General features: G+C 38.7%; 1 protein-coding gene across 17 annotated transcripts; it reads right to left on the bottom strand.

Annotated features, from left to right (window-relative positions):
• Positions 1–235: 235 nt before the first annotated feature.
• On the bottom strand, positions 236–92176 carry ZMYM2 (zinc finger MYM-type containing 2). Of its 17 annotated transcripts, none has more exons than XM_055801269.1 (26): positions 92035–92172; positions 90968–91025; positions 88345–88459; positions 71723–71807; positions 69551–70401; positions 61512–61797; positions 57804–57969; positions 56742–56954; positions 43991–44141; positions 43223–43338; positions 37280–37396; positions 36529–36679; positions 26254–26426; positions 20365–20530; positions 19413–19447; positions 17536–17665; positions 17246–17361; positions 16255–16426; positions 14687–14794; positions 12804–12898; positions 11462–11630; positions 10327–10478; positions 6195–6309; positions 4847–5098; positions 4349–4469; positions 236–1965 (listed from the first exon to the last, which is right to left on the bottom strand). In XM_055801269.1, exons 5-26 carry the CDS (start codon positions 70389–70391, stop codon positions 1773–1775), a joined length of 4038 nt encoding a protein of 1345 aa, XP_055657244.1. In that variant the 5' UTR covers positions 70392–70401; positions 71723–71807; positions 88345–88459; positions 90968–91025; positions 92035–92172; the 3' UTR covers positions 236–1772. The 17 variants fall into 17 exon arrangements, 13 of the variants coding, with proteins under 13 accessions (XP_055657244.1, XP_027644800.1, XP_027644813.1 ...); XM_027788999.2 differs by having other exon boundaries at positions 71693–71807; XM_027789012.2 differs by lacking the exon at positions 88345–88459 and having other exon boundaries at positions 69551–69644; positions 69900–70401; positions 71693–71807; positions 92035–92171.
• Positions 92177–125287: the final 33111 nt, after the last annotated feature.

The following is a 125287-nucleotide window of genomic DNA, read 5'->3' on the forward strand; positions in this document are numbered from 1 at the left end:
TAATGAAGTTAGTTTTGTGTTTTCACTCCCAAAGGGAAAAGGGCATTGAAACCATTAGTGATCTGCTCACTGCTGCTGTGCAGTATTTCTTGTTTTCACAGGAAGGGTAGAGCCACCAGAAAAAAAATGAAAAATTAAACATATACATCTCAATCTACTTTTGGAATAGTGGTATATCTAAAGTTAATACACACTCACGGACACATAAGATTAGCAGAAATTTAAATAAAATTGCTTAACCAAACAAAGCAACTGAAGCTTTATTTCTCTATATAGAAAGATGCATCCCTATGTGTGTTCTTTTAAGCTAAGGAAAATGAAAAAGCCATGCAGCCCTTGCAAGAAATAAATCCTCAGGTGGTAATATATATACATAGAAAGTTTCCCCTTTAGTAGATGATTCCTCTCAACAGATGCTTAATGCCATTTAGGAGAGCCAAACTTATGACTACTTTAGAGTGGAATATTCTACTACATTTTTTTCAGTACAACAGCAAACCATTGCATGAACCACCATACTGCTCGCATCAGTTAAACCAGACCAAGTAACAAAACTTAAGCAGCTAAACGTGTATCCGGAAATAAGACTCCTTATGCAAAGTAAGCACAATGAAAGGATATAGAACAAATGAAAGGATTTTCTTCAAAAAAAATCATCTTTCCATTTTCTGCAACTTCACATCTCATATGGCTTTTGAACGGAGGCATTGGGTAAAAGAATTTTCCCACCCATAGTCAAGTACTGACTGTATTTACATATAACAATGCAAGGACAAACAACAAAAGTTAAAAATTTAGCATACTGTATTACTTTACATAATACAGCATAAAATCCCTTCTAAGGCTACAAAGGACAGATTTACAGTAATATGAGGTACTGGTATTTATGGTCAGAAAAGTAAAGATGGAAAAGAATTATGTAGCATTGTCATCAGACATTTCTTTTTCTTTTTTTTTTTTCTTTTGGTTTTTTGGAAGGGTTTTTGGTTTTGTTTTTCTTTTTTACAAAATACATGTCTTGATGACCACATGCTTTAAGCTTATATTCATTTATTTTTTTATATATATATGTTTATTTATTATTTGTAGGGGCAATTGAGAGAGAGTCACAAATAAGGAAAGGACACTAAGGTTTTAATAAGGGCAACAAAAAAAAAAATGTTTTCACCAGAATAGATTCACATTACAGTACACCAATATCGACAGCATTCTCTTTTGTCTATTTTTGGTACATAAGATGGAATCTCTCTACATAACCTTATAAGGCTTCAGTAACTAAAAAGTAAAAAACCTATTAGTTTACAATTCATTTAAAAATTCTGAAAGACACAGCAAGTTCTAAACTTTAGTAGTGCTACCCATACACAACCATCCGGTTTAAGAACCCATTAAAAGAGCCTCCTTTCAAGGGAGCTTCCAACAGCAGATCTGTGCAATATGAATGTCTCTTACTACAAGGGAAAAAAAAAAAAAAAGACATGGAACATTCTCATTCATATTTTGCAATGTAAAAAGTTACAAACATATCTAATCAAATAAATAATAAAAAAAAGAATCTGAAATGTGTTTGTTATGTATCCTAAAACCACTATGCAGAATAATGGAAACTTTCACTCACGGACTATTTACATGGTAATACCCAGCTGAGGGTACACACTGCTACAAAACTCATAAAACAAAGGGTAAACTTGAAATATTTTCCATAGTAAAGGTCTAGCAGCATGACTATATCTAATGCTGTTTGTTTTCTTGATGGTTTTTGGAAGTTTGTTTTAATCTATGTCTTCATCCAGTTCATAATTGTCTTTATCATAAATATCTTTTACTAAAAGAACCCGTACGAGCATATTTTCCAAAGTGTTGCGGTCCAGTGAAGTCGCAGTGTACCAGATGGGACTCTCTGCAGAGACAGAGCACTCTGGCTGCAGATAGAACATGTCTGTCCTCTGATTCAGATTCTGTGGGCTACAAGGGGGAAAATACAGGGGGTTAGAAAAACACCCTCACAAGATAAAACAGTATTAGCAGTTTCAATATCCTGCAAAACCAAAACTCTTAACTGTACCTCAGCAAGTTACCAAAAAAAAAAAAAAAATTAACATGGAGAAATGTGGTCTCGTCCATAGAAGGAGCCCTGCTGGGTCTGGCCCAAGCCCAGCCAGTCCCACCTCCTCAGAGCAGCCAAAAGCAGGTGCCTGGGACTTAACAAGCACACAGGAGACCACAGACTCTTCCAGCTTTCAAAAATTTGCAGATCCAGGACTCGCTAAACCAGACAGTACTTGCTATCTATGCAAGAACCACTGATCGACATATTTTGATATCAGTAATTACTTGCACCACTGCCTGATATGGCTGTCTCTGCATGTGGAGCCTGGGGTTCCCTCGAAAATCAAGGGCAGCAGTTCTGCACAAAAACACAAGAAGGTGGTAAAATCCATCCTTTTATTTTCCTTGAAAGGCTGGTCATTTTAAGTCTTAAAATCCCTTAATTCCTGATGCACTATACTTCCAGTTTGATCCAGCTCAGACACATAATCTAACCCACTACACAAGACTCCTTTAAGGAAATTCTAGTATTTTGTCCATTTAGGCAAGTTTCAGAAAATAATTTGGAACCCTGCCTGTGGAAGTGTTCATTCATGCTCCCTCCTTCATAAATACTGCAAACGTCAGGAGTCAACTCCATTTCATGTGTCTTTGGTAAAATTTTTACCAGCTCATCTTCCCAAACTGGCTGGTAAGGTATCGGGTGCTCTTCTTCACCTGCTAGGGAAAGTGTTGGCTTGTTCTGTTCCCACGTAAATCAGATTAAGAATCAGGTAAGAAGCAAAATATGACTGTTCAAAATATTCTAATAATTCAAATATTTTAACCTCCTTCCTACATTTTTGACAAGCCAGTATTTTTGTAGGAACAAGCAATGATACAGTCTCGATAGCTGTGAATGAGAGGATCTGGAAATCTCAGCTGCAGCTGTCCACTAGTTGCCAAGTATATGTCAAACAGCTAGCATTACCTTAAATTTTACAATAGCTTTACAGTATTACCTTAAATTACAACATCAGTTTAAATTTTGCAATAGCTTTTAAATTGTAAAATATTAAAATTATTTCATGAAAGGTGGGAGGTGTATGTTATTAGTAGTGGAACCAGGAAAAGCAGTCTGCTGCTCTAGTTAGCAATGGTGACCAATATCTGTAAGACAGCAGGACTTGAAACCACTCCATAAACGATACTGCAAGTGAGCTTAAGTGCCTTCTTCTCCCCAATGTTGAGATGTTTCTAAAAATAAAAAAAAAATATTTGTTCTCTCCCCACTACTGGCTGTGTAAGTCAGTTCAAAAATCCAGCTTCAACTTTTTAACGATATACCCTCTCTGAACCATGACCTTTTGTGTGAAGGCAAAAAACCCCTCCCTGCAACAGTCAGAACTGAGTTTATGAAAAGCAGGTCCTTGCATTAACAGACCACAAGCTTCTCTTTAATTGCTTCTTTCTATAACATCACATGCTTGCACTTCTACCTACACTGTGTGCAACTTCTTCACCTTTAAGAGTAAGATGCTGTTTCCTAACACACGTTGGGTCACACTTCATTTGATTTCCTGTGTTGTATACACAATGTGATTTTATTCCTTTGGTATCACTTGCCTGTATTTATGTAACTTAGAGTTACATAAAATCTACATTAAAATCAGTCGCTTGAATGGCTGTTCTAATTAAAGAAAAGTATTTCCCCTGAAATCCTGTTTTCAAACACTACCGAATTATTGGTTTTAAGAGTTGCCAAAGCTTTTCTTTTTAATGTATTAATTTCTGTGCAGATTGGAAAGTAACAAGCTATTCTAAATGCTGGGCTACTGTCAGTAGTATTTTTTCTACTACAAAATATTTTAAGCATGCTTTCAAGCTCGGTATCTCAAAAGCATCTAAATTTCAGATTCCTGATGACTTAAAATGAAGCAAATGCATTGTCTCAATCCAATTTTTACTGAAGAGACAAGGACCTCACAAATGTAACCCTCAGCAGTAAAACCTACCAGATCCCTTGCTGGTAATGCTCTGCAGAGACACTTGGTGTTTCCGGGTAAGAAAACTGAATGATACTATCACTGCCAGATGAAGTCCTTGACAACTTACACTGAAGTACTCTGCTGCTTCCACACCTTCTGCATGCCTTGTCCAGATACAGAACAGGAGATTTCAATGCTTTCATTTAGGTATTTTTCAGAAGATTTCAATCCATTCCCTTTACTTGGGCATCTTTCATGTTGCATAAAAATATTTGCCTTTTGTACCTAGGTCTCCCCCAGACCACTTGCACATCACCCTGTAGCATGCTTACCTTTTAGACAGATAGCACTCAAACATTTTCACAGGGCATCTAGCTGGATCAGACGTGTTTTCAATTTGTTCAAATACTGGTTCATCATCTTCGTGTTTCCTTTTTCCAGTAGTAATTTTATCTTTAAGAAGAAAATCAAGATCTAAGCTATAACTTGAAGTTACTTTACATTTTCAGTAAACTTCCCAGAGTGGGCAGCCCACCAAGTATCGCAATGCGGTTGCCACAACTATGCATATCTGCACACTGGAAATGCAACCCACCGCCACAACAAAGTCACAGTATTTAGCATGGAGACCAGTGGGCTCAGGGGGATCATTTAACACAGAGACCCTGCTGTCTCCATGGACCACGCACTCTGATTATAAAGATCGGGGAGCTGAGCTGCTCAACTTTACGCAAAGGCAGACCTCTGGCTCCTGGCAAGGTGCTCAGGTGTCCCTCACAGGAGCACAACGTGGATGCTCCTGCAATACTAATTTTCAACTGCCATAGTACCTTCACTATCAGCTCTGCACAGGGAAGACACTTGGTATCGAAGACAAGCTTTGCTTTCCATTGTTAGAGGATTTTTTTTCCACTGTCTAAAAACAGTGCCAAAAGAAAGTCTTAAGTGCTGCTCCACTGTCTTCAGGCCAAAGTATTTAGTGTTAAAGTAGAACAGAGTATTCAGAAGAGCAACTGGTGAATGTGATCCTAGCTGTTTAATCCTCCAAAGGTAATCTTCTTCAACTCGAGAGAATATCGATCCTTTAAAAAAAGAATATTAGAGAGAATACAATGGATTAGCACACCAACTGTCCAGGTGCAAGAGAATCAAGTTTCTGTTTACCATAATATTTAACAGAAGGATCATGAAAAGCCTCTAATAAGCATATTTAATTGTATGTTCACAGCCCCAAAACCACCTCTTAAAGACAGACACTCACTGTTTCAGTAAGAGACAGGTAATGGGAAATACGAGTATAGGCCATTTCACACGGAACGTATTTCTGTTTAATTACAACAGCATCGCTTACATGCAGCTCCATCATGTTACTACATAAAACCAAATGTTCAAGGGGCTAATCTTAAGCCCTTCATAAACAGCATATTTTTTAGTTCATTTTATTCTGCTCAGGCAAGGTGTTTGAATAGCTATACCTTCTTTCTTACTGCTAATGGATATTTCACTTGGAAAGCGCTTCTGGACCATATCAGGGTATAGGGAGGACCCTATACAAAGGCGCTCTAGAGCTATACAGAGAAAAGACAGTGCCAAGGAGAGAGAGGAAAGGGGCTGTTAAGGACATGCCCTGAAAAGAGAATTGTGAGAAAGCTGGAAGAACAGTGGATCCTGCAGTTCAGCACCAACATTGATCTGCTGGGGAAAATTCCTGTTTTCTCCATGAACTAATGATCCTTCTAGGCAGAAGCTCCATAGAAGAGAGTCCTCCCAACCAGCTAAGAAAGGCTAAAATACACAACTCGTTAGCCCTACCCACACACAGCCCAGCACCTGCCTGCCTACCTGCTTCCCATTTGGGAAAGGAATTGGAAAAAAAGTAAATTCTGCTCAGGTTTGAAGTACAGGTCAAAGAGCAGCTGTTTATCCTAACTTTCTTTCCTAAAAATAGATAGTCAATTTAAGCTTAACAGGTGGTGGCAGACTCAACTCTTGCAGTATGGATTACCAAGAAACAGGACAGTAAGAACATGTGCAGTCTTAAATGAACTCTTAGATGGTATCTTTATGATTTTTAATCAAATACTATTGCAATGCATAAAATGTTTGTATGTATCTACATGCTTAAGAATACAGAACTATTAAGAGATGAAAAACATACATGACCAAAAAGAAAATTACCATCTGGAAGTATGCTTGGTTGCCAACTTCTAAGGATTTTATTTAATTCCTGTTCAAACGTCTGGTAGATTGGATCAATAAATATGTTGTCTTTTCGATTACTTCCATATAAATACTACAGAAAAGAGAGAGACACAATATTTACACTTCCAGATTAAAACAGTTCCTGTGCTATAAGGTTCTTCTTCAGTGCAATGCTTGCACTTTTGTAAAAAAACCACACACAGTTAGCTATAAAAATAAAGGAATGACATTTTTCCAATATTTAGCAGTTAAAAGTTACCTCCAATATATGTTGTAAATTTCTGACTGAATAGAAATAAAAAATTAATTACAACTTGACCATTGTTCTCTAAAATTTCCTAAGTGCAACACTGAGTCAGTGAATAGGGAGTTATTAAAAAAAAAACCAACAAAAGAACCAACCAAAACCCACAAACCCCAAATCCATAACTATTTTATCTTTTCCTCCACCTAGATCTTCAATGAAAAAAACCCAACCATTTAGCAACAATCTGCCACTTTAAACGGGAACTCTGGACACTGACAAAAGCACCTTCAACACACAAGTGAAAGCAAAAAACCACCCGTGTATTTGTGGTAATGATATACAGCAGTGCAAGAAAAATGATAGGATGGTGCAAGGCACCCGCCTATTCTACAATCAAATTATCCTAACCCGCTTGATCTTACAGAAACTCTTTTGAACCTTTACCAAGAATTAATGGCTGAGGGATACACTAGTATTTGATGCTATCCTCTCTGGAGACATTTGTAAGAAACTGAGGATTGGCTCCTTAAATTTTCCACTTCCGTGTTATCTGTGCATGAACAAGCCTGTTAGTGAATACAATAAAAATGACAGACAAAAAATGTACTCGCTTCTGGAAATGGCATCTATTTCTGTACATGTACTTGAAGAAACATTAAACACAGCACTTGTTTATACTAGGCTGCTCAGCATACCTTGACTTTCTTATCTTTGCATTTAGTTTTATAATAAGGAAAAACGAGTAAATACACTTTCCTACAAGTCTCTAACACATCTTCATTTAGATAAATATATATAATAAGTTTAACTAACTCTTCAAAGCGCAATATTCCCCAAGATGTGCTTGCCTCTACATACCTCAGTTTTGATTTTCATAAAGCAATTCTAAACCAGACAATACAACTCACTAAAAGCTTCACTAGGTTTGCCTCTCTGTTACCTGGCACATTTTTCCTCTATGAATTTTCTTTTTCTCTGGTTTGCATTAAAGACACTGAATGCTGGCAGTGAAACTGAAATTAAGACTGAAATTTGGTTCAAAAGTAATTCCCACACAAGCTTGTGAGAACTCAACTAAAAATATTTCCGTTTCCTGGTTCAGAATAAGTGTTTGGCTAAACCTCAACATCCCCAGCAGAAACCTGTGAAGCATCCTGGACCATTAGCACTGCAGAATCTACAAAAGAACGATGACATGTTGCAGTCTTCCCTGGTACACAACACCATGACATGCATCCACAAACCTTCTTTACCACACCATAACGTTGTGCTCTGCTCTCTACAGACACTAGCGGACCCAGGATCAGCCTTAGTTGTTGCCACCTGAGATGAGTTCTGTGGAAACCGCAGACACCTTCAGGCAAACATCTGCCAAGCTCCATCAGCCTGAATTTTGCCCAGACAACCCCATTATTATGGGCGGGTGGGGGTGGGTGGGAACAGGGAACGAACAAAAAACCAAAAACCACCAAAGCCTCCCAATCTGTACTGGGATAAAGAACGAAGGCCACGATGCAGCAGGGGAGCAAGGCAGGCTAACGCCTTCTGCCAGAGGAATCCTCTCCACTAGATGCCCACCTGACCATGCAACAACCTTTTTCATTTTAAGTGTGCTGTTTTTTCAGGATCAGTACTTCAAAGTTACCAAAACCATTACTGAACCATTTCTGGCCGGAAGCAGAACAATTTCAGCTGCAAACAAACCTGAACTGAGAAAATGTATCATTTGAGTCAGGGACCAGTTTGCTGGAATAGATTTTCCAAGTGCTTCCCTTAAGAAAAAGTTATTTTACGAAGTCAAAAAGCCAACTGGAGATTTAAGACTCCTGAGCACCTCCCCTGCGCTCAAACCGTATTACTGCCATGAGGAAAAGCTCCAGCCTGAGCCTGTACTGGGCCACAGCAAGTGCAGTAATTCTGGCGGAGAGGGAAAGTGCTCTTTTTCTAAGGGCTTCCGCATTCTCTTCCTTCAAAGAGAAACTTACTCTAAGTCAGCAAAATATTGATGAACTTTGGCACAACTTTAACCTTAAATGGCATCACTTAAACTCCTCTGAGCCCCTTTGAGTTAAACAGAGCCAGTACCTTTTATGCAGTAGCAGACAATTTATTCTCTTTCAGGAGAGTACCCACGTCAGGGTTGTCAAGATGGAAAGAAGTACTAAGAAAATACCAGAAGGCAATGGACTTTTGTTGCACACTGCAACAACTGTGTTGCATTTAGTGTACCATTAACTGGTTTAAACCTGTTTCTTTGAGAAGGGTAATGCATAGGCATATACATCATACAATTTGCCATTCGCACACAGATGTTGGCTGCAACCCTTGACAGCTCACATGCTTGCACGTTTCTGTCCCTCCCTCACTGCCTGCCCTTGTGAAATGCAAACTCCTCAGAACAGGGCACATCTTCCTACCAGTCTGAATAGCAGTGGCACAACTGGGCTGAATAAATGGGGCTGTTAACATCGCCTGAATTAAATACTGGACACTAAGAATAAGCATAAATTACAGTGAAACAACTGCAAGTTATTCCTCTAATGTTCCAGTGTTGTGTATGTGTATGGCACATGAATATTGTGTTGTGCTACAGGAACTTTGGTTCTGATGCGCTAGAAAAAAACAAAAGTTGTAAAAATAACTAGCTTTCACAGTAGACAAAACAGACTATGTCAAAGGCACAAAGAGAAAGGTGAAAAAAGAGAAAATACTAATTTAATTCCATTTTATAAACATGTACCTCACACTGTGTATTGTTTATCAGCTTAATAAGAGTATTTCCAATTCGACAGAAAGATACAGAGACACAGTTTGTCATGCAAGTGCAGAAGCAGAAAGCTAGTTGAATTTGAAACATGCCTTGTAGCAATATTGACTAAAATGCCAAACAATTGGTCGCTGCTCAAATTTCAATCATGAGGTAAAGGTATCAAGTAATTCCCTAATTTTGGATACTCGGGATATGGAAAAATTAGTATAGGTACTATTTATTTTAAAAATATTTCGATTAAAAAAATTGTTATTTGATTCAAGTTCTCTGCCTTAAGTATGAAGCACTTTAAGCAGGACTGCAAAGCCTGTGAGCAGCTTGCTTTCCACATCATATGCAATTTTTAATGCCTTTTAACATGAAAGAAATGTTGTGTTCTCAGCCCTGAACACTGCTTATTTTATCTATGATTTGCCTTATGTACCAAAAATTAAAGACACACTCTGCTTAAAAGATAAGTTGCAGAATAGCTTTTCTAATTATCTAGTGATATGTTATTGCCTTCACAAATGATACCTCTAAATTGACTCCCTTTATCTTTGAAATACAATGTAATTACAATTTGCGGGCAGGGTGTATGTCTAAGACAGTCAATGTAGCAGAGTCTCCTGCACTCTACAAAGTAAAGCCTGACTGCCCACAATCTGCAATATTCAGTACATTACTCTGCCAAAAAGACACTTCAAATAGCTCATTTCCACTATGTGCTAAGTATCTGAATTAGTAAAACATTTACAGATCATGCCTTGTTTCATTCTGTTTTTACGTTAAGCCATCTTTAGCAACCAAAATGAAGCACAGCATTCAGAAAACCTGTCATTTTAAACTGCAAATTCCTTGCTTTAACCCAGCAAGAAGCTTAAAATTATTACAGCATACCAGTTTGCATTTGAGTTTTCAGGATGGGTCTGCAATCCCATTTTCTATACAGACAGCTTTCTACAATGTGATTTACACAGCAGCCTCTCTGTGTTCCAGGTCATAGCCATTATATTAAGAATAGCTCCTAGCCAATAAATCCACATTATCTCCATTCTTCCACTGAAATGGGTTAGTCAAATCAGTAGGTCTGCTTCCCAGCCTCTACTAACCTCCTGAATCCCAAGACACAGATAATAGATGCTGTCAGGTGCATAGTTCTCTCCATTTGGCCTTCGAATTTCATTGACAAAATGTGTCAAACCATAGTTTAACTCAGCTGAAGTATGTGATAATAGATCTTCCTTTAATTTCACAGACTTTACTGTAAAATAGAGAAAAAATGCTACATTACACAACAGAATGATTACATGGTGAGGGTAGGATGGGGTATTTTTGGACTGGAAAGTGGGAAACTGGCTTGTTGTCCTCTCCACTAACCAATGGACAAGTCTAAAAGCACCAAGTACTTGAAGCACTAGGTCTGTATTAAAATAAACAAGGCTACCAGAGTAAAGTCTAGTTAACCAAATGCAGTTATCACCCACTGACGAACGCACTGTCATGCTGACATGCACTTCTCTGAAAAAGCTGAGTGCAGAAGTGGCCCAAGACTCCGAAGCGAAGACAGTGCTGTAGAGGGAGACCTTCAGGGGAAATGGCAGTTTCCAAAGATCCAACAGTGTAATGCAAAGGTTCTAAGACGCATGTGGGAGCTGAAGAACAGCAGGAGTAGCAGCAATCCAGCAATCCCCTTTTCCCTCACGGTGCCAATGTACACACAGAGGAGCACTGCAGAAAGAGCAGCGAAGCTCCACAGGAGCAAAGGCCACCTCGTGCCAGAGCTCCACAGCCAGATAATGCCAGCCTCAGATGCTCTCTTTCCAGCACAAAGAACAGAAGAATAGGATGCCCCTCCCTTGCAATTCAGAAGTCCAGAAAAGCTGTGAACTCCAAGGCAAGTTAAAATATGAGGAAAAACAGGATACAAACAAACAAAATAATCAAAACGGTCCTAGAAAGTCAGAAGAGGCAGAAAGGTGCTGTCCTGGCTTGCATGAGAAGCATGAGACCCAGCACACTGAACCAAGTAGGGAATAGTAGTTAAACAACATAAAAACCCCAGACAAACCGAAACGAAACAAAACAAAGAGTTTGGCAACTCTGTGATAAAATAATCCCAGTCACTGTGGGAACATTAGGCACATGTGAAAACTTACATTAGAAATTCCAGCTGAAAATCAGACGAGTACAACAATTCTCCCTACCAAGTAAGAATTGGGATGCCAGATTTTTGGGAATACTTACTTGATTTCAGTTCCTCTAATTCTGGAAGCTCTTCATCTAAATACCGAGACTTTACCCAGTGCTTCCATGCATTTACACCATAGGCATATTTGAATGGAAAACTACACTCCGAGTTTTCAGAGCTGTCATCGTGAGACTGGTATTCTGACACTGCTTTCCTCTTCACCCCCTGCCATGGAAACACAGCGGTTAACACCACTGGCAGCAATAACACAGAAGCCGGGCAGAATAAGCAAGCTGCATGCAAAATTACAAAATGTTCAGTGCAAAGAAACACATGCTTCATTCTGTAGGTAGTTTCTGTGTTGAACATACTTCCAAGGACAGTGTTTACTTAAGCTGACAAATGTTTCTAATTCACCTTTAACACTGGTTCCTAATGCAGACAGAATAATTTTTGATAATGGAGCTGCTGCATTGGTTAGATCATATTAAGCAACAACCACATGATGCACCAAATAATTCAGTGTATTTATAGGATTTCATTGTGTTAATGTGCAGGAAGATAAAAGTGCTACAAATCTGTGTCAGAAAGTCAACATTTAGGTTCAACTGAAGCCATCAATGTAAAACCCAGCACTGGTCCCAAGTTAAAAGTATGTCCAGGAGTGGACATGTGGATAATGTCCAGTGGATAATACCAACAGTTTAGACTCCAAGTTTAAAACCAGAAAGATATATTTTTTTCTTAGAAGTTGGATGGGTCTTTTTTTAAAGCTGTGATACCCGCTGTAGTTACTGCAACAAAACTGTTTCTACTTTGTGCCAGGCACCAGAAACTTTATTTCTTGTTAGTTTCCTTCTAAATAAAAGAGTACGGCTTATTTATTTGCAGTATCTAAAATAAGTTTTTTGACTGAAAATAGTATCTGGGAAAATCACAAGCAACTAAAAAAGTGGGGGGTTTAAACTAATTTATACAGGAGATGCTACAGTTCCCATTATAAGCCATGGTAATGCAAACATTCTTCCATTTTACTGTCAAATTAAACCAAGACTGTTTTGTTCAAACCAGAAGAGAGAAATGCATTACTAAGAATACAGAAATTATATACACACTAGCACATCACGTCAACAGTTCTACAATGTGAAGCAAAAATGGGATCACAATTTAGAAATGACACTCCTATTTAATCAAATAGTTAACTGCAACAGACAGGACTGAAATAACTTTATTATCTGAAACGTATCAACTTATATCATAAAGATAGGGTATCAGGTATGAATAGGCAGTAACACATTTTAGATCAGTATGAGAACTAAAAACCGAAACCCCAGCATATTATTGCCCTCTTAAATTTTGTGGGGTTTTTAAATTTTTTTATTAGCATGACAAAATTACCTTCTTTTTAGACCGAGGCCTTGGCTGTTCCTCATATTCTTCCCCAAAAACGGGAGGTAACAAAAACTCATTTTCTGTATCAAGCTCCTCAGTTGCTGAAAATACATTAACAGAAACTTATTTCTAAACATCTTTTGAATAATATTGGTTTGGAAAAAAAAACCCAATGAACTATATCAGTGTTCATTAACATAAGGGGTCCACAAAAGCACATCTATAAACATCACCAAAGATCGGATGTCAGTAAGAGGAAACAAACCTATTTTTCTTTTGAAAGTAAGGCAAAGCTATCAAAATGTTTACTTCTAAACAAACTGTAAAGGACACAATGCTCAACATTTCCAAGCACTATCTCAAGTCTTGATGGCAGCATTTCTTACTACGGACTTTAAACAATTTTTCCTGCCTAGGCAGTCTTCAGTATTAAGAAGTTGAAGTTGTAGTGAGAATGAACTATTATAGAGAGAAATAAGTGGAAAAAATACACATTAACTTACTACAGGCACTTTTGTTCATTTCTTTCCATAATTTCTACTCATGTTTTGTATCTTACATAGCACTTTATACTTGGTTAAAAACTTTCAGGCAACACAGTGGAACGAGACAACACATGAATGGATTTAATGTTGCAAGTTTCACCTTTATTTACTTTACTCAAGATGGTTCATCCCTCATTTAGCCATCAAACAATGTCTTCATTCAAAACTGAATGCTCTTCTAACTGGCTGACTTCACCACCTTACTAAAGACACCATTCAAACCGGCCCAGAGGAAATAAACAGCACTCGCGTGCAAAGTTTTGAGAAATCCGCCCCAGACTAAACACCAGTCCTTCTCCTGCTACCACAAAGAATCGTATCTTGGAAGCACTTCAGTGCAATTAATATCTATTACAAACTGCTATTATTTAGTATTCAACTTTTTTTTTTCTTCCATGGCTTTTTTTTTCCTCATGTATTGAGCCTCACTTATATAGAAAGTTAAAAGTCTAGTATACATCTGGCTAATAAACTCCCTAAGACTAAGGTCAGACTAAGTCCTAGACTTGGCCTTTAAATTAGACATACAGCAAACTGGGAAACCCAGTCTGGGCATCTAGTGCAGATATCCACAGCACAAGGCAAAAGGAGCCTTTCAACATCAGCTAGAGAAGCTATCCAGGGGAGGTATGAGAGATACATGTCCAAGAGAAGCTATGTTGACGGAGACACGAGCTACAGCCAGGAGCTTTCTCAGATCTTGGATTGATTAGAACATGGTATAAGGAAACAGTCACTGTTGCCTGCATTCGATAGAGTGGTAGAAATTGTAATACATAAACCCAAGACCTTCTTTCAAGAAAGATCTCAAAGTATTGATGTTCCTGCTAATTCAAATAAGGCTACCTTTTTCAAATACAGGTACAAACGTTAACAAGATACTAAAAGGCGACACCAATGATGTGCAGCACACCAGCTCACAATTTTCTACCAAACTTGAGTGGGAAATTTGCCCTTTCGCCATTTCTGCTCTAAAACACCACTTTCCATGGAAATACCTAGTGACCGAAGAATGCATTCGTTACTGTTACATGCCATCCGAGTCTTTGAGCCTTCAAAATAGCTTTGTTAAATCCACGTCCAAAACCAAGTGGTGCAGTCAAGTTCATCTGTGAAAGGTTAACTCCCCTTTTTCTTTGAATTCTGTTTCAAATACTGTATTTTAAATGATGGAGGAACTAATTCAGGAGTCTCCAGTCTTGCAAAGACATTGCAAAGCTTTACTTAACAGTCAGGTGGATCTTGCAATCAAATAAAGCTCCTCTGAAAGGATGATGAAACAAGGTACAATAGTTACCCACAATGTCTACTTCACAATATTTATTAAAATGACAGAAAAAATACCTCTTGGAAAGTCTATTTCAATATCAAGGTCTGGCTCATATGGAACATCAGGCAAGCTTGTCCGTGCCTCTGCTTCTGAGTTCAGAAGATCCGACTCTACTATTACACCTGTTTAAAACAAAACAAAAAAAAAACCACCACAAAACTCTTGTTATTTTAACCAACACATGCAATCCATGTGTTGGTTATTTTTCTACATGATTCTGCCTGCAACAGGACAGACTTTCAAGTCTGTGAAAGAGATCCTACAAAAGTAAACAAGGCAGGCAGAGGGAATCAAAAGCTTGACCTCTTTCCAACATCTGGCAAAGACAGATTTCTCCAAATTCAGTTCCCTGCAAATGAGCAAGCTCTGATCCCATAAATCTACTCATTTAGCTAGCTTGTACTTAACCAAAAGAGAACAAGGAACTGCTAATGGCAACCTTGTAACACTACCAGAAAAGCCCAGCTTTAGTGGGGGAATGGCAACAGTGTGGAAGAGGATGTGGCTCCTGGAACTGCAGCACCACTAGCCTCCTATACACCAGGCTCAAAGTGTAAGTTCATGTCATTTATCAGCATCCTTTGAGACACATTTAGAAAGAGCTTAAAAAAAAACAAAAAAAAAAGAACAACCCACCATACATCAAAATTTCCCCCGAGTCAAGCAAAAATCTTAAAATCTAGTTTTTGGAAGAGAAGGCAAATTCTCCTGGGAAGATACAGAAGAGACTTGAGGATTTTGGCAGGCAGAGACAGGGAAGAGGGGCAGAGGTACGTGCACTGCAAAAACAGCATTACAAATGTGCAGGATTTTTTGATATTCAGCTGTAAAGTTGTCTCAGACAGTTCTGTCCTTTTAGGTGACCTGGTTGGATGACAAGCCATTTCAGCATCACAACTCAAATGATGTATCAGCTGAAGCATTGCTATCGAGAAAGAGATGATCCTTGCAGGTCAGGATCAATCAAGAGCAAAAGCTTCACCAGGTCACCTGGTTTTGTTGATCACAGTTCCACTTGTGCCATTTATGTTTCTCTTAGTTTTAACAGTCCATGCTTCCCCATACCTAACAAAAAACGTGCCTAGTAATGTATTACTACAAAGGGGCGAGACCTCTGTACAGAGAAGTTGGGTTCACACCTGTAAGCCACAGCTACAGAGATCACTTCCCCTAAACTTCTGAGTTGAGTTTTCCTGGGAGGATAAACACAGTGGGGTTTTGGTTTGTTTTGAGTTATGCTGGGAAGAAAAATGTGTTTGTGATCCTGGATAAGTGCCTGTCATCAGCCATGGAGCTGGCCCAAGCAAAGGGAATGCCTGTGTTTTTAAAGACAAAGGTCTGGTACAGCACACCAAAGCCACACAACATACTTCGGAGAGTTTTCTGTATTTCAAATGCGCTAAAATTATCTTTTACAATATTTAAATAATTAAGATTTCCACTTAATATAACAACTCAATTAGGGCACAGTAACAATCAGAATCTTTCAGTAAAATAAAAAAAACCCCAGCTCCTCTCTTGATTCACACCCACACATACACCTCAATGCTCCAAAAAATCAAGAACTCAGCAGGAAACTCACTGGTCACATCAGAAGCTTCAGTTTTTCCATCATGTTCAGGTGCCATCTCTGACAAGTTCAGTAGCTCAGTTTCCAGAGGATTTGGGGGCACTTTTCCCCTCAGCTCTTCTATTGCTGCAAGGATTTGCTCACTGCTATCCAGAGTAGTGGGTAAAAAAACTGGAACTGGCACCTATGCAGACAGGGAAGAAGAGATAATTCAAAAAGAAAAAAATGCGGCAGCAAAGCATCAACAGCAGTCAACAAACTCTACATCCCTCTTCTAAAAGACACTGTTAATACAGAGAACCATATTTCTTCAGTGTGGGCTAACAAAAGAATGTTCACAGGTTAAAAAATTCAATATGAATTCTTGATAACACAAGTGAAAGCAGGAAAGGATAAAGTTAAGCATGACAAAATACAGTGGGTCAAAATAAGAACAGAAGGGACTTTGGAAATTCAAACCTGCCTGACTATAACTTCAGACTAACAGTTTGGACAAGTCAACATCCTATTTTAGTGGCTTGCTGGTAGAACACAGAATTTTAGGAATTCAAGGTTTTTTCCACCATGTGGATGAGATTTGGCACTTAAGTGCTAACAAATTTAATTTACTTTCTTTTGCTAGCACAAGTTTCTTGTTTTTACTTTTCTTCCTTCTGTTTATCCCCCTCTACCATCCCTTCCCAAGACAATCTTTCAGTTTCCCCTTTACCAGAACAAATCTTGCTATTTAATGCTTATTGAGCAAACTCAAAAGCATCACTCAGAATTGTTCCTAAAAATCTCAGCAGCACAAGATTTTCACACTGAAAGCAGGCAGATTATTTCCTCAATTTTAGTACTTAAGTGCCACTGTCACACTTCTAATGCCTTCCCACTGAACAGTGCTGCAGCACCCTGCAATCCTTTAGATGGAACAGAATGAGAACAGTCAAGAATACAAAGTGGTCCCACACAAGCATGTGGATGGATGCCGATCTAAACATGAAGCTGAAGTCTCACTTACAGGAACAGGAAGCGTCGTAGGAACAGGAACATTTTGACTATACATATTCATAGGCACCGGAACATAGACAGGTACAGGAATAGGCACTGGGACATACTCTTTTTTCCAATCATCTTCTATTAAAAGAAAAAAGAAAAAGGCAAACACTGCCAGGTACTTAAATATATTTTACACCTGCAGTTTAGGGAAAAAAAATTAGAATATTTGCCGTGTGTTCCAAGACAGTGACAGTTAAAAAATAAAAATCTGCAATGAAGAAATTAGTAGTTCCAGTACAGTTCAAGAGTTACCTGTCTGACAAGACTTCGTCTGCATATGAGGTTTACAGTATGTGGCTTTCGTCATTGTCAAAGGCTTGCAGAGAACTGCCTTGTTCTTCATTTCTCTGTTAGGTGTTGGAGAAGGTGGTGGTGCTGAGCCCTACAGACAAGCAAATAAGACAATGTGCTGCTGCACTACACTGATTCCAACACAACGTTCTTGATTTAATGTATCAGTTGATACTTTTCATATGAGATACTGAAGAGGAAGCTCACAACAGCATGAAACACCAGCACCAACTATTATTATTTAATTGCAAGCTACTCTACACTTCTAGTAACGAGCTGTAGCTACCAGGAATGTAACATAGCTGTATCTTGCTGTCAGGCCTAGCACTTTGACAACTTCTGGCTCATTTTCTTTTTTTTTTTTTTTAAAGTTTAAGATATTATTTTTTTATATTCTTGTTTAAATGGAATTGCAATTTAAGCTGTTTTATAACTTCAAATTTCATTTTAGCTGTAAAAAGAATTCACTATAAGTAGCATAACAAATTCCTGGCTCAAAGTCTAACCTCCTTGAACTATGCTATAATCCAAAGATTGCATTTTTTTTTTTAAAAAAAAAGCGTTTCTGAAAATATGTCCGATTTTTTAATCCTGAAGTATGAGCTTCGAGCTCCCCCTGCTGGCTCTACAATAGTGACAACAAATACTTGGGAATATCCCATAATGCTCAAACCGCATCCTTACAGTCAACTAGTAAAAAAACCCACATCTCGGTCCAGACATGTTTTTTGTCACCTAGCACCTGTTTTAGAACCTGATTTACGCAGCACGACTGTCACTTATTTGGTCATATGCAGTAAGACTAGCCCCACATATCCTTTTAAACACAGAAGGGAAGTCAAGTCACAAGAACAGCAGCAGGCTTTATTTAACAGGCGTACATTTTCTAAAATAAAAAAAAAATTACTGTATCACACATAGCTTTTATATGATCTTTAAAAATTTAGGGAATGAATTAACATCATTAAATACTATATGTTTGTAACAAGACAGTTTAGCTTGTCTCATGTCTCTAGTTACCTAAGCAATCTTGTTTTGTCTTTCATTAATCTGTTTTATAATGCCATCAAAATACTTCCACTTAAATCTAAAATTCAGCTTATAGCAGCCTATCTGCATTAAAGAAACTAGTCCATTTTTTCATGGAAATACAGGCAGTTCCAAGATCTTCCATCTGATAAACTGAGTTTCAAACAAAATACACTAAACTAACTGAAAAAAAATTATTATTAGTAATACTTCCGACAAGCTGATAAAAACTGAAACGCAAAAACGAAGGCCGCTGCTCCACTGATGATTCCCACCCTCCCAGACAGTGATCCTGCAAAAGGTTATGCTTCCCTACTCTATCACCTGCAGCAAAGTCAATCAGACCTTGAGCACCAATTATTCTGCTCTTGGGAATTGTAATTTAAGATCTGAAGCTTTATTTTCAGCCTTTCATAGCTGAGATACAACCTTAATATTCTAACTGACCAGTGAAACTCTATTCCCTTTCCACACTCCATATTCACATATTTAGACTGATTAGGTGTGTTTAAGATACGCATAGTCGTGAATCAAGTTTTAAGCAACACTTCCATGCACTACAGATGTAAAATACATGGCTGATATTTTGGTTTTCCAAAGTGTCCAGAAGACACTGACAAGACAAAATATGAATATTTAAAAATGTAATTTCAACTAGTGATGTGAAAAAGACTAAAAGCCTCCATAAATTTAGCTTAGCATCATTCAAATATAATAACTTTTTTTTAATAGCATCGTTTAAGCCATCAGGATCTCACATTTTAAATACATCTGATTGTATTATATATATGTTAAATATATGTACTTACTGTTATTTTTGTTCGGGGGGTTTGACAGCCCTGATCTAAAAATATAAGAAAACATTTTTAGAAAATTTTTCCCCTTTTTCAGAATCAAAGCAAATTTCAGTTAAGCAACTCAGACAACTTCTATCATCAGGATAACATCAAATTAACAGCAGTGATTAGTACTGTATCACAGGCAAGAGCTGCATGGGAGACTTCTCATTCACAGGCACCTCACCACTACACAAAGACAAATGCTCATCAGTGCTCCATCCAGATGTGAATACAGCCTCATTCAAAAAAGTAAACACTGAAATGTTCAAATATGAAAATGGCTGTAGAAAGAAGTTGCATTGCTACAATTGCATTAATTAAAAAGCTGATTTATTTGAACTTTGCCTCACTTGCCATTTAAACCACGTAAACATGCATTCAGCCCCATCAGCAAATTTACATGGTACCTATTGCCAACAAAAATAAAGCAATGTATTCCTCTTATACAGATAATTTAATTCCATTCCCATTTAGTTCCATTTCATTTATTTCCTCTTAATTCAATTTATTTCTTTTTTCATTCCTGGTGCATTTGTATGCTCTCTGTGATCAAAACACATTTTGAAAATAAGTGCTTCCACAGAGCAAGTAATGACAAACCAGAGCACGACGAGAGGAAAACATTTTCTGTCCCCATGATAATACAACAGTAAAATTACACTTAACCTAAAAAGATGCTTCTTAAAAAGCGATTACAAAACTGTTTGATTACCTGACAACGTTTCAGTTCTTGAAAAAGCAATAAAATAAAGAGCTAAGATAAAAAATAGCAAGCAGCTCAATGATGCCTCTGATGCTAAAATAAAAAAGGGTAATCTCTAACACAGTTTATTACAACAAATAAATAATTCATACAGCTTTAAATTTTTCATTTAAAGGAAGCATCTTGTTTGCCATTTAGCATCCATAAAGCAGCACATACCATAGTGTAAGTTCTCGGGTCCTTTTTGGGTTGCCAGATTTGGTTCGTTTTGTTGACAGTAGAAACGGAGCAAGCAGTGCTGGTCACAAAAGTGTTTCATTTCACCACGCCACTGCACTTTCTCTTTGAGAGTTCCTTGAGACTTACAACAGTCACATCGTGCAGCCTTAATGCAAAGGAAGATTTTGACATTTTTAAACAAGCCTCCAAAAAAATTATTTCTACATTTTAAAAGGTTTTGTTTTTAAGAATACTGAAGAATCATTACTGACACACAGTCAAGTTCCGCTCAAGCAAGCTCTATGATAGTTACACTACCTTCTAACCGGTGTACACAGGCACATCTGCCACTTTATTTTCAATTGTTTGCTGGGGGTTAACACCCAGAATGAATCATTAAATCTTTAAAAATTGCTCACCTCTAGACAGTCAGCCAAAAGTGAATTTTATGCATCAATTTTAATTAATTCTACTTAAGCATTCTCCAAAACAAGAGCAGAAAGTGACTGAGACTCCTTAATGGCTCTCTTGAACGGACAAGTAGAACTGGGTTTTATCCCCCCGAAGTCTGGTGGTTTCTTTGTTTTAAGTGGCAAACAGAATCACTTCTCTGGGTATCAAATTGAAGCACTTTCATGTAAGTAACTTTTATATTTTCATTCTTTTAATAGTTTGGCAACATGTAGATTCCAATTATTTAGTTCATCACAGTTTCTCTATGATTTATAAACAATAGCTTTCACACTGAAGAGGTTTCCACAAAAATCGTTAGCACATAACTTGAAACTCAAAACTTTGTTCATATGTATCCCTACCTAAACATTTAAATAAAATATCTTTCACCAGCCTACACGATAATTTCATGACGCATCACTAAGACAGACATTGCTTTTCTCCAAAATAGATTCCACTGAATTTTATCAGCCATGCTGTAAGTAATTATCTGAACAGCAGTAGCCCCAGTTTCAGACCTTCAAGTAAGCAAAGAATTGTTTGAACTACTGCTCCCCCTGATATTGCCTGCAACCTCCATCCTAAAGCAGTCCTTAAAAAAAATCCAAAAAGCTTTACGGAATCTCAGGAATCTAAAATAAGTCAACCTAATAATATAGCCAGGAGAGAAAGAGGGAAGTTATGATAATATGCAACATAAAACATTCATACGTAAAAGCATACACAACATTGCAGTTATGCACAAGGCTCTGATGGCTAAAAAAAGCCACGAAGTTCCAACTGTAGTTCTCATTACTCCAAAAAAGTACGAACAGGCCAATTAGTTCCAATTTAAAAGGTAATTAAGTGTTGAGTTCCTTCTCAACCTGATCAGTCTGGCACCATGCTCTGGCAACGCAGAAAATTCAGCTCTCAGTTGTAATCTTCCAATACTTAAGACGATACACCGAGAGACTTGATTCTAACAGTACAACCAGTTCTAAATTGGGAGCAACTGAAGCTGTAACTTCAGGATCAACTCACACTAAGTGCCAGGTGCCCCTGGAAGGGCAGGTATTTCTTCCCCGCTCCTCTGTGCAGGTGTCAGCAGTAGTGCTTATGCACCTGTAGGTTACACAAGGGCAGGGACCTTCCAGCACGGCATTTCCCTCATCCTCCCTCAATTTTTATTACATTTGTCACTGTGACTTTCTGCTGATGCTGACCCACAGTTCATTTTGCAGCAGAGATATTCTCAGTGGGATAAAAGAGCAAGTAGGTTGTATTCTTGGAAGGGAGCGGGGAAGAAGATGAAGTGTAAAGTGTTGCCAAAATAGCCTAGATTATCAGTTCAGGGAAACTGTGAATTCACACCTTTAATGCAAATGCATCTTTCAAAGCCACCAAAAGGCTGAAATACCAGTAGAAAAAAAAGATAATGTATAATTCACTCTAACTTTAAATCTCAAGCCCACCTAACCCTGATTAAGAATGACAGCTGACCTGTGTAGAGAAAAGCCCACATATTCTAACCTGCTACGCGCTGCTTGACTATCAAAGCACCACTATCTGCTCAACTTTCTCATTCAAAGAAAAAAAAAGGTGACAAATTTTGTCAAATGCAGCAACTACAGCCCTCCTGCAATTCTTTTCTCCCTCTCCTGTTCTGCTTTTTTGTTTAGATATTTGAATAAGTATTACTGTCTCTCCTAGGCTGCTACTAAGGTATTTATGTGAAAAATATTTTTGTTTGCTTCCACACAGAAATTACTCTTCCTTAGCAAGACCAAGATTCTTTTATAAGGATGCTTCACTTCGCATCCCTGCACCTGCTACACTGGAGTTCTACCACTTCCATAATCATGCTAGCAGTCAATACCATACATCCTTCCATGCAATGAACCTTCCTACTATCTGCCTGCTCTCCCCAACTTCCCTGACCATGAAAGTTAACTGAAAGCAGAAGTGTGAATTCATGATCTTTCTGCTTTTTCCTTCCTTCCTTCCCCTTTCCCTCTGGGTAACTAGCACTACATGTTAATTGAATCTCCAAAATACCTGCCTTCAGGTATTTTGCTCTATTTCTGTGTTGCCAGAAGTCCACCCATACTCTCTGTGATTCAATTACACATAATTTCTTTGCCACTCATGACTGCTTTTTAGCCCAAGACTTTTCCCCAGTCCAACTTCAACACATTCAAATGGGCATGGTGTTTAGTATAAATCACTAATGTTTTCCCCAAACTTGGTTTAAAAACAAGTTTTTCACATGTGGGGCTTTTATTGACATTTTTAATCCCCCCCTGACCTGTTCCTAAATGTTCTCCAATGGTTTGGATGGCTACTAATTTGACCTAATCTCAGCTGTCTACAGTAAATAAGCAGCAGGAGATGTTTCCAGAGAGTGACTGACTATAGAAGAAGGGAGATCAGCTGTACCGAAACAGTGCCTACTTGAAATTGAGATGCCTAGATATACAATGCCTAAACTTGGACAAGGTAAATTCCACAAGGTTGTCTTGCTACCTTTACCATTTAGATCAATGCTGGCTCCACAGTTTCAAATTGTACCCCTGCTGACAATCACTGCCATCTGAGCTCACCAGCCACAATGATTTTTCTATGCCTCAGACTAATTCCCCACCTCCTACTTGGTCTTTGCTGAAGACACCTGACCTCTGCTGGATACACAGTCATTGCTGCACATGCTCAGCCCAATCAATACTCCACTGTAGCCTGGAATGACCTGTAAGCGCACTTCAGCTGTGCTATTTTCAGCAATGTTTCACAATGTATATTTAAAGAAACATGTTTCTGCGCTGATCTCGGAACTGTATACTTTTTCAAGTTACTTTCAATGCTCTAGTATAAGTAACATCAAATGATTGAAATTCTCATCAAACATGAGCCTACTAAAATATTTATATAGACATTTCCTAGACATTTTTCAGATTAACATCCAAACCATGGCATGCAATTGAAGTTTACAGGAGGAGCTCCAATAACTTGGGGAGCTAACCTCAAGACACCAAAAATGTTACCTCTTGTTTTAAAAGATGCATGGACACCATACAGCAGAAACTTCCTTAGAACTTGGCACCAACTGATAACTGTAGCTGCCACCCAACAGACGATTAGGACTAAGCTATTCTTTTACATTTCAATCCCTCAAATCAGGTTTGGAGAACACTTCTAGGTAAGTTTGATATACTTATAAATAACCGTCTTCTACCACTGCTACCTTCTTCTGGCTTTTTGAGAATAGAATTTTGGCATTCAGGGATGTTCTCCCATAATACTTAATTATTTTTAAAAGTTAAGATGTTTTCCAGATACTATTACATGAGAAAGATGTGCCCATAAAAAAAGAGAGTAGACAAGGAAGATGAAGAAAACACTTGCTTAATGAACACAATGATGGTGTTAAAACATTACTACAGTATTGCTACTTATTTCTCTTCATGTATACATTCATTGGAACTCCAGAGTAACACTGGACATAGTATAGATTAGACAAAGCTCATACATATGTAATTTTATTCTTTTAAAAAGCTCACAGACAAAACAGCAAATGAAGTACAAGTTCAGGGAGTGGTTCGTATCTGTTCTGTCTTCCTATACTTTGATCATTATCTATTTATAGCTAGATAAGAACACCAGTTAACAATGCACTACCAAACCTAAGGTATATGGAGTGTCTTATAGAAGAGGGAGAAGTTACCAGCAAGGATGTGGAGGGGAAAAAAAGACAATTTTAGCAAAACATGCAGCTTCCCAAAACCTATTACATGCCTTCCCCATGTAATAAATCCCAAACTTTTATAACCAGAACTGAATTAGGCAAAGGCCTTAAGAAGTATTTGAAAAAAAAATACTATCAAGAATTCATCATCACGTAACACTAGTCCCTCTAGCAAGTACAAGATTAAAGAAGTAAAAACACCTAACACTTCAGTATCATCAAAAGTATCAAAAGTCGTTACTCATCAGCACATCTCTTCAGATTAAACTGCCATCTCATAGCATCATGTCTAACTTTCCTCTACCACAGTACCAACAGCAGTACCTTAAGCAGACTTAATGGGCCAATTATGTTATTGCTTTATCCCACAGATCAGAGGGATAACCTGAAGTCAAGAGTTTTCAAGTGGTTCTCAAATCTGAATCAGAAATCAAAGCTTCCACAGAAGTTTATGTACATGAAACTAGTTTGGTAGGCACACTTCCAGACTGTATTAGATTTCTAAAGCACACCAAAGCGTTATTCAGTTCCCTATCAGAAGGCACTTTTTAACCACACCCCAAATTTTAAGACATATAGATTAAATATTATTATATGAAGTTAACATTTTAGTAGGTTTAAGAACTTTGCAGCCAAGCTTTATCACCCTATTTTCACATGACACAGGAGAAACACATTCTGGTCTTCAGTAGTTTTCTTTCAGGAATGTCTAACAGGACCCTACATGTTATTCAAAATGAAGACTTTATAATGTTTGGCTGTAGCATTTCCAGAACCAGCCATTCTAAAATAACAGTATGTCTTCAGATTCTCTTCTTTTATGGTAGGCAAATCATCTTGAATTACAGGACTTCTATCCAGCCCTCTAACACTGCAACCTTCCAAGCTGTCTACAGAGTTTTAGTAAGATGATTAATTTTGTACTGCATTTTTTGCAATTGCATCCACAAGTGTAGTTCTTGTTTTAATATTAGTGTAGCTTTCAGGGATGTTCACACCAGAGATCAAATATTTTATCCATGACACTAATCGCAGGTTAAACCCAGTTCAATTTCACCCTTATTTCTTTCAAAAAATAAACCCAAAAAACCTCTTAACATGAACTCTTTGCTGGTTGAGCTTCACAAGGTAGTTAAGTTTCCAGAGGTTTAGAAATACCTGCCATCTGTTTGATTTAAACTTTTATTAGAAATCCATTTGGTCTTGCTTTTCCCTTTGGCATCCTTTCCACTGGGAAATACTGAACAATCAAAGCCTCTGCACTTCAAACTGAGAGAAGGGAAAAGGCAAAAAAGGAGGCAAAAACAGGAACAAGAAAAACTAACCTAGTTTATCGTCAGTCAACTCAAGGTATCATCCAGCTCCTATTAACAGTGTTTTCAACATTCTGAATACACATTTAAGAAGGTCTGACAAGAAAACTATGGTATCATTTGAGAAGAAAAAATTGGAATTGTAAAGAAACAAATATACATAGTAGTTTCTTGGTTTTCTGTAACTCAAGACTTCCTTGCCAAACGAATTAATAAAATCAGATGATAGAAACGCTGCTCTAAGATTTAAGAAAACTCAAGCCATGAAATTAATACATTTGCTTATTGTATAGCAAATGCTTTGCTGAAGTAATCCATTTGCTGCACAGTTCTTGAGATATCCTCATATGTGCTTTTTTTTTTTAACTGCAGAGCTCTCATCAAAAATTCTGAGTTACTTGCCTTGTAGTACCAGTCCTGAAATTTTTTACAGCACTCTTCACTGCAGAAATCTCTCACTACACCATCAAGTTCCTTAGTTGCTCCCTTTTTGCACAGCTGTGAGCAGTAATTACAAGAAACACATCTCAGTCCTAACCGTCTTGCAAAGTCTTGTTTATATAGCAGCTTGCAGCCTGGAAACAGATTTTAAATATTAGGAACAAAGGAATTTTTACAGAGAGATATCACAGTTAAGAATTAAAAATATTGAAAAGTAAATGAATACAACAACAGCTAACAATTGGGGCTTCAGACAAATTCAGGTTGCATAACACACTGTATTTCAAGACATTTTTACCTGAATACCTTTCCTGCACAAATCTATGGTTTCATGTGGCGTCCATATCTTTTTCAAAACACTACGCTTGAATCTGTGCTTATCAAACCCCAAATAAACAGTCAGAAAAAATACATACTTTTCTTTTCATGTAGATCCATGCAAAAGCATTGACTTGGAATTACATTGCTCAGTTACACATTCTCAGAATGCTAGATATCCAGAAAATGACAAGCAGAAATTTTAAGCCAAACACCACCATCCACTAAAACAATACCCTATCTTCAAGGACCAACTTATTTCTATTACTACTTTCATTCATATCAATACAACAAACCACTTAAGACCACTTCATTTTTAAGAACGCTAATAGGTACAAGATGACCTAAGAACCGAGGCATTTATTAAAAATTAGAACTATAAAGTAAGCAATGATCAGTACTGAGAATAATTATGCAATCACAGGATTTTACATATTAAATTTGTTTGGGATTTCTATGCAATTAATGTCTTATATTTTCTTTTCACATCAGGTGTTTGGTTTTGGCTTTTTGGTTTGGGTTGGTTTTTTTGGGGGGTTGGTTTTTTGTTTTGTTCTGGTTTAGATTTTGCATTTGCTATGCAATCATAATTTTATGGTTGCCATAATGAGAGCCATATTCTTCAATAATGTGATCCTCCCTCAAACAAATTAGAAAAGTTATTCTAAGATATTAAATGCACTGAAAGATGAATACTGTAGCTATTGCATAGGCAATTTTGAGAATATAATGTATTTAAACTACCTCAAATCTAGCGTCTATTCAGCTGACGCCTGTATCATCCACTCTGTATCTCTTTAATTGTGCTAATTTTACAGAAGAAAACAGTATGAGAAGACGAAATAGCTGTTTATATTAAACACTGGAGGGATGAGAAAACATCTACACAGACCTCCAACCTAAGTACTGCACCTTTTTTTATGATCTCTCAAATACCACAGTACCACCAAAGACCAGAACTCAAGTCTTCCAAGTGCCCATTCTGCTATGGCATATCATCTAACACATGCAGACTTCTCTACTTCTGTTATGAAACTCAATATGTAACATACATGCTGCACCTCCTCTGGCATACAGAATATAAAAATACTATTTTTACAATGTATTCAGTAATTTCAAAGAAATTACTTGTACCGTTGCCTATTAGGATAGAATTGCCTATGTGTGCAACTGAGATACAATTTTTAAAATCACTAAAAGCACAAGAAAACAAATGGAAGCTGCAGCAGGCAGTTATCTTCCAAAAACAGGTTACTAAGGAATTTTAACTTGCAATGCTAAAAACTTTACTAACAAATTAGATTTGCTAGCAACGTCAGAACAACTATAGAATATCGTACAAATAAGACACTATAGGTAATAAGTATGTTATAAACTGGTGGGGTTTTTTTTAGTTATGTATCTGATTCTTTAACAACAATATAAACACACAAAACAGGCAGTGCAGATTTCAAGTGCCAAATCAAGCAATCATCCTTACAGTGCAACAAATTTGGATGTTAAACGCGCCATTCTGAAGGAAATAATAATCCTGAAGATAGCAGTGTATGCAAACTATGAAAAGCACCCCTTAAAGCACTGAAAATTTCTTGCCAGTATTTTTTTCTGATAGCTGTATCCCTCATTATTGTACGGGGCACCAGATTCTTTTCAGTTCTCTACAGTTCGAGATAGCTCAGCACGGCAATATACCCTCCTCTTCAGCTTTGTCTTAGAAGAGCCATTCAGTGCTGCACCAACCTTTCAAGACTATAGATTCGTAGTACTCTACCATCAATGAGGTGAGCTATGTGCACCCGGCTAAATAGTCTACAAAAAGGAATTGACCTTTTTCTTGGCCGCTAGACCACAGGGAATAAAACTGAAGATGATACCACTGTTAGATTAAAAGAAAAAAAGAAAAAGCAACAGGTAAGAAATTTTCCATCTGAGAGTCAAATATCTTCCACATCTCCATGACTCATGGAAAATAATGAGCAGTGAATATTAAATAAGGGGAAACAAAACGTCCAGAATTCCAGCCCTTAAGACTAAATGCCTGAAAGCCATGGGGCTCTTTATAGACTGGTGACTGCAGGGCTTCTTGCTGAAGGAAGCCTCTATAGAAGACAGAAAATCCATCTTCAAAAAACTTCATGTTGACAGAAGATTGTTACAACCCTGAAGACCTCCAAATTGGGTACAGGCCTTTCCTTCTGCGACATCATGAGCAAAATTCTTCATATTTGTCTGATATTATTTTATTTCTTTGTAATAGGTAACTTAATCCACCTGATCACAGAACATTTGGTTGCTTCAAAATCTTGCCACTTCAGACAAAGGGAAAACACAATGCCTTTATTTTTATAGCATGTACTTTAATTAGGTCCTTGGTGCTCTGTGCATACCTAGGATGTAACTTTTTACTATAATGATATGGTTTTGATTAGAATAGTAAGACGTTCTTTGAAGTATGGAAAAAGGTATCCATCTTTGGCAAAACAGATTCTAAGCTTAAACAACTTGGTCTTCATGGTACACAATGTAAATCCTGAATTAACAGAGCAGCAACATCCATGCTGCCTTTGCAGATGTGACCAAGAAGTGGGCTTTGGCTGATAGTAAGTTGAGGACGAGCAATATCAAAAGCACCAGTTTTCTGACCTTGCCAATATCAACACCAAAATCCTGAGGGTTTGGTGAGCCTAACCCCCCTGGTGACTTGAGTTTTGTGAGTATAAACACTGCCTAAGACAAACAGGTCACAGCCCCAACATTTTGAACAAAAAGAAGTAAAAGCCTAAGTTCCTCAGGATTTCTGCTATAACACCAGACACAAGTTACAGTGTGACCACATGGAAATCTCTAGTGCTTTACAGTGACACTAGGAGAAAACAGCTCTTATCTGGAACAAAAATGTAACTGCAGGTCATTTCATTCAAGCTACACAGGTAATCAATTATGTTCTTTAGCAACATTCTAACAGACCACCACCCTGCAGGTCAATTGTCTCAGACAGAACAATAAGGAGCATTTTCAGATAAAGTATTTCCAACTCAAATCTGAACAAAAAACCAAGCAGCTGAGTACCTGCTAAATCAACATAACACATCCTTAATTGTGCTATTAGAATTCTGCCTTCCAAGCAAAACTCACCTCAAAACCTACCCCTTCCAACAGCCCTGAACTTTGGCTCCCCACATCAGCTCTAGAGAGAGGGTAAGGACTGGAGCACATGCAACAGAAGCTTACTGACAGGACAACACACGAGAAGCTCCTCCAAACCTTTTCTTCAAGTGTGTTCCAGGTCAAGAGAGCATCCCTTCTCTTGGCAGACCCAAGAACTGTCAGGTCCAGTCCTGCAGAGCTACCCACAGTAGGAAACCTGCTTCACTTGACTGTCTGCAGACTCAGAGCAAACAAGCTACTAACAACCTGACCCTACTCTACCAGCAGCAACTACCTGGATGAGGGAAGTTCTGTACATTCACACATCAAACAGCTGTGAAAAAGGAATGCTGAACTAAAAACATCTCCCGAGTCCTCAACACCAGTTTCTTTTTAGAAGATGTTCTTCTCTGTACTATAGAAAGCAACTGTTCCATCCTAAAAGCAATTAATTTTTTACCTTGGAAAGGCTGTACTACTAGACTCCCTTCTTCTCCTTCAAGCGACATACAAGACTTGCTGCTCTCTCATCTTGGAATAACTTCAACTGTTACCCTTTAGCAACTTCATCTAGAGAAGAATAACAACAGGCCTGTTGTATGCCAAACCACCTGTAGTATCAAGCAGCCTGTAGCATCACAGGCTAGGTCTGGAAGATTTCCGGAGCTATGTTCCATCCACATCTTTATGCTGCCTCCATCTGCATTGATTTGAATGCAATAGCCCCCTCTTCCATACACACATTCCTATCACCTGCTGTCTGTGGCTTCATAATAAACATCACTATCCTTAGGAAAACAGATGCAGTGCCACCAATTTCAGGTCCTGCTTGGTTTACCGTTAAAAGAGACTCCATCTTCTCTGAATAACAGAAAGGCTGTGTATCCCACTTCCTTCCTCGTCTTCTGCTTAAGAATATTACTTTATTGTTCAACTCAACTTTTATACATCCTCAGTTTATCCTACTATTTTCTAATGTTAGATACTAGCTCCTTCCTTTCTCCTCCCTCCTACTCCCCTCCAGTTAATGAGTTTTTGCTTGTTCCTAAGTCTTTTCAAGTTGATTATCCTTTCAGGTTAATAAGAAACATCTTTATAAGCTTTCTTCTTCGTGTGCTTATAATCTCAGCACCTTAAAATGCCATCAGTCCTTATCTGCAATATTGCATATTCTCTTAAGTAACTGTCTCAAACCTCTTCAAAGACTTAGTGGAATTGACACTGAAGAACACCAATATAACAAGAACTCCTGCAGTCAAACAATGCACAGGATTTCACTTTATATTCTTTACCATGTTAGAAATTAGCTCTCCATCTCAAGATTCAGCACAGCTTGTACTCAAAATTTAGGTGACATGACATTAACAGTATCAACATTCTCCCTCTACAGACAGAGGCAAGATAAACAATCTCTTCCTCAGCATAGTTCTGCCTTTTGACTTTTTAAACCACAAGAATGCTGTCAAAAGTATCAAAATCCAGGTTAACAAGTTAAAATTTTCAAGTAATTCCAGAAGATATGCATCCAACAAGCACTCATTGGAAACTACATCCACACAATCAGACTCTTCCGTAAGTGAAACACCACAAGAACCAGCTCTTTCACGTGTGCTTGTCTGGAAGGTGTAGACCTGTGCTCCCCTTCAGCACAGCCAAGGGCCTTCACTTGGTGCTTCTGCAGCAAGGGAGCCTGTTAAATGTTTCATAAAGGACTCTTCCCATTTGAATATGCTGTCTTTTTTTGTTGGGTTTTTTTTTTTCTTCAGTAACTCATTTTCATCAGCAGAAAAGTAACTTTGAGCTTTTACAGTAACACAATTTGTTCAGAATAGTCACCTGCAGCTCAACAAATTAATACCAGACTACTAAGACTACATGGCCTGAACAATGCACTGTGCGAGAGCTCTCCAACAAAAACTGCCGCAGCTCAAACAGAAGTCAGAGATTTCCTGTTGTAACTGTTGTCCATAGCAGACAAAGGAGATCATAGTCTCTCGGAATAACTCAAGAACCTCAAAATCCTTCCAAAGTTGGCTCCCACTTGTCTACTAACCTGATTTGTGGGAAAGGAATACCCTCCCTCAGTAACAAGACTCCTGCAGTTGTGAAGAGCATTTTTATGGATCATACATTTTACAGTATTTAACATGTTTTGCTTTTCACTTGTCTCCTTTTGCCAGGATATTCCAACTCAGCAACAAATAAACCTTCAAAAGAAAGCCACAAGGAAGCTGATACTTCAGGTTAGAATTTATCTCAAGAGGGACACCACCAAAGAACGCGGTCAGCAGCAGAATAAAACTGCCCAACACAGGAGGCTACAGTTGAAAAGGCATCACAGCAAGCACAGGAGTTTTTTAACATGGTAGGCCAAGATCAGAGCTGCAGAGAGGTAGGTAATAACAGGTCTGTGAAGCACAAACCCAAGAGCTTGTAACAGAAGATTTCCATTATGTAAAACACTTAACTGTGATATGAAATTTTACATATACTAAATAGAATTTCTTTTCCCTCTAACTACATTCTATACTATTTATCAAACCTCAATCGTTTTATGAGGTCCTATTACAAAGTAGCATGCAGTTAGGGAGTAGTAATTACACCATAAGATTTTTCATAAAAATGGATGCTTTACTACAGTCTTCAGAAAGTTCTAACTTCAGAAAGTATGCTAACCCAAATTCTGCACATTTTACTTTTATAAGGTTTGTCAGTGTCTCTAAAAAGAGGTAAGTTGATAATGTAAACTACAAAAAAAGCTGTGTTTAAACAATTTCTGTTGCTCTCACATTTAACAATAACTAAACCAAGAAACAGGAATTAAGAGGTTCAAGCAGGCTTGATGGCAACCCCTTCACGCAGGGGAACGCAGGAGCTCAGCACAGCCCAGCATATCAACTTTTCCTCAGTGCTGTTGTTTCTCCACCTACTGGAGAAGCCCAGCAACCAAGTTTTAACAACACTTCATATCACACATCAGTTTTGAAACCAGTTTGTTTATGTTTCTAGAGACAGCAGGAACTGCTATAAATTTCAGGTTATTTCTTAACTGGTTATGAAACATGACCCATAAGCATCTGTATAAAATTTAATGTGCTCGTGTTTAGGCTCTTTCCAGTATCTGTAGTGTTTTCATATACATCCAACAATTAAAACCTAAAAATTTAATAGCATACTTTACCAAACAACCCACTGTGTAGCCATGGTTGGAAAAACGCCACTGAAATCTACAGTGCTTTAACTATATATACACCTTTCCTAGACATACTCATTTCTGAAGTCACTTAATTTCCTAGATTTCTTTTTCTGCTTGTCAGCTCTACAGTGTTTCAAAAGGGATTATCTCTAATTAGATGAAACATCGGAATAGTCTACATTGAGTTTCACTTGCAGAATCCCTAATTCTATACTACCAAGATGACAGTACAGTGCTAGTTTCATAGCTGCCTTATCTGTATTATCTATTTGAAAGGAACTCCCAAGGATCAGATAACCGAGTTACTCCATAGCTCACTGCCTTCAAGCAGCAGACTACTGGATATAATGTTATTAAAATTCACATTATAAAATTATTACAAAGCCTGTGTTATTTAAATCATAATACTTAGTTCTATTCAAAAGACTGACGAAATGCAAAATCAGTCTACAAAAAAGTTATGGTGATACTCACCATGAAATAGTTGCATTGCTGGACTGCCAAAGACTGACCTATTCTAGAGCCCAGACCCTCAGAAGGGATATATATTAAAAAAAACCAACACTCAGTAACTTTAAGAATTCCCCAGGATTAAAAAGTTGCAGAGCCTGTCCTCAACTGTCACTCATGCACCTATACGTACATACATAAAAACCCACAAGCAACTTTATCTTCTTGCTTTAGCATATACAACATACACCTTATTTATTTAGATACTGGTATTTTGGAATGAGGCATTCTAGTGGCAAAACACGAGGGCAGTTTAACTTCCAAAGCCTCAGCACCAGGGGAACAGATTGAACTCTTTCACCTATTCCATTCAGGTTATTCTACCTCCATGTAGCATCTGAGTTTTGGACAGAAAAAGCATAGTTTACCCCACTGAAGAATTAATAATCCTCTTCAGTACAAATGACAGGTCAGTTCTAATTACACCTCACTGCAATGGAAGTTTCAGCTGGTCACTGCACATGTTTTTAAATATCTGAAGAGAAACATATAAAGAAACGGAGTTGAAATGAAACTGCACAGAAACACTGACCCCAGAGACTTTAATGTGGGTGCCAGGGGTTTTGTGTAAATATATACATATTTGCATGTGTAAAAAAAACCCAGGTATGAAGAATGCGAGCAGAGGAATAATGACATCTTCAGTACCCCAGCTAGTCCAGCTAGGGAATCATAAGCAGTCAAGGGGTCTTTGTGGCTGATCTTAATACGCTTCCCCATCAATCTGCTTGGAGACCAACAAATAAGCACTCTTACAGAAACTTCCAACACCTGTTTAACTTCTGTGGATTTCATCTAGGAGCCTTCTTCTAAAAACACATACCTGAAATTTTCCAGTATTTTCCCTTTAGAGTCCAATTTCTTCCAAAAAATGCCAACAACTTTTGTGACTAAACACAAGATTATTTCTTCTCCAATTGTAATATTTTTGTCTTCTGGGGTGAAGAATAATTCCATGCTCAACAAAATAATCTATGTTGGTAAAGTTTCTTAAACACTTCACAATTATCAAAACCAGCATGGCTTCCATATCCAACAAGTTTATTTGTTACGTCTACTAGTTTTTCTACTTTACACAGTTGTATATATTTTTGGAAAAAGGTTATGACATCAAGGAAGAACAGTGGTATTTGGGTGCCTGGAAAAAGGGGAAGAGAAATTTATCACCTCTGATGATGGAACTTCTATTTGTTGACATCCACTCAGTCCACCTAAAGACCTGGCCCTCTCCTCCCCACATCAGATCTAAACACTGTTACCTCTTGGATCCCACTATTCCTGCAGCAATCAATGACAGCTCTTGGTTTTCCCTTAAAATACAGGGCCTAGGCTGTTTGTACAGAGTTTCTGTCCAGGTCAGCAGTTTACCTTCCTTGGATAACACAGCAAACTTTTTTTTCATATGCATCATAAAAAAGTAGACCTAAGCTACAGCTAGCAGATGTGTGCCGTATTTATTCAAGTTACATTCTATTTCATGGTGCTTTTGACTACCTTCTCTCTACTATTCAGTGGTTCAGATCATCACAGTAAGCTGATAAAACTTTGTTTTAATGGTAACATTTGGTGTATTCATCCTCACAGAGACCATCTCTGCTCTCAAGGTGGCAATCCAACAGATGCAAACTCAGGACTTGCACTAAGACATCCAGCAACAGATTCCTCCATTTAGTAAATGTATTTACACAGGAGAGAGTGTTTTTATTTCTTTCCTTCCTCAAATCTTTGAATAGGAAATACAAGTCCTCACTTATTTCTAGTCTCCTCATACAAAAATATATCTATGGAAGTAGCAATATGGCATAGCTCACATTATGAATCTAACTGATTTCACAGCCTCCAGGCTTTAAAACAAAGGAGTTACAAGTATTCACACTCATACTGGCATATACTTGTAATCTCCAGACCAAAAAGGTTTGCTCTTGTCATATAATATATTCTGTGGAATTGTTTTATTCATAGAAACAATTTCTAGCTAGATGCTACTGAGCACTGCAATGATAGATTGTAAAACCAGAAGACCTGGCTTTGTCCTTTCTTCCTCTCCAGATCTCACTTTGCAGTCCATAATGCAAGAAGAAAGTAATGATGGCAAGAAAACTAAAGCCACCACACTCCATTGAACAGAAATACAAGACCGCAGAATCCATCGCTATACGGAGAAGGCACAGAGGGAAGGCTACCTCCAGCCCTGCATCCTACCTCTCCAGTTTAACAGGATCCTGCTACAAGTAAATTGGCACATGCAGCATTTAATCTGCTTGAAAGCAGAGATCTTCAGCAAGGTTTATCAAATGATAGTGAAAGCACTGTTATTATAACTAAAGAAAAAAAATATTCACTATTATCCTCCAGAGATAGGTCATCCAAACTTGCAGGTAAACTTCTAAGATCAGGATTAAATACCATTATTTAAAGACAGCTCATCAGAAGTGGAAAAGATAGGTTCTTGTCAAGACTGTATTTTGCTGTTTCTATTAACACAACATTTTAATGCAACTTAATAGAATCTTATGCCCATATACCTCCTTTTTAGTTTGGTTTCTCTTTAAAAATCCAAATCATTAGTCAGGAAAATTATAACAACAGTAACCAACATACACCAACAGGCATCACTGGAGTTATTGCTTAAATAACCATTCTAAGCCACACAGAATTTCCACTGTTGTATCAGATTTTGAAAATACTAATCAAAAGAAAAAGCTTGGCATTCCTTAATGCAGTTAGTGTTGGTATAGCTCCTGCATAAATTTCAAAAAAAGAATTTCTGTATAATTTTTTTGTGCATATTTATATATGCATGTACACACACACACTTAAAAGTCTTGCCCACTCTTCCTTAACCTGGAGTAAGTGGTGAAAAACTCAACAAAAGACCACAGAAGCAGATCAGATAAATTAATGGGAACATGCACACCACTAGTAATAATGAAGAAATTTCTGCTTCAACCTCAAGTACAACAGTTTTTTACCTTGAATTTTAACGTTAAATATTAACATAGTAAGTCAACTGCAATAAAGCTACAATGACCAATACCTTAGAAAAAAAAATAATACATACATACCTTCGCTACAAAAGGGCCTTTTAATGCCAGAGAAATTCACCGTCTCATGCAGCGTTTTCTCTTCTTGACAGTATTCACAGTATGTAACTATGCAGTGCAGTTTCTTATAATCATCACAACATGCTCTGCTGCAGAACTGATATACTTTGTTCTAAATGCAAAGTTGCAAAGCATCACAAATAGGGTTAATGATAAAATCTTAAGGTCTGGATAGTGCAACTCTAAATCATTAAGACATGACTTGAACAAGCAAAGTAAACAGAAGTGCAACCACACAATTAGGGTATGATTTCTAATGCTAAAAATTAACAGCTCTCACTCAAGCTGGCAGCGAGTGCTTCAAATACTTACCATTCCATATGAAAATTCTCAACAGAAAATATGCCAATCTTAGCATATCCTCTTCAGATACTTCTCTCAGTTCATGGAGAAGTGTAACAATGGTCTATTATATCTACAGTCATACAATAACTGAAGATGAAAGCAGATTCCAAACTTATAGCTGATCTGAGAAATTACATTCTTCTTTAAATTCCACAGATGCATTTTTATTTTTTATTTATGAACAAAGACTTCTGCTTTTATCCATACTGAAGTTAAGTGGTATTCTACAGAACCAGGTAGATTTTATTAAGTTAACTTTTTAAGCTTCAATAACTTATAAAATAGCTATCTAGAGAAACTGTATTTGAGTTAAAGGTTTAAACTTTTAAACACTTCATCATTCTAAAAACACCAAAAGCCCCCTTACCTCCCATTCCAGTACTTCTGGCTTTGAACAAAAAGAACTTTTGCAATAATTACATTTCAACTGAATATCAGTGGGAGAAACAAACTGACCATTTGTTGAAGACTGCACACTGAGAGTCTGAAAGACATAAATATATATACACATCACTAAAAAAGTTACTTTTAAAATGTGTTTTTTCAATGAAGCCTATAGCGTTTGAGAATTTGACAGGTTATAAATAAATTTGGAAGCATTTCTGGCAAAAGCCCAACAGGTTAGTCTTCTCCCTTGTCATCTTAGGTTTTCCAAGCTCGAATCTTTACCCTTGCTTCCACCATAATTACTTTAGGTCTTCCTTCTTCTACCTTACTTTTCTAATGGCTGTTATTTAAGGGTAATGACAAACAACAAATGCCAAAAAAAGTCTCCCAAAACTGAACACTTGTTAATCACAAAACATGTATTTGCAGATAAATGCATTTCACTTGCCTTATTTTGGTCACAGAAGTTCAAAGACCAACAAACAAGTATTTTCTAATCCAAACTTCACCAAGGTAGATCATCTACACCTTACTTAAGCATATCACTTAAAAATACAAATGCCAAAGTAAAATGCCTTCAGTGAGAAACCCTGCATTTACTCAGATTAAGAGAAAACTAGCTCACAGTCCTAGCTGATCTCAATCACTAAGGCAGGAAGATGCAATCATTAAAGAGCCAGCCCCTACAAGATTAAGGGTTTTCAGACTGAGAAAAATACTATAGATTGCATTTGTAGTAGGCATAAGAATTTAATTCTGGACCTAATTCACTTATGTATTTTTGAGGCAATCGGTAGATAGAGAACTCAGTTTTACAGTATCTGTAGCCTTCCTGTAGGTCTTACGTGCCTATAGAACATTGTCTTTTGGACATTCCTTAAATCAAGCAACAACTATTGGTGTATCACACATACAATGTTCAAGACAAAATCTGAATCACTAGTTATCACAGTCACTTCAAGAATCTAGAGGACAAATTTCTTACATTCGCCATCTCGACAAACTTTCCCACATCATTTGCAACAAGACAAATATATTTAAAGACAAGTTCTCTTCAGACAAGATTTGTTACTACCTCTCCAACTCGTAACAGTGAAAATGTACAACACTCCTGTTACAGGATACTTTTCTTCAGACTCTCATGTTACTAAGGGTTCACCTACACTAAAGAAAAAAACAGTATTGTGATAGCACTGATTACTCACACAAACCCTCACGTAAGTGGGCCGGTACAGCTAAGTGCTAGCTAGCAGTGCAGAGTACCATTTTGTGCAGATGCACTAATTCTGTACCAGGGGGTTGCAGGTATTAAGCAGGCATGCACATTTCCCAATCACAGACAGGACCCGAGAACAAAATGCCATATACAGCAGAAAAGATGCCACCTTTATCCCAACAGCCCATTGTCCTATAATAACTTTAACAGTCTGATGCCCACATACAGTATTGCCATATTTTCCCCACGATAACCAGCAAATGTCCCTGTGTTTGAGAGAGGTTTGCTAGACTCTGGCTGCTCTAAACAGGCAGCTGAAAACTTGTACTAACAGGGGAGCCACAAAGGCATTTTAAGTTCAAGGTCCAACCTGATTTTTGCAAGGTTCTTCCCAGAGCAAGCACCATGCTCAACACGTGCTGCCATGTGGGTTATGAAAGCACAATGTGAGTCCTAGGAGTTCTGGCTGAAAACAAGAAGAAATCAAGAAGCAAGTATACCCACCACCCCCAGTTCAGGAATGATTAAAGAACTAGCAGATGTGACAACTTGTACAAAACACTGAAGACAGAGGGAGGAACAAAGACTAAATGCATCAAATGCTCATCAACTGAGGAGCAACCATATTTTTTGACGTCTGTAACCACCTTTAAATATGGGACAAAAACAGCCTATTGTGAGGGCTAGAAGTTAAAAGCTACATGTGGGTTTTTTTGTTGTTTTCCGATATATGACACTGTTGGCTGCTTTTATTTCTTTTCCCAACTGTTTGCTGTGGTAGCATTTCAGCCCTTATGTAGTTTGGGGGTTAGTAACTGAACAATAACTAAAGCTAGTGATGAGAGAACAACAGGACTTGAGACTGTTTAAAACTTGTTTTGAAGAATATTTACATCTAAAGTAGACCCAGAAAATCTCAACAATTAAGCATTACTATTTCTAAAACAAAACCATTTTATCATAAACTCCTAAGCTCAACTAAATATTTTCCCACAGAAATTAGTAAAGAACTGAATTCATATTACTGAAATCTCTAAACCAAGTAAAAGACGGCTGTAAAACCGAGTTAATCACAAGATGATTCTGTATACCTCCTTAAAGTTCCATTATACTGCTTACAATTCAGAACTGCTTCTGTATAGTATTTTAATGAGTCAAAATGACATGCACACTATTTTCATCATCTTTGCCTCTAACTTACAAGGTGCTTAAAGAGTATCTCTAGGAATTATTTGGGAGCATTACTACACACAGTAACACAGCAAGAACATCATAAATTCATAAAAATATTTCACAGGTCACCCCACACAGCAAGGTTTTATCAATGTTGTGCTTTATCAAAAATATCTGTGAAATATATGTATGTGTGTGTACATGTGTCTTTTGTGTATCTTAAATTCAATCAAAAACCAGTTGTTTAATCTGACTTTTTGAGTCTGCCCTGAACAAGAGCATGGGAAGTGCCAAGCAAAGGGAAAAATTGTAAAGCCCTTTTCAGCCTTTAATACAACCACCTCAAACTGCTCTCGGCTGCCAAATTACTAATGAACAGTAGGCAGGCACAGCCTAGGACTCGGCTGAGAAAGCCAGTGTAGCAGCACGGCTTCTGGCCTGCCCCTGTCCCCACAGCACAAGCGACTGAGGGGCTATCCTTGCTCACAGCAACACAAAATCAAATTGTGGAAACATTTCTGTACATAAATGTATACGTGGGTAGTAGGTAACCAGTCTGGTTTGGTTATTTCTAGTTGAGAAAAAATAACTTTGAAAGAATAAAGTAATTCTTAGCGTAAAAAGAGAAGCAACTACATACAAGGTATCTTTTACACGTGGTGATCCGCTATGACTGTTCCACAGGCAAAATCAAGGGCACTAAATTAAGCAGGGAAGGAACCAAACACTTCCCCTAATGCGTTCGCACACAGAGACCACCTTCCAGCCTCAGTGTGGGAGCCTCCATTATTTTTATTATGATCAAATTTGGAAAAGTATTTCTGTGACAAGAACGACAAGCTTCCTCCATGCTCCCTGCTGCAAGATACTCCTTTTTTAAAATACATGTATGTGTGTGTGCAAGAAAGATAGAAGGTATGTAACAAAGAACACTTACAGATACCATAATGATGGTGAAAGATAACACAATATTAGTGAATAACTAGAGTGAGTAACTTGCTAAAACCCGCTGTACTTAAAATTCTTACACATATTGGTCCTACAACACTCTAGATACACCCATAAATTGAAGGGGGATGGGGGTGGGAATCAAATCTTTAGCACACGTTATCTGAAAAATTTTGCATAGACTTGTGTTTTGCAAGATAGCTTGACTTTTAAGACATTTACACAGTTGCCAACTTTGGGAAGACACTCGTAGTACAGCCTCCATGTTTACAATAAAAAAGTGAGTAGTTTATTTTTTCTTAAGAGACAAGTTCAGAGCAAGATCTTCAACTAACCCAGTAAAGGTACTGATGCTGGCTTAAAACAATACAACTTTGGAACAGTTCTGTCCTTAACTCTGCTATATCATCCCCCAATACAAAGCATGAAAGACAAGAAGATAGTCACACTATTCTACCACCAACTACCAAAGAAAAACCACATCAAGCAGGCTATTCTCCCTATTTTACCCTTCTTTCTTACAAGGATGAATGCTCTTGCAAGCTGTCCACACAAAGGAGAATATAGGTATGGATGCAAGTTGCACAACAAGCAGTTCAACTGAATCTTTCAAACATTTTAGTACGTTAAAACAACAGTTAGCTAGAAACAGAAAAGGTTTTTCCTAAGATAAAATGACAATCAACCCTAAAGTATTGCGAACAAATTGGGAATTTAAACATTCCAACTCATTTGTAAACCAAAAGGACTAAAATTTTTGCAGAAGGGAGAGACAGACCTAAAATAGCAGTTACTCTGTTCTGAGAAGGTAATCCCTAACAAAAAGAATTGTCATTCATAACATATAGGAAGAACAGGCCCAGAAAGAAAAAAGGGTTAATATAATGCCATAAAATTAAAACAAAAGTTACCTGCATTAGTAAACAGTGAAAAATATGGAGCACCACAGCAAATCAGCCATTCCTCAAAAGACCATTACAGAAAGCATTGCAATTGACCAAATGGATTAAACCATTTTCTCAATTTAGGTTCAATCTCTTAACATGTCACTTAAGATATAAAAAAAGCCTCAAGGAAACACTTACAGTCCAATGCTCACATTGTGGTATACTGTCCTTTCCACCTAAATACTAAATGAACGGAACAAAGAAGCTGTTGTCATACAATCAATTCTTATCTAATGGTTAATACATTTTATTCTTCTAGACAGTGAATATATGAAAACTATCAAAAGTTAGAATCTGGTAGAATCGTTTGAGCAAACTAAGCAAGCAAGCGACCACCCATCCATTCTTGGTCTTTACTGAGAACTCACAGACTGTATGGCTGCTCTAATTAAACTCCACTACAACACGGAAGAGACAGATCTACATGTAGCACTGAAACCACAACAGAAGCATCAGAAAGGTCTCAGTAAGATCAGAAATCCATGATCAGCACCAACTGATCTAGCAGTTATATTCAAAAGTGTTGTTTATCTGCAAATCCAAGAAGAGCCAGGCTGCATTTGTCACTCATTAGCTTTATTTTTCTCACTCGAGTAACAGAAAGGTTTTGTTCTGAGAGTTCTCAGGGCTGCAATCAATAGTAAAACCACGTGGAATAAAATAAACGCTGAATGAGTTTGCAAGAAGTATTACAGATTTTTCATTACATACCAACAATCTCCATCCATTTTTATAATCAGATGCACTGACAGACATCTAGTCAATTACTTAGGATGGAAACAGGGAACAGGGCTACATGCTGGACATCCTATACAGAGTATATTAAAAAGAAGTGATTAAGAGATTGCTTTGCTTTCCAGTTAAGAGAAAACAGTGAAGTTTAATGACAAATGGGAAAACCCTGTGTGGGTGTAACTGTTCCTCAACAACACGTGACGTAATCACCAATTACATAGTGCACATCTGGGAAAACTGTTTTTACATACAAAAACTGAAACATTTTAAAAACGTTCTTTGAGCACCTAATCACTGTAACACATGTTACATGTGTTTTGACCTTAAGTCATATTAAAAATATGACATCTTCAAGAAGCATAGTAGCCTCCTCCATTGTGCCTATCATCAGGCTTACAATGCTCTGGTTTCTGGATGTACTTTAAAGGGCTAGCTTCACCCACAAATGTTCTAATAGCTTAGGCTGTAACTTCTTATTTTGGATACAGTCACTATTCCGCACGACACACCTTTGTTAGTGTAATGTTCAACATGAGAATGTTATTGTGTTCAGTGTAGAAGAGATTGAATTTGTTCATTTTCAATGCAAACCAGCAAGGCTCATCTCCATAGAGAGGCAGGGGAGGTAAAAATAAGATGAGCAGTGATATTGCTTTATGTTTACTTATGATAACAAGGAGAAATGGACTGTTATTATCCAATTTTATAAGTTTAAGACAGCAGCTAATGTTATTATTATGAAACAGGACTTTGATCAAAGAAACTGTTATGAGCCAGAAGCATTTATGTTAATTGTAGCTCATAGACATGTATATACAAACAAGTTAGTTTAATATTCAAATACTTAACACAAACACAGGTACACAAATATTTAGGGAGGAAAAGATTTAACACAACAGCTAACCTGAAATTTAGCTACACAACTGGAACTGCAAAAGTTGTACAGTTTTCCATCAGGCACTGTGGCTTGATATTGAGGTAAAGAGTTTCGATTACAAAAGTGGCAAATAATTCCCATACCTAAAAGAAAAATGTAGTTTACAAACAAAATAAACACAAAATAGTAGTAAAAAAAAAAAAAGGGGGGGGGGGGGGGGAGAATATGAAATTGCACCTTCATCTATAAAATTCACTAGAGCATGTTCAACTTTAAGTTAGTTGAACTGATCTATGCCTGCTTTGCATATTGAAGAACACACGTTTTGAGTTATATACCAGATCCTTTCACCCAGATTAAAAATTTTACCTAGAGAATATCATATACGTTGTAACTACCTCTATCCTCGCACAATTTTTGCTTGAGGAGACAAAATGGGGCAGGTTTGGAGCACAAACAAGAGAATATTAATCCATATGCATGAAAATTGCACTACCATTCTGTGACACATCACAGCACATTATGTCTCAATATTTTTTCCTAGGGTGCCTTAAGACAGTCGAAAACTGCTTCTGACATCAAGCAAAAAAGCCAGTGGTTAAAGTGACCCCCTAAGGGGCCATTTACTAGTGCTGAATAAAAGATGATTTTTTTTTTTTTAAGTAAGTTTAAAAACCCTATGAAGTGACACCTGCATAGATGAATTCTAAAACAAAACCACCCCTCCCCCAGTGTTCAAACTTCAAAAAAGTCTACTCTTGTTGATGATGAAAAGCCATCATCCTTTTCACTTACTTTGTGGTTTTGCATATTTTGATTTGTGTGTGTTCATGCATACAGTTGAGCAGTATGGCTCCATATATCCATTAGGTCCTATGCACTGAGTCATGTCAAAAAACCTGCACTGAGCTCTGCAGCCAGTACAAGATGTTAATTTGCCATATTTCTAAAACATAAAACAAAGCAAAACAATCAGTTAAAACTATATTTGGCTTTTGGTTTTAAATTATGGCATAACGAACACAGAGGAAGATGTGCTTATTTACTTCTGCAATTTGCTCCCCCAACAGAAACTTCCTACACCTCCCTCCCTCCCCAGCTAACCTTCATGATCATCTTCTGAAGAGTATTCAGCACTATGGTGGGGTCTCTTACTCCTGAGGGGAAGCTGGCTAAACCTGAACTTCCACGTAAAGACAAAAAACAAATACACACACCCCCAAAAAAATACCCAGCCAACCAACCAACCAGAAAACCCATACCAAACCACCATCTGCAAACTCTGAACTGTGGTACGAGTACACAGCGAGTTGTGCTGAGCTGCAGAGTTTGAAACAAGTCTGCCTTTCTCCTTGTTGATGGGACAATGGTTGTAAGAAACGGAACAGGGAATCTGGCACAGCAAAGTTGAAGAATAAATAGCAGTGCTAAACTTTTTTTAAAAAGGGTACTCTCTAAATGATACCATCTTTAATATTATCAAGTATGAGTCAGACATAGCAGTTTCTTGCTAACAGCACTGTTGGGAGAACCTCTAACTTCTCAACTCTCCTAGTTCCAGTCCTCCAGGCAGGAGGAATGCTGAAGAGTTCCTATGCTCCTCATCAGATCCAATGAGGAACTGTGATTCCATGAACCCAGTAACACACTCAATTTTGACATCTCTCAATACAGCTGTCAGTCAACCAACAGTTCTCCACAGGAGGGAACAAGTGTTCTATAAAAAGCACAGAAAAGCTGCATCAAACAAATACCAATACCACAGTCGACACACAAAATCAATAGCTCAGATTTCCTATTTGTATTACATACTTCAGTGTTAAGGAAGTATATCATGCACCACAAAGCAAGGGGAGGGTGGATAAAAATAAAAATGCCTATGTGCCTTCCCTTCCCATAGAAATAGTATCATGGTTTTGACAGTGATCACACAGAATTCCTCATTTGAACAGTGATGAGTGTCCTGTCAGACAGACTCTCCTCCTATGGAGTATTAAAAAATAACCTGTTGAGACTTAGGCACTTAAGATTTCTTCCCTTCTGTTGAGGAATGATTTTGGCACTACCTCTCCTTCTTTCCCTTTTCTCAAGGGCTGAAAGAAGAAAGAAAGTTAAAGCATGTTTCATAGGTGCTTTACTTTGTTCAGAGTAACAGAAGCTTCAGTGGTTATCTTTGCTCTTCCTATTTTTAGCCACTTACATTTCAGAACCAGCTACACCCACAGTCTTACAGCCAGCCAGAGAAGAAACTTAGGGTTCTATAACATGGATCATCTTCCCTATATTAAAAACATGTATATAAAAACATAGAAATACACATGTCCCTGCCACAAATTGGGTGTAGCACCTTACAGAGACCAGCAAAATTTGAAAATACCACACAACTTCACAATTTTCACATGGTGCTTTGAGGAAACCTTTTCTGTGGAGTTCCTCCAAAAAGGAGTATCTGGCAACTTAACAAGCTCCTACCTAGAGGAAGGCATTGTATACAACTCCAAGATCCTTCCTTCCCATCCTACTTCATTTTTTATGTTTGCCTTTAAAAATGTTACCCCCAGCACCTAATAATCCTCCTAATCAGCCACAATATTGACAAAATTCACGCTAAGTTCCAGGACCAAAACGCAGCAATTACACTGTTCTGTGACCTGGAGCTATTCTACCACTAAACATTCATCTCCTCTGTCAGGCTAATAGACAAAAGCAGGAACCAAGATTACTTCAAATTATATTACCAGTGAGAATACAGAAGCTCACAATTTACAAAGGACTTGACTTCTTGGAACAAGCTCAATGGACAACAAACACCAAAAAAAATCTCTGTGCACAAATAGCCCTAGTACCTCTAGAATAAACTAAATGTAAATCTAGAAGCCCTGATGCAAATATGCTGACAAACAGCTTAACAAAGAGCATTCAGGGATAAAATCAAAAACAATGCACAGGTAAGTGAAGCTTTCACAAGCTCTATGTCTAGAAGAAAAAGCAAACCGAGGCCATGATGACTTAGAGACTGAAAGATGAAAATACAGGCTAGAAGAGATTAATTAATAATACACTGATCAGAACATAATTGGAAAAGATTCACTGTGTCAACAGACTACATGTTTTGAAAAAAATCCCTTGAAAGCAGGAACAGCTTTTGCTAACCAGCATCTCAAGTATCTCATTATTTAACTGATGGCCAGAAAGGACCATGCACACAAAGTACAGCACAGAAGCACGCTCATCACTTCTGAATTTCAAATATCCTTACAATACTGGACTTGTTCACCGATTTCACCCTAGATCTTTCAGACTCACAAGCAACACGAAGAACCTTTATTAATATCTAGTAATAATCTAGCAAACTTAGACCTAAGTTACCAAGACTACAAAGCACATGAATTTCAAAAAAAAAAAAACCATCATCAAGGATACAGAAGATTCTGTGGGTAGAAACAAAAGCAACAGCAAAGTTCTCACTTTACTCTTGTTACAGCAACTGACAAGTTTGAGCATTTCTGCATTATTAGAAGTTGCACAAATGAAGGAGCTAGGATGCCAGTGAATGAAAAGCCAACAAATTAGAAGGCCCAAAACCTCTTCAAACTTATTACTGCTCCCAAAACCTCATAATCATTATCTTCAAGCTGAACTGTCTTCCTGCATTTTTATTACTCTTGCCAGCCCTCCGCAATCTTACAAGTTTGAATATTAAAACCATTCAAAAAATGAGTACAAGACTATTTTTAAAAAAAGATTAGTCCATACCTGAAAGTTTTCATCAATCAGCATCATACAGGTGTCTCAAATATTTATTTTTTTAATAGTCTAACTCAAAGGCTTCCTCCATTGACAACATCAGAGAACTTTGTACTGTACCATTCCGTATGTTTTTAGATAGCCACAATGCAAACCAAGAATTTTCGCTTGTTCTAAAGTGTCAAATTTCCAGATGAATCTCTCTCTTCTCAAGATTCTCGGGTAACTTACATTTCTACTCTCACATTCATCACAACATGTTACCTTTCATCTCTAAGAATCTGCAGTATTAATTTCATTCCGTAGAAAAACTAACATTTGAGAATCCTTTCCCTAGAAGTACCCTTCTAGCTGCAATAAACAAAACTGAAGAGTCACTAAAACTAAGGAGAAGTACAGTAATACATGGGGTCAAAGAGCATTCTTATGAGGCAGAGGGGGGTTGGCCTGGAAACAAGATGGTTTAAGAGGGTAAGGACAGAACCAAAAATGGCATAACACAGGGCACTATGGAACGATTGTTCATTGCCTTTTCTAGTATTAACAGCTATGGGAAATCACATGATTATCAACAGAAGACATTTCAAAAGAAGTAACAGGAGGCAGCTCTTCACATAACAGAGCAGGTCAGCAGAACTTCTTACCAAAGAGCATCATGGATGGAAAAAACGCTTCTATGTGTTCACAAGGAGATTGGGCAAGCACTTTTAAAGAGATTTGCTGAACGTAGCATACAGGAACACTGTGTAAAGTTCAAGACATCTCATAATCTCTACAGACTCTTAAGCTAAATCTTAAGTACCTGCCCTGTTGTTACTCTGCCCTGCATGCCCACTGACTTACACTGCAGGAGTCTCAAACTCTGCTTGGAACCAGATCAGCTGAGGCATGTTCTTACTACAGAAACCCTCAAGGAAAAGCAGGTGTTCAGAAAAGAAATTAAGGAAAACATAAAGATCTATCGACATTGTTGGTATTTCATGGCAGGAGACAAAAGAAAAGAACTTTACTGGTAGAGATAAGCAAAACAGAGAGGACCAAAATCTCCTTTCTGGTTAAGTAAAAAGGGAACAACAATCCCTTTTTTAAAAAAAACCCCAACAAACAAAACTTCCTGACTCTTTTAAAAATCACTGCTTCATTCTTCATTTTGGAGGTACAGAATCACAGAATCATGTAGACTGGAGGGGACCTTCCAGAAGTCAAGTGCAACCTCCTGCTCAAAGCAGGTCCAGACCTGGCTGCTCAGGATCTTCTCCGGTCAAATCTAGGCATCTCCAAGGATGAGCATTCCAAAACCTCTCTGGAGGATTTCACTGCCCTCGCAGAAAAAAAAAAATCCTTCTAATTAAATCAAGTTTCTCCTTGTTTTCAAGTAGTGTCTGTTGCCTCTCCTCCTTCCACTGTGCATCTCTTCTAAGAAGAGTCCAACTTTGCCCTCTCTATACCCTCCTCCCATCAGATAACTAATCCCCCTTTAGCCTTTTCAAGGTTGAACAAAGGTCTCCCAAGCCTGTCCTCCTATGTCATGTGCTCCTGCTCTCTAAACGTCTTGGTAGCTCTCCAATGAATTCCATCAGTATGTCAACACAGAATCAGTATGTCATCCCACAGAATCCAAAAGAGGACTCAGTGTTCCAGATGCAGTTTCCTAAGTGCAGAAGGATGGCGGGGGACAGGGCATGGAAATCACTTCCCTTGACCTGCTGGCTATACTCACTAATATATCAATAGGTTGCCCAGAGAGGCTGTGGAGTCCCCATCCTTAGAGATATTCAAAACTTTGATCAACACAGTCCTAGACAATCCATTCCAGGTGACCCTGCTTGAGCAGGAGGGCAGACAAGATGACCACCAGAGGCCCCTCCCAACCTCAAGCATTCTGCAATACAACTTAGGATGCAGTTGGCCATCTTTGTTGCAAGGGAACACTGCTAACTCCTGTTCAACTCATCACCCACCAGGACACCTGAATCTTTCTCCAAAACTGCTTTCTTGCCATTATCTTCCATTTCAGATTAAGTACTGGCTTCATCTTGTGCTCCCCATGATACTTCAAATGGCAGGGAAAAGTGATTATAAACAACCTACACATTCAAACTAATCTCAGTTCCAAGGTTCCTTCAAAAACAGAATTAACTCAGAATGAAGCCACAAGAGAAAGTACCAGGCATTTTCCTTCTATGCACCATTTGCGGGAAATTCAAGTTTACAGTGTCCTATGAAAATACATGCGTTTTTAAGGACTGCAATTTTAAGGGAAAATTTAAGTAAGAACACTGCTATCAAATTAGTAAAGAAAACTATATCAATTTCTAAGTAAAAAAAAAAGAAAAAAGTTAATGCAGAGGCAAAATTTGCACCTAGATTCTGCACTGAGATGACCTAATTTTAGCTAGATCATATTGCATTTTTGACCTCTTCCAAAACATAAAGTCTAAGGTAAATGCATTAGCCTGAATATTCCTCCAGTCTTACATTAGATTCTAAACTCACTCACTCTTTCACAATTTGTTTGTATACCCTACAGTTCTAGAAATCGGGTCTACTGCATTGCAGAAATCTCATGATATATAACTGAGAAGAGATACATTATACAATGCTTCAGGAAATTTGAAAATTCTTACAAGTTAGTAGTTCTATATACATTTCAAATCTTCACAGGACAGTGTTGAACTCAAACTGGCAACTACAGAAGTGGCTATCAAGATGCAAGACAAAACAGATGAATGGGATGTATTCCAGAAATACAAGCACTGTTGCAACAGAAATCCAAATTCCTGGAAATAGAAAATTCACTTGGAGAGTTTCTGACAAGATTTTATTCTTGGCATTATCAGCAACAATCATTTTAGAAGGAATCCTGATCTTCCTTTACATCTTACCGAAAGGATCATGAAAGCTGAAGTCTAGAGCTCTTCTTGCACATACCCGACCAAGAAGATCAAGCCTCAAAATAAGTATTAGACAATACTGTAACTCCATAGTATTTTAGTAGTAAGCCTCACTTCTGTTTGCAACTGACACTAATGAAAGTCTCTGTTCCTGAACCTTCTGGCTGCAGGAGTATTTCAATAAAGCTATTAGTGCCTTGAATGTAGGCATCTGTGCTACAGACTTATTTTGATTGAAAAAAGCAGTATGATCTGCTTCACATTCCTTACAAAGAATAGCGAGCAGGATGAAGACCGTGCCTGCAGTATAAGAGAGCATTCTGGCTACAATTTCTCCCATGCAAGGGCCAGTCGACAGAGGACACCAGAATACCAGTTGATTGCTGCAACACTATGTAGCAGCCCAAAGATCTGTTTCAAGCTGAAGGAAATGCTTTGCAGTTAAACTCATGTGGTCCATTGTAAAACAGATCAGTACATACTTCTCGATCCAGGCAAACTGCTCTCTGGTAGCTTTACAGAATAACAATTTCTGATTAGAAGTAAGATAAATACTGGAAAAGATTCTAGAAAAGAATGTTCAGGGACTGAAACACAGTCAACCTGTGTTCAAACAGAAAGGTAAAGGAGAAAGATGATGGAAATTTTCTGTAAGTAGAAAAGCAAAGATATTCACTACATGGAATTCTACAATGACAGAGATCCAAGTAAGGCAATCAAGAAAACAGCAGCAAGACTACTTCAGATTTATTTGAAATAAGGAAGGTCCGGATGGATCCAGCAGCAACACACAAGTCTAAGAAAAGAACCAGATGTCAGCAGAATCTGTAACAGCAAAGAAAGAAGAAACCTTATTATTTATTCAGCTTTTTGAAATACCGCACCCAAAGCATCTCTCCTCCAAGAATAACCGTAAAACCATAAACTCCGATCTGCACCAACAAGAGATTAAGATTTGTAACACCTCAAGAGCATTTGCCCAAGTCTTAAGAGCAAAAGCTGAAGTAATTGCTTCAAGAGATTGCCAAGAGATTTGTGTTAACATTCTATCAGCTGAACTCTGCAAAAAGCCAAATCAGTAACTTGTCCAGTAACTTTTCTCTAGCATCTCCAAATTACCAGTGTTCCCTGTTTTTGCCACTTTTGTTCCAGCTCTTAAGACACTTGCCTTCACGCCTTCAAGAACAGCAGAGCTGAAAACTCCTGCCTCAAAAAGCAAGTTACTTTTACATTTACTGAATGTTCCTGTCATTTCTGTTTTGCCTTTTCTCCCTTTATCCTCAACCCTGTCCAATTATTCTAGGTACAGCAGTGCACGGATGTGGTTATATCCATCCTAACTCCGATGTCACATCACCTCCTTGCTTCCTCTTCCTAAGTATTTCCTGTGCTCCCAACACAGATGACACTTCACAGTTTTGACCACCATAAGCACTTGTCTTCAGAACTACAAAGCTGTTTTAACATCTCTGATGTACCTACCTCACTTTATCTTCAAAAATACAGACAAAATTACATCCTGAACACTTACTATGAATGATATCCAAGTGCCTAAGGAAGCTGATTATATAGTTTTTATTGAAAAGCAGCAAATTCTACAGTTGAAGGCAGACAGCTGAAGCAGAAATAGCAAAATAAATGGTTCCAGAAAACAGAAGTAAAAGGTAGAAGATAGAACAGTTTCTAGAAGGACTTGATTTGCATCACAGATTCAAGAAGCTGTGGGCATAAATACCAAGAGGCCTCAAAAAAACAACCCACACCACTAAGCAGCGAGAAAGGGTAATTTATTATTTCTTGGTTGATAAAGATTCCTGTCATTTAACAACAATAGCTTGGGTAAAAGCATCTAGTTATCTCCATTTGTGGAAGTGTACATAGTATCAGACGTCAGCATTATCAGAGTGTACTTAATACTAAACTAAGTATTACCTGAAGTGAAACAGAAGTGGTTTACCGTATGAGGAAGAGATTCCACTATTAAACCACAGTTTGAACTGGCTGAAACCACAGAACTTTGAAATGACCAGATATTTTTTTAAAAATAAATGTTTTGAAAAGTCAGTATTTCTAGTATTTGAATGTAAAGAGCCTGTTCAACTCACAGTTACTGGTTTTGTCACAATATTTACTCTTGAAACCAGAATTTGGAAATTAGTTTACAAAGCAGTAACAACAGCACAAAGCAGCAGATTTTGTAGTTAATGGTACTATCAAAATAAAAAGGATGGATCTGTCTCAATGGCAAAGCAGCACAGAAAAAGAACTAACACTGCATGGGGGCAAGACAAAGTTGAAAATCCTACATGATTCCACCGAAGTACTAACATGACAACACATTCTATCACAGCATACAGTGAGATTTAAACCAGTAGATAACAGAGCATTTTGTGAAACTGTGCTTAGTCTCACAAAAAAAGTTTTTATTTAAATTCTAAATAAGCAATGGATCGTATGCTGCAGAACTGATACAGATTTCATTCTATATGGTGAAAGCTCCTAAACTTCTGCACAGATAAAGCAGATGAAAGGAGTTTTAAGAAAACTTCACAAAAGCAGCTGTTTGTTAATAAGCAGAATTCAAAATAAGGAAGCACAACTGCCATGGTTGGGTTTTTTCTCTATTGGTTGCAAGTGAACAGCTTACAGGGATGGCACAGCCCGGTTAGTCCTGAAGCACTTATCAAGGAAGTCAATCAAATGCACTTTCATTCAGTACTGAAAGAAAATTTTCACTGTATGAAAAAACACTGCAAGCATCCTTCCCAACTCAGAAAATACTCATCTGGCTTGCATTCACCCCGTACTCACTTCATTCCAGACCTATTAAGCAGCCTACAAAGGAACAGTAGAGCTCCTTCCCCGCTTTTTTTTGACAGCGCATGAAGACAACCGCTTTAAAGAAGCGCCTAAAGCAAACAAACCCCAGGTCATACGCTAACAAGAAGAATTTGTTACAGAAACAAAGCAAAACAAGTAAAGGAACACTTTAAGCTAGTAAAGCATTAAATACTTTTATAGCAGAATCAAGAGCACAGAATCAAGAACACAAAATCAAGCCTTCCCTGTGGACTGATCAGGCCAGTAAAGCAAAGAAGTTAAAGACTGTATTTTTAAAAGCAGACAGACTCAGCTTTGTCTTAGTAGAAAAGCTGAAAATTAAAAGGTATGGTTGGTTGCACAAGGCAAGTCACAGAATACACTAGTTCCCAAGAACAAGGTTGTCAAGCCTGTACCCAAATTCGGCAAACCAGGACACAAACATTGCAACTGCCTTGAAAAGGAAGTAGACTTAATTTTGTAGAGCTAGAAGAGACACAATAGTACCAGAAGCACTGAAACAACACATATATGTGCTTTTTGTTACTATGTCTTCATGGCAGGCATATTTGGGTCTGTTTCAATTTGTTGCTACAATCAATAGATACTATTTTTTAAATAAATCACTACAGAATTTTTTTTAATTGTTACATCCTCACTTTATATGAAATGCCTTCTCAAGCAAGTATTTTGGCATTTGCACAAATACAATTTAGCCACCTCCTTGTCAGATATGATTCTCATTCTCTTCTAACACTGTTTTTTGTTTTGTTTAATGTCATTAAGTCCCTCTTGCCCCTCTATGTATGAAGAGTTTGAATGAAACTCAGTGCAACAAGTAAAGAATTTATGATCTAGTCGTAGTAGTAGCCATTGTCTTCTTCAGGTTTAAAAAAAAAGCAACCTTTCAATCAGGGTTTTGACATTGTATCTAAATTATCACAGTGTTTTCATTTTTGGAGGAAGAATTTTATCATTGTTTTCTCTTTTTTTAAAAAAGCTTGACTTGCACTTACATCTTCATGAATGGCTATTGTGCCATCAGAAAATTAACATGCTTTCGCATATAATCACAGTGAGCATCAGTAAGTTTGTTGTTTTTTTTTTTAGTTCTTACACATTTTATTATTTTTCACAGGTTTTTTTTTAATATGAAAGAAATATAAGCTCTGTAATCACTTCAGTTTTAGGTAACAAAGAACAGCCATCACGTCTCAGAAAAGCAGAACACAGGATGTGGTATTCAAGATTATTTGCGTCTCAGTTTTAAAGCAGGTTCTGAAACTGGTACATGGAAAGTTAAGTGCATCCACCACCTGGAAAGGTGACTGACATTTCAGAAAAAAAACACACCTGCTCCTCATCCCAGGACTCACACTAGATCTTACTCCCACCAATGGTCTAAAGCAGAGGAAAGAGACTCTTTGTAGCCGATGGATTTTTTTTTGTATTCAGTGCCCATTCCAAGAGCACAGTAATTTTTGTTACCCACAATTTTAATTTTTTAATTCCAGGAAGAAAAGATGTCCATGATAAGTTACTGAAAATTAACTGTTCAAATCAGTGTAATATTTATTAAAAAAATAGGGATTAAGTATATAGATAGGTACAAGTAATAATCAGTTTCCATTTATTACTACTACAAATGTATAGCATATTGATAGGTGTATGACATTTACAATATAAACTGCTTAATACAAAGCTCATACCAAGAAGACCTATGTATTTTACAACTGTTCGTAAGAAAACATTTGCTAAAACTGTTATGTGATACACAGTAATGACTTGTACAACACAATGCTGTAATCAAATGATACATCATCTTTTCCTATATTATTCATTCCATTAAGTTTATTTCAGTATGTAATAGCAACTCTTCCATGTCCTCTCCTTCACCAGTTCTCCTTCAAAAGCAAGATCTAATTAAAAAATTTCCAAGGGAACATGGTTACGACTGAACAAAGCAACCTACAATTTACCAACTGTGGCCCAGTAAGTTGTCATTTTCCAAAGTCTAAATTCCTTTTTTAAAAACAGAAATCCTTGAAAACATTCAGTTCAAAAAAAAACCTTAATGCAAATGAAAGTTCAAACCTAAATAAATCCTGCTAGACAGACAACTAAACATTCTCAAATAATTGCATCCTAAGCAACTTCAACACCTACAATACACACTAAAAAAAAAACCAATTCCTTGTTTCATAGTTTGAGTTTCTCTTAGTAGCAAAAATACCCCAAAACCCCCACACTCCAGGAACATTTGAAACCTACCAATTAAGAATTACACTTAACTACCACTCCAAACTAGATGCCCATGAGCACTCCAATTAAGCTTCTCACAGACTATTACAGTTGCCCAGTACCAAATATTTCCACAAAAGAATTAAGAACTTGCTTGAATAAAGTCTTCTGTCAGAACTGAATGCACCAAAACCAATGTGTCTCAATTTTAAAGGCTGTCTTAAGGATCCTCGCAATAATGCACAATACCCAACACTGCTTGTGAAGATGCCTGGTACTGCAAACTGTTCCTCCTCCCCAGATCAAACCAGAACATACAACCTGCTACCAATATCCTTCTCATTCTCAAATACATATCTAAACACAAAATACAACAATATCTGAACAAACAGAGTACAGTCTGTAATGAGAGTTAAGTACAGATTTATCATTTGACCTCTCAAAATTCCATGTTCATGTCATAATTCCATGGGCAGTGCATGTTATACTGGTTGTGTGGGAATGTTTCAAGTTCAAAGTTAATCTCATGCCTTTTTGTTTCTTCGAGACAGTATTCAACGTTTCTTCAAGTCTTTCCATGGCTTCTGGGCATGCCTATGTTTTTAGTATCTTGGAAACCTATCCTGTCCCTTTTTCGTACAGCTGTGACAAAAGAATAACGCTTGTGTTATGTTTTCAGTTACGCTGTTTACATAAGCACTTTTCCAGATTTGCTGTTTGCACATTGCATATTGACAAGAACAGCCATCCCCAAAAGCATCAAAACTGAATGTCCAAAGAGAAAATACAAACATATATGATGCAACATTAAAGAACTTAAAAACATTCAGCACTGCACTCCCTTTTCTCTTGGATCATTGGTTTCTTAAAAATGGAAAGAGATGAAGAAAGAACCCAAAGCCATGTGCAGCACTAGGGCCACTCATATTCAAGTGTGAGCTTCAAGATCAGATAAAAGAAATTTCTTGCTAGTAAAACAGTACTTTGACATTTCAAAACACTATCCCCTACAAACTCAGAGCAGAATGTATTGGGGGGGGCGGGGGGGGGGCGGGATTCCCTAAATGTCATATCCTCCCTCAAAATATAAAATATTTAGTATTTCAGAGCTATCCTATTATACCATAAATACTGTGATTAACATTTAAACCTTCCAGCCAGCACTAGGAATGTTCAGAGCTAAGCTCCTTTGTAATATGTTAAAGACATCAGCATCAGATTTATTGATTTGGAATTATTTTTAACCACAACAATTATTACTATCTTAACAACCTTAAGAATAAATATACAAAAAAGGTAAAAAAATGAAAGCACAAAATTTAACACATGAAAGGATGAAAGTAGCAATAATTCTAAAATCCTATGCTGTACAGTGAAGGAAATTAGACACAGTACAGGTACACAGCCAACGTGTAATCAGTCAGAGCACGCTCACAGTAATGTCCAACCTGTATGCTCTGCACATTCTTGAGTGTTTTGATTGCATACAAGTGAACTTTATAGCTAAGAAAAAACATCCCTTAAGGATCAGCAAGTCTGTGTGTCAGACTTACTATTAATATACTTATGATACACCCATTAGAAAGAATTAACAGAAAGTTTAATTTATGGTATTTTCATTAGTAACAAATATTACTCTTACAGCAACATCAAAAAAAGCCAGTACTAAAAGGTCCAGCACTACAAGGTCCATTCCAGCTAGTTTGCCCTCACTGTCAATAATTTAATTTTTACAAGTCTTTGTGATCTAAGACTTCTAGTAAGAAGTAAAACTGTGTTATGAATAACAGGATAGATTTAAGGAGTATAATGTTTATTTAAGTCATAGGTAAAGAAGTAATTACCTGCTTGTATTCACCAACGCAGTTCTGACAGCAGAATCTTTTCTGCTGACCATCAATCGTAAGAATATTGTTTCCAGCTCCTTTGCTGGGCAAATACTCCCCACAATGCTCACAGCAATTCATTATTAAACCATTTGCCATCCTGTATCTATTGAAGCAATGGTCACTGCACAGCTTATGAGTCATATTTTTAAAGCTAACTTCATGACGAATCTAAAAGATAAAAATAATAAAAGTATTCTATCACCACACAAGCACAAAGTTGCCTGAAACTACCAGACAAGTCTCACATTGAAGTACAATAACTAAAACCAGATTATACTAGCTCACGATTTAAAAAAAGAGATGCTTGAAATGACCATGAAATACAGGAAGAAAAATTGGTTTCTGTTGTCTCTAAAGTTCTAGAACAGAAATCTTGGACCTATTTGCCCTTGTAGCCTAGAAGCAAATATCACAAGGAAGGATGTAATAATTGTATATTAGAGCAGAAGGTCGATTTATGTGATTTTTATAAGATACCCAATTTGCAGGCTAACACCATGGCATATCAACACACATGGCCAGACACATATACCGTGTAAAGTAGTAGCCTGAACTACAGTGGGCCCAGTAATGGCATCAAGAGTGAATTAATACATCCATGAAAATTTAAAGTTATGTATATTCTATGTATCTCTAAAAACATTTGCATAATCTTTCAAAACATACAGTAAAAAAAATATACAATAGATCTTGGCTTTTTTCAACAGCAATTCTATGTAGGAGATCCCAGTTGTAACTACAAGAATCTACATCTAATAAAATTGTTGACAGTAGCAACAAGGTAGCAGCAAAAGGCACTTTAAGTTTTTGAAACAAAAATTAAATATTAACCTCTCTGAATTCTTCCTTCCTTCAGTTACTCTTTATAAATATTAAGGCAGCATATTATAATAGCTCACTGTATACGAGAACACTGAATCATATTTTAAATATCCGTATTTTCAGCTTGCTTATTTCAGAATGTAAGTTATTATTAGTCATTATTGAGAAAGACAAGACAAAAAAAGTTAACCAGACCTCAGTTAGTTTACCACAGATAGTGCATCTTGATTTATTCAGAACTCCTTTCGAGGGATTCTGTTTGTCTTCATAGAAGGATAAACATGATGTACTGCAAAACTCCTGGAAAGACTCACTTGAATCAACTTGAGCAACAATGGTACCTTTCATTGTTGTTATATCTCTGAAAGAAAAAAAAACCCTCTAGTGTGCTTGTGTATAAATATGTTTATGTTTTTAAACAAGAACACTTTACATCTTACAAGATCCATACTTCCATTTAACGCTTACATTTCAAACTGGTTTTGTGGGTGTACAGTTGTTAGTCACATGTAGAAATAGGAAACTTGGTGTTTGACAAGTACTGTAAGTACTGCACGTACAATGTCTTTCCTGTGTAAAAACTTTTTTCTTTGAATTGTTTTTTTTTTTTCCGCATTACAGTATTCTAGAACTAAGTGACACTCATGTACCATTAGGTACCAGCTGTAGCAAACTCAAATCTTACACAAAAAAATAACAGCAAATTTGAACTAGCCCTTTCACAACTCTCATAAAAGTTATATTTAAGTTTCACATGAAAAAATCAGATTTGTAGTAAAAGGCAAGAAATGGTCTTTATATGTTTGTAACCCCACCATTTCCAGTATTAATGGCAGGACAGGATCAGAGAAGGTTGTCTTCTTGTACTTATAAATACAACAAAAAAACTTAAAACTTACCACAAACTTGTCTGTAAGTTTTAGCATTTAAAATTTTTAAAAGTAAATTCCATCATTACTTTAAAGTTCCAAAGCACTTGAACAGTTCATGCAGTTGCCTATGAAACTGCACCAGTTTAATGCATTAAACCAATAAACCATCAATAAAATTCATTTAAAACAGAATAAACCTTCTTCTAAACAAACTGACTTACGCTGCTTTTCACTCAAGTTAATTCTAGATTTCCTTTATCTTCAATTGTATGCTGCACACACTGCAAACTTAGCAAAGTCACTAAACACCATGCTTGTCAGTGCACCTTTGTAATGTCTACCAAACTTCTAACGTTATACCATAAATTTGAAGCTGTAAGGAAAAGAAACAAAAGCCTCCCCCTTCACCTTCTAAGCAAAAAAACCAAACCTATTCTTGGCATACAGAAAATGCTATTGGGCAGAATAAATAAAAAAATTGACTGGGCACATCTGGATCTCTATTGACATCACATGGATCACTGGTTGGAAAAGACATGCCCCAACATTCATACCTAGGAGCCCCAAAACTAGGACGAGTGGGAAACATTGGAAAAAACGCTGTATGCTTTCCTAGACATACTCGCTTGAAAATAAACTTGTACCACTGCTGGATATTAACACTTACAAGCCCGCCTTCTCTCATCAAAGGAAAGCCAGCAGATTTTGGCTTACCCTTTGGCAAGCTAGTATGGATTTGCACTGGGGAGTGTTATCACTTCTGCTCTGCAAAACAAAGCCAGAGCTTCTGCCCTGAGGAGCTTACAATTTCTGCTGGATTCCACTAGGACTTATAAACACTTATAAATATGTACCAAAGTACATATTAACTTTATCAAGGGAGACAAGTGCAAAGTCAAAAAAAGTAACACAAGTCAATAAAAATAAACACTAAGGAGAATGCCAGATACTCCCTACACTTTCCTTCTTATAATTCTGCATTGCTTACATAGTTACAAAGGTTCAGAAGAGTGCTACAAGAGTGGTTTATGATAAAATACATAAGAATTCTGACTTTTCAGATAGGGTTATGTAATAAGTTACTATAGGCTTCACTTTTCCACTTAAAGTATGTACGTATTTAAAGATAAAACTGAGCACTACCTCCGAATTTCTGACCTATGACCTGTCAACTATTATCATCTATCCAACCTACATTCAAGATCTCCTGGATTTTCCTAGAGTACCCTTATCCTTTCAGTGAACCACAATCTGACAATATTATGTCTGCTTTAATAGGAAAGCACACAGATGTAAGTACAGAGCAGAGAGCACCTGGTTTGCCACCATCAGGTAGCAAAGTTTTGGCAATAAAGTGATAAAGGCTGGGTGAGATTGGGCTTCACTACAGAGGAACAGTTTCATGCATACACTGCTTTCCAATTAACTGTGATAGAGTAAGCAACTGCATTCTAGTGGACGAGTGAAGACCAACATCGCCTCAAAAATCATCAAAGGTGACTTCACAGAGGCTCCCTAGAAATCAAATACACTAAACATATTTTAACTACCTCCAAAAGCTACAAATAAAGTATTTTCCTCATCATTCAAAAATAAAGCCTTTTCATTTAGGGCAGGTTTTTTTACGTAGCCTCTTACAACACACAAATAAGTACCTCCCAGGTTGCAAGAAGAGCACAGATTCAGCCTTAAGTTTTCAAGGTTTCAGTCAAAAAGATTAGACTAATCTTCATCGTTATATATAATACAGCTAGTTGAATATGGTAATCACCAGATTACTTCTGGGGGAAAAAAAAAACAAACAAAAAACAAAAAACACCCACCAGTGTATAAACATGTACAGGCCAACAAAGAGTGCAGAGTGTTTTTAACTAGCTCTGTAGAGGTGAAGGTTGAGAAATTGAGCTTCTACATGTATTCAGAAAAAGCTAAAGTAAGTTAAATCTGCTAGGTTTCCAGTGTACCAAGGTATACGCAGGATATCAATATATCAATACTTTTTATAGTTTATTTTTACCAAGTCTCAAGAAAAAAGAAAAAAAAAGACACACTCATAACAATAGTTTACATCTCAATACAAACCAGCCATTAATCCACCGCACTGCATACCAAAGTAAAATTTTTTCACCAAGTTTAAATCTGCGATCGAACAAAGATCGCTCTCTCCAAAATATACATTAATGAAGGCTGTCTTTACTGCAAGCCTTCTTTAGTTCAGCCACATTTCATCATTAAACCAGTGTTACTACAGGGTGTAGTGGATTGAGACTTTACTGAAAAATACGAAAAAGTGGTATCTCAGTAATCAGTACACTGAAAGAAAAAGATAGTACAGCTATTTTGTACACCTAACGCTAGAATAGTATAATTACAGAAGACTTCCCTTTGGCAATTTTAAGTTTGGGAAATAATGAAAAATTACAAGTCAAACCAATAATTTAGCATAGGCCACTTCCAGGTATGCTTGTCACTCTCTGTACTGCTCATTTAGGGTTATCTTCAGCTTCAAAAATTCCCATAATTGCCCCAACCATGGGGAAAGTCTATGGCTTCCCCTCTCCCCCGCACTGCCAACAGTGTTTCTTTCAGCGTCTTGCAAGTATCAGTTCCTCCTTCTAAAAATCTGAAGATTTTGTATCTTCATTTATCAAAATGAATGCTTTCTATACAACACAAGGTCCACTTTTTTTTTTTCATAAAAGACTTCAGATATAAAGAATTTATGTTGTCACAAGATGACTACAACTTGGACACCTTGTCTTAAAAAAAAAAAACCACAGTAATTTTTAGTGTATTGGCTCTCATAGAAACAATCTGCCATACTCCAAATTCAAAAGCTGAGAGACTTTTCAGTTTGTTACAGCAGACACAGTGAATTCAGCGTTTCCAAACTACATTAAAGCGACACTCTACAAAGCGCTTGTGTAGTCAGATTCTGTATCATTAATGGAGCAATTTTTATACATGCATGAGAATTTCAAGTATTACTGGATTTAGCTGCTAATACGAAACAAAATTAAAAAAACCTTACTTTCTGCACATAACACAAAGTTTCTTTGGAGTGGGTTTGTGTGAGAATGATGAGAGGCAGGCAGTAGAACAAAAAAGGTGAGCTGATCCTTTTCGCTGATATGCAGTCTGTCCCTTTTGTAAAGGTTTCTTGCAGTTTGCACACGTGACTTTAACCTGTTTAGAAGGCTGCTGCTGAGCAGAAGGCTGGAAAATCTGTTTAGGAAGTGATGCTACAGGTGACAAGGAATCCACACCTGGTTGCTTCTGATTCCTAGGGAAGGAAGCTGACTGGGATATCCAAGAATCTTCAAGACAAAAAAACCAACCAAACATAAAAGTGAACAGACATGTACATATATATAGTAATATACACAGATATATCATAATAAAATATTTTTTCTGTTTTAACTGACAATTAACAGAAGAAAGATTTCAGAAATGCAGGTTTAAAGTAAAATGCTGTTTGATGGTACCAATCTCCATTGCTACAAAGCTTCAGAACATGAACAAATTGTTCCCATCAATGGTCCCATCCTACATCCAGTGACATGCTCTTCAGACCTCCATTCAACTGCACTGGGTTTGCAAACTGGCCATCTTATCTTCAGACAAACAAAACCACGGTTACCAACGGGGGGGTAAAAAAAAAAAAAAAAGTGATACCAACAGAGAACATGGAATTTCTAAACTAAGGTTTGAGATACAAACTGCGCAAATTTCTAAGAACATGAAATCTGAGATTTTCATTACTTATTTTGTTCTAAAGTTTTAACAAGCATCATGTGTCCGGCCTCAGTGATAAACCCTAGAATTGCCGTTCTCCATACTAGTTTTCTAGTCCAGCCTGCAGCCAGAACAAACCACAGTGACTCCACAGCTGTGATCTGCATTTATGTCACTGATTCCTGTAAGTGTTCCTGGTTTTGTCAATAACCTTTTCAGTACAATGAATACCACTTAATGTGCGAACTGGCAGTGTCATGAGAGTTCCAAGTCTTCCTCAGTAGAAATCAGTGAACCTAGAAAATAGTATTTTATTAAGTTCTGGCAGTACACAAACCCGTATTGCTCTATTCCAGATTCCACCAGTCTTCCATCTGTATTCTTGGACAAGACTACTAGAGAACCAAGTCACCTCTGCCCAATCTTTTGTAGCATAACACACTACAAAGTAACTTGCATAACATGAACTTCAGTAAAACTTTTTCCTCCACCAAAAATACATCTCCAGAAATACATCTAGAAAGATCACATGCTTCTGTTAAAAGACATGCCTGGTATCTTGGTTTGGAGCAGAATATACAGTTCTGGGGGGAAAAAAAACCCACACAACAAACCAATAAAATGCAACTTCTAGGCTTTTCTTCGGAACATAAGCTTTCATTTTAAATAACTATCATCAGAATGTAGAAAGTTGAGCTTCTGAAGAATGCCAGAAATCATACATTACTTAAACGTGAATTAAAACCTGAACAGGAACATCCTTCCATCATAAAAAACACTGACACGCATTTTCAGTCATATGTGTCAGCTATCCCAAATACTGTCACAGCACTTGGGACTTGTCTTTCAAGCTTTTTACTCCCAGCATTGAGAACAGTACTTCACTGTTACTGAATAGTTAAGACCTGCATAAATATTACTGTATTAGGTAGTACTTTTGCTACTACTTCTAAGTAAAGAGTAAACACAGCATTTACCGTAACTAAAAATACTCAAGTCTTGAATGTCTTAATACTCAAGTGTATTCCTGGAGTGTTATCACAACTAGTATTAACAGCCAAATATAAGAAAAAATATTTTAAATTCTAATTTCAGATAACAAAAACCTTAACCTATAGACTTCAGCAACTGCCCATACCTTGTTCGTAAGGGACGTTATCTTGGTCCATAATCACTCATTAAGTAGAAAGCACCCTTCCCTCATCCTATTTTCTGAAGTCCTGTCTTTCCCCATGAGAGTTTTATTAGCGACCTATTCTGCTGCATAGTTTTACAATTAATTTTAGAGACAAAGTTCCAAGAATCCTTGTTATAGCAACAAACAACACACATTCCTCTAGCAAGTACAAGATCATTTTCCAGTGTGACTTTGTAGCTGCCAAGGCTGTCCTATTTCTCTGACATGTAAAACAAACTGGAAATTTACCCATTGTAATGCTTATGGGTAAATATAAGAGTTGGAACAAAGGGATGAGAGGAAGAGGGAAGGGAAGCAGAACAAAACACATTCCTCTTGAAATCATTATTACTTTTGAAGGTATGAGTATCTATACTGCCAAACTAAGGTATGTTACACCACAGCTTAAAGTTAAAATCCAATTGAAAGTCCTCTTCAAACTTTCCTATACTGCTATGTCTACTACTTCAGATATATTCATATCCTAGTAGTACCTTAACACCTCAAAGTATTTTGAGATTCTCTTCTTTTCTCATAGGTTTCAGCTGGGAGAACACTGCATCCCTTACCAGGAACATACAGCACATGCAGTAAAGTTACACATGCTTATATATCCAGTAGCACTCAACTGCCACTCATGAAAACCCAAATGAGCCTAGCAAACTCAGGTTTGAAATTTATAATGACTTCCCAGTACCTCATCAACACTATTTCAGTATTTCCTTGGTATCTTAAGGCTACAGGTGGTCTCCATTAACATTTTGTTGCATTTCTCCTTCTACAAACATACCACAACAGTTTCTTGCCCCCTTTTTTTTGCTTTCACTTCTTCTACACCACATGTTCATAGATATTAATTTTTATATTGTGACTTTTCTTCACATCTTGATTTTTAACCATGTTACCTCCCCCACTTGGCATTCCCTACAAATGTGTAAAATCTGTTTTTCCTGTCCTTGAACTGAGGCGGTGTTTGATTCCTGATGAGTTACCACACCTCACTGCCCTTATGTCTTCATCCTTCAGGTTCCCATCTTCAATTCCTTAACGGCCAGGTTTATGAGACTGTACAGTCTCACATTCCATTTCTTCTTACTATAACGGCTGTTCAGGGTGTTCCAATTCTTTCTCACTCATTCCTGCTCTAAACTGCTATAAATTACTCCTTATTCTCTTTTGCACCAAAACATTCATTTGTGGAGCCATCTTGAAAAAAAAGTCTCAAAATTATGCCTTTTAAAAAAAGCTGAAAAAACTATCAGCACAACTTGGGACAGAGATGGGAAGAAAGACAGTACTAAAGTTTTACAGAGGTATGCAGCTGCTGAAACATAGTCAGCTACATCTGCATTAATGACCTGGTTCATATCAGGGCAATGTGGAACTGCATCCTCAATTTACTAGGTATTGGTTCTGGTTTTGGAGCAGTTTTGATGCAAAAAAACCAGATTCCACTCAGAGAAATAAAACCTACGTTTCAGTCCAAAAGCACCTGAAACTCATGTACACAGACTTCTCTAAGGTCTTTGATATGGTCCTCCACATTCTTGCTGCTAAACTAGAGACATGGATTTGATGAATAAGGAATTGGATGGATGGTTGCGTTCAAAGAATTAACAGTTAATGGTTCCATGTCCAGGTGGAAACCAGTAAGGAGTTGTTTTATTCCTATGTGCGATGAAGACACTATTTAGTATCTTCATCAACGACACAGGCAGTGGGATTAAGCGCACCCTCAGCAAGTTTACAGATACCACCAAGCTGAGTGGTGCAGTTGATAAACTAGAAGGAAGGGATGCCATCCAGAGACCTTGATAGGCTTGAGGAATGGGCCCATGTGAAGCTCAACAAGGCCAAGCGCAAGGTCTTTCACCTGGGTCAGAGCAATCCTCAATATCAATACAAACTGGGGGATTAAGGGATTGAAAGCAGCCCTGTGTAGAAGAACTTGGGGCTACTAGTAGATGAGAAATTGGACATGAGCCAGCAATGTGTTCTTGCAGTCCAGAAAGCCAACCATATCCTGGGCTGCATCAAAAGAATGTGCCAGCAGGTCAGAGGATGTGATTCTGCCCCTCTACGCTGCTCTGGTGAAACCCCCACCTGGAGTGCTGCATCCAGCTCTGGGGTCCACAGTATAAGACAGACACGTGCCTGTTAGAGCAGGTCCGGAGGAGGGCCACAAAAAATGACAGAAGGCTGGAACACCTCTCCTGTGAAGAAAGGCAAAGAGAGTCAGGGTTGCTCAGTCTGGAGAAGAGAAAGCTCTGGGGACACCTTATTGTGGCCTTTCAATATATAAAGAGGGCTTGTAAGAGACATGGGGACAGACATTTTACAAAGACCTGTAGTGACAGGGAAAGGTCAACGTTTTTAAATTGGAAGAGGGTAGATTTAGATTGGACATGAGAAATAAATATTTTATGATGGAAGTGGCAAGACACTGGAACAGCTTGCCCAGGCAAGCTGTGGATGCCCCATCACTGGAACTGTTCAAGGTCAGGCTGGACAGGGGGGGCTTTGAGCAACCTCATCCAATGAAAGATGTCCCTGCCCATGCCGGGGTGGTTGGACTAGGTGAAAGATCTGTTCCAACCCAACCCAATCTATCAAACGTCCTCCAGTGCTTACAGGGGACATTCAGTTCTGAATTAATATGTTGGAGAGAAGTTTCTCTAATACACCTACTGCTTCCCATACAGTAGAAGCACTTAGCAGAGGGGAATGTACTAACACTGATCCAGAAGAAGTCTTCCAAACGTCATACAGAATCACAGAATCATTTAGGTTGGAAAATACCCTTATGATCATCGAGTTCAACCATTAACCTAACTCTACCAAGTAAATCCACCACTAAACCACGTCCCTAAGCACCACATCTAGACATCTTTTAAATACCTTGAGGGATGGTGACTCAAGCACTTCCCTGGGCAGCCTGTTGCAATCCCTGACCACCCTTTCAGTGAAGAATGATTTCCTAACATCCAACAGAAAGCTCTCCTGACACAGTTGGTGGCCATTTCCTCTCATCCTATCACTTATCACATGGGAGACGACACCAACATCCACCTTGCCACAACCTCCTTTCAGGCAGCTGTAGAGAGCGATAAGGTCTCCCCTCAGCCTCCTTTTCTACAGACTAAACACCCCCAGTTCCCTCAGCTGCTGCTCACAGGACTTGTGCTCCAGCCCTTTCCCCAGCCCCATTGCCTGGACACGCTCCAGCCCCTCGACGTCCCTCCTGCAGCGAGGGGCCCAACACTGAACCCAGGATTCGAGGTGCGGCCTCACCAGTGCCCAGTACAGGGGGGCAATCACTTCCCTAGCCGTGCTGGCCATGCTATTTCTAATATGAATACATGTAATGTATTTGCCAAAGCCTCACTATCAACAATTTTGATCTACTGTTTTCTAACAACATGCATATGTCGTTATGTCCTACATTCTTTGGCACTAGGGGGTTGGAGTAATTATAATATTATACCTACAATTCCCCCCCTCCAAGCAATTTCACAACAGAGGGGAAAAAAGAAGTATTGGAAACAATAGGTGTTTGCATCTTCAATACTTAAAAACTCAAATATTCTATATAGGAAGCAAACATGAATGTTCAAGATGCAATCTAGAATGTCTTCAGATAATGGACTAGTTCAGAGACTTGCAAAACTGCTCTGTAAATTGATGTATTAATTCCTTACACAAAGTTTTGACATTCTGCAAATGCTAACTAGTAAATCCCTAAAGAAAGCTGAGATACCTGTGCGAAAAAAAAGTTTCCCATCCAACTTCTTACATTCTATTTCTGAATTATAAGCAGTATTTTTCAATCCATGATCTTCCAATCATACAAGTCAAAGCATTTTATCATCAGTAGGCTTAAATTAACTAAGCAGGAGTCTCCACGTCCATTGACAAGATTTTAAAAATCTGAAAGTCAGAACAGATGGAACACCACCACTGATCCAGAAAGATTAATCTATCCTTAGCAGTCAGACTGGAACTGTGTAGAACGTACTAAACATATCCAAGATCAAATGCTTCCTGTCATATTGCCAAAGTTTCAAACAGGCAGAGTTAACTTCTACTGACAAGATTTTCTAGAAGAAAAAGGAGGCAACTTCCAGGCAAAAAGAGGAAAACTGAAATTCTTATCTTGAGAAGTTGTCCATCTTTTTAAGTACAAAAACCTGTAAACGATCTGCACCTACCGTGTTTCAGGCTTTCTCTTGTGTAAAAGCCATTTCCACTATAGCTGTCTTCCCTCTTCCCTCTTGTTTCTTCTTATGTTCTTTGTCATTTTTCCAGTTCCTCGTTTGGCATTTTTCTTCTTCCCTTTTACCTGTGACAACCTTTCCTGCTTCCTTTTGAACCTACTGCTCCTTATTTTTCACATACAAAGACCACAGTCATAAAAAAAAAATCCTATATATGTACATCTTGAAATACTTCTCTCATATCCACTTCTAAACTTATTTTTCCCTCCCTTCTGAGGGAGTCTTTTTCATCAGGTCCCTACAAGGGCTCCCAGACACTACTCCTGTCTCTCTGAACTCAATCTATTTCAATACTGCTATGGTCCCAGCCTATCAGACTTCATACTGGCAAGAGTCTGGTGTGTCTCTGTTATTCGCACCAAAAAATAAAAAGTCCAGTTGTTTAAAGGAAAGCACACACTAATTTTCTTAAGATGTACTTTCCCCAACAAAAACAAAAGCACTATTTTAAGGTAATGTAATAATTTCAAGTTCTCATCCACAACTACTCGACTATCTGTGATAACACAATAATCATACCCCATGTCTAAGGGATCAAGTAGCAGTAACAGGAATGCTGGTTTTAAAAGATTACAAACTGAATTTCTCAGTTATTCAGTGAGACATCCAGACTATAAAAACTTCCCAGCTTTCAACTTCAGAAGTCAAATTCTGAAATCAGTTTCAAGATTAACACAAAAAACCCACAACCTAAACATCCAACTTACAAGTTTAGTTTCACACTGCCATTTCCATAACACAATATGAAAAGCACTGGTAATTGTGCAAAGAATACATTTCCTAACATATGACCGAATTGAACTGTGCTATTTAAATATTAGTTGAAAAACAGCTTTAAAAAAATCCACGTGTTTTAATCAGTGTATAAGTTAAGAAATTGTGCATTAGCAAGGGTCTATTTTACTTTATAAATTTACTTTACTTTAAATTTTGAAGTAAAATTATAATCTAGTCTGAAGTTAAACCTGTAGCAAAAGTGGTCATTTGGCTTTTCCCCCCACTTCTAGCCTACCAGGGCAGCAGAGTACCATGTTAGAACTTGGAAGGTTTGAAATTGCTTATGTGAAAGCTTAAATTCTGTAGAATAACAATTCCAGAAGACCACACATCACTGCTCCATTTGGCTTTTAGCAAACTTTTGCCTGTTTACTTGCTAAGTCAGGAAACAATATGCTGCTATATGCAGATATCGAACAAACCCAGCCAATTCGAACTAATTAATATTCCATAATACAAATACATATTATCACAGGTGACTACTTATCAATTATAAAGCGTGTAAAGCTTACTGCAAGAACAAGCAAGTCTACAAATAACTTGGACCTCATTTTGTTAAGCATTGTAAATACCAAGAATTGCTCAGTATGCAATGAATTATGACAGCTAGCTACTTACAACTTATGATCAGACTTTCAAATTCAGGTTTTTTGCATGACAAATTATATACAGATGGCAAGACAACAGATCAGTAAAGTAATACTTTATATAACTTTGATGCATTATACTAGTCATAGAACTCCATTAAAAAGTTCAAAAAAGGTACAAAAGTTACATATATACACTAACATTTATTTGCATCAATTAAACCAGTACACTTAAGTCACCAAGAAATCTTTGCTTTAGATACAAATACTTGTGTCTCAAAACATCTGAAGGTATTGCTAACTGTTAAACCAGGATAATTTACACTACCTGATACATTATATCATGGAGTATATTTCATTCCAGAGTCATAGATAAGGTTGTAATGGGGACGAAGGGAGCCACGATCTTCTATATGAATTAAGCTAAAAAACCAAACAGTGCCACTGCCAAAAATATTTTAATCAATGGTTCTATTATTTATTTTCAGCTTTTAAGGAAACGTTCAGAATTGCAACTTACCAGGATTATGATGAGTCACAGATTCTCCATTTTGAAATACATCTCCAGCCACATTCATTCTACCAGGATTGAAAGGTCCTACACCAGTCTTGGTCTGTGAAGTCAAAGATGGGGTGTATGTTTGCATATTAACACCAAAATTACTTGACTGCAGTCCGTTAGACACATCTCCCAAGTTGGCATTCTGCAGTGACGTTACATGTGTAATCATTAAGTTCATGTCACGCCCTTGAGCATTTTCTAAATGACCAGAGCTCACAGCACCTGTTTCTAATGTAGTAACATTAGCAATCTGAATTTCAGAGTCTGGTTCTGTGGTTATACCACTATTACCTATTCCTGAATTTACCTTACTTCTTGAAAAACTGGAAGCTGAGAATTCCGTATCGTTGGTTCTATTTTTACACTCTGGAAGTCTTCGTTCGTTAAAACTGGAAGCATTCTTCTCTTGTCCTTGATTTGTTTCAACATCTTCTTCATCATCAATAATAATAGTTTCACTTATACTCCCCTTCTGAGAATTTAAGTCTTTTGGAGGAGGAAGCATTTTGCAATCATTCCCTTGCAGTTCTTCACTTTTTGATGATGTAAACACAACATTCCTTTGATCTGCTATCAGTGATGTAGAATTTTGCGGAGGTTGTATAGGTTCAATAAAAACTACATCATCGTCATCTTCTATAGGCGAGTTTTGGAATTTATTAGGTCTAGATACTAAAGAACCTGGTGGGCCTCCAAACGTATTTCCTACATTTGCAAGACCTGTTGCCATGGTGGTATTCCCTAGTAGACCAGGAGTATGTTCAGACAGTTCTAATCCTCCCAGAGGACTCGTGTCCATTCCAGATCTGCTGTTTAAAGAAAAATATAAAGCAAGAAAAAACACACCCAACTTCAGAGTAAGATATAACTTTTCAGTAACTGTTCTTAAAAATAACTACAGAATTAATAGTTCCAGATTTTACTCTTTCTTCTTCCTGAGATCATGTAAAGAAAAACCCAAGTTTCTCTGTGCTCTTCTTTGGATGTCTTAACATTCATTTACTTTCTAATCCTATACTGGGCAAAAAAGTACTGCCATCATCAACATTTCCCACACAATAGCTACACATCATTATGTTTAGCAATACACACATAGGAAATAGAATTTTTCATAGTATGTATTACATGATCCTGATTTCTCAGTCCCCTTCCCACTCACATCTACACACAGTGATCCTGTAACTCTGCTTTTGCTAGACTGCAAAGCAAGATCAAGTGTTAGACATGCAGAAAGAAAATTTGAATTCCTATTAAATTTCATTCCTATTAAAAGTTAGTTTCAATATAAATAAATTTATACAATAAAAGACTGATGCACATAGCAACCTAGCAAAGAAAACCAACTAACCAACACCCAACAACAACCAAAGAAACTCTCCCAAGCAACATCATTTTGCGTATTAACAACTCTGAAATTTGACTGATTTTCCCCCAACCCTACACTACCAAAGCTCCTTAGGTGGCCCCAATATAAATCAAATACAGAAGTAAGCAAGAGATACAGAACTACTACACATAACAATAATAGATAATTATTGAGCATCAGAAGGTACACAACAACCTCTCATTTATAGCCACTACCAGAGGCAGCTCATTTGACATCCTGACTTACTACCTCATGTTCCACTGCAGCTTTCAACAACTTTCTGTCTTTTCTTTTTAAGAGCAAACAGTGCTTCCTCAGGCTCCATCACAACAGCTACTTTGCCTGGGGACTTTGTTTGCTTTTAGTAACTGTTCCGTTCAGGGAATCTGTTGTTTATTGTCAATTTTACCATTAATTTACAAAATTATAAAAGGCAACCTGAATATACTATTTCTGTACCTGTAATTTCAAACTGGTGTATAATTGGTGGTAAAGGACTTAAGACTTATCTAAAAAGCATCTGTATTAAAAACTGGTAAGTTAAATTGATCTTGATATACCCAAGAAAAATACAGTTACATGATAATTTGGGTATGCCTTAGAGTATACAGCAATGTGTGACATCACTGAGCTTTTGTTGAACGGCTAGAAGTAGCTTTCTGTGCTTTTTTATAAATTCTTTATAAGGGAAGGTAAATAAAGGAAGTAGAAATATCCTGCTCATCAATACTTACCCATCCAGAAATCCACTGCAATCTGTTTACCTTAATAAGCTGCTCCAAGAACTTTTCTTTCCTTTGAGGAACCCGTCTTGTATCGACTTGCTGCCCTCCACAAAAGCACTGTGCTCTGAAACGGGTAAAACAAACATTAGGTATTCAGAACAGTTTCTTCATCTCAAACCTCTTCTACCAACTAAACTGACTTCCTTCTAAATTTACAGTTTAAGTTCAAACCTGACTTTCAGCACTATCATCCTACAACACTAGAAAGAGAATGTCAGTCTATTGCTGCCACGTGTAAAGCAGCAACAGTACTGTTTGAGATTTTCCACTCTGTCACATCACATTTCCAGAATTCTTTGTTTGATGATTTATAGATAGATGGAAAAAATACAGTGTTTGGTAAGAGACAGACAGACATACCTGCAATTAAGTAATCAAGCATTAGAATTAAGAAGTATATCTGCAATAGACTATTAAGGAAATAAATGGTTCAACTAAACTGAGCTACTGAGAAAAAAAACCTTAGCAGATATGTTTCTTTGCTTTTTAGCATGTCAACCTCCTTGATGCTTGTAGCAGAACATACTATGGTAAAATTAAGATAGAGCAATATGAAAATTACAGAGCATGCATTAAAAATCAGGCTTTTGACGCAATATAAACCTTAAATTGCTAATAATTTTCAAATTGTATTTATACACTGCAGTGATACTTAGCACAGATTTAGGCATTCATAGCTTATATTAACATGTGATCATTCATAAAGAGACTGAAAATGTTCAAAGTCCAGACCAGAACAGTTGTTCAGTTTCCCACACATGGCAGACATTTTTTAAAACACAGAGTATCAACTTGTGTAATTATATACTGTTTGAGGACAGCCCTTAAAAATTCTTCTACGCATTTACATTATTCACATCCTCTTGTCTGTTAACTGCAAGGGGGGAAGGGAGGGGCACATGGGACAACAACCAAACAGCAAAGCTGTGAGCCAGATTAATCCTAGAAGAGAGGCGACCACCTTTTAATTCCTTCCTATGTTAGCCTTACAGCCAAATGCCATTATGTAATAGCATTTGAACTGCAATAAAGGTAACATTCAACTGGAATGAAAGAGGTTTTCTTACAAAAAAAAAAAAAGTATTATCAATGCAGTTGGCTTGTACCTCCTTGGAAATCAGTCAGTTACACTAAAGATTAATTGAATCCAATATTCTCTTTTACCTATCATCTTTTTCCCCTCTAGGGCTGAATAACTCAAAGTTAGATTTTCCTACATCTCAGCTTTTGCTGAAAAGAATTAATTCAACTCATTGATTCTTAAAAAGTTTCCCAGGTTTATTCCATATATTTTCTTTCTCTACAAGGACAAAAGCATCACAAACACATAAAGCTTTATAAAAAGTTTTAAATATACCTGAACAGATGGGAGCAAAAAAAGAAATGAGACTATGCCAAGACTGTACCTCAGGCCTGATTCAAACCTTTGCTATTCCTGTTTCTACAGATCTTTACCAGAAAGACAGACTCAGGCTGTATGACAGTACATCCACATAATATGTAGCAGGTAAGACCCAAAACATGTATCTTTTTGCCTAAATGTATTTACTTTTTCCACAAAGGCTCTTAAAGATTTTAATGACTTGTATTTGTTAGGTATGACATAAAAATAAGAGAAGTTTGTGCTAAACTGTTAGTGCACAGTCATAAATAAAAACTGTGTATTTCCTCACAACTATCAACTCCTACCACTGCAAGATTCAGCAACAAAACTACCTCAAATATTTTTTTTTCCAAAAAATTTACAAAATTAGGTAGCTTGTTTTCTAAAAACACTAGTACCCAGAAGAAACACAAAAACTACATAAGCAATATCACGGTCAGTATTTCTAAATGAAAAACCACCAAAAAAAGAATGATCTACATACAGAGTGAAAAGTACAGGTTTAGAATTGGAAACCGTGAAAAACCTCACACCTGTTAGCAGTGAATGATGTTTAACAATAGAAATACCATTGCTAGAAGCCTGTAAGATTGATTAGACTGATTACTGGATGTATTGTTGAGACTTGGGGAAAAAACAACAGAACACAAGCTGGTGAGACTTAAGTCTGCAGAAAATACATGTTTCAACACTGCTGCAGAATGAGCTCAAGGCTTCGTAATAGCTCACAGGCACCAAAATTACAGCTGGATGGAAACAGATGCACTACCAATATACAACTGCCCTTCCTGAATCAGGTTTTGTGTGTCCTCCTTTTAAATTAGGCTACATCACTCATGTATAAAAGTCTTCAATGCTGAAATAAATTACAATCCCACAGCTACATTTCAGGCTTAATTGCTAGAAAAAATAAAAGGCAAAATGCATCCTTTCTCTAGAAGGATGGCAAATACTACAGCTTTTTAAGACAGCCAGCTAGGTAACGCTCCATAGACCAAGTCTTAACTCCACTGCTGAATGATAAAATAGAATTTTAAATTAATCATGTATTGCGAAGATTTACATGGGGGGTGTGTTTACCCCCCAAAAAATTAATAATCAGCTCCACTTTAAGTAAAGCAGGAACTGGAATTTAAAAGCCTTTACAGTAAGTGCCATTAATGACACCTGGGATAAAGGTGACAGAAGAGCACAGTGGTTATGTGCACTTGGAGAAAAGTCACAAAAAAAATCAAAAGAAGTCACTAAAATCCAGCCAAAACTACAGTTCCACTAACACAAGGCACTTGAAACAGATATTCAAAGCAGGACCAGCATGTGCAAGTGCTTCCACATAAAGGTTAGAAGCCTATGAATAAAAAAAGGAAAAACTGAAAAACTGCTTTTGAGATAATACAGAAATGAGCCATCTTCAAAACATGAACAAAATTCAGTAAACAGTATTAACTAAGGTACAAACACAGGAACAAGAAGAGAGGAATTTATTTGCCCTAGTGCATGAATACCACTTTCTGCTAGGAAAGCACAGTATCCTAACTAAATTATTTACCTCAACAGGTACTGTGCTGCATTTAAAGCCCATATGCAAGCTAGAAGAAATATCATATTCGGGAGGAGAAGAGAAAATGCCCACAAAAACACACCACCACTGAATGACAACTCAGTCAACGGCAACCAGCAAGTAGGAAAGCCAACTCCTCCTGATCTAACTCTGAACCATACAACATAATTCAAGATGTAATTATCCAGACAGCACTCAACAGAGGAATTAAAAAGAAAACAAAAATAATAATTGATTACTTCAACATTTGACTTAAAAAATGAGAAAAACGTTAAGTGTGAGGAACGCAGTTAACGGAAACAAAATGGAGCAGCTAGGACTTTTTGAGAGCATGAAGGCCATTTAAAAACTGACCAGATGAAGTCTACAACCAATCTAAAAAGACCCCCAAACCCCATAAAGACAAGATCAGGAAGTCTCTGAGCTAGAAGATGTTGGAATTATACACGAAACTTCCCCCAGTACGTTTGCCCTGTTATTTACCTTTTGCTAGGTATGCCTCTTCAAGACAGGCTGCTGAGCTATATCACAGCAAAGGTTTGTCTAAAATGTCATTTCTTGCCAATTTTACAATTGTAAAATTTTCTTAAAGAGTACCCAAGAAGCCTGAACCACAGCAGAAAACATGGAATAAACTCGTTGCATTGATGTTCAAGTAAGGAAAAGATCAGGGAAGACCACATCTAAGCTTTCTTTCTAGGGGTCAAGTCAGAGGAAAAATGTCTTATCAAAGTGCCAACAGAAGAGGATTTTAGAGCAAATCACTAAGGCAACATGGCATTCACTTGAGATTTCTAAAGTCAGTCAGAAATTTTATATTTCAGTATCTGTAACCAATTACTTAAGCAGAAAATGATAACAATTACCCAAATAATTACAGACTGCAGTCCTATCTCTATCACTAAACAGCCTGATAGAAAGTACAACTGAGTAAATACGCAAGAGTAGTGTATGGGGAAAGAATTAACATGAATTTTGCAAAGGAAAGGTAATGCCTCAGAGGACTACTGGAGAAATCTTTTGAAGGATTCACGTACTTGTTGATCAGCCTTCATTAAACCAGTATACAGCACTTAAGACTTCCAAAAGGCATTAAAACATGTTCCTCACTAAAGACTGCAGTGGAAATTATCTATATTAAAAAGATTTGAGAAAGGGTTCTCTGGGGAATTTTTAATTATATAAAGAGAAAAATATCACGTGTTGTTTGCCGTTATCACAATAAAGAGAAGTTACCAGAGGGGTTCCAAATTAAAATTATATAGGTCAACATACATAAATCAACCATAAGAGACAGTGATTACCTAAGTGACAGTTTCCTAATCATACAAAATTATTCACAGCATTTGGAAACAGAAACTGGTTGTAAAGAACTACAGAAGGCTACCACGGTGCTGAATGCTCAGATGGTATGGTAGGCAAAAATCATTAGTGATAAATGCAAGGTAATGAACAAGGAGAGAAGATTAACTACATACATAGAAATTCCTCCAAAGTGGAAGTTTAAGATCCAAGTTGTAACTCTACACTCTTTCAAATCAAACCTACTCCATCACCAACAACCAAAGAGGAAAAACAATATAAAAAAAGAATCAAGAACAAAACAGAACACATTTGTCACTAAAGCAAGATGCTGGTAAATTTTTTATCATGAGATGTTCAGGTCACCCCCTTTTCAGAGAAAGAGAAAAACAGATGAGTTACATGAACAATTTATTCTAAAGGCAAAGTCTTCTTATTGGAAGAGAAAGATGATAAATCTGCAAGGGGGAAAAAAAAAAGATACAAAGCTATGCCTAGTGTCTTACCACACAATAAAACAAAAAGGCACCCAGTGAAGTAATTAAGTAGCTTTGATAATATATTGCACAGGAAAACATTTTCTTTTCTCAATTGTGACAGTCGCTGCTGTAGGCAGCTACAGAGGCCAGAAATGCACCCAGCTCAAAAAGCATTAGGGGAAACATGAAAATAAATGCACTGATGACTGCTAAACACTGCGGTCCAAAAGCAACTCCATGAACACCAGCCAGCTGCCAAAAACCAGAATACATACGCAGAAAAATCATGCTGTAACTGCCAGATTTCTGTTCCTAGACATCACTGTCGCAGACAGGATACTGGACTACCTACTAACTTAGTACAGCAATTAATCTAACCTAGTAGAGGAATAATAATATTTTTATATGTAGAAGAAAAGTCACTAGCCTCAGGAGGCTTTACACACCCAACATTTGAATTTTGGCCTATAGCTGTCAGGCTGACTTCAGTTGAAGGATGGGTGTCAACATTTAGGCAAAATAATCAAGCAAAAGACTAATGTGAACAAACCTCCATGTTCTGTGAGGCTATATGGTTCTAATGATCAGTTCATGACCCTGGTATTTCTTTGACCATAACATCATTTAATTCCTTAATTCAGCTACTCCAAAGAATTCTTATCCTTCTTTATTAGAGAAAGTAACTTTTTATCACCAGACTTTTTGCAAGTCTGATGATCAAAAAGTCAGTTTATTGCAAAGACTGTATGCAGCTATCAAAAAGCTTTCTAGCTTAATAATATGCTGTAATGTCTTGCTACAACTCAGGAATGTTCATTCCCTACGCAATCAGATGCAACCTATACACCATGGCTTTCTCGGGGTATAAACCACCAACTGAACCCCAGTGCCTGACTGAACATATCCCACAGTTCATCCCAAAAGCGTAAGTAAACCAATTAAAATCACCTTTTTATAGCAATTTAACACTACAACTGAGGCAGTCTAATAGCCCAACTAGACCAACCCTTAAGTTCTTAAAAGTGCTAGAAAAGCAGAAGTAATCCAACATTTTTAAAGGGCTGCTATTTAAAACAGCTTGAAGCTAAATCTGAATGCTGCTACTGCAGTCCAGTCTCAATTTGGGTAGAAAATAATATATACTGCATATGGACAAACATCTACCTATGTGATTAGAACTCTACGTTAGGGGGGGGGGGGGGAAAAAAGGAGTTGCAGGGCCCTTCTGGGTCATCCGGCACACATTCAGCATTTTTTGTTGTGGGTTTTTTGTTTTTGGTTGTTTTTTTTTTTTGAGGGTTTGGGGTTTTGTTGTTGCTTGTTGTTTTGTTCTGGTTTGTTTTGTTTGGGTTTTGGTTTTTGGGGTTTTTTGTGGGTTTGTTGTTTGAGTTGGGTTTTTTTGTTTGTTTGGGTTTTTTTTTTTGGGGGGGGGGGGGTCCCTCTTTATATCCTTCCTGAGGGATTATCTAGTCATCAGTCAGTGTTTTATGCTCAGATAAGACTCAGATATGTGGTGGCTCTGATTTACTCTCAACTCGTACATCTTCAACTTCAACGGAAGATTTCACACTTCTGAAGGTCCACTTAGTTATCAGGCCCACAGACTTATTTTGTTATGCTATCACGTGGCACAGCTATTTCTGCAGCCACACATAAAACAAGACAAAAGTTGATCCAGTTGACAAGAGACTTGCCTGCTAGAGTCTTTTCCAGCCAGATCAGTTCCCCAAAACAAAAATTTCTGTGGGACAACACTAACAGCTGTGCTGTACAGAACCTGAATGTAGCGAAGTTCGTGCCACAGCTCTGAACTTCAGTGTGGAGATCGTTTTAGCAGACAGGATTGTAGTGACAAGCTGAAAGCCACAACTGAACTGCACTACCCTGACAGCAAGTACTGTGTAAAACACCCCAAAACACACACGCCAACTGACAATGCAGCAAGCAGTGACAGACTGAATATTAAAATGTATATATCCACTGGTCACAATCAGTAGGGTATCTGGAATGTGAAAGACTTTAAAACAAATGAAACATACTACATCTAAGGCCTCCATGAATCAAGGATTTCATCACTCTACCAGCTTCACACACAAATCATGCTAGGGAGTTCACCGTAATTTGCATACTTCAAGCTAAACTCAAGCACAAGTATTCACAACATCAAAGTAAAACAAAGGTCTTTCTTGAAGTACTACACACGTTAATTATAAATATTAACCAAGAGTCTGAATAACATTTAACACTAATCCATCAATGTATTTATATTGCTGTTTCATCAGAACATAGGTAAAAGTTTTCAGGAACAGGGTACTAAATTGAGGTCCACAAATCTAATCTATCCCTTCTATCATTACAAAAGCCTGAGATCTCATTACTTCAGCATAGACACAACTCTAGATTTTCTAGAACATTTGGAGCTGCTTCAAATTTCATTCTTTCCCCAGATTTTCAGGAGTTGCATGGATGGATTGGAGAAATTAGCTTACCAAAATTCATTATGTAACACCCAAAATGTGTTGTTACACAAATTTCAGAAAATTTAAGGTAAAAAAAGCACACGCCCACAAAGACCTGTAATCCAGCAAAGACAGCATCTAAGAACAGTAAAAAGCCAAGAGCTACATAGTGAAAGAAGTACTTTGAAGCAGCTGAGGAAGTTTTGGTTTTATTCAGAAGATAAACTATTTACACACAAACTAAAGCTTACTGAAAACATGCAAACTTCTACATCTTAACTGCACCGCAGCCACCAGCGTTACATGTGAATGCTGACATCTGGTTTCTAACTGATGCTTCCAGGGACATTTGAATACCTTTACTTAATACAGCCTCTTCCTTGAGTCTTCCTACTCAACTAGTGCCAAGAATTGCTCCCCTGTATGCATGAAAAGAATCAAAATTCAGGATCAAACACAAACTTGATTCTGTGCAGGGTCAATCTTGAATGCAAGCATATCCACACCAAGCACTTACCATTTTCAAGATTACTCATAGGGGAACAAGCAGCACTTGGCATAGCAATTCATGGCAAATCAAAATCACAATGTTGACGTGTAAGTTTTAGGGTAGCCATACTGACATGTATCTCCCCCTTATACACACACTTAAAATATATTTTATGGCTGTTTCATCATGAAAAGGTGCTGATCAGCAAGAACATAGCTCCACTGCTAGCCTTAAAAGCCATTATATGTAATGTGGTCGACAGTACATTTTATCTCTCTACTACTCAAGCAGCAACATGCTGCTTAAGGATATCCTTTATTGTAAGTGGAATAGAAAGGTGAAACAAGACAAAGAACCAAAAGGAGCCACAGAAGAAGTTAAATCTAAATGCTTATCTATTACTTATATCCAAATGCATATCTATTTCCAGGAAAGGAGGTAACACTAGACCACAGCAACAGACTTGAAAGATGACCTAAGTGGAAAGGGAGCAGTACAGTAAGAGCAGAGAATGGTTACGCTAAAGATAGGAAAATAGAAAAAGGGCAAGTAAAATACTGAAAAATAAGAAGGAATAGTAGAAAGTGGCCTCAATACAGCATTCAAAGAGGCCAAATTGTCATTTGATGTATCTTAACTTTTAAAAAAGTAACTTTTATTAGGAAAAAAATACATACTGAATGGCTAGATCAGAAACAGATCTGAGAATAGTAAAATTATTTAGATTCTGGACTGGGCAGTGGAATACAGGCCACAGATAAGCGTCAGTGGGTCACAGCACACATTTCAAAAACATGCCTCACTCTGGCACCACAGGGACCAATGAAGATTAATTGAGAATTCCAATCTATGAAGTCCCTAGCTTTTGCCAGCATTCAAGAAAGTAAATTGAGATAGTAATACACAAAATAATCTTTTTAAAACAGCATTTATTACAGGTTGTAGGAAGCACTCTGTTAACAGATGTATTACAGCAAATGCTACAAATTTAGTACAGATACTAATGAGAAAAGGCTCTGTAACTAAGCAAATACTCTATTTCTCTGTCTTTTGTAAGACTTATAGTTGCACTGGCTATACTTTTGATACAACTGTATCATGATTATAGTGACTATACTAATCTATAAGCACCCAATATACAGAAGTAGCAGGTAATTTTCGAATTTGTAGAATTACAAGAAACTGGGGATACAGTTAATCACATATAAACCAATCAAATCTGAAAAAAAACAGAAACAGGAACTCTTAAGTGCGAGAGGATGAGGTCTACTAGATCTCATGCATCCTGTACAACACTACATGTTCAGAAACAGACCAATTTATTAACTACAGTAATGCTGATTCTTTTAAGACATTAGTCTTCCCTGTAAAATACACACACACCCTTTTTTTTCCCCAGTCAGTATACAAAGTGTAAATTAAAAACAGTTTTAAAAACAATATTTCATGCATTTACATTTTATTAATAATTTTACCCAAACAGCACAAGTTCTTACTTTTTGTATTAGTTTTCTTCAAATTAACTACAGTAAAGCACTGCATAAAAATGGAGAGCATCTTCCTGGTCACTAAATGGTATCAGATTTAGCTTAAACACTGCAAATTTAATAGAACCGATGTTGTAAGGGACCTCTGGGTATCACCTTATCAATTCCACCACAGCTTAAAGCAGTGATAACTTAAAAATTAGACCTGTCTGAAGTTAAGTCAGGTTGTTAGGGTTATATCCAACAGAACTTTGAATATCTATCTACAGGGACACGGGTTTCCCAGCCTTTGGACACCCTCTTCCAGTGTTTGATTATCTTAGCTATTCAGAACTTCCCTTGTTGCAACTTACACCCATTACCTGCCATCCTATCAGTGTGCATCTCTGAGAAGAGCCTGGCTTCATCTCCTCTATACTTTCCCATTAATCAGTTGAAGACAGCAGTAACATGTCCCTCCAGCCTTCTATTTAGACTGAAGACACCCATTCCTCTCAGCTTTTCCTTCCTTGTTATAAGCTCCAGCCCTTGAAGCTGGTGGCCCTCCACTGGGCTCACTCCAGTGTAGCAGTATCTTTATTATAACAGGTTCTACCCAAAACTGGACTAAACACTAATGGTCTCCCAAGTATCAAACAGTGGGGAACAACCACTTCCCTCAAACTGCTGGCTACAGTATTGCTTAATGCAGCCCAGTATGTTGTCTGCTTTCACCGCTGCAAGGCTGCATTATTCATCTTCAACTTGCTGTTTGCCAGGACTACTCAAAGCTGCTTTCCATCCCATCCATGCCCAGCCTGTACTATCCCCATACATTTTGGAAACAAAGACACTTTACTACTTGTCAACAAGGACTTTTAATCTTATTCTTCATTAGTCCTTCCTCTTAGTTCATCGGGATTTTTTTAATTTCTATTTCAAACTAGCATGCAGTCTGCATTAGTATACAAACAGCCCACGAAACAATTAACTGCATGGGTAACCAGTAACAGTCATGCCTAATGGCACACCCAAATTCCCAGTGCCTGATCACACAAATCTTTTTTACTACTGTTTTTAAAATCCTTTATTTTCACTTTTGCATGTGCTTAGAAAGAGGGAAAACTGTCATGCCATCATTTTTAAATGAGTAAGAAGTTTGTAGACAGACCATTTTCCTTGCCTTTAACAGTAACTAACATCAGTTAGTAGTCTCAAGCAAATTTTTCATCCCTGAAAAATACCCAAGCTAACAACCCAATATTTTGGCCCAGTATGCACAAGCTTCTTCAACACAATTTACCTGCAGTGATTAACGTGCAATGCATCTAGTAATTCAGAACAAGGAACACCAAATTTAAGAGACTACGTGAATACTATGCTACATATAGAAGGGAAACCTGCGTATACTATGGCCAAGTAAACAGCCAATGAAGCTAAAGTGTAACAAAGGGAAGAAAATCTTATCATCATAAACAAAATGAAATAAAAAAGGACGTGAAACGAAAGAAAAAACAACCACAAAATAGTTCAAGTTATATGCTGAGGTAAGGCTGATGGAATATGGGATCCAAGACAAGAATGGATGCAGTCAGCAAGACAAGTATGATAGGTTTTCACAGCTGCACCTGCTGGCTGGCTGCAAGTTACGTTATGCAGTTAAGACTCCAGCTTATTGAATCAGCGTTAAAAAGTAAAAGGTGGCTTTATTTTTAAACAGTAAGATGCATATTGTATTTGCTGCAGTTCCACAACAATGAAGCACACCCAGTCTAGGAAAGGACTACTGTGGTTTTGAATTCCCACTCCTCTCTCCCACTTCCTCCAGCACAACTCTTTCTCCCTATCTGTTTGTGGGTCCTAACAGCCAGTCAGTCCATCATAGAGGCTAACATGGTAGAAAGCTAAAATACAAAGACCAGAGCAAACAGCCACACCTAAGCAGCTCCCCCCCAATAAAAATGTCATTGTGGTGATTCATGGAGCTACACTGACTCCCAAGACAAGAAATAGAAAAGGCCAGTGTTGGTACAAATAATAGAGGACAACGACAACCCTAAGTGAGGCTGGTTTAAACATTATGCAACCAAGCATATATGCTTATTCAAATTCAACCCCATGAAAAATACACTATATTGCATTTGTTCTAAGCCAATATTGTCTTTTAGGTCCAAATCTGCAACTGGGATAAACACCTGCAGAACATAAAATGTACTCCAAGCCTTAAAACAAAAATCCTAAGCCAAAACAAAAAATCTATTTAACCTTGCTAGTGGGTGGGAAGCTTTTCAAATAATCTTTAAACTTTTGCCTACAAAGAAGAAAGCAATGCTTCAATAAAGTATTTCAACTTTTAGTTAACCCAACTCTTAGTTATCCTACCTGCTTAACGGCTACACACTGTTGCCCATCTGAATTTGTATTGCTCAAGTAATAGTCAGCACTCAGAAATTAAGCCTTTAACATTGGGGAGGCAGGAAAAGCACCCTGTTATCTAATACTTTATTGGGCACACAGTCTCCTAGACCAGGATTAAGTCATACCCTAACCTATTCTCTTTTAACTGAGGAATCAACTGCATTTCTTAAGTCTGTTAATAGCAAGTTTTCCACTCCTTAAGTCATTCTTGTAGGTCTTCCCCAAACTCTCCAATTCTTTTTAATTATTAAAAAATGCTGGCCTTAGTTCAGATCATAATTGCTATACTATACACAGTATTAGACCATCTCAGTATTTCTATTTGTTAATTCTTTGGCTAGAAGTATGCATAATGATGGCCAAACACAGTAAAAAGGGCAACAATTCCAAGATACGTCCAACATTGATGCCTGGTACAAAACAGCCAACCAACTCCTGTTGCGCTTTCCATTTTCAGTCACTTCTAAATTGCAAGTATTTTTTTGTTAGATGTATGATAGAGAAATTCTTACCTAGCCTTTCTACATGCTACTTGGCTTCTTTAATGAGGCACTATATTATATATAGTGCCTCATTATACATTATATAGGGCTACAGCTTGATATATCCTCACTACCAGAACAAAACTTCACCTTCTGAATGACCATTTTCCAAAAATAACACAACCACCACCACAAGGCAAAACAAAACAAAGAAAAAAACCCCCAAACCCATGCACACAGAAACACTAGCTTTTAATTCAAAAGTTGTCTGGTAAATTCTTCGAGCTTAGGAAGAATTCTTAAATGTATACAGGTTGGTATATTAATCATTCATTCTTACTCAAACAAAATGTTATTTCAGGTGTAACAGGATACTAGATCTTGTTCCCCTTTCCACACACATATATGTTAAAAAATAAAAATTTAAAAAAACACTAATACCACACCCAGATATATCACAACTCTTATCACAGGCTCCTAGGAGCCAAAGTTGCAGACCACATTATGCTAGCCACTGTACAAACACAGAGTAAGACTGTTCAGAGCAAACAACCTAAACATAAGGGACAACAGATGGGAGAGAGCCAAAAAGGATAATGCAAGGAAAAAGCACTACCATAAACAACAGTTAAGATTTAGTTCTTTTTCGAAGGATGGTGTGTTCCGAGTCCCAGAGTGACAGGAAATGTGGTGGTTTGGTCTTGGTTTTGGTAGGCTTTGTTTCCTAAAGTTAGCTTCTTCTGCATTACCTAGCTTGCAACTGCTTTAAAGGGTGCACACAGGGAACTTCTCCAAGCATGAGGAGCATCACAGGAGAATGAACAACTGTTTAACTGCCCATGATCTCACTTTATAAACAGCACTTAAAATCTCATCAACAATGCAAAAAAACGTAGGTCAAATCCTTCACAGCTAAACCCCAATTTTAAATTAAAGGCAAGTAACCCGTTACTTTTACAACCATAAAATGTAAGATGCAAAAAAAACAGACAGCCAAAGAAGAAGGCAAGGAAAGCACCCTTGTTCAGGATTCTGAATCCATTATAAACAGAGCAGGATCATTTTTACCGCAACCATAAGGAAAACTTTAACACGAAATACAGAGATCAAAGGCAAGGTATGAGATTTAGTCATGTGATTTACTAACATAACTAAGTAACAAACAATTTAATAACAACTAAAAGACAGCTTAATATGTGGAAGGAATCTGCAGTCTGTAGAAGAGTAGCATGTGCTGTGTTCAAAACAAGGCTAGATTACAGGCTCAAACCAAAGATGTCATGACAATGCTGTCCACAAGTGGCAGACAGCACTGAGAGGTTTCCTTTTGGGGAGGAAGGATTGCCTTTGCCATAGTAGTCTGAGCTCAAGGCCAGGGATCCACAAAGAGAAGTCATAAGCACACAGAGATTTAACTGGTATAGAAGGCAGCAAGTCTAGAAGAGAGAGATTTGAAGGTCACTCACACTGAGATGATAGCAGAGTTTATGAATGAGATTAACAAAGTAACTTTTAGAGAAATTTGATGTAGTACTAGGGGTAAATGCCGAACTGGAGAGGTCTTACAGGGATCTGACGAAAAGGAATTCCAGAACAAAGTAAGGTTTTCACCAAGGTTAAATTTCCAAGAGGACCAATAAGAAATTAAAAAAAAAAAAAAAAGAAAGAGAGATGGCTGCATTCATGAGTGGGCTTTTGTTTAAAGTTCAGTATGGTTATATTGCACGAAAGAGCCTAAAGGAACATAAGATGCCAATATGCTTCCAACAAATGTCTGCAGGAGGAAAACAAACAGGTTAAGAGTGACCACAAGCCATAACAGTCCTAAATTAGGAAACCGTGCACAGTTATTCTATGGGTTATGCCCAATTCAACCATCTTCTTCCAATGCCATCTTTCACAAAAGAACTGAGGAAACTGCACGCAGAAACCAATACCAACACTTCCATAATGCCACTGTCACCTCCTAATTATCCACTTACTTTGCTGGCCGCCCAAGAGTTAGATTGGCAAGCTATGGATCAAGTGTCTAAGCAGTTGTTGTCCTATCAGTTAACAGACTGTGCAACCAAGTGTACATCGTTACTTTGCACAATCTATTAAACAGGGGGAAAGGCGGAATTAAGATGACATCCTCCTTAGCATGTGTCAGAAAGTATTAAAACTGATGAGTAGGGACTATGCCTTGATAGACTTTTGTACAGCACTAGGTGCACAAATTTAGGTATTATGGCTTTTAGAAGTTAGAGAGATACAAACTGAATGATTCCTACAGTCTTGTAAGAGTTAAGGAAAAAGTTTATGAACCTTCACATACAGTTAAGTACAGAGTGTTAATTCATTTATTTTAGGCGAAGTGAAGCAGTAATATACTAAGTGTTAAGTATTTTAGACACCTAAAACTATTCCTTCTGCGCAACAGCAATGCATGATTGAGTAGTCTCATCTCAGACAAACAAAGCCAACGAAAAACACACCACAATCCCCTTGTGCTACTGACAGTGTGGTTAGTGAAAGCACTGGTAATACCAAGTACATTTCAAACCATTACTGCAGCTACTCTGCTCGGAACACTAAACACTTGCTTCTGCACCCTTGTCTCAGTGATGAGGGGGCAGAGAAGGAAGCTATGGTGAAGGCAGCTCCAAAAAACTTGGGAACCACATACAAAGATGGAGTGCTTAAGCATTAGGACAAACTTAAAAAGCGTAAATACCCTCCAAACACAGAGCAGTTTGAAAAACACATTGGTGGTAATCACATCACTGGAGACTCTAAGTTAACCTCACAAGAATTAATAATCTCTGTTAATTTTATTTATGTTGCACTACTAAAACCAGAATTTGTCCTATGAATTATAATCACTGATTGAAATAATTTGTTTCAATAGCAAACTGGATTAAGAAAACAACTTTCATCATTGACATGTCCAATCCATGAGCTACCTCAGATGAAAGCATGAGAATCCCTCAGTGGACAGTTACGATCTAATCTGTCTATAAAGGACAGTCGTTGATCTCATTATTGCAACCACTGATGTTCTCATCCTTACAGACATACAATCAATACAATCAAACTTTTTGTATGTGTGCGTGAATCCTATTAAAGTCTAGTGGCACAGAGTTTAAATACAGTTTTTGTCTTAAAATTTATAATTTCTGGAAGCTCACAGAAGATAAAAGCCTTAAACTGCCGAAACAACTGAAGTATAAATAAGTGGCATTGAAATCACAGAATCATTTGGGTTGGAAAATATCCTTATGATCATCGAGTTCAACCATTAACCTAATGCTACCAAGTAAATCCACCACTAAACCACATCCCTAAGCACCACATCTAGACATCTTTTAAATACCTTGAGGGATGGTGACTCAAGCACTTCCCGGGGCAGCCTGTTGTAATCCCTGACCACCCTTTCAGTGAAGAATGTTTTCCTAACATCCAACAGAAAGCTCTCCTGACACAGTTGGTGGTCATTTCCTCTCATCTTATCACTTATCACATGGGAGAAGACATCAACATCCACCTTGCCACAACCTCCTTTCAGGCAGCTGTAGATAGCGATAAGGTCTCCCCTAAGCCTCCTTTTCTACAGACCAAGCAACCCCGGTTCCCTCAGCCGCTCCTCATAGGACTTGCTCTCTAAACCCTTCACCAGCTTCACTGCTCTTCTTAGGACATGCTCCAGCACCTTTATGTCTTTCTTGCAGCGATACCAGTTCCGAGTATCGCTTCCCTAGTGCTGCTGGCCACACAATTTCTGATACAAACCAGGACACTACTGGCCTTCTTGGCCACCTGGGAACACTGCCACCTCATATTCAACCAAGCCAACCAGAGCAGCAATGAACGTTCCTTAGCCATCTCAGTGGGATTAACAGATGGAGATCCACACTACAGCACAGACACAAGGCTTGCTGATGCATTAGAAACCACAGAAGCACCTGGTAACAGTCACATAGGAATTAGGGCTTTTCCCCAAAAAGAGGCGGCAGGCTCAACAGCCCAAGTGAAGTGCATCTATACCAGTGCACACAGCATGGGCAACGAAGAGGAGGAGTTGGAAGCCATCATGCAGCTGAAAAACTATGATATAAAATCAATATAGTCAAAGCGTTAACTGAAGAGGACATAGCACGCAACTGCATTCCAGAAGTCTCACACTGCTCCCAACTACCTAAAATTTCTCTTATAAGTACAAAACACTACCTGATAAACTTATAAATCTTTCTCCAAATGAAGAATTTTAATACTAACAACTAAATCAAGCAGATCATTCATATACCAAGTCAGCATCTACTGCCAGCCATATTTGGCAGCAGCATGTGGGGCAGGCTACAAGTATGGAAGAAAAGCTAAGTTTCCTCCAAACTCTAATGTCTCAGAAACCCAGTTATCCTCCTGGAGCATTCACCTAGCAGAATTAAATCACTAAAACAAAGGTAAAAAGAAGTTGCGAAAAAGGCACTTTCAGCTGTTGAGTTAAACTCAAGAATTCCAGCAGACAACAAAACTCCTGTAACATACAGGGCCTTAGGAGCCTCATAAGGCAAGCACTACCTCAGACTTCTCAGGAAGAACAGCTTACTAGTCTTTCGAACTCTTCTGAACTTCAAATCTCAATCCCTTTCCACAGCTAGGCTGAGTTCATTGTTATTTGTGATGTACCGGTCTCCTGGAAAAAAGAAACAGTTATCCATGAACCATGGATTTTCCACTGGCAACTATACTTGATATAAATTCCTCACAGAACTCCTTATTCTGCTTTTGTTGCAGGGTATATAAATTGGTTGCAAACTCTGACACAAAATGATAGAACTTCAGTAATTCTGTATTTAGTCCTTGAAACCAAAATGAAAGCTACTGTAACAATGCAAGACTGTTCATAATGCTGCTGGATGAAAACACACGAACAAACAACAACAAAAAAAAAAAAAGCCAGAAAAAATCTGAGAAGTTGTACTGATTTTGGTTCCACATCCCTCTGTATACTTGAACAAGCTCTGTAGAAGACAAAGAAATTTGCTTTCACTTTTTCACTGGCATTTGTACATACTTGCTAATGCAAATCCCTCTTAGTATATTATCCCAGGGTAAGCAACAGTAGAATGTGATCATATATTTGGGGTCAAAGAGGATTAATAACATAAATACAAAGCAAATTTATTAGATACTCCAATTAAGAGTCTTTTCTTAAAACATGTTATTTAGTTAACTACCTAATAACATCCCATCATCGTCTTCTTTTCACAAACCGTGGCAGAGGAGTTTGGTTCCTGGAGCCGACTTTGCAGCAGTGAGCACTAAATACACTCCCTCACACAACAGCATGGCCTATCACGTGCCATAGATACACTTTTTACCTCCAGCCCTGTGCTAAAGAAAAGACTGTACCACCACCACTATAATTGGAGGAGGACAATGTGCCATCTACCAGGATGCTTTTGTGCAAGATGTTAGTGTAATTCACAAACCAGCTGGCAACTGCTTATTGAGGTTTACTGAATCTTAGCTATACAGCTGTTCTTGGCAGTATTCTCATCTTTTCATAGGCAGTCACACAAAGCTGCAATATTTTTTTTCAAACCAGCTCCAGTACACAACATCCTTTTTCACTCCCTTCCAGCACAACAGCTTTCCCCCTTCCAAAGCATTATTTGCCTTGATCGCTCTCAGGAGTAACTTTTTTAACATGAAGAAGCATCAGAAAAAGCAGAATAGCCATTAGACGGGAATGAATAATGAATCGGAAGTAAAATCAGATGGTTGCCTTACATTCAAGACATGGCACAAGTCAAAAAATTACAATTAAAATTTAAAAATTACAGTAGTAAGTCAAGGTTTAGGACAGACCACTTTAATAATGATAACAGGCCATTGAAACTCTTAGTGTCTTTAATGAGGTCGGTAATTTTAGCAGCTCAGAATAAATCCAAATTTGACGCCTTCCTCCCAAGGTTTTGCAGAGAACCACTTCTTCTTTGTATATGTAAGCCACCAAAAAGTGACAAAGAAAGTTGCAAGCTATGCAAATCTGGGAAATCTACTATGAAATATGGTAAGGGAGGGGAAAAAAATGTTTCAAGATATAAGTGGTGGGGAAGACTACAATACCCGAACCCTGTAGCCAAGTGAAGAACCCAAAGCGCAAGACAGGCACTGCCTTTTTGTTTTGTTCTCCGGCTGCACGTTACCCACCCGACCTGCCGGGGCCGGCTGCGCTTTCCGCGGCGGCCTCTAGCGGCGACAGCCCGCGGACGGCGGCCGCATCCGAACTCAAGAGCCCCTAAACCTCTCCCCATGCGCACACCGCCTTACTTTCTCCTTCGATGCACTACTCCGCGATTTCAGAATCCCCCGTGCAGGAGAAGAAAACCCCTGTCGTTAAAAGGGGCACAAGCGAGAGTCAAATTACACCCCAATCCTACGGCATGGGACCGGTAATCTGCCTCTGTAGCCGAGATCAACACCCAACAGAGATCACAACCTGCTCTGAAAACCCCACACAGGTGAAACACCAAAAACGCCCACTGTTAAGAAGCTATGGGTTTCCCCAGTAACCTCCAGCTTTTTGGGGAAGGGGCAAAACAGATGGCTCAGAAACCCCACCAAGGCACATAAACTGCCAATGGCGACCAACAAAATCACCCAAGCTAATCTGCGGGTGTAAAGAACCAATCTCAACTCACAAAGAGAGGACATAGGCGTACGCTCCACAAACTGCTGTGTTATTTTAAACCTCTCATTCTTCTTCTTAGCTTCAAGATATGCAGGGCACAGGATCGGAGAAAGAGGAGGGGAAAAAAATTAAAAGATGGCTAAAGATGTCTCGTCACGGATTTTAATACACGCTCTAAAACTCTAGAGGGCACCCGAAATATGCCCTCCCCCTCCCTCCCGAGCCGGGTAACGTGAGCAGCGGCAGCAACCCGTCGTCTGCTTGCCGGAGTTGGTATTGCAGGAGCGATGTCTGCAGCAGCAGCGCCCACCCCGAGGAGGAGCCGCCTCACAGCCATTACTGGGGCTTCGCCCCAGGGCAGCAGCTGCTGGACCCAGGAATTTCCCCACCCAAGCCTGGAAGCCCCTCCTTCTACCCCTGCCCCCGAAGAATATGGGGGGGTGGGTCAAGCCCTCTCGAAGCAGGTCTAGCAGAGGCAGAAATGGATACATAAATAGCACTCACAATGGAGCTCCCTCTCCTTGTTGGTCTCTGCCAAGGCTGCACCAAACTGGGCTGGAGCCTAAGGGAAAGACATGGGGTTAACAAGGGGCAGCGAGGATCAGGCAGCGCCCCCGAGCAGCGTGTCCTTCGCCTCGCCAGGGCAGGTACCGTCTGCATCACCCACCACTTCCCTCTAATCCCAACCCTTCAATAAATAAATAAATACATACTGCCCTCCCGGGGGCGGCGGGGTACCCCTCGAGCACTCCCACGCCGTCTGTCCCCGCTGAAGGAGGCGGGGGGTGGGGGGGACACGACGACGACAAGGAGCGGCCCCGGGCGCAGCTGCACCGGGGGCTTCTCCGCGCGAGTGCACCCACAGCGGGAGCGAATATTACCTGCTAACTTGCCTAAGGGGCCCTGAACCGGCGCCCCGGGGGGTCGCGGGGCCCTCAGCACCGGCGCCTCTGCGCCCTGCGAGCGCCTCGGCCCCCCACACGCTCCCGCGGCAGTTGCCCCCGGTCTCGGGTTTGCCCCCCTGCAGTCGGCCAGCAGCACTGCCGCCTCCTGTCCGCCATTAGAGAGACCCAGCCAAACAATACGGGAGGGGAGCAGCGACGGCGGCAGGATCCGCGGAGCGCCGCGCAGGGGAGGGAGGCACCCGCGGGGGGGGGGGCGGGAAGGGGGGGCGAGGGCGGTGGGTGGGGGAGACACCGGGGCAGAACAACAGCCGAGGGCCCGGCGGGGAAGGGAGGGAGGGAGTTAAAATAGGAGGCGCTAAAACAGACCCGGCCCTTCCCCCAAATGCCCCCGTCCCCCCCCCAGGGCCGCCCCCGGGCGCCCCCCATTTACCCCCATCGCCCACCTCCGGGCCACGATGGTTACCCGCGGGACTGCCGCCGCTGCCGCCCGCGTCCCCGTCGCCGCGAGCGGTGGCGGCGCGGCGGCGACAACACCGTGGGGTACTTCACCCGGGTAGCTCGGAGGTACGGCGGCTGCTCTCCCATCCCCGCCCTGGGGGCAGTTCCGCGCCGCCAACCGCCCGCCAGCCCGCCCCTGAGGCGCTGCACCCCGCACCCCCACCTTACCCGGCTCTCAACCGCTCGCAGGCACGGACCCCCCCGCGGGGAGCGCACGCACTCTGCGCTACTCCTCTGGCGTCTCAACTCTAACTCGGTCCAGTCCCGGGCGAAGCGCAGCTGCTAGCGAAGGGGAGGAGGAACCGGGCCAAGGGAGCTCGGGGGAGATCCGCCTCCCCGCCCCGCCATTGGCTCCCCCAGAGGGCGGGCTCTGGCACTGGGCTACCGGAGTGGGTGGGCCGCCAGTCCGTCAGAGCCGCCCGCAGCCGGTTGACCCTATAAACTGCCAATCTTCCTCCTGGCCATGCCTGGGGTTCTTCCCACTTTGATCCATCAGGTTTGAGAAACCCGGATCGTTGCCCACCGGCTCGTTACCCGCCTCCGAGGGCTGCGCTCGCGCTCCCCGCGCTGCCTTTTTTTTTTTTTTTTTTTTTTTGACAGCAGCAACTTGCAGAAGTTTGCGCCGCCGCCGGGCCGGCCTCGCGCTGCCGGCGGGGAGCTCGCGCTGCCATCCCAGCCTTGCGCTCGGTCCCTGTGGGTGCCACGGTCCCGGCCGCGGGGCGAGGGCTCACCTCTCCCCCGCCGCCCCCCGCCGCGGGGCGACGGGGCTGACAGCGCTCCTCCGTGGCCCGCCGGGAGGTCCCACCCCGCTCCATCCCTCAGCGGGGCTTCGAGCCTGGGGCCATTTACATTAGGGACGAAGCGTGGATAATGGAAGCGCTCCCACAGGGAAGAGGGAGAGCGCACGTATGCCAGGGAGGGCGCCTCGGCCGCGCCCCCGCAGCCTGCCCCGCCGCGCAGCGCCTCCTCGCCGCCCTCGCCCTAGGACGCCCTCCTGCCCCCACCCGCTGCGGGGGAGGGCGCCATGTCAGCCGCCGACATGGCTCCTGGAGGAGCTGGTGGTGGTGGTAGCAGTGGTGGCGTCCTCCATTTTGTCGGAAGCCGCTGCGGGGAGCTTGGGCCCAATTCGAACCAACGTGAGGCGCAGCGGGGCGTCCATTTGAAGCGCCTGTGCCCGGCTTCCCGCGGGAAGAGGATCCGGCTGCCCCCGGCGGTGCCGCGGGGTGGGGAGGAGCGCTGCGGCCGGCGACGGCGGCCGGGTGCCGGGAGCCAAGCTCTCCGCCCGCCCTCCGCCAAAATGGAGGATGCGCACTTCCCTTGCGCGGCTCCTCACCGCCGCGCTGGCCATGGCACTCACGCCCGCTCCTTCGAGGACCCGGCGAGCTCAGCCGCCCGTCTTACGCGCTGGTCCCGCCGTGCCCCACTTACTCATTCTCCTCTGCCCAGAAGAGGGAGAGAGAGAGAGAGCAAATACCCGCGCTTGCCTCCTCTGCCCGGTACCGCTCCGTGTCAACCACGCGGAGCAGTGCCCCTGGGGAGCGCCTCTTGCCTGCGCAAGGAGCCGGGTCCAAGCGGCCGGCGCCATTTGCAGCCCCGAGCCGGGAGCCTCCCGCGGGGCCAGCCTGGCCAGCCCGCTGGGCAGCCTGCCTTGTCCGGCGGCACGCAAGTCGCCCAAGGGCTGGCTCCTTCCTCCGTCACCCTTGACGTGTCTGGTTAATAATTTTCATGTGTGGGAGAGACCAGATATTTTCTATCGTCTATTGTCACAACAGTACATCTAATGTCTTCCTAATACTCCCACCCCGAGACACAGGCTTCAGACAACAACTCAAGCCAAAAGCTTTTCCAATGTTGTACGACGTTGATGAGAATTAATGAGTGGGGTTTTTTCCCATGCCATCCTAGCCATCAGATGAAGCTTGGAAGGGCTACTTGGTGTGGGGGCAGAGAATTACTTCAGGGCTGGTGGCAGCTTGCAATGCCGTTGCTCGTTCCTGAAAGCAAGAGGTGAACTGGTGGTGGAACAGTTCTGGTAGGACCACTGCCAAGGAAGGAAGTGCCGTGGAGATGAATCAGCATCACCTGTCTGGAAGGTCTTCTCAAAGTTGCCCTGTAAATTCATAAACTTTGTCCTACAGCATCACACCATCCAACTCATTATGATCCTAGTAACCAGAAAGCTGTTGAAATTTCAGTATTGAATCCCATACACTCCATCAGGTCAGCTGGCTCCTGACCATTTCCATTACTAGCCTTAAGTATCTTCTAGGCTGCTAAAAGTCAAGTGAAGTCATCCTCCACATTACATATTTTCCAACCCTTCTAGTTGCACGTCTCAGGAAGACGTCTTTTGTTCTACAACAGTGCTTATCCATGAACAAATTAAGTTCTCATGAAGTTCAGAAAGAAATTCAAGACGACTTAAGCACATGTATTTGAGAGCTTTGATGCATCCAGAGATGAATGGTAGAAAATGAGTGCTTTTCTAATCTAGAACACGTTAAGTGAAACCTATCAGTCTTATTAAAAAAGTAACCAAAGAACGCTTTCCTCTTACCACAGATCCCTAGCAATAGATATTACCTAAGAGTGCTATCTAGAACTTCTATGTAGCAATAGACCATTTTCATAAATGTTTTCAGTTATACAGTTCAAACAAATTTTAAGGGTTTTGCTTGCATTTATGGAACTGTACCGAATTGTATTTAAACATAGAAGTCTCTAACTCCAGAGAACCCTTGTTCCCCTATAGATATGTTAATATCTATATCTATATATAGGTAGATAACCCTATTTTTTTTAATTTGTATGTTAAATTGTAAACTGTGAATTTTCAAATATTTTTTTCAACTGACATCAGGAGAAAGGAGAAAGTGTTCAGACACCTATGTAAATTCCTCTTCATCTGTAAAGCCATGTATAATTCAGATTATTTTTAAGAATAATCCAGATCAAGTAATTATTTTTTTAAGGTTTGAAAGAGTTAGCATTAGCTTAAACACTAAGCAGTAAAATCTCTTCATGAACACAAGAGATCTGAAATGGATGTATTTATAGGCTCCATACCACTGCTTTCATGGACAGGCCTGATGTCAGCAACTTCACTAAAAAATGTCAAACGTATTGACTGGCAGTAGATAAATTCAACAAAGCTGAACCAAGAGTATGCTCAATGACTCACAAGAAGAGTGACATCTTTCTATCTGTCATGAAATAAAATTATCTCAAAAAGCAGTCAACTGTATTTGAACTGAGAAGCAGTAATCCGATGTATTTTAAAGTTTGTGTTTGAACAAGAATCTTAAGAACACTACCAAGCCAACCTTCAAATGATGCATGGTCTATTGTAGGAACAGAATTAACATAGTTTAAACCTACCTCCTATTAGTAATATTTATCTATGATAAAGAATAGTGGCATTTGTTCAAGATTTAGGAAACACTTTCCATTGGCTGAAGGACTTCTTCAGCCTGAACACTGTTTAGGTTTATATCTATCTATTTGTCCAGGTGTCTATAACAGACTTCTGAGGAATGAAGAGGAAATGCTTGAACAAGGTGTCTTTCCCTGCTTCGTATATGTAACACTTGGAAAGTAGAGGTTCATGAAACCCTTTAGGACACAGGGTTTTTTACAACTGATTTGAAGATGGGCTTGGGAAAAAAAATTGGTTTTGGAATGCAGCTAAGACTTATGTTTATAGAAATGTCTGTGTGTTTCCACAACCTGTGGAAGTGAAGAGTAATCCTTTGTAAAGCGTGTGACCCCAAAATTTCTTTCCTGTCATTGTTCGCTTCTATACTGACCCACCCCAAAAACCTTGTAATCTCTGCCTTACACAGTTCTATTTATCTTATTCTTTTCTCTACTTTCTTGCCCTACCATTTCTACCAATATTTCTCTTTCTTTTCTGTCCTTAATCTCTCATCTTTGCCTATTTTATCCTCCATTCCCCTTGGCCATCACAAAAAGGAAAGATGTGGGCAAAGTGTATTGGTTGAAGGAACATGTTGTGTTTTCATGGTCATGGCATAATGGAATTCTGGTCTACTAGCTGGTTGCCCAACACAACTTCAAGAAATAGTAGTGGAAGGAAAAAGATTAAAAAACCAAAACCAAACAAAAGAAGTAGACTCTTAAAACACCTATGATCAGTAACACCTTGATAATTTTGGTTTTATTATATAATATTCCCTCTATCGGTGCCCCAATTTTTGAGTTTCATTAGGCATTGCAGCTATTCTTTATAGCCTAAAGCTCTTAATGAAAAGTTACCATATGTGTGTATATGTTTGTACTGTACATAACAGAACCCATACAATAAAAAAACTGGGGAAAAAATGCTTTCTAAAAAACATTACCTGTGGCTTTCATTATGGTTGTTGAACTAAATATACTTTTCATAATATTTATAAACAAATCAATATGTATCTCTAAATTGCATTCAGCTGTTTAATTTTCAGCTTATTTAACCAGAATTGATCTTTCAAAGGGTCAAATAATGAGACAATATACACTATCCTATAAGATTACTATCATTGCATGATATGATATGTCTTCAAATGACCTTTATGCCACATCCCATATTTCAGTTTTGAAAAAGTAAAGAACAACTTCTGTTCTAAACTGGGCAACCTCCCCACAAAAGACATTCCAATACAGTAAATACTAAAAATGTAACACCCAATAAAGTGTTACTCTGAAAAGTGAGTTTAACAATAATTGACAATTTTTACTTGCCAAATATTTTTTATTAGTTTTTAAACATTTGGGGGGTTTAGTTGGATAAATCTCTTGTCTTTATAGAGAAGAAATGACAGTGCAAAACAGAATATAGTACCTTAAGACTGGAGACTGACTCCCTAGGTCACTCAGTCCAGTTTCTTGCTATTACAGGAAACTGTCATTTAATCCCTTCCAGAAACTTTTCAAGCTCCATCTTAATGGTAGTTTGATATGTTTACCCCCTACTCCTGTTGCAAATCTATTCCACAACTTCATTGTTTTGGTGGTTAGAAACCTTCTTCTAATTTCCAGAGTAAATTTATTCAAGAATCCTTTTGCTTTTTGCCAGTGTTTGTCCTTTGGTTTAAATAGTTCTTCTCCCTCCCTGGTGTTTACCCCTGATATATTTATAGGCAGTAATCATATTTCCTCTCAGCCTTCCTTTTGCTAGACTAAACAAAGATCTTTTAGTCTCTTCTCGCTCAACAGATCTTCATTCCACTGGTCATTCTACTAGCCTTTATTGCCACCTGTCCCAGTCTGGACTGATCTGTCTTGAATGTGAGTTCAAATTCCCACAAAATTTCTTTTTAAATTGAATTACTACATTGGTACAATACATTAATATCCCCATATCTTGATGAAATATCACAGTCTTGGGTGTGCAGTTGCCTTTTTGCACAACTGCATTAGATAATCACCATCTATTCTACTAGTACCTGTGTTCTTTTCTACACCACTAATTTACTGGGAAAGTACTCTGTTAACAGCAATATTTTTATTAGCCTCCAAGTACATGACCTTGCATTTTGTATTATAGCAGTTTGTTTTGGTTCCATTAGTTCAATCATCAAGGTCATTCATTGTTTTTCCATATGATATCCCATTGCAGCTGTGTTGATGATGGTGCCTAATTTGGTGAAACCAGCCAGCTCAATAAGCTTATTTTCCCTTCTTCGCTGAAGAGTAAGATCAGTCCCAAGAATAACTCCCGGAGACATCTTCTAGCAGACACTCTTCAATTTGACACTGTCCTGTTCAGTCCTACTGACTGCCATTTTCCCTCATTCTGCTCTGGAAAATATCATCTTATCTCTGTGCTTCTCAGTATGTAGCAAAGCTTTTTTGCTAGTCAGTCCCTCTTTACCTGAAAGCTCTCTGCTTTATCTCAGTTATCCTTTTTATGCACTGTGTTAGCACCTGCCCCTTGAAGAGACAGTAAGTCATTTCCATTTCAAACTCTTGACTTCCTCAGTTCAGTTGGCTTGATTAACTAAGTCCTGCAGTTTACCAAAATTTGCTTTGTGAAATCAAGAGGCTTAGATACAGACTTGCTTTTGTTTTCTTTCCATGCTATTTACACCAAATCAATTTGGGGATAATTTTCTACAACTAACTTTTCTATACTGTCCTCCAACTGTAAGTCCATGTCTAAAATAGCATCATTTCTTGTTGGTTTAGTGACATTTTGCTGTGAAAAACTGTCAGCTATGACATTCAGCTATATTTGGGGCCCTGCCACCACTAATAGCATTTGTTCTCCAACTTACTAAACCAATAAAGGAAAAAAAAAACACGCAAAAGGCTTTTTGCCACCTTAGTGAGTTGAAATGACTTACCTGTCAAAGAGGTACTGAAGCCCCCACAAAGACAGCACAGAAAAGCGTACAGCCTGAAGGAGGGCATTACGACTCCATTTCAGCAGGAGGGAGCTGTTGCATGAGCCCAGCTTCTCATCTTACCATAACCTGTCTTGGAATGGCATCTCTGTATACATAAAAAAATTTGCTTATTCTTTCTAAGTCCAATTTCTTTCTAGGTGTTCATTAGTGGATCTCAAAAACTATTTGATCACAACTATTAATCAAGTGCTGGATTTGGTAAATCAAACCTTTTCTAGTCTCCTCCTAAACATAAGATCTTTCTACTTACAGGTTGAGGATCTCCTCCTGTGGGGTCTGTAAGAATAGCATTGAAAGAAAGAGCTTCAGTATGCAGGAACCTTCAACTCTGTTTCTTTCCGTTAAATCTGGCACATGGTATTCCTTTATTTTCCTGGTATTTCTGATACTGAGGACCTTGAATAAAATCAGGCTCCACAAGGTTTTAGTGTGTGGTTTCACCACGGTCAAGTTGCTGCATGATAAAGCTGCTGCCAAAAGTAGCAGCGCTGTCCTGTCCTCAATGACTGGATATAAATTTCTGTCACCTTTCTATGCTGACATGAGCATTCATGTGGCTGAAAATTGGCCAGTTTTCAGTTGGACCAACACGTTGATCTTGCTGCATGGGCAATCAGATGAGTGAGAGTGCCAGGTAAGGGGCTGCAGTGGGAAGCACAGGGGAACAATGTCTATTCCATTTGTGAAACTCTAATGCCAGCCTGCATTGAAGTGATGCTACATATATGAAAAGGAATGAGTATTTTTTGACTGGTGATCTGGCTGCTGCTTTATCTCAGTAAGATCCACAATGTTGTTTTTCATTGATTGTTAGCATTGCTTAGACCTGACTGAAAGAAAAAACCTGCAAACTATGAAATTGTGAAGTTAATTCTGTTTCATAAGGCTTAAAATTGGTCAGTTTTTAAAACATTCTTTAAGAACTTTCTTCTAGGAAGTCTAATTTTTAAAATTATTAAAAATCGTAATAAGATTCTCTTACTGCAAGTCACTGTGATGATAGTTTTGAACAATATTTTGACACATACGTCATGGCCAAAAACTGGGAAAATGGTAATTTTTTTCCAAAACTTCTCATTTTCAAAGCAAAGCCATTTTTCTTTGGTTTCATTCAGTGTCTGAGCCTGTTCTAGCAATGAACCAAGTTGCTTTTTTAGGCAACTTGTCCTTTCCTGTTGGATGAGGACTGTTCCATGGTCATCAGTACCTTCAGACTGGATTAATGCATTGCTGTTTTGTATGCTAAAAGGCCATTTGGAAAAATGAGTTAGGGCAGGACACAGTCAGGAAATTTACTGCAGGATATTTCTGCCAGGACTTCATTGAACTGTAAGGTGGATGGGAGAGTATGCTAAACAGCACAGTCCCTCCCTTGGTATGAGACTCAAAATATGTGCCGTACAGAGCCTTGCAAATGGGAAGGATCCAGCCCTACTTTCCACAGAGACAAGACTGTGTGATGAGACTGTCATGAGACTCCTTACTGACCTTACCATTTCTTCCTTTTGAATGCATACAAAATTAGACTTTCATTTGTGTCCAGAAAACTATAACTCGTGTTCTTTAAACATCTGTCATCATATTGCAGCTTATTTTCCACATACCCCAAATTTTTCTTCCTTCTTTATTTCATTAACCAGTGCTTGATCCTCAAGTTCAGTCTCCTTATTGTGCACCCCCCACCCCCAATTCTGAATCTGTTGTGGTCTTCTATTTACTTCTGTCATCCTCCAAAGATCCATTATTCCCTTTTAACTTTCTAGTGTCTCTTAAGATACCTTCCCTTCTTACTCTAAAACTATAATTTTCTTTCACAAACATTTCTTCATTTTGTTCTAAACTGTTCTTGTGCTCTCCATTATAAATAAATGTTACATGGGAAAAAGTAATTGAAGCAATATTAAGTTTGCAAAGTCAAATGTTTACAGGTCAGGAAATGCAACATTTCCTACACGGCCATGCAACTTCAGTTCAGTTCTAAAAAGCCAACTGAAAATCACAGCCTATTCATGACATGCTTTTGAGAAATGCCTCCCATGGTCTCCACTCCCTGGGGTTGCTATCTCCTATCCTTGAGTCTCAATGCCTACGTTCAGCTCAACAGGCAGCTCTTCATCCCACTTTGTCAGCTTATGCTGAGTCAGACTCAAAAATCCCCACCCTATGATCCCACTTTCAGACCCGCCTTATGCTTTCCACCTCTTGAACTAGATATTAATTGGCAACACACATTTGAGTGTATGCATTATGTCATATTCCTAAATTGCACTAATACTCCTTTTTCCGATCATCTCTGTCTCATTCAGCATATAAGGTGAGTGACCTTCATGAATACCCTTCAACACTTTGTTTTATCGCCATGTTAGGGTATTCAGTTCATGCTTTGTTTAAGAAACACCATTCCATGCTCGGAATAATTTTGCTTGGGATGGTGTAATACTGGATGTATGTATATACTAGGAGACAAGAACCTGGAGTGAAGGCACAGCCCTGCAGAAAGGGATCTGGGGGTTATGGTTGATGGGAAGCTCAATATGAGTCAGTAATGTGCCTTGGCAGCCAAAAGAACTAGCCATATCCTGGGGTGCATTAGGCACAGTATAGCTCACTGGTCAAAAGAAGTGATTGTCCCACTATACTCATCATTGGTGTGGCCTCACCCTGAGCGCTGTAGGCAGCTTTGGCCTTCACAACATAAGACGGATTTAAAAATGTTAGAATGTGTCCAAAAGAGGGCAACAAAGACGGTGAAGGGACTAGAGGGCATGACTTAAAGGGAGCAGCTGAGGATACTAGGTTCATTCAGCTTAAAGGAAGCTGTCGGTGACCTCATTGCTGTCTACAGCTTCGTCATGAGGGGAGCAGAGATGGAGGTGCTGATCTCTTCTCTCTGGTGGCGTGTAAGGGAATGGCTTAAAGCTGTGTCAGGGTAAGTTCAAGTTGAGTATTAGGAAAAAGTTCTTCACTGAGAGGATGGTCAAGCACTGGAACAAGCTCCCCAGGGATGTGCTCATGGCCCCAAGCATGTCAGTATTCAAGAAATGTTTGGACAATGCCTCTAGATACATGGTTTAACTTTTAGGTTGCCCACTGTGGAGTCATCAGTTGGACTCGATGATCCTTGTGGGTCCCTTCCAACTCAGGATATTCTATGATTCTATGATTCTTCTGACACCTGTCACTGGCAGATGACAGTTTCCCAAACATTAGTTATTTATCCCCATTTTATACACAGAAAACTAAGGTAAACTATATTAGTGTAAAAATTCTGTGGTATTTTGTCTGCCTGTTTTGGATGGCTACATTTTTCAAGGATATAGCATTTATTTTTACACTTCATTTGGCAATCACATCTGACATCAACTTCACATGCAGTTGAGAAGGCTCCAGAGCATGAGGTGGGTACCTAGAAAGTAAAAAATAAGTATCTCTCATCGCCTATCCCAAATCTGAATTAAATGAGTTTCAGCCTTACGCAGAATTCATTGAAATGAATCAAGGAGATAATCCAGTTGTTCAGGAGATACTCTGTCCAAAAGACACAACCAACTTTTTCTTCGTGAAATCTTCTGTCTCAGTCACTGTGCTGTGTAGCTTTTGTACTAGATGAGGAAAGGGTCATACAAACAACAGGCTACTTCATGGCTTCACACTCTGAACGCTAGGTATCCTGTGTACTGAAGGAATGGCCTGTGGTAAAAATAGTATGTGATCTCATAAATAAAAGATTATATCATAGTACATATATTCCAGGAGTTTGAATTAAGTGTTCACAAGCAGCTTGAGTTGGAGGGCTGTCTACTTTTGAATGTTTTAGTTTCTGTAATCTTAGTACTCCAAATTACTTGAGGAGGTAGCTTCCTAAAAGGCAATCTAGCAAAACAACCATCAGAAATTCTACCTTGTTGAAGCAAATTCACATCCCTGGGGCTCATCCAAAAAGTTCAGAAGTCAGGAGTTTGTAGAACAAATTCTGGTGACATGAGCTAATAGCAAATAAAAGCAGGAGAAAATTATCATCTGTGAATTCTGTGCAGCTCAGTCATTAGAGAGAGATAAACTAGTATTTTATGTTGTCTCTTTACCAGCTAATTCAGGAATCCTGAATCCTAATCTGCATTCAAACGGACCATGCATTCCCTTTTCTTCTCCATCACCACCTGCCCTGCCTATGTCCCAGTCTTCCATCTCCTCACATGCCCTAACTTTCAATCTGAAGATGCACATCCTGGCAGATCTGAGGGTTGTATCCTAGTCCTCTGCCTCTTTGAAACCTTGTTCCAGCTCCCCTCCTTTCCTCATCTCAGTAATCATTCAGTCACCTCAAGGATATCTTCTCACTCACATTTCCATACTCCAGTACTGCTTCTCTGCTTTTAGTTCTTGACATTATAGCAAACTGTTCAGGAACACTTACAGAGTTTGCACCTCAGATGGGGTGTATAGATGGAATCTAAGACTTTATCTATCACAAGCTAACTTGTGCAAACAGAGATCTTTCAGGCTTACAGGAATACAGAAACATAAAAGCAGTCCAACCAAAAGTCTTTTTAGCCCAGGATCCCATCTCTCGCAGTGGCCAATGGTGGACATCTAGAGAACAGCAAAAGACAGCATTAGGGTGATAAATACCCAGGTGTTCTCTCAGCCTCCAATTTTTAACTTTTGCAAATGCAGGTTGGTGGATAGAAATCAGGAAGGAGAGAGGTGGGAAACAACAGGTTGCATATATTACCAGGGTTCATAATTGTTAAGTAAGTAGTTTTCAAGGTTTCTTTTGGAACAAATAGGAGATACTTATGGATTTCTATGGGCTCTGTCCCATGACTTTTGGATAATGTAGCTACCCATGTGTTATGTTTTAAAGATTCAGGATTTCAAGACGCCTAACATTGACCATATTATCAAAACAGACACAACCAGCCTGAAGTCATTGTTCTGCTAGAGAAGAGATGACCCACTGAGGTAGGTAGCTTGTTTCTCTACTCAGAAGTGAGATACCAGTTAATTGCTAGACAAGGAAGATGTAGAACTCTGATGTATCACATGAGAGATGAAGCTTACAACCAGATGACCTGTAGGAGAAAGCTTTATCTGAACTTAAAATATTGTGTGATGGGTCACTGATAATAGCAGCAAAATTTAGGATTACATAATTTAGAGAAACTCTTGCTTTATCTTCTGTGGGGACCAAAAATAAGAGATGAGACATCACTTTTCACTGTATACAGAAGCAGCACATAACACAATGTGATCCATAAAATGTAATTGGGGTGGGGGGGTGTCTTCCTTGTTTTTTGACTATAAGCCAGTTGATTAATACAGTTAATCTGTAAGGGCATGTCACATATAGAATGATAGAATCATTTAGTAAGAGAGTACCAGAAAGAAATAGGCATTTAAATATTTCTACGTGCAAGCTCATCAGCTGGGAAGACTTTTTACCGTCTTTAAGAGTCTAGGTGCTCTATCCTGTTCAGTGCTAACTGGGTCACAATGAAATATGATCCTTCGCCACTGTCTTGTAGGCAAGAGGACCATTATGATCCTTAAATATATAAAGAACAAAGTATTAAGAGGTTGTAGGGAAATTATATTACAACAGTGCTTTGCAAAGTTGTGGACAACTGCTGAAGTCCATGGTCCAAAACAGAAAAAAATAGACAAAACAAATGAGAAAATTATGGATAATAACTAAGAGAGTGAAAAATTTGACTTACGATGTGGTTTTCATCTCACAAAACTGCACTGGTCTGTAGATGGTGCAGTATTTCTGCACATGCTTTCCTCTCACCATTGACTGTTTAGGGTAGTCTTGATGCTTATTTATTCTAAACGCCCAACTTTTTGATGTCTGAAGAGAGCAAAGCCAGTCTGTAGTGAGAGACACCATTGTACTGAGAAGATCAGATTACTTTAGCTTTGTATGAATCCTAACTGTACTTAAGATTTCTCTCATGGGAAACTTATATTTGGTAGTACTAGAGCTCCTTGTTTGTTGCCTAGAACAAAAGAAAGGCACAGGCTGCACTGTAAATACTTACTGAGCTTCGGTATGGATTCTTCATCACTACAAATGTTTTAATCACAGTTAACTCTTTTTTCCTAAAAGTTACAGTGTAACTCACATGGGAATTAATTCTGAGAAAGTCTTTTATTTGTTGTTGTTGATTAGGCAGCCAAGGGTCTATTTACAGAATCAATCAGGAGAGGGGACACAACAGCCCTTCCTAGCTTTCCAATCAGTGAAGCCATCCTGGATATCCTTTGGTCATTAATAGGGCCCAGGTAGTTTAACTGGAATGAAGAATTAGGAAGAAAAATGGAAAAATGTCCAGTGATGCTTAAACTATATGTGGTCTGATCATGTTGTCAGAGGAAGACTGATGAGTTTCATGTCACTGTTTATTTAGATGTGATTATATGTAAGTAGATAGTACATCAAGGAACTGGGGAGAAAGGAATTCAGAATGCAGAACTGCTGGAGAAGAGTTGCCATCACTTTCTTTTCTTCTGCTATAGAAGAAAGATAAATTCGTTTATATGTTCCTAGAATATATCACTTTTTCTTTCTTTGGAAATAAGTGGCATTGCATCAAGAAACACCTGACTTTATTATCTGTTTCTCTTCTGGAGGAAACAAATCAACACCTAAAGTTGTTGGGAAAGCCACTGAGACTAAAGAGACGTATTGTATTTTCTGCTAAACAGCTTTTTGGGTTTTGTTGTTGGTTTAGGGTTTTTTTGCAGCAATTATTCGTTTTGGTAAGAGATCTCTTCAAGGATGGTTAAAATCTAAGATAAGCATGACAGGAAAAACGTGTTTTATTTACAAGGAACAGTTCATAATAATTGACCAGTTATTCCTCCTGAATTGGTTTTTATTTCTTAATTCTGATTTTCCTCCAGCAACAAACAGCAAGGGCCTTAATTTTCTTCACATTTACCTAGATGCAAACTTAGATAGATATTTTAAATTAATAATTACATTGTTGTCAACTTCTATATTTGCTAGAGAAAATAATCTTTTTCAGACTTTTTTTGTGGATTAATGGGTGCATTCAGAATTTGTTGCAGTTCTATTTCAAGTCTGTCACTGTTGGGAATATCATCATGGCAACAAATGTATAAATCCAATATGATGCTTTCAGAATTAAAATGAAACAATTGTACTAAAAGTAGAAGCAGTTATGTAAACAGAAATTTGAACAGTATAAATGAAATTGAATGCAAAACCATTATTTTTATATTGTAAGATGTGCACTTCTGTAGTAAACATTTCTCAGTTATTGGAGTAAAAGTCACAAGTGTTTAAATTTTCTCTCTTTCACTGACTCAGAAGGGTTCAGAAGCTTCCTACCTGAGTTTTCCTCAGTTCTAGAAACTCTAAAGCAGGTGGTTCTTCAGCATGCATCACTTTTAAATTTCAGACTAAATGTGAATCATGTAAATAAGAAAAAAAGAGGGAGATACTGTAGCATTTTCCTGGTTATCCTTTTCTAGTTGTCACTTAGAAGTTGATGTATTGAATATTTCCAGGTATATACTAGCTGAGGTAGTGGTTGTCTTGTACATTTGGCATTGACCCAGGGAACCATTATGCTTCTTTGCTATGAAATGAAGGAGTCATGTACTATTGGATAGTAAGTGATTGAGGAATATTCAGCTATGTTCATCATTTTAAAAAAGACTCCAGAGAAAAACAGAATTAGCTAACCTTTTAGAAAAAAATCACTATTTTTTTTTCTGCATAGAACAGGACTTTTAAACACAGGAATGCGATATTGTTTGAATATACAGCAAAGCTAGTCCAGTATATTTTGCATTATAGAGAAAGAAACATAAAAGTTAAGTACTTGAGAGTTTTCATTTCATATGCAAGGTTAGTAATACTTTCTTGAGATCAACCATTTTTGTCTAAAATACTGCATGTATTTTCCTTATTAGTTGTTGACAAGCAATACTCCAAGATGAGTCTAGCCCAAGCCAATGGATACTGAAAGCAGTTATAAGTAGCTTTTTGAAATTAAAACACTTAAAACCATATATGTATTAATAGCTGAGAATATGTGCACCTACTATTTCTCAACAAGCAATAGACCATGCAAAATAGGCCACAGCAAAACCCACAGGTTTTCACTGTAAACAAGGAAGATGCTGAGCTCAGGAAGCCACAACTGTCAAAGGACTTACCATTCAAGTAGTCAGTCAAGAGTATATCCACTGACAAAGCTAAAAAGAGCCAAACGAGGTTCTAGTGTGTGCAGAGGATGGGGATGATCTTGTCAAATACCAGTGCCACTACTGGAGTGGGAGTGGAAACAATACAGGGCCAGAAAGCAGATCTCTAGAATATCAGTAAGGGCACAAGAGAAAAAGTCAGGAGTATGATTACAAGTGAAATGCAAAGAGCAGCAAAGATTTCCAGTGCACGTGTATTGGATTTGCATGGCAAGGTTTTGGTAGTGGGGCTGAAGGGGTGGCTTCCCTGAGAAGAGGCCAGAAACTTCTCCCACGTCCGACGGAGCCAATGCCAGCCAGCTCCAGGATGGACCCACCGCTGACTGAGGCCAAGCCCATCAGTGACGGTGGTAGTGCCTTTGAGGTAGCGTGTTAAGAGGAGGGAAAAAAATCTGTGCTAGCAGGAAAGGAGTGAGACTATGTGAGAGAAACAACTCTGCAGACACCAAGGTCGGTGGAGAAGGAGGGGGAGGAGGTGCTCCAGGTGCCAGGGCAGAGGTTCCCCAGAAACCCGTGATGATGCTCACGGTGAGGCAGGATGTGCCCTGCAGCCCATGGAGGTTGGCGGTGGAGCAGATACCCACCTGCAACCTGCGGGAGGGACCCACACTGGAGCACAGTGAAGAGCTACAGCCCATGGGAAGGACTCAAGTTGCAGAAATTCATGGAGGACTGTCTCCCATGGGAGGGACCCCAGGATGGAGTAGGACAGAGTGTGAAGACCCTCTCCTGAGGGGCAGGAGCGGCCGGGACTGACCACAGCCCCTGGCCCCAGCGCCCTGTGCCGCTGTGGGGGAGGAGGGAGAGAAATCAGGAATTAAGCCCAGGAAGAAGGGAAGGGTGGGGTGAAGGTGCTTTTTCTGATTTGAATGGTAATAAATTAAACTTATTTCCCCAAGTCGAGTCTGTTTTGCTCATGATGGTAATTGCTGAGTGATCTCCCTGCCCTTATCTTGACCCAAGAGCCTTTTGTTGCATTTTCTCTCCCCTGTCTGGTTGATGAGGGGAGTGATAGAGCAGCTTTGGTGGGCATCTGGCATCCAGCCAGGGTCAACCCACCTCAACATGAAATGTATGGTGTAGATTTCCTTTAAATATAGGGGACAAAGCTCTGGGGTCAGCTTCTAGCTTGTCCACTTGTCAAGAATTGCTGTGACCAGCTACAGAGCTGTTAGCTCAGAAAGTGACTCCCAGAACAATCTGACTGCAGGATGCAACAGAATGTAATCCTTAAAGCATTGATGCTACTTGGATTTCTCAGTGGCACAAGTGAGAAACAGCACCTCTACATTCAAAAATATATTTTCGGTTGAGTATGGTCTTAGAGTGAACAGAGCAAAAGGTTTAAAAAAAACCCCCAAAAACAAAGTAGAAGTTCCACTGTGGACTGTGGCAATACCACTGATAAAAATTAATTCCACCCATAACATGTAGTCTACATATATGTACATGTAGACTATACGTCTACATATAGACATATAGTATATATCTATACTATATAGACATTTTGACTGTATAGTATGATTTGTTTAGGTTTGTTTCAGGGAATTTTAGTCATTGCAGCAGCTCCATTACCTATCACTGGGACAGAACAGCTAAATTCAATTGAAGCATAATACAGTAGAGAAAATTTGAGTTGGTCTCAACAGACCAAAGTTTCCAGTTGTCATTAAATTTTTGTAATCTGAAATGATCCTTTCATATCATAGTACATATTTGCATATAACTTGTCATCCTCCTTTGGAGACAAGATAAGCAGTATTTTTAAATATTTTAAGATGATACTGAAGGCTTTTATATTTTTAACTCTAAACCTCTTACCTCTGTAGAACACAACCATGTTTGCATTGGTAGGAAGTTCTGAGAACTGGAAAAATATCACTGGTATCAATATGGAAAGCAGCTTACTTCACCTACAGCTAACATCTACAAATTTTAGTTTTCAGGGTTGCAGACAGCTCCTGCGTTGAGTGGTAGCTGAATCCAGGTGCCCTCTTATCCACCACAACAGAAACAGTGCACCTCAGCAGGAATGCTAATGGGATACTGGGAAGGAAGTTAGGAAGGATGTGACTCGGACATTCTACCCTGATTTAGAATTGAAAAAAGGAATACCTGGAATGGCAGATGTCCAATTAGAGAAACAAGCGGGTTTGGACACTTGCTGATAAATATTACAGAGATGAAAAATAATGACCAGCAGAGTAATGGACTTCTCACATTTGCTGTCAGTGATGGCAGCTGAGACTATCAAGATACACAACTCGAAGCAGCTCATCAGTTGTGTATGGCACAAACTGAATCCAATGGAAACAAAGAGACGCAACATGAAACCAGAAGTGTGCTAGTGCTGGCTCACATGTATGGTATTAAAATGAGAAAAAAGATTTGCTTAAGTGAACAACTTATTCCATCTCTATTTGCTTAAAATTACAGTTTAGAATATACGAAAGATAGTGTGAAACCCCAGAACAGTTATTCCTGGGAAACTTACCACTGGAAGTGGTAAAAATGACAGTCATCGTTACAGACAGAGTGTAGTATCTTCCACAAATAAAAAAGAAATGACAAAGTCAAGGAGAATGACAACCACAACACATGCAAAAGAAACTGTCTTGCACCTTCGGGAATGGCTAATTACTCCATAGCAGTCTGTGCACAGTGAGTGATCAGAAGGGGGTCAGCATGTGACAGTACGCCATACCAGCTCTTTTTGGAACATCAAACAAATATTCTGGCACTTTTCAGATACTGATTGAGAATGAATAATTCCATTTCAAGTACTGTGCTGTATCTTTAGGTGCAAAAGGTGTCTAAAATAGTCTTAAGTATTCTATGCAAAGAACTGGAAATAGTGAAAGTAAGAAGGCCCATGTGCAAGAATTCCCTGACAGTGGCTCAGTTCATGTATGAAGAGTTACAGCTGCTTTTCAAGGACATGGTATCAAAGTGACACATCAGCCTCTTACCCTCCTGCCATGAATGGATTAGTGAAATGATTCATTCAGTCATTTGAGAAAGCAATCTGTGCTCGGTTCCTGCATGGTATTAAGCTAGCTAGCTCAAGCTAGTTAACAACACAATGATCTTCTGTCTGTAGAAATACGGTCTAGCGCTATTATTTATAGGACTTAAACTTAAGACCTCACCAGGATGTCCTAATCCTTAATCTACAGAAGGAGACTGAAAATAAATATTATGACTGAATAGTCACAGTTTTCATGTTTAGAAAAATAAAGAAAAAGATATTTCTGAGGCAATTTGGAAAGGTGAAGTAATTAGGACAGAGACTGGTCCCCCACTTCACTAGGCTGAAATCTCATAGAACCAATTAGGTTGTGGAGAAGACATGGAATGCTAAAGGCTGAAAGAGATCTCTCAGGGTCATGTAGCCCATTGCTTTAGCCCAATGCAAAATGAATTATCTCTTTATCATTCCTGCCCTGCTCTTTAAAACTTTAGTTAGCTTGTTTTCAATCAGTCTGCACAACCTCAAGAATTCTATTCCAACACTTCAACACCTTCAATATTCAGAAGTTTTCCCTAACATCCAATTTGAATATTTCTTGCTTTTTCAGAACAAATATACCCAAACTATATTTCTAATTTCTTTCAGACCGTATTTTCTACAGCTGTAGTCATTCTTTTGGTTTTCTCTGGACACTTGCTAGTTGATGCATGACCTTATTGAGTATTGAGCTGAACTGAATGGAACTCAGTATTACAGCTGAAGAGTCTCCAGTGTCATATAATGTGGGATTATTTCTTCTCTTGTAGACTGCATTTCTGTTTATCCATCCCGCTATTGGTGGTTTTTTTGTAACACCATTGTATGTTGGCATTACACCAGGAGTCCCACATCCTTCTTTGTAGGACAATCACCTGAGCACTTCACTGTTCTTCATCCTACATTTGGTTATTTTTGCCCAAAGGTAGCATCTTACAGTTTTCCCTGTTGAGTTTTATCCTTTCTTTTTCTGCAGGTGATTTCTCTGATTTATACTTTTGAATTCTAATCCTGACTAAACATAGTTAAAATCTCTCCCATTTTTGTATCATCTGCAAAGCTGGATTTTCTATTTAACTACTCCGGTACCTTTTGAAAGAGAACAATACTGGATACTGCCGCTGCAGGACTTCAGTCAATACATTCTCCACTCTCCCACTTGAATGAGAACAATCAATAACAACTGTATTAGTACAGTTTTGCTTTACAGTGGTTTCATCTAGGTCATTTTTCTCCAGGTTATTTCTTAGACTTCCACATATAGGAATATCAAAACCATTACTAAAGTCAGTATACAAAACATCAGCTGGTTCTTCATCTGTACGACCCATTAACCTGACACAAAACAATTAAACTGTCTTGCTATGATTTGCTTTATGCTGGCTGTAACTTTTCTTCTTGCTGATCCTTGTAAGTAGTTTGTTCCAACATTTTTGCAGGAAAAGGCATTAGGCTGAATGGTTTAGAATTCCCTGATTTGTCTTTTCCCCTTTTTAAAATTTAAATATGGTGTTTTCCCTTTTCTAATCTCTCATTACTTTTCACGATTTTTTCAAAGATAGCTGCTAACTACTTCACCCAGTGCTTTTATGTATCCTAGACTAAGGTTCCTCAGGTTCAGACAATTTGAGAGTACACAATTCAAAGTATTTTCTAATCTGTTGTTTCTTATTCTTGGCTGCATACTTACCCCTTTAACTATGGGTTTGGTGGTTGAAGCTGATGTGAAAAAAATGCATTAAGCTGTTAAATCTGTTGATAACTTTCTTATGTATTGATCACTGGGCTAATTCTTTTCTTGATATTTGTGTTACTGCTGATGTAGTTAAATACATATATACTATCCCTTGATGGTCTTAGCTCACTGCCTCCTTGCTTTTATTTTTCATGTGTCTTGGCCTCTCTAACTTTTGTACCTTTATACTTTATGCTATATATCTTTATTTCTTCCTTGGTAATTTGACCTATTTTGCACTTCCCTTGTTGTTTAAGAAGAATGAAGAAATCCTGGTTTAACCAGGTTGTTCCCTTTGTACATTTACTGTTTTTCCTACACAATGAAACAGTTCACATTTGTGTACATAAATTATTTCTTTCAGGAACCAGCAGCTTGTCTCCAGATTCTGCTTGCTCTTATTTTCCTAAAGAACTTGAATTCCTATTTCCTAGTTTCTTCTTTCTAGGTGTTCTCCTAACATCACATTTTCAACTAGTTCCTCTGATGGTTAAAAAATGTGTCTAGTAGAAGCTCTCTTTAAGGTGCTTTCCTCTGCTGCATCAAAAAGTTTTCATCAGAGCATTGTAGGACCTTAGTGGACAGTCTGTGTCCCACTGTGTTCTTTTCCCAACAAATAATAAGCCTAATTAATAATCTTCATTACTATCAAATATTTGCTCTGGATCACTTCTCTACTTGCCCACAAGGAGTTACAACTTTTGGTTTGCTGATGTGTAATAGGTTCCCACAGTGGTAACACCCATACATATTTCCTGTATTCTTTGTCAAAAGATCTTCAGCAGAAGATGTCCCTCTATCATTCGCAGCTCATAGCAAAGATAAGTCTTTGCTTATTTCCTTATCTGTCCTTCTACAACAGGTTTTACACCATTAGTATTCTAGTTCCCTGAAAAACAATACAATCTGTTATACCAATTTTATCGTAACTTGAATTATGTATTAAGACTTAAAGTTCTTTAAACGAAGTCATTTAGAACAGTTGTATTTAAGTGGAGGGGTGAGGGATGGGGGTGTTCATCTTCTAAGCATCAGGTGAATACTGAAGATTCATGACTGCTTACACTAACCATGAACACTCAAGGCTTCTGGTTATTTTAAGATACCCTCATCATCCTGTAATTTTGTATACTGCAAAGACTCAGAGGCTTCTCTATTCATTTTTATTCCACAGTGGCAATCAGCAGATTCTCAGCCTTAAAGACCTGTGAGACAAATCCAGGTTACTATCCATACATTCTTGGGGCATCTTCTCCTAGCCCTTGAAGTTGTGTATGAACTCAGGTATATCATGACATGGGGTTCCCATTAGCTTTGCTGTGGCTGATTCAGAGAAGTAGTGGTGGCAGGAGTTACCTTCCCCACCATCCTGGCAAGAACACTGGAAGAGATTCTGTTATCTACTCCCAGACAGGCCTCAGGGGATAAGTCCTCTCAGGAACAAAGAAGTGACTACAGGAATGTCCACCTCCCTTCAGAGAACAAGCAGGAGCAGGAAGAGGTCTCTGTAGCCAAGCTACCATGCATGCTCTGTGTTTGAAAGAAGCCATCTGTGACTTCTTTTGTCTCCTCACAGGGTTCTTTCACTAAGTGGTAGTTGCCACTCACACTTCTTTTTTAGGCTAGGAAATTAAACAACTTCCATCAGCCATAGCTAATTATGATTGCAGTATTTCCTTCACAAACCACAAGACTGGAAATTTTCTTTTTAAGTTCTAAATGTAAGTCAGAGATTTTTATTGAACTACATTGTTCCAGGAGGTAGACAGCAGGCACTGAGATACTGATCTGAAGAATCAGTCAGCAATATGCAGGCGAGCGGAGGTTATCTTTATTCGGCAGTGCTGGGTGCATGGGGGAACGCTCCACCAAAGTCACGCGCCCAGAGGCGACTTTTCAGTCCCCACTTTATACAAGCTACTCATACCTAGTCACTAGTTTCCCAAGAAATTGTTTACATATTCATTACAATTCTGAGAATTCATTTACATATCTCGTGCCTGCGCAGTGTCCATGAGGAGTTGTCTCTACGCAGACTCTATTCCTTAGCGGCCATGTTTGAAGTCTCCATCTTCGCCACGTTGCATGTACAACAGGAATCTAAGACAAAATGTCCCTTCTAAAGATAACCAACCCAAGGACTTAGCAGTCTGTACATCCATCATGTGGCAATAAGGGTCCTTGGACATTTCCCGACTTTTAACTAAACATAGGTACGTCATCCTTTAGATAAGTGGTACAGCATTTACGATTCATTCCCCCCTTTTCTAACAACTTTTGCAAATTCTTTTGCAACTACAAAAAATCATTATGCCTTATGATCATTCTTCGATAGCACCAAATAAAACATTGAAGTAATACACATATTAATATTCCTAAAACTACTACAATAAGTATTATAACAAAAGCATGTTTTAACCATTCTAAGTTAGGTAACCACAAAGTCAGTTTGTTCCATATAGTTTCAAAACTCCATGATAAATTGTCTTTAGTAATTTCATGCAGGGTCTGCACCGTGTTCCATATCTTATGGGTTGCCAGGACATGCTCCTCCTGTCTTGTTTGAGCTTTCCGATGACAGTTATTATCACTTTTCGTAACTACTGTGGTGGTTAGGTTTAATATTTGTAAATCAAATCTGGGACCCAACTTAAATGTTTTATTATCAAATAGGTAATATCCTCCACCATTGTTTGGCTTTTTCCAAAAGTCTGGCCAGGTAGGCCATTTGTCATCGAGATAATTCCAGTTTTGAGAGGCCACCCCATGTAGGGGTGTCATCAAGCCTCCTTTAGGAAGAGAGGTACATATCCAGCATTCCTTAGCTTTCGTAGCATTAACAATTATTTGTAATGTTTGAAGATGGGTATTGTTTACCCATGTTTCAGTTTCTAATATCTCTACGACAGTTACAATTAAGATCAGAATAACTCTACACGAATATCTCTGATTCTTTTGACAATCCATTGTGTTTCTAGAAGTTATTACAATTAAAGAAATTATTATTATTATTACAGAAATTATTACTATTACAATTATGATCTAATAAATCGTAGTTTCATGGGTCCTGCTGAGGTGATGGCCCATGATTTCTCAGGAGCTTTCTTTATCCGCGAATATTGAATCCAGGCTGGTTGTTCTCTTATCTTGACAGCGGTGAAGGTTGTCAGTATCACTTGATAGGGTCCTTCCCACTTTTCTTCCAAAGGTTTTCCGGAAAAAGTCTTTATATACACATAGTCACCAGGTTTAAAGGAGTGAATTGGTTGATCTAACTCCCTGGCCCTTGTTCCCAATATTTGTTTATTTATAACCTTTAATTGTCCCTGGAGAGCCTTCTCATAGTCACACAAATATCCCTCTCCCAACTGTCTTAGATCTTCTCCAGCAAATTGTAACTGGTACGGTCTCCCATATAATATTTCGAAAGGGCTTAAATTTTCCTTTGTTTTTGGCTTAGTTTGGATTCTTAATTATGCTAAAGGGAGAGACTGTGGCCAAGTTAGATTTGTTTCTTGCCCTTTTTTTGCTATTTGTTGTTTAATTAAATAGTTCATTTTTTCCACTTGCCCACTTGCTTGAGGACTGTAAGGAGTATGTAATTGCCAATCTATTCCTAATACTGTACTCCCTTGTATTATTTTGGCACAAAAGTGTGAGCCTCTGTCAGAAGAGATTGTTGCTGGTACCCCAAAATGGGGAATAATCTCATTCAACAATCCCTTTGTTACCTCTCTTGCTTGATTTGTTTGACAAGGAAAAGCTTCTGGCCAACTGAAGACGTATCAGTCATAACTAATAAATATTGGTACCCCTCTTTTCTTGGGAGTTCACAAAAATCAACTAGCCACTGTTGCCCTGGATAATTTCCTCTACTAATGTTCCCTAGTTTTATTCTATTAGTTACATTGGGATTATTATGTAAACACACTTCGCATTGCTGAGTCACCTGCTTTATTGTAGTGTATACATTTTGCCCTATCAATTTTTGATTTAGACTTTTATATAATGTATCAGCTCCCCAATGAGTCTTATTATGTTCTGTTAGGGCTGTGGTCCATATTAAATTGGATGGTACCACTATACAGCCATCTGTCAAATAAGCCCACTTATTTAATTTTATTTTACCATTCATGTCCTGAATTAGCTTTAGGTTTTCTTTAGAATAGTTTGGTTCCTGATCTGCACTTACAGTTTGGATTTTACCGTCTGGTATTAAGGATAATTTCTCTTTTTCCCACCTCCTCTGTTACTTGTCTGGCCTCATGGTTGGCCAGGCGGTTTCCAGTTTCCAAATCAGTGCCTCAATGGGCCATCTTACGTTCTTCCTTCCTGGATGACCTCTTAGAACAGAGGGGGCCATTCCTCACATCAGGGTTTGGCATGGCATATGTTCCCACCGCTCAGCGCCTACTGGGTTGCAGTCAGCAGCGGAGCTCAAGATTCTGCTTGGTGGCAAACACGGAGGCCAACCCAGTCTTGCCCTTGACTATGGTAGGAGGCACTTGACCAACCTTATTCCTTGTACTTCGTTGTCAATGCAGAGTTTCATCTGCACATCCCATAACATGTCACTGTCATGGCAAAACACGCAGATTTACTTTAGTAGTAGAACTACTACAGAGTGTATTTTATTTTAGTTTTTATGCCAATATCCCCCACAGCCCTGCTGACCAAGGGATATTGTTTTATCTGAACTAGGCAGCACACACCCCTCACCCCCCTTTTCATTTCTACTGTACCAAGCAAAGCATTTTTCGCCTTACCTGGAATTTATTCCCAGATATACCTGGTTAAAGATTTATTTTACTTCAGGGAGGTCCTCTTTTCCACTTTTCTGATGAATTAAAGATAAGCTCAAGATTTCAATTAATTGATTACTTTTAACTTTTGGTTTCATTTCTCCTTTTTTAAATGTCTAGATGTTCTAATAAATCCCATCCCAACAAAGATTTTGGTGAATTTGGCATTCTTATTGTTTTCTTAGTTTGTACTTTAAAGGTTTCAGGATGTTTTCCTGGTGGCCAGCAGCTCCCACAGCTGTAACAAATACACAATTCAATACAGTACCTATGCTTTAATCCTACCCTAAACAAAGTTAGCTCTCAGTGTCCTAGAAAAACTCTAGAATCCATTATCGAGATCAGGTAGATTTTCTGTCATGTTATTTGATAAGCTAAGAATAAGATAGACATTGATTAAACAACTGTATTTTCAAAAGTGACACCTGATAGTTCCTAATGAATTTACTGGTAGCTTCTGATTCCTATTGCCCAAAATCAAACAACATATTTAGAAAATTAAATATGGACAGGAGATACTAATTTAGATTTCCACTAGAAAACTGACATTTTGTAAAGGATCAATAATATAACTGTTTCCAGTACACCAAACCCCCCTGAGATTAAATAATGAGCTTTCCATATGACACATTCTCTTATGAGAATGAAAATTTACTTGGAAATGTCCCTATTTAAGTAATCTTCACAGTGCACTAGCTCAGAATCATTCTTGTTAATAATCTTTATTCAGTGCAGCTGAAATTGTTACTCAGGTGCTTTAATAAAAAAAAAAAAATATTCAGTTCTGCAGCTGGTTTCTGAAGACACATTTCCTCTGCTTGAATGATAGGAACAGACCATAAGGCCATAGTTTAACAAGGCTGTCAATCTCTTTTAGGAAATCTGGCAGTATTGGATCAAAAACATTGCAGTCATGTGATGCAAAGGTTTGAGTTGATTGTTACTAGGTAATCGTGATGTGGAAAAGTTGATAGAACAGGGAACCAGGGAGCATGTATAGAAGGTAAGAGAAGAGCTCGGTCGTGCTAAACTGGTAGAGGAGATGAGGCAGAGGCAGAGGAGGAATGTCAGGCAGAAGTGAAAGAGTGAATCCCTCTCCTATGGGATCGGATCAGTGTGCATATTGTAGGGAAAGTGGACACTAGAAGCGAAGCAAGATTGCCCTAAGCTAAAGAACCATCGGGGGTTCCCATGACTGGATTAGAACTAGACTGACTGGGACCTGGGGAATCTACCTTAGTGGGTCCACTGGTTAAATTAAAGCTAGGGACTAGAGAAAAACGAGGTGTAATTTTTAGTGGATACAGAAGCAACTTACTTTGTGTTAAACTTCAGTGAGAAAATAATTTGATCAATTAACTGAAATCTTGAGCTTATCTTTAATTCATCAGAAAAGTGGAAAAGAGGACCTCCCTGAAGTAAAATAAATCTTTAACCAGGTATATCTGGGAATAAATTCCAGGTAAGGCGAAAAATGCTTTGCTTGGTACAGTAGAAATGAAAAGGGGGGTGAGGGGTGTGTGCTGCCTAGTTCAGATAAAACAATATCCCTTGGTCAGCAGGGCTGTGGGGGATATTGGCATAAAAACTAAAATAAAATACACTCTGTAGTAGTTCTACTACTAAAGTAAATCTGCGTGTTTTGCCATGACAGTGACATGTTATGGGATGTGCAGATGAAACTCTGCATTGACAACGAAGTACAAGGAATAAGGTTGGTCAAGTGCCTCCTACCATAGTCAAGGGCAAGACTGGGTTGGCCTCCGTGTTTGCCACCAAGCAGAATCTTGAGCTCTGCTGCTGACTGCAACCCAGTAGGCGTTGAGCGGTGGGAACATATGCCATGCCAAACCCTGATGTGAGGAATGGCCCCCTCTGTTATAAGAGGGTCATCCAGGAAGGAAGAACATAATAAGACACATTGGGGCACTGGCTCATAGTATACATATTTAGACTGACAAAATTGTAGGGAGAACATGAATCAAACTGGGACAACTGGAAAAGGAAATTATCCAGGGCAAGAGTGACAAACTGGTTTCTCAGAACTCCCAAGAAAAGGGGGGGTTCAATACATGCTGGTCATGACAGATGCCTTTTCAGGGTGGCCTGAAGCACTCCCTTGCCAAATCAATAAATCTAAATAAGTAACTAAAGTACTATTATAAGAAATAGTACCAAGATTTGGGGTTCCAGCAGTAATCTCTTCAGACAGGGGCTCACATTTTTGTGCACAAGTTGTACAAGCAATAAGTAAAACATTAAAAGTCAATCAGCAACTGCATATACCCTACAGACCTCAAGCAAGTGGACAAGTAGAGAAAAATGAAGCATCTTATTAAACAATAAATTGCCAAAATATGCCAAGAAACAAATTTATATTGGTATCAAGCTTTACCTATTGCTCTAGTCAGACTGAGGGTCAAACCAAGATCAAAAGAGAAGCTGAGCCCATTTCAGATCTTGTATGGCAGACCCTATGTGATACAAGTTACAAATAGTGAAGCTGTAGATCAAATAGGTAACCAGTATGTGTATGATTTATGTTGTAACTGTAGGGAAACAACTAAATGAAAATGCTACAGTAGTATTAGAACACCAGCCTAAGCAACCTGACTAAACTACATCCGTTTAGTCCTGGTGATTGGCTCTATGTTAAGAATTTTTCAGGAAACCCTCTGCAAGAAAAGTGGGATGGAACCCTTCCAGGTGTCACTGACTACATTCACAGCACTACGGATAAAAGAGCGACCCACGTGAATTCACTACTCCCGAGTCAAGAAGGCTCCTGAGAAAATGCCAGAGAAACCATGGACTTCCGAATGAGGAGCACCTGCTCTCAACCCTTCCCAATGCTGATTCTTGGACTTTTGATAAGTATAACTTCATCTCAAGCTCCCATTTTAGAATGGCCATGGTCTGATGCGCAAATTATCAAATCACTTCCATGGACTGGCACACTCCTCTCGATGAACCTAGAGCCTAACACAGGTCTAGCCATTTATGTTTTATCTAACAACAAATCATATGCGCAACAAGACTGGAATAAGACTCAGAATTCATTAAATACCATAATAGGGAAAATGGAAGATGAGATTCAGGCGGGGTGTAAAGGTGTTAATGTAATAGGACAAGAGACAAAACAAGTCAAGCTAAAAAGTAACACCTATGAAGAACCGGTCACTTACATTTAGTCATAAGGAAGATGTAGACAATAATGTTTGGCTAAAAAAAGGAAGGACCAGTTTCTCGCTTGTGGGATAGTGTTAAAAAGGATAAAAGAAACAAAGCCCAGTGCAAGCTTAAACTATTGTTAGATCAATCAGTTTCAATTATGTGTTTATGGGCTAACAAAGACAGAGATGCTTCTGAAATGTTTATCATTAAGCTTGAAGAAAGTCCTACTACTAAGCTACCTATTAAAACAACTGTCAAACCATTTATTGAGACAACTGACACACCTACAACTCCTTATAGGAGATGTAAAAGTATCCATAATCTAACCTTCATTGGACCTTATGTAATTAGACAGGCAAGTGGGCAGAAGCTACTGTTAGATCCTACGTATTCTACTAAAAAGAGTTCAGTACATATTCACTAAAAAGAGTTCAGATAAATGTCCAGACAAATATATCTCACATACAAAAGGGTTGCCAACCCTACATACAACAAGGTCTTAAAGGATGGAATGCCTGGCTATCAACTAGGTCCCATCATACTAGAACTTGAAGAGATATACCAGGATAGATTGGCACAGAATTAGGTGTGTTAAATACCATACACCAACAAGTACTAGTCAACAAATTCAGTGCTGTCACTTCTGACCTGGGAAAGCTTAAAGTTCCCTTGAGATCATCTGTGCTCACATTAGCAGAACCTAAGTCATTGGCAGTCAGATTATTAACATTAGTTGCTAATCACACAGGCAAAGATCTCACCAAAATTATTGACTATACTGGGGGCATTAGCAAAAAGGTTGTACTTGCCATCCAAGGTATCCAATCTCAGCAGTGGGTACAGTCCACAGCCACAGCAATATTGAGGGAAGGAATATCAGGAATATTGTCTCAAGAAATAAGGGAAATAATAACCAAAACCAACCTCACCACTCAGTTTGAAAAAGATCACCAGGCTTGGTGGCAACTAGTAAACTTCACCTACAACCCACAACACGAACAAATTGAAGCATATGTGCTCACAATTAGTGCAGCAAAAGAAGAGGCAATCTTTCCTGTTTTGACATTGGGAGCTGTATACCAGCAAGTCATTGTCAGACCCATGGACCATAATGTTTGGGCAAGTTATGATCAGACCAAAGGCAAATGGCAGTCGATTAGCACTGAGGCATGTATCCCCAGAGAACAACTGGGATACTTCTGTGAAAATGCAGTAATAGAGAATGAAGATCTATGCCTAGATATTGAAAAGGGTATGTGTACTTTCAAAATGTTTCCACATATTGAAGCCCAGTCACAAGTGTTTTACGTAGGAAATGGAAGTACATGTGTTAGAACTTCTTGTGTTAACATTACTATTGATAATTGTCATGAAATAGAAAATGGTACTAATTTTTGTGTATGTAATTTTACTAGAATTGTAGGCTGTGACTTTGATTATGTTGTTCCTGTAACTACTAGACAGTTAATTGAAGCTGATTATACCTTGTATCAGATGTACCTAAATTACAGATAGGCATGAACATTAGTCTCTTTAAAGCAATGCTCAGACACCTCGACATAGAAAAACTGGTCCAAGAAGTAAACAGAATGGCCCAACACATGCTTTGGCAGGTAAAACATGACTCTGAAAATATAAAATCTATCTTAGCCAATGCAGAACAAGTAGGACAACATTATTGGTGGGACATCTTCGCAGGACATTCCCCTAAAGCAACACAAGTATTCCACTATTTCATACATCCCATACTAATCACGTTGGAAGGAGTGATCCTGTTATCCCTCTTGAACGTCTGTCTGTGGTATAAACTAAATGCCATAGTTAAAGAACGCAAATAATATGGGCAATAATGCATGTCTACCAAAGCCCTTTGTCTTTGGAACTTGACAGAAGAATTCGTAAGTCTTAAGAAAAGCAGGGAATGAAACAGCAAGGTCTTAAAAAGATTAGTCAGGATGAGTTTGGTACAGTGCTCTGGGTGATGCTCTGTTTGGGTTGAGGTAAGATAGAGACAGCACCGGTTCCACTGACAATGTTGAAGTAAAGGAATGTACTCTGAATAATTAGAAAAGATAAGGTGGGAACCTGAAGGAGATGAGGAGACCATGAGTCAGGAGATTGTTGAACAAAGAAAATTGAAAGGTTTACTCCATCTAGACCCTGCCTATTATGAATATGATGATTAGATGTTGAAATCAAATGAATATGTATGTAAAGATGTTGTAACCTCTCATGAAAACTGTATAAATTACCTGACTTTGCACTGAAAACTTGGGAGATAGTTTGTCCAGTGCGAACTGGCTAGCTCCCCAACAAAATAAAAAATAAACACCTTTCCTGCTTAAAGACAAAATTGGTCTCTGAGCAGTTACTCTCTGCCGTTTTGGCATACAGTAGTATATTTTGGTATATATATAGTTTTGTATACAGTAGGTATAGTTCCACGTAACTTGAATATTTTGGGTTGAAGCAATTTTAAAACACATGTCAATGTTGCACAGCACCAGGACTTTTTCCTCCATCATCTGCAATTCAGAATTAGCCTGTCCAACTTATCAAGTCAAACAAATTTACTAAAATCAAACAATGCAGGTCTAAAGACAGAATTTAGATGGAAACTTAATTGTGCTGACAACAGTTCTACAACTATAGCAGTACAGTTTCTATAGGTAAGATTGAACTAACTGTGTTGCATATTTAACTACAGTAAAACCCAATGTAGTCTAGTGAAACGATCGGGAAATTGGAAGACATGTCCCACCTTCAGCTGAGTAAACGGAGATTTAATATTATGCCACCTAAGTAACCACAGTTGCTTTTTTACTTTACTGTTACTTCCAGTTAGTCTCTGGGAGGTGAGTAGAAAGGGATTTGTAACTGTAACTAAGAGGAAATGTGTAACTTTAAAACCCACATCATCTGGAACACCTGATATTTGGGATACCAAGTCCCTAATACCAGAGTGTCTTTGTAGGTAGATAGTTTTGTGACCAGTTCCCAAACAGATCCACATAGATCTTTAAACCTGCAGAATGGAGATGAATACAAAGGCAGAACACGTTCCTGTAAGAAAGTCAACTGGCAGCAGCTCAAGCCTCCAAAAGCTGCAGCTAAGTGAGCTGATGGATGTTTTTCCATCATCTTTATTTCACTGTGTAGCACAACTAGCTGACTGTGTAGTGATGCTCTCTGAACCACTTTTCACTGTAATTCCTGTCATTCTACATCAAATAACTTTGCGTATCAAGAGGACCTATGTAATCTGTGAAGGTGTTTCTTCACTGAGACTTCACTCAAGCTTGCTTTCTCTGTGCTGTTCATCCATTCATTTAAACTACCTGGAGAGCAAGTTTTATGGTTCTGCCTTTTCCCATAAGTTTAGAAAAAGAATGCTGTGTGCCTTTTATGGTTTTACTGGACTCCTTTGTATAATGTAAGCCTTTTTCACATTTCTACAATGTGCTTGGTTTTCCTTCTTTTACTGTTTGCTCCTCTGATCCTCAGATGTTTCTGTTGGGAGAAGTAAGAGATTCATACCAGAGTATGGAATATATTTTTTTAATTCTTGATTAACCAAAACTTCTATCACACTCTCAAAACAAATTGCATCTGAGGATGCTGGGATAGGCTTCCCTGAAGTGATTTTGAAATACACCAAGAATGTTTTATAACAGTAAGTACAGTGCTTCTCACAGGCAGCTCTTCTCTAGGTTAAACATTCACACTGTCTGGATGGACTGCAGTCTGTGTTCACAGATTTATGTGTATTTTTCAAATACAGCATCACCCATTTTGCACAGTATGGTCTTCTGAAAGTTCACTTGGCAAGAAACAGTTCTTGCTAAGTACAAAGTGTGAAATCTGGCAATAAAATTTTAAATTAAACCCAGCATTTTCCAGCCTACATTCTGGCAACTGCTGTCGTACTAAAAAGTAGCAAATTCTAGCCAGTATTACATGTAGCAGTGTAAGGGGTGTGTGTGACTGAATGCTCATCCTTTTGCATTTATTAATATAAAATTTCATTTAATAAGTTATAAGACCTTATAACGCAATCTTCTGTACTTGTGTTTGTAACTGATAATCCCAATGATACAATGATTTACTCCATGTTTTACACTGCAGTATCATTTAAGACTATCACTTAGTCCCATTGTGTTAATGACCTTGTAAACATCTTAATACCTGTTCCAGAGTATTTACATTTGAAGTATGTTCCATTTAACTTTATACAGTCTTAATGTACTAATTAATATTGGGCTTAAAATAAGTTCCATGAGCTCAATCAATATTTGCTGTGAAATATACTGCAATTACAGTTTTAAATGAAATTAAATTATAGAAACTGTATAAAAGAAAGTGTGTGTATTCACATAATATCTGACTCTAACTTCAGAAAGAATCAATTAGTTGAGGACATATATAGCTCTACTCTAAATATTCCATTTAGCTTCCCCAACATACACATTGCTTTTCTCCTCCACTCTCTGAATTAGCTTGAGGCAATCTTAAAAAAAAGGACTAGCATAAAGTTCCCATTAGCTATTTGGACAAATATTTCTAAGGAACATTTAAAATATTTCTTTTTCAGACTTTTTAAAAATCCATGTGTTCTGTAAGAATTTTTCAAAGATGGCTAATATTTTTTTAATCTATCTCTCACTTCAAAACATCACCCCAAACAATCGCATTAGCTAAAAACTAATTAAATAGTAAACATCTAGCACATTAGAATTTATATTGTCTTTGAAACTTTAGAATTTTGGGTAGATTTTATTATATTCTACTTTTAAAATCAATATAAAATTTATGCAAGTATTTTGACAAGTAAGACTACAAATACAAGCCCTTCTGTTGGGTCAGACCAGTCAGCAGAACCTAAAAACTGTAGCAGTTGCAACTCCAGATTGCAAGTGCCTTTATTTATTAAAGCTTAATAATACGCTTATCTTTAAAAGTTGTTCTGGTGAGTTGCACTTTAAAAAAACAGTGTACTTCCACGAGGTATTATTAAATGTATAAAACCAAATTACTCCTTTCATCCTTCTACATCTGACTTGGAAGATGCATTGATTACACCTCCAATTGCACTGTGAAAGCTAGACCACAACTGCTGCCAAAATCCCCGTTCCCTCGTGGGGATGATGCTGTGTTTGGAGCTGTGCCTGGAGCATTTTTGCCATCCACCCCAGACCCACCAGGTGCAGCTGAGCTGGCTGCCCCGGGGGGTGCTGCCAGCAGGACCCCGGCTCACCCAACAGCCATGCCCACCACCTCTTTTTCAGAGCAACACATGCACAGCCACTGAGATGCCAGGTACAACAAGACAACGATGGATGGGCAAGGGTGACTGCAACACCCTGGCTGAGGATATATGGTGGATGTTCCCTGTCAGAAAGGTGAAATTGGAAAAGAAAACAGAAAAATGACACTATCATCTTTCAAATGTATTGCCAGTTGGAGAAGCAGGTTCTAAGAGTAAAAGACACGTTGGGGAATCCTGGCCAAGCCACCATCAAGGTAAGTGATGCTCAGTCCCGTGGACAGGGAGGATCCCGCCGTGGGAGACAGCTCCTGGCCCTGACGTTTCCAGGCAGGCAATTATCAGTGTAAAGTCAACTTTTTTACTATATATAAAAAAAGAAAAGAATATACTTCTGAAGATTTCAGTGCTCTCTTTGTGAGTACAAAGTCAGTTTTAAGACTGTGTAAATCAATTACTCTGCCTAGAAGTTAACTTCTATGGCATCCGAAGTTTTCTATACTGTGTATAGGCTAAATTTTGTTCTAACATGGAAAAAAAGGTGGATTTTTCAGATTCCTACACTGTTGAAAACCACTAGGCCGTCAGGCACCGCAGCCCTTCCATGCTACCCCCGGGGCCGCTCTTAGCTGATGACCATCTGCCTCCGGTGTTCCCTAAGGCGCAGGCCCACCCCCCGCCGAGGCCGAGGCCACAGGGCATGCCGCACCAAGCGCTCTCTTTACAAATGGCGGCCAATCCCCATAGTTCTCAACGGGAGTGAAGCCGCCATCGCCCCCAGGCCTCCATTTT

This window comes from Falco peregrinus, chromosome 4 (assembly GCF_023634155.1).
Source record: "Falco peregrinus isolate bFalPer1 chromosome 4, bFalPer1.pri, whole genome shotgun sequence".
Classification (NCBI taxonomy): Eukaryota; Metazoa; Chordata; class Aves; order Falconiformes; family Falconidae; genus Falco; species Falco peregrinus.

Coding starts and splice junctions, on each gene's coding strand:
- ZMYM2 (XM_027788994.2), bottom strand. CDS start 70,391: ATGGACACGAGTCCTCTGGGAGGATTAGAACTGTCTGAACATACTCCT. Junction 43,339..43,990: donor AAAATATGCAAAACCACAAA/GTAAGTGAAAAG, acceptor TTTTTCTTTTAG/GTATGGGAATTATTTGCCAC. Junction 17,666..19,412: donor CCCCCCGAACAAAAATAACA/GTAAGTACATAT, acceptor GCTTGTCTGTAG/GGCTCAGCACCACCACCTTC.